Source organism: Mustelus asterias, chromosome 12 (genome assembly GCF_964213995.1).
Source record: "Mustelus asterias chromosome 12, sMusAst1.hap1.1, whole genome shotgun sequence".
Lineage (NCBI taxonomy): Eukaryota > Metazoa > Chordata > Chondrichthyes > Carcharhiniformes > Triakidae > Mustelus > Mustelus asterias.
Genome location: NC_135812.1, coordinates 93,923,958 through 94,068,136, shown reverse-complemented (window position 1 = coordinate 94,068,136; position 144,179 = coordinate 93,923,958). Strand labels below are relative to the sequence as shown.

The window sequence follows — 144,179 nt, the reverse complement described above, 5'->3', positions numbered from 1 at the left end:
AGTGAGCAGCCCTCAGCAAATCATTTCCCAAACGCAGGGCAGGATTTAACGGCCTCGCTCGTCCCGAAACTGTAAAATCCTGCCCGAGGTCAATGGTCCTTTCCACGGTCTGCCCCTCGCTCGTGCCGACTCCCGTGGCGGGCGGGATGGTAAAATTCCGACCACACTGACAGTTTGTTATTGTGACTTTACTGTCCCATCCTGTAAAAGTATTTTCAATACCACACACTCCTGTGTTCAGTAATCAAAGTATTGCAAAAGGCTTTTTTCTTACAAATGCAAATCCAATTTTAATATTACAATTCTCACTGCCATCACTATTCCTTTCACAAGCAGGACATTTTAATATTTGATTTGATTTGATTTGATTTATTATTGTCACATGTATTAGTATACAGTGAGAAGTATTGTTTCTTGCGCGCTATACAGACAAAGCATACCGTTCATCGAGAAGGAAAGGAGAGAGTGCAGAATGTAGTGTTACAGCCATAGCTAGGGTGTAGAGCAGTGGTTCCCAAACTTTTTTCACTGGGCCGCACTTTCAGAATAAAAATTTGCTCGCGCCACACCGAGTTTTTTATTGATAAGAAATACATTCAAAAACAAAAAAAAACAACTCCTAGCAGCGCTTGATTCATAACATAGAACACAACTACTTTATAATATGATCATGGGACATCGTCCTCAGCCTCACTTGATGCTCTTGCTCTCACTTTGGAAAAATACCTATCCATGTTTAAATGTTTCCTTGATTGTCCTTGAATCTTCCCGCCACACTTGCCATCCTCTCTCGCCGCACCAGTGTGGCACGCCGCACCCTTTGGGAACCACTGGTGTAGAGAAAGGCCAACTTAGTGCGAGGTGGGTCCAATTTAAAGTCTGATGGCAGCAGGGAAGGAGCTGTTCTTGAGCCGGTTGGTATATATTTAAAACAACATTTTCCTGTAAAAATGGTACATTGGTACAACTAATCAATTGGTTTAGGAAGGTTTAATTCCCACCATATCGTTTGTGATGTTAAATAAGTACAATAGAATGAGTACTTGTAATGGGAGTGATTTGACTTAATATAGAACATGTATAATTTAGTTTTGTGGACTGTTGTTTTGTTCTGGGAGCCTCTTTCTCCCTTCCATCGCACTCTGCCAGCCTCACAATGCTACTTCAACCAAACGCATCTGTCACTTTTCGCAATTGGAACTGTCGCAGTAAAAGTATAATTCAGGCAGAAAGAGCCCACCAACTCATTTTTCTCTCAACATCCCTCCCCACAAAGATAGCACAGTCACCGTCTGAGTGGTGCACCATCTAGTGGTCAAGCGAAGAAGCTCGAAAAGAAACCAAAACCCAGACACCGGAGTCTGTGACAAGCAGTCCTGGGACTCATAACTCAAACCCTTCTGATCAGGAGTGAACACCCAGTCCTGGTCACCCAATGCCTCGGTGCTTTCGCTACTTTACGGCATTGCGTGTTATTTTCAATTTACCCTCTGTCGCTCTCGAGCAAGCTATTTTGACAGGAAATGTTACGTTCTTATGTTAAAGATTCGCTTTGGACAGTGTGAACCTTAAGAGTGTCAAATGCACACATCAAGCTTCTTTGAAAGCACAGCTCCTTCTTGCAGAGTGACTGCAAGCGGCTAAATTTAATCAAATGTTCTGGCACATCTCACGTTCAACGTTCGAGAAACCTGAGCCATGAATGACGACTTTTCAAATCTGTTTAGATCGAACATGAAAAGTTAATAACTTTGTGATAGATTATCCAGGCTTGAAGCTGATTTTGAGCAGTGTATGTTTTCTAATTCTTGATTAAGTTTTGTCCTCAGTTCAGTAACATAAAACAAAGAATGCATCTGTGTCTTTGCTGACAAGCTGACCACAGCCTTATAAACAGGTAAAAGAGCGACAGATTCCCCTATCAGGTTTCACCGAGTGCAGCCTAATGCAATTAAACCATTCATATTGACACTGACAAGTAAAGAATTTTAAAATATCAGTCAAGGAAAAAAACACAAAGGATATGTTTAAACATCTGTAACACTATATAAAAATTGGTTTGAAACTGTATAATTGTATCCCTATTAGCAATTTCGCTTGGCATTGTACCATATTAAAACCCAAGAGCTATGACTAGAGTAAACAGTTTTAATAAACCCAAACCAGACTACATAAATTAAAAACAAAATTACTGCCTGTTAATCGAGCACTGCGATCGGATAAGCTCAGCCTCCGAAGCCCAAATTTTCTATAACAGCATGTTCAGGAGTATTGAAGACAGCTGGGAGAAGGTTAAGACCACCCTGATTTTTTTTTTCCAGTTAGGATATTCAGCAAGCCTCAAAGTGCAATGTTCATGCCGGGCATTTTTGTGATGCATTAATAGTGGAATAGTATAGGTGACGCATTGTGTGGGAGGACAGTGCCCTGATACAGTGCCCTCATTCTCCACTTTGATTTGGGCAGCAAAGTGGCACAGTGGTTAGCACTTCTGCCTCACAGCGCCAGGGACCCGGGTTCAATTCCGGCCTCGGGTCACTGTCTGTGTGGAGTTTGCACGTTCTCCCCGTGTCTGCGTGGGTTTCCTCCGGGTGCTCCGGTTTCCTCCCACACTCCAAAGATGTGCGGGTCAGGTTGATTGGCTGGTGCAGACTCGACGGGCCAGATGGCCTCCTTCTGCGCTGTAGGGATTCTATGATTCTGTTGTGCTAGAAATGAACAATCTTTAGAATGAAAGATTGCAGCAGCAGCCTGCGGGAGTGGAAGTTAAAGTTTTTTTTGACAAATCTGGTTGATGGTACGGTATGTGCTATAGTGTGCTTCTTATTGTACCATTTCTAAAGTATGACTTCAGTGGAAGAGGCACTCAAAGAAGGCAGCAAGGCTCAAGCATTTGCAGAGAGACTGGTCTCCAAACATTCCTGAATGAGATGCAGCAATGGAGAGTTTTTTTTAAAGTAAAGTTTATTTATTAGTCACAAGTAGGCTTACATTAACACTGCAATGAAGTTACTGTGAAAATCCCCCAGTTGCCACACTCCGGCGTCTGTTCGGGTACACTGAGAAAGAATTTAGCATGGCCAATGCACCTAACCAGCGCATCTTTCGGACAGTGGGAGGAAACTGGAGCACCCGGAGAAAACCCACACAGACATAGAACATAGAACAGTACAGCACAGAACAGGCCCTTTGGCCCACGATGTTGTGCCGAGCTTTATCTGAAACGAAGATCAAGCTATCCCACTCCCTATCATCCTGGTGTGCTCCATGTGCCTATCCAATAACCGCTTAAATGTTCCTAAAGTGTCTGACTCCACTATCACTGCAGGCAGTCCATTCCACACCCCAACCACTCTCTGCGTAAAGAACCTACCTCTGATATCCTTCCTATATCTCCCACCACGAACCCTATAGTTATGCCCCCTTGTAATAGCTCCATCCACCCGAGGAAATAGTCTTTGAACGTTCACTCTATCTATCCCCTTCATCATTTTATAAACCTCTATTAAGTCTCCCCTCAGTCTCCTCCACTCCAGAGAGAACAGCCCTAGCTCCCTCAACCTTTCCTCATAAGACCTACCCTCCAAACCAGGCAGCATCCTGGTAAATCTCCTCTGCACTCTTTCCAGCGCTTCCACATCCTTCTTATAGTGAGATGACCAGAACTGCACACAATATTCCAAATGTGGTCTCACCAAGGTCCTGTACAGTTGCAGCATAACCCCACGGCTCTTAAACTCTAACCCCCTGTTAATAAAAGCTAACACACTATAGGCCTTCTTCACAGCTCTATCCACTTGAGTGGCAACCTTTAGAGATCTGTGGATATGGACCCCAAGATCTCTCTGTTCCTCCACAGTCTTCAGAACCCTACCTTTGACCCTGTAATCCACATTTAAATTAGTCCTACCAAAATGAATCATCTCACATTTATTAGGGTTAAACTCCATTTGCCATTTTTCAGCCCAGCTTTGCATCCTATCTATGTCTCTTTGCAGCCTACAACAGCCCTCCACCTCATCCACTACTCCACCAATCTTGGTGTCATCAGCACATTTACTGATCCACCCTTCAGCTCCCTCCTCTAAGTCATTAATAAAAATCACAAAGAGCAGAGGACCAAGCACTGATCCCTGTGGCACTCCGCTAGCAACCTGCCTCCAATCCGAAAATTTTCCATCCACCACCACCCTCTGTCTTCGATCAGACAACCAGTTACCTATCCAATCAGCCAACTTTCCCTCTATCCCACACCTCCTCACTTTCATCATAAGCCGACCATGGGGGACCTTATCAAACGCCTTACTAAAATCCATGTATATGACATCAACTGCCCTACCTTCATCAACACACTTAGTTACCTCCTCAAAAAATTCAATCAAATTTGTGAGGCACGACTTGCCCTTCACGAATCCGTGCTGACTATCCCGGATTAATCCGCATCTTTCTAAATGGTCGTAAATCCCATCCCTAAGGACCTTTTCCATCAATTTACCAACCACCGAAGTAAGACTAACCTGTCTATAATTACCAGGGTCATTTCTATTCCCTTTCTTAAACAGAGGAACAACATTCGCCATTCTCCAGTCCTCTGGCACTATCCCCGTGGACAGCGAGGACCCAAAGATCAAAGCCAAAGGCTCTGCAATCTCATCCCTTGCCTCCCAAAGAATCCTAGGATACATTTCATCAGCCCCAGGGGACTTATCGACCTTCAGTTTATTCAAAACTGCCAGGACATCCTCCCTCCGAACATCTATTTCCTCCAGCCTATTAGCCTGTAACACCTTCTCTTCCTCAAAAACATGGCCCCTCTCCTTGGTGAACACTGAAGAAAAGTATTCATTCATCACCTCGCCTATCTCTACTGACTCCATAGACAAGTTCCCACTACTGTCCTTGACCGGCCCTAACCTCACCCTGGTCATTCTTTTATTCCTCACATAAGCATAAAAAGCCTTGCGGTTTTCCTTGATCCAACCCACCAAGGACTTCTCATGTCCCCTCCTAGCTCTCCTAAGCCCCTTTTTCAGCTCATTCCTTGCTAACTTGTAACCCTCAATCGAGCCATCTGAACCTTGTTTCCTCATCCCTACAAAGTTTCCCTCTTCCTTTTCACAAGACATTCCACATCTTTCGTGAACCATGGTTCCCTCACTCGGCCATTTCCTCCCTGCCTGACAGGGACATACCTATCAAGGACACCCAGTATTTGTTCCTTGAAAAAGTTCCACTTTTCATTAGTTCCTTTCCCTGACAGTTTCTGTTCCCAACTTATGCCCCCTAATTCTTGCCTAATCGCATCATAATTACCTCTCCCCCAATTGTAAACCTTGCCCTGCCGTACGGCCCTATCCCTCTCCATTGCAATAACAAAAGACACCGAATTGTGGTCACTATCTCCAAAGTGCTCTCCCACAACCAAATCTAACACTTGGCCCGGTTCATTTCCCAGTACCAAATCCAATGTGGCCTCACCTCTTGTCGGCCTATCCACATATTGTGTCAGGAAACCCTCCTGCACACACTGCACAAAAACTGCCCCATCCGAACTATTTGACCTACAAAGGTTCCAATCAATATTTGGAAAGTTAAAGTCCCCCATGACAACTACCCTGTGACCCCCACACATATCCATAATCTGCTCAGCAATTTCTTCCTCCACATCTCTATTACTATTTGGGGGCCTATAGTAAACTCCTAACAACGTGACCGCTCCTTTCCTATTTCTAACCTCAGCCCATATTACCTCAGTGTGCAGATCCCCCTCGAAGTGCCTTTCCGCAGCCTTTAAACTATCCTTGATTAACAATGCCACTCCTCCACCTCTTTTACCAGCTTCCCTACACTTACTGAAACATCTATATCTATAGACATGGGGAGAACGTGCAGACCCCGCACAGACAGTGACCCAAACCGGGAATCGAACCCGAGTCCCTGGCACTGCGAGGCAGCAGTGCTAACCACTGCACCACCATGCCGCCCAGAGGCCTGCTTTGCCACTGCTAGATCAGGTTGAAATATTCACAAATACATTTGTTATATTTGCATCTCCCATCTAAGATGGCAACACATTGCAATACACCTTCCAGCAAATATTTTATCAGAGTAAACTTACAATCATCGACAGATTAGCCTGCTGGAAGCTAGAAGGTCTTAATGTTACGAGCCTAAAAAGCACTATTCACAGGTAGAAAGTAGCCAGACTAACTACGCAATAAACTAATGTGGTCCTAACCCGTTTGCTGCCTTTTAACATACAGACGTAATTGGAAGCAACATCATGCAATAGCTGCCAACTCTTGAGCAAGAAAATACTGGCAGCTCTTATTTCTGTAGTGGTGCCCTGAAACAAAAAGACATTCGGAGATTTGAAATTTCAGTCTCAAAGACAACGTGTTGCTTTCGAGAATAAGTTTTCACAGGCTTTCTGTAAATTCACAGTTAATTTTGCAATACGATCAGGAGGCTATCATCTGTGGCATGGCACATAAACTAGCACTTGCTTACATAATAATAACCGGTGCACATTAAAGCAATTTGCGGTGTGAAGCACTCAGGCGATGACAGGCCCAGTGTGGCCGTCATACGTGAAAGCAATTCTTTATTCCCTCCTCCATTCTTGGACAGTTTCACCACGTTACGGACCTCTTGAGTAGAACAAGACCTTTTTGCAAGGGGGGATGCTAATGAAGAAGCAAGGAGCAAAGATAAGGCGCATCACAGGCGAGGAACTCCATGACAATGTGTCACCTCAAACCACCCTTGCATGCCTCCCCCTGGCTAATTATAGAACAGCACTGGAAGAGCATCAGCAGCAACTGAGTTGCTACCCCTCCCAATCCGGGAATAAATAGTATGAAGAAGCTGTTGGCAAAGGTAACAGATCATCACTGATTGGGGTCAGTTGGGACATATAAATCTCTATGTAAAAGCAGCCACAGCATCAATCAATGCAGACCACAGCTAATCCTGTCTTTCTTAAACATATCTTTCTGCAGCTAGCAATGTCAGAATGCTGGAGATATCCTGTCAGCTTTGGAGGGGTTTACTAAAGACCGGGAGATTACAGCAAACTCCATAGGGATTGGACAGTATCCTGATTTCCATTGTGTTCTATCATGTGGATAGTTCAGGGAAGTGTGAGAAAGTGTGTGGGGGTTGGGGGGAGGGGGAGAGTGGGCAGAACACATCTCTGTCCTTCTGATGCAGCTTTGCACTGGATTTATCTTTTAGAATTGAGCCAGTGTGCCAAGTTTTCTGGAAAATCGACAATGCAGCATACCACACAGGATACAGCAGCTGCGAATGACACCAACAGGCAAGCCAGGGACAAGTAAGCTGCCATAAAGGGACTATAATCATGTTGTGGACTTTTCTGTCCATTAACAGGAATATTTTACATCTTTTCAAAATTGTAGGATGAAAAAACAGTGAGCTGGACACTAGCAAGCTATAGATTGCAGCATGGTTTATATACCTCATGGCAGCCAATATGTGCCCCAACATGGAAGGTCAACTCGTACCATAAAGCAAGGGTCAGCTCACCAAAATATTTCTCAGCACTGAATGCATGATGGCTGCAACCACAATATGTGCTACAAACTGACAAGGCCAGTGGGAAAAGGAATGATTTCAGAAGTGCTTGAATTGTGGGATAAACCTGCCAACTTTTAGAAATAACTAATCTGTACTCTGAAAAAATATGCATTCATTTGTATTTGTATCAGAAGGACATATTTTACACAGAGGGTGGTGGGGGCCTGGAATGCGCTGCCAGGCAATGTGGTGGAGGCGGACACACTGGGAACATTTAAGACTTATCTAGATAGCCATATGAACGGAGTGGGAATGGAGGGATACAAAAGAATGGGAGCGGCACGGGCTTGGAGGGCCGAAGGGCCTGTTCCTGTGCTGTATTGTTCTTTGTTCTTTGTTCTTATTTTCAAAGGTTGCTTAAAGGGAATGAGGGGGTGGGGGGGGGGGGGGTGGAATCAGGCTAATTCCAAGATATGAAGCAGCAATCTGTGGACAGGTGCAGCATGGATGGCAGCCGTGATCTCTCCACAGCAATCCCCTCAACCCCTCCCCTCCCCTCCTCTCCTTTCCCCTAGCCCCTTGTTAGATGGAAGACAGTATGATGGGGCTTGCTGCGTGAGGATGCTCAAGTTGTTCATCACGTCTGGTTCTGAGCAGATTGAATGCTGCCTATGGTATCTTCAGTCCCCAACAATCAAACACATGAGAAGGCAACATAATGCAAAGAATCTGGCACAGTGAAACTATCTAATGATATTCCTTCAAGAATCACAGCAACACACGGTGCAGAAGAGGCCCTTCGGCCTATCGAATCTGCACAGACACCTGACCTACCTACCTAATTCTATCTACCAGCCTTGAATGTGACAAGTGCTCATCCAGGTACTTTTTAAAGGATGTGAGGCAACCCGCCTCTACTACTCTCCCAGGCAGCACATTCCAAAGTCAGTAGTGGATACAGAATCAACAACCATATGAACCAAAGATGCGAATGCTAATAAATGAGCTGATAAAATACTGTAGCAATCTCATCAACAGCTCCAAGACACTACAATACAACTGCACACTCAAAATTGAGTAAAATTAATCACTGGTTACAAGTAATTAGCATTATGTCCTGAGCTCCAACAAAAGTATTTAATGCATCAACGTAATTTGAACTGTCACTGTGCAAAAATATAGTTCAGACACTGGAAGGGCAAATACAAACTGTTGAATCTTTGGCAATGGTTCCTATGCCTACAGTGCTATATTGGAATGTCCTAATGGGTGTTATTTTTAACTATTTTATTTCACTGAGATAAGACTTTGTGAGAAATTGTAACACAATGTGCATAGTCACAAGTACTCTTCAACCAATTCACCTCCCCTAGCTCCCAGCCCTGAGCAACATTGTTCCCCAACCTCCATGACCTCCCCACCCACCCCCGCACACACAAGAGGAATAAATGCAACAGGTGACTGGAGAAGGTCTAATCCAACCCAAGCCTGCCCTTATTCAATGACCTTCTCAACCCACCAACAGTATGCCTTCTGTAGGATTCTATGATTCCATGATTGACAAGGCATGTCTGTTGACTAAATTTGAAGGCAGGATTAAAGAACTCCATCTAGGCACAGACAAGGCTATTCCTTCATAGAATTATAGAATCCTACAGTGCAGAAGGAGGCCCAGCGAGTCTGCACCGAATACAATCCCACCCAGGCCCTATCCCAATAACCTCATACATTTACCCTAGCTAGTCTCCCTGACTCTAAGGGGCAATTTAGCATGGCCAATCCATCTAACCCGCACATCTTCGGAGTGTGGGAGGAAACCAGAGCACCTGGAGAAAACCCACGCAGACACGGGGAGAACATGCAAACTCCACACAGACAGTGACACAAACCGGGAATCAAACCTGGGTCCCTGGCGCTGTGAGGCAGCAGTGTTAACCACTGTGCCACCGTGCCGCCACTCCACTGTGCCACCATGCTGCTCATGTGCCTTCGATCTGTGAGTATGTTGACTCTAAATATGTGTTCAATTCCAGTGTTAGGAGGTTAGCTGAGAAGTGCAAAGAGCTACTAAAATCTGGATTGCGTTAGCCATGGTGCATTTGCATTCCCTGGATTGGGGATATTGGGCCTAGTCGGATTTTCTAATTTAGGTTCCTCTCCTAAACAAGAATGGCTTCCCTGTAAAGGTAAAACATAGTAAGAGTTTTAACAACACCAGGTTAAAGTCCAACAGGTTTATTTGGTAGCAAATACCATTAGCTTTCGGAGCGCTGCTCCTTCGTCAGATGGAGTGGAAATTTCCTTGGATTAAACCTGTTGGACTTTAACTTGTTAAAACTCTTACTTTGTTCACCCCAGTCCAACGACGGCATCTCCACATCAAGGTAAAACATACACACGCAGTGTGGCCTTACTGGTTACCAAGAGGAAAAATCAGTCAGCCAGCACTTCTTAAAGGCTATTGCTGGGCCTTAACGGAAAATATTTTTTGGCTGAAGTTTGGAGCTGCAGGATACAGTTTGTAATCTGAGGAATAATGGGCTGGAGGAAGACTGTGGAATTCAGCCCTGATGCAACAGGGAGTCGTGACATAGAGGGAGAGTCAAACAAAGAGCAGAACGTGAGCTCTCCCTCTTCCCAAATGAAGATGCTCTGTGCCTGAGAATGGGTCCTGCAGCAAATGAAGACCATTTCCACTTGACTGGAAGTTGGAATCAATCAGGACGATGTTTTGTGCCATCAGAAGTATCGGGGTAAATGTTGTCAGTTAAACACACATTTACTTTTAATTCTCATATAAAATGTGGCCTCAGTGTAATGAATTAATTGCTGTACCTCAGTCGCAGCAACTATAAACTTTTAAACTGTGGGCGGCACGGTGGTACAGTGGTTAGCACTGCTGCCTCACAGCGCCAGGGACCTGGGTTCAATTCCCGGCTTGGGTCACTGTCGGTGTGGAGGCTGCACATTCTCCCCATGTCTGTGTGGGGAGAATGTCGTCTCCAAAAGACGTGCTGGTTAAGTGCACTGGCCATGCTAAATTCTCCCTCAGTTTACCCGAACAGGTGCTGGAGTGTGACGAGGGAGGCAGTGGCACAGTGGTATTGTCACTACACTAATAATCCAGAGACTGAGTCATGCTCTGGGTACCTGGGTTCAAATCTCACCACTGCAGATGGTGAATTTTGAATTCAATAAGAAAGAAATCTGGAGTTAAGATCAAATGATGACCATGAAACCAATGTAAATTGTTGTAAAAATCCATCTGATCCTTACCTGATCTGGCCTACATGTAACTCCAGATCCATAACAATGTGTTGACTTTCAACTGCCCCTAAAGGCCCAGCCAGCAATGCCCATGAATGAATAAAAAAACAAGTGGAAACTCTAGACACCGTCCTGTTTCTAATATTTAAAAGGGGCGGCACGGTAGCACAGTGGTTAGCACTGCTGCTTCACAGCTCCAGGGTCCCGGGTTCGATTCCCGGCTCGGGTCACTGTCTGTGTGGAGTTTGCACATTCTCCTCGTGTCTGCGTGGGTTTCCTCCGGGTGCTCCGGTTTCCTCCCACAGTCCAAAGATGTGCGGGTTAGGTTGATTGGCCAGGTTAAAAAATTGCCCCTTAGAGTCCTGGGATGTGTAGGTTAGTTGGATTAGCGGGTAAAATATGTGGGGGTAGGGCCTGGGTGGGATTGTGGTCGGTGCAGACTCGATGGGCCGAATGGCCTCCTTCTGCACTGTGGGGTTTCTATGAACGACTGGGGAATTTTCACAGTAACTTCATTGCAGTATTAATGTAAGCCTACATTTGACACTAATAAATGAACTGGAAAGATACAAAACAGTATTGGCCCTTAGTTGTGGAGAAACAAGATGCACAGAGCTGTTTACAGGTCACATAGTGATGGCAGGAAAGGCAGCAGATTAATCAGAGTCCTGGTGGCTATGGATCTACATGATGAAGTCACAAACTGCTTAGGCTTCATCCTGAACTCAGCATGAAACTTTTGCAACTGCTCATCCAATCCCTCAGCATGTCCAGATGCCCTTCCTTCTGACAAACCTTAACTCTCACTCACCCTGGACATTCCCTCAGGTACAGTCACAATCTTCACTTCTTCAAGCCCAAGAGGGGAAGAATTGACCATAACTGGTGCACAAAATTGGTTTAGCCGTCCATCACCAGATCTGGTTAGACTACATCAAGTGTAGCAATATCATCTTCCTCCACCAAAACCATACACTGCTATTACAGGATCATTCCTGGAGGCAAAATGAACTTCAGCATCTTACCCCTCACTAACAACTATCTTCTTAAAAGTCCCCTCCTCTGCTCCCTCCACTTGGACTGGGAGAAAGTCAGAGTCAAAATGAAAAACGAAAGGAAGCAGCCAAACAGATGGTTTTTACAAAGAAGTCAATGAGTTCCTTGCAATGCTCGTTAGAGTCTAAGTTAACAGTAGAGGTGGTGTGAAGAGGTGCTTATGGAGTGCGGTCGTAGAGGACAAAAGGAACTTGGGCAGCACAGTGGCACTGTCTGTGTGGAGTCTGCACGTTCTCCCTGTGTCAGCATGGGTTTCCTTCGGGTGCTCCAGTTTCCTCCCACAGTCCAAAAAACGTGCTGGTTAGGTGCATTGACCACGCTAAATTCTCTCTAAGTGTACTGGAACAGGCACTGGTACACTGTGGTGACCAGGGGATTTTCAGAGTAAAGAAATGATGACATTAGCAAGCTCTTATTTGTCAGATGGCCTTACTAGAACTCTATTATACTCTCATTGGCACTCAGAGATCAGACAGCTGGGAAACATCAAATCAGAAATCAATGTGAGACTCAGTTTTTGTTCTGAAAACCTTAAAAGCTGAATCTTTACAAGAAAGCGTTTCATTGAATCATAAAATCCTTATAGTGCAGAAGGAGGCCAACAATCCCATCCAGACCCTATCCCCGTAACTCCACGTATTTATCCTGCGAATCCTAAGGAGCAATTTAGCATGGCCAATCTACCTAACCTGCACATCTTTGAACTGTGGGAAGAAACTGGAGCACCCTGAGGAAGCTCAAGCAGACATGGGGAGAATGCACACTGCACAATGGCAGTTACCCGAGGACGGAATTGAATCCGGGTCCCTGGCACTGTGAGGCAGCAGTGCTAACCACTGTGCCACCGTGCTACCACATTTGACAGAAGATCCTAAACTTGAAATTAAACCAATAACTGATGTGAAAATTAATTTTGACATCAATGATCTGGAACATTAATGATCTGGAAGGTGGAACAGAGAGCATGGTTACTAAATTTGCAGATGATACAAAGATATGTAGAGGGACAGGTAGTGTTGAGGAAGTGAGCAGGCTGTAGAATGACTTGGACAGGCTTGGAGTGTGGGCAAAGAAGTGGCAGATGGAATACAATGTGGGAAAGTGTGAGGTTATGCACTTTGGTAGGAAGAATAGAGGTGTAGATTATTTTCTAAATGAGGAGAGGCTTTGGAAATCTGAAGCACAAAGGGACTTGAGAGTCCTGGTTCAGGACTCTCTTAGGAACCTCCTTACATGCAGGTTCAGTTGACAGTTAGGAAGGCAAATTCAATGTTAGCATTCATTTCTAGAGGGCTAGAATACAAGAGCAGCGATGTACTGCTGAGGCTGTATAAGGCTTTGGTCAGACCCCATTTGGAATATTGCAAGCAGTTTTGGGCCCCATACCTAAGGAAGGATGTGCTGGCCTTGGATGGGGTTCAGAGGAGGTTCACAAGAATGATCCCAGGAATGAAGGGTTTGTCATATGAGGAGCGGTTGAGGAGTCTGGGTCTATACTCGATGGAGTTTGGAAGGATGAGGGGGGGATCTAATTGAAACTTAGAGAATACTGAGAGGTCTAGATGTAGTGGACGTGGAGACGATATTTCCACTAGTGGGAGAGGCTAGAACTCGAGGACACAACCATAAAATGAGATGAGAAGGAATTTCTTCAGCCAGAGCGTGGTGAATCTATGGAACTCATTGCCACAGAGGGCTGTGGAGGCCAGGTCATTGAGTGTCTTGAAGACAGAGATAGATAGGTGCTTGATCGATCAAGGGATCAAGGGTTACGGGGAGAAGACAGGAGAATGGGGATGAGAATCACATTAGCCATGATTGAATGGCGGAGCAGACTCGATGGGCCTAATTCTGTAAAGTTTATTTATTAGTCACAAGTAGGCTTACATTAACACTGCAATGAAGTTACTGTGAGAATCCCCGAGTCGCCACACTCCGGCACCTGTTCGCGTACACTGAGGGAGAATTTAGCATGGCCAATGCACCTAATCGACACGTCTTTTGGACTGTGGGAGGAAATCGGAACACCCGGAGGAAACCCACGCAGACACGGGGAGAACAACATGGGGAGAATCTGCTCCTATATCTTATGGTCTTACGAAAAAAAGCTCAATTCAGCATTTCACAATTCAACTTTCCTTTTGAAAATACATTTGTGGTTCAGAGACTAACGTGGCTATGTTATCTTGCAAGTGCATAACTCCTAACGCAGCCTTCAGAAGGACTAACAGTTGAACTTCCATGTGTATCGTTTACTAAATACTTCTTTTCAATAAGTTGCCAGACAGGAAGTGGGTGAGACAGTAGTTTATCAGTAAAGTAAAATATTAACCAGGCGCGGGAATGTGGTGACATCAGCTAGCATACTGGTGAGAGGGTGGCAAATCCCCTTCCTGTTTTATATTTTGGCTGAGCAAAAGTTTGAATAAAAAAACCATTAAACATAATTTATTTTAAAATAACACTACTCATTGAAGTCATTAGCTGATTTAGTGCTCCAAGGACTACCTACAATTAGACCTGGTCTGCATTTTTAAAAAGCACACTGTTTAGATTAAGGTACTGCAGTAGTTTGAACAATTTGCACACCCACAGATATTTGCGGTGCAGAAGACAATGTTAAAGCAAATACAATAGCTGAACAGTTGATGTAAAATATGAGAGGCCTGATATTTTAGAAAACAGGATTAATAGATCCTTGTAAAAAGATGCTAGAGGGTTTTTTTTCCATTGGATGCCTAGTAATCAAGATACAAAGTACTTGGAGTTTCACTGTCATACTTAAATTTTGATTTGATTTGACTTATTATTGTCACATGTATTGGGATACAGTGAGAAGGATTGTTTCTTGTGCAGGCAAAAGATACCATTCTTAGAGTACATAGGGGAGAAGGAAAAGAGAGGGTACAGAATATAGTGTTGCAGTCACAGATAGGGTGCAGAGAAAGATCAGCTTAATATATGGTAGATCCATTCAAAAGTCTGATGGCAGCAGGGAAGAAGCTGTTCTTGGGTCGGTTGGTACGTGATCTCAGACTTTTGTATCTTTTTCCAAGAAAGTGGAAGAGAGAATGACCGGGGAGTGTGGGGTCTTTGATTATGCTGGCTGCTTTTCCGAGGCATTGGGAAGTGTAGACGGAGTCAATGGCCAGTATTTTACGACCTTACTCGGCCGAGGCTCGTAAAAGACTCGTAAAAGCCAGCGGAGAATTCCGTTCTGCGAGCCTCGCCCAGCCCCATTCCAGGGTGGACGTGCCGGTAAAATTCCGATAGATGGATGGGAGGCTGGTTTGCGTGATGGATTACCTCCTAATCGATAAAACTGTTTACACTTCATTATTGGTTGTGACCGATGAAGATCAGAATCTTGTTTCTCGGTGTTTTTTTCTCTTCCCCTTTTCTTGGGTCTCAGGATCCTGATCGAAGGGGAGAAAAAGGGAGCATGATCCCAGGTTTCAGCTGACATAGAAACATAGAAACTAGAAGCAGGAGTAGACCATTCAGCCCTTCAAGTCTGCTCTGCCATTCATCTTGATCATGCCTGATCATCAAATTCAATATCTCTTGATCCCTTTATCCCCAAGAGCTATATCTAATTTCTTCTTGAAATCAGACCATGTTTTGGCCTCAACTACATTCAGTGGGAGTGAATTCCACACATTCACCACTCTGTGGGTGAAGAAGTTTCTCCTCACCTCAGTTCTAAAAGATTTACCCCTTATTTCTGAACGCCCCCACCATTGGGGACATTCTTTCTGAATCTCCCCTGTCTAACTCTGTTAGAATTTTATAAGTTTCTATGAGATCCCCTCTCACTCTTCTAAACTCCAGTGAATATAATCCTCACCGACTTAGTCTCTCCTCATATGACAGACCTGCCATCCCAGGACTCAGCCTGGTAAACCTTCGCTGTACTCCCTCTATATATGTACAGAAGATGATATCAGCATGACTTTCCTTTTCTAACCTAACCTTGATGAAGAGCTCCACTAATGGGTTACACCGGGTATCAAAAACCTCAGAAACTAGGGTGGGATGGGGGGAGGGGGAGGGGGGGGGGGAGGGTGCAAGGTTACACAGGGTACTGGGGTGCCAGGATGACAGATCAGTTGTAGGGCTGTTCCCAGGCTGAATTGTGCAGATCATTTTGGATGCTTCATTACTTTAGCAAGAAAAATAGGAATAACTAAAGTGCACAGCGAACATAATGATGATGGCAGTGCAAATTAAATCCAAGTAATTAGGTGTAATTATCCAATTAAATCCTCAACAATGAAAGACGTTTGGATGAATATATTATTGGCCATAATCACAGCAATATAAATTGCTAAGTGCTCTTAATAAACATTTATGCTTCATCAGTAAGTCCTGAGAAACAATAATTACAATAATTGGGAAAATTAAGAAAAAAAATTAAAGTTATGAGGTGTAATAAAGCTCCCCCTGTGCACCGATGGAAAGTTAAAATTGCAAGTCTCTCATGTGGTTGTCAGGGCCTTGAAATCACACATCATGTCAGAAAATTCCAGTGCAGCTAGCTTGGCACTCCCAATTCTGACCACTCTGCCATTGCTGTTTGGATGACTAATGTATCACATTGAGGCCTGCCTTTATTGCACAATACCATGAGGTTGAAAACAAATATAACATAGATATACTTAATAAGTATATACTTAATAAGTAGCCTCAAATTCAAATGTTTCACGAAGTATACAATTGTTACAGAGAAGTCAATTCATAGGATCATAGATTCCCCACAGTGCAGAAGGAGGCCATTCAGCCCATCGAGTGTGCACTGACAACAATCCCACCCAGGCCTTATTCTTGTAACCCCACGTAATCCCCCTGAGGGGTAAGGGGCAACCCCATCCAGACCTGTTCCCCATAACCCCAAATATTTACCCCACTAATCTCCCTCACCTACACATCTTGGGAAACAAAAGGGCAATTTAGCATGGCCAATTCACCTAACCTGCACATCTTTACCCATCCAGACCTGTTCCCCATAACCCCAAATATTTACCCCACTAATCTCCCTCACCTACACATCTTGGGAAACAAAAGGGCAATTTAGCATGGCCAATTCACCTAACCTGCACATCTTTACTGGGAATGGAGGGATACAAACGATTGGTCTAGTTGGACCAAGGAGCGGCACAGGCTTGGAGGGCCGAAGGGCCTGTTTCCTGTGCTGTACGGTTCTTTGTTCTTTGGAGTGTGGGAGGAAACCGGAGCACCCGGAGGAAACCCACGCAGACACAGGGAGAATGTGCAAACTCCACACAGACAGTCACCCGAGGCCGGAATTGAACCCGGATCCCTGGCGCTGTGAGGCAGCAGTGTTAACCATTGTGCCACCGTGTTGCCCCAATATTTTGGGATTTTGCAGATCAGTCATTACTGAAGGCACTCGATTGTCTCTTTAATCCATATGTACTGTCCACATAAATGGTCTTTCCAGTTATCATATTCCTTAATCATATTAAGATTTGGATGAAAATATTCAGCCCCGTCTGCCTTTTCTCTGTCAAACTTCCAAACAAGCGACCATCAGCTATTTGAACCCCCCTGCATTATCATCGTAAACACTTTTCCTGGTTCAGTTTTTTTCATTTTCCCTTGTTAACTTGTCAGTATGCTTACCAAGCAAAACCCTTCCAGGTCCGCATTGTTAACAGTTACAATTTTACTGAATGTAAATGAGGTAAAAGCTTTGTTTTTGCAACACTGGATGAACATTCATAGAACCATAGAATCTCTACAGTGCAGACGGAGGCCATTCAGCCCACTGAGCCTGCACCAACAACAATCCCACCCAGATCCTATCCCCGTAACCCCACATATTTACCCTGCTAATCTCCCTGACACTAAAGGTCAATTTAACATGGCCAATCAACCTGACCTGCACATCTTTGGACTGCGAGAGAAAACCTGAGCACCCGGAGGAAACCCACGCAGACACGGGGAGAATGTGCAAACTCCACACAGACAGTGACCCGAGGCTAGAATTGAACCCGGATCCCTGGTGCTGTGAGGCAACAGTGCTAACCACTGTACCACTGTGCCAACCACTGTGCCACCGTGCCGCCCACACCGTTCATCTCAGCCTTTTTCAGTCAATGTCGGAGTTTGACCCAAAAATCTCACGAAACCAGGTAACAATACAAGGGATAAGAAATAAACAATGACAATAGTGAGCAGATCAGTCAGCAGAGTGAAAAAAGGGAGATTTTCCCTGGTCTGCATTTTGGATCATCAGGTCAAGAGCTCTCTGTGACAACTCATCACTCTTCTCAATATGATAATGCAAGCACATGTTTCTGAGCATCATCCGACCTTTCAGCCTGATACGTTCACACAAGTCGGGTGAAAAGAAATGCTCTAAAAACAGGAAACGGATGGCCAATGAGCCAATGGCATAAATGACTGGCCAACTCCTTCTTCCTCATGACAGAAGGATGATCCGAGTGTGGTATCAGGAACAATTCCTTGGCAATGATGTTGGAAAGAGCCGTTTTATTCATTCTGCCAACGATAGGTGTTTATTTGGACAATTTATATTTGACCAATGTGAAATAGAGACAGCAATGAAGACAGGACATAGAATCATAGAATCTCTACAGTGCAGAAGGAGGCCATTTGGCCCATTGAGTCTGCACAGACACTCTGAGTATCTTACCTCATCTTAGCCAGTCCCAGTCCCTGCCCAATCCCCATAACCCCACGCATTTACCCCACTTAAACCTCTACTATACACATCTTTGGACACTAAAGGGCAATTTAGTATGGCCAATCCACCTAACCTACACATCTTTGGAATGTGCTAGGAAACAAGAGCACCCGGACAAAACTCACGCAGACATGGGGAGAATGTGCAAACTCCACACAGACAGCCACCAAAGACTGGAATTGAACCCAGGTCCATGACAATGTGAGACAGCAGTGCTAACAATTGTGCCACCATGCTGCCCATGACAGATGAAGTTGTAGGTTGGCAGGCAGAGATTAGGTATGGAGGAAATGATTCATCTTCTACCTGTGGGAAAACACCAAGTTTTCCTTTGGTGTCAACCAAGAAATGTGCAGTTAGATGAGGGAATAAATTGCAAGCAAGAGTGTATGTCTTATTACTCCATCGCAAAGTACCTCAATAATCTCGACCACACATAAAAACAAGAATAACTCTATCTGAAGCCCTAAAGACTCGACTCACAGCATGTCAGTCAGATTCAGCCAAGAAATGAATGGCTAAGTTCCCCACCCCATTTTAAATCTCCCACCCTTCTTGGTGAAAAACAGGTGAATCATGGAATAGAATCATAGAATAGAATCATAGGGCGGCACGGTAGCACAGTGGTTAGCACTGCTGCTTCACAGCTCCAGGGACCTAGGTTCAATTCCCGGCTTGGGTCACTGTCTGTGTGGAATTTGCACATTCTCCTCGTGTCTGCGTGGGTTTCCTCCGGGTGCTCCGGTTTCCTCCCACAGTCCAAAGATGTGCAGGTTAGGTCGATTGGCCATGCTAAAGAATTGCCCCTTAGTGTCCTGAGATGTGTAGGTTAGAGGGATTAGCGGGTAAATACGTAGGGATGTGGGGGTAGGGCCTGGGTGGGATTGTGGTTGGTGCAGACTCGATGGGCCCAATGGCCTCCTCCTGCACTGTGGGGGTTTTATGTCAATGGCGAGTCAGCTCATTTGTGCCATAGTTCATCGGCTATTAATTTCTGGTTTTAAGAGCATTTATTTTCACCCAACTTGTGTGAACATATCAGGGGGAAAGGGAAAGGGAGCGAGGGTGAGTTGGAAGTTAAAATCGAGGCCACACCTTCAGTGATAGAAATAGCCCAATCTTACCCCCTTCCTCTCCCTACTAGCAGACCGATAAAGTCCTTCAAACAGCCACAGAACAGCCACACATCTGCATGAATCACCAAAGCTTAAATACTCTCAGAAGTGCCATCTATCTTCTTCCATAAGTCAGCTTAACCCTTCCACAAGAGAAAATATTCCCCAGTTTGTTGAAGCCTTCACAGATTGATGGTATGCCTGATTCATAATGGGAACAGAGTAGCGATATGCATATGTGCATTAATGCAGCAAATTCAACACCCCCTCCTGCACCCTGGTTACTGAGGGGCCCAGCTCTTTCCGCCCATGGGAAGTTTGAATCAACTTTTCTTGATATGCATGCGGATTTCCGCTGAGTTTGTCGCTGCACTCTTCAACTCCAAATCAAGCACCAACGTTTGGGCGAATTTAATTTCATAAAAAGGATTATAAAAAGACACAGTGAGTTTCTTGGACAGCTTGAAACAGCTAAACGTCAGCAGTTCGACAACTTGGCTCATTTAAGAGACTGAGCAGTTCATCACCTGATCCCTTACTGGCAATGAGCCTGCTCCAAGCAATATTAACGTTGAGGGAACAGGTTTTCTCTTTGCTCCCATTAAATTGGAGCCTGCAGGATCTATCATCCAACGTAATATACTGCTATACTATCATAAGGAAATAGTGAGAGCAATTGTATAAAACATCTGTACCTGCAAGGCAGAAAACATCCAATTTCATAGAGATTAGATGAAATTTATCCAGTCATAGAATTTTTGAGAAAGGGTATCCAATGATTATGTAAGGCCCTTTAAAATATTTCCAGAGCGCAACATATTCAATTCTACTGATTGGAGATAATTTATCTTTACAATTCAAATCATACCATATCTTCAAAACAAAGAATACAACATGTCAAAATGTAAAGGCAGATACATGAACTACGATATAATGAGGTGGAAAATAAGGTGACCTTTTTTTGAACCCAATTCCAATTATTGGGTCAGTGGCAGTAATGGCAGAGTAAGTACACATGTAAGATTGTTCACATTATACATTTGCTATCAAGGCGGTTTCACCACAGATAATGGTCAGAGGCCCTCACCTGTACAGCATGATTCTCATCTATCATAGAGGTCATAGAGTCATAAAGGTTCACAGCATGGAAACAGGCCCTTCGGCCCAACTTGTCCATGCCACCCAGTTTTTACCACTAAGCTAGTCCCAATTGCCCGCATTTGGCCCGTACCCCTCTATACCCATCTTACCCATGCAACTGTCTAAATGCTTTTTAAAAGACAAAATTGTACACGCCTCTACTACTGCCTCTGACAGCTCATTCCAGACACTCACCACCCTCTGAGTGAACAAACTGCCTCTCTGGATGCTTTTGTGTCCCTCCCCTCTCACCTTAAACCTATGCCCTTTAGTTTTAGATTCCCCTCGCTTTGGCAAAAGATGTTGACTATCTAGAAAAGATGTTGACTATCAAGATGTTGACTTTTAAGTGTCAAAAACAGAATTATATTGCCAGAAGTTCTGACGATGAAGTTTAGCTTTGCTTCTTGGATAGCTAATGCAACAGGAATGATGGTTCCTTTACAGTTAATAAGAGTCATAAATACTTTTATGAATTGCCCAGGTGTTGTTGTTAAAATATGGCTTCACACCAAGATGTACCCAGGCAAAACTAAATTGGCCACCACAACATCCTAAAGTTTAAAGTTTATTTATTAGTGTCGCAAGTAGACTTACATTAACACTGCAATGAAGTTACTGTGAAAATCCCCTCGTCGCCACACTCAGCACCAGTTTGGGTACACTGAGGGAGAATTTAGCATGACCAATACACCTAATCAGCATGTCTTTTGGACAGTGGGAAGAAACCAGAGCACCCAGAGGTAACCCACGCAGACAGGGGGAGAACATACAGAATCCGCACAGATGGGGACCCAAGCCGGGAATCAGACCAGGGTCCCTGGCACTATGAGATAACAGTGCTAAACACTGTGCCACCATCCAGGGTGATTCTCAATGATTCAGAGTAACCTGTTGTGAATGTTGGTGAAAACAAGGGTTTGGATTTTCACTGAATCAGGATGGATTGGGAGATTTGTAAAAAATGGTAACCGGGCCCCAATTCCGGGATTCTTGGTCCCAATCCCAGGGTTTCCAATTTTCAGGAGTGCCTTTTCAGTGTGTGGGCTGTTCGGGTCGCAAACCTGCACCCTGTTCTCCTGACCTGGCTGGCTTTATTGTGGGATAGACATGTCCTAATCCTCCACAATTTTCATGGAATCAAGCCAGGATTTCAATGAGTTATGGTTCATGATATCTCAGAGTTGTCATGAGTCATAGTGTGCATGAGGATACCTTTTAAAAGGTAAGTGCAAACGGTCCTCCTCATACTCACATGCCACCAACCACCCCTCTGGGCGTTCATGTGCCCCATGTCAAGATATGTCCCCAAAACACTGCTGTGGTACCACATGCCTCCATATTTAGCCATAGCACTTCCATGCCCATTCACCCACTATACACTGTATAGAAGCAATGAACCCTGTAGTTCATAGAATCCCCACAGTGCAGAAGGAGGTCTTTTGGCCCATTGAGTCTGACAGAGCAGGAGCTATTCCCATAACCACTCCTTTTACCCAACTAATCCCCCTATCCTATACATCTTGGGACACTAAGGGGCAATTTAGCACGGCCAATCCACCTAGCCTGCACATCTTTGGACTGTGGGAGTAAACTGGAGCACCAGGACGAAACCCATGCAGACATGGGGAGAATGTGCAAACTCTGCACAGTCACCCAAGGTTGGAATCGAACCCAGGTCCCTGGTGTTGTGAGGCAGCATGTTAACCACATGCCACCATGCTGCTCTATAGTGACAGTAGGATGTGTAAAAGAATGCTTTAAACAAGTAATTCATTTGTAAAAATAGTTTTTACTACAACCCGATAGAAGTGCCAATAATCCAGACCCTTTAAAGTTTCAATAGCAGAAACTGCAAGTACCTGTAACCAATTTCTTTTGTATAAATAAACATTGTGAAATTAGCAGAAGAGATCTCAGAGCCAGAGCTGTTAATCAAGCAATGTTTTTTTTCTGGGGCCCAGGTATTTCAACAGGCTAATGGGTATCTGGGCACATGGCCAAACCTCATTATTTTTAGCTGAACTTTCGCTTATCTGATGAAGGAACAGCGCTCCGAAAGCTTGTGATACCAAATAAACCTGCTGGACTTTGACCTGATGTTGTGAGACTTCTTACTATTTTTGGCTGAGAGTGAATACTAAAACACCTGGTACTTTCCATTTTATAGTTTATATATGCATGTCTAGGCCTGGAATTTCACCTTTAAGGGAGGTAGCAGAGTCAGGAGAATTTCTGGCTTCCCGCAGTCACCTCAGGAAGAAGCGTTTACAAAGATAGGATCCTCATTGATGCCTGCACTTGGCCCCAGGCAATAAGGCCATCCAACCCAGGAAAGAGGTCAGTGGCAACCATAGGAGCTGCCAGGTGCCGAGTCTGGGGTTTAAAAGGCAAACCTCAGTGCTGAGAGACTTTGCCCAGTTAAAATAAAAACAGAAATGCCCTGTATCCCTCACCTTTCCAATGCCCCATCCACATTGCCTCATACCCCCCACCCACCTACTCACTATGGCCCATCATGTCTCCCATGTAAGGATTGCCCCCCACCCGCCCCATGGCCCCTCATGCTCCCATGACAAGCTCTGGCCCTCAAACAACCCCTATGGCCCCTCACGCCATGCCATACTTGTCCCCTGGCCTCCACAGCCCCTCTTGCTCCACCATGCGGAGTTGTTTGCCCTCAAACAACCCCTTTGGCCCCTCACGCCTTGCAATGTTTGTCCCCTGGCCCCAGCAGCCCCTCTTGCTCCACCATGCAGAGTTTTTTGCTCCCATACAACCCCTATGGCCTCTCATACCCCCAATTTTGGAACAAGTTTTATTGGTCCATTTTATATTGTGCAACATTTCAACTGAGCACGATCAGTGTTAGAACAAGCTGTGAAATCGTTCTACAGAAAAGCATATCAGTGCACCCCAGGCAAACCCACCTACGCATTACATGAGTGCCACTACCACTTTCCACCCACTCACACACACACATATTCCAAATAGGGACAGATAATTCCACCCACTGAAACAACAGGATCGTTCAAGAATGAAGGAAAATTAAAAAAAAACATTCCAGACAGTCTGCAGGTGTCAAAGATAACACATGAATTCTGCCTTTTGAAATGAATAAAAGTAATCGCACAAGGGTATGTTGTTTTACACTGATGAAAAGGGCTGGTGAATAAAATCATAAAGATTTAATCAAACTGCAAACAAACTTCAGCAAAAAAAAAGCCCACAAACATACATCTGTTCTGATTGCTTTAACAATTGGAGCCTGCAGCAGTCCAGATTTTCTGTTGCAATCTGTCAAACAATTGCTCTTTAAAGACCCAATCAGCGTCGCCAGTAGAAAAGGGGCTTGGGTTCCAAGAGATACACCTTGATGGTCCTCCTAAAATCTGGAGCAGCAATTTTCCAGCCATTTTCTCCAGTCTAGTTGGCAAGACTTGCAGCAAAATGGAAACTCTATCTTTCCATCATTAATGCTTCTGATCACTGTAATTCTCACAAATGCATCAATATTACGCATCGCAATTGTTAAATTTACCACCCCGCATTATTTGGAGCTCAGCATAGCTCTTCAGAACTGGAATTGTAATCCCAGACAATAATAACATCATTGTAACGAGGGGGTGGAAGAGGGCAGGAATTGTGATCACAATAAGAGGTGAGTGCAGTAACTTACACAAAGTGGTTCAGTTTTATTGAAGTTACATAAGAAATGATTCACAATCCAACTTTGTAGAATCACAGTGCAGAACCAGGAGGGGGGAAGGGTAGGAATGTCAGCAGGGTGACGTTTGATGGGACCCCCTTTCTACATGCAAGGTCCCTTGATTAGACCTTTGAACAAGGGTACCCCCCTACCCCCCTCGCAGGAGCCCACACTCAACCCACACCACCCCATATCAGTTTTCTTGTCTGCTCCCTCTGTGGTGAGCCTCCCACCGACCATTGGGTTAATACCAGCAGTGGCAGAATGAGGCCTTTAAGTGGGCACTAAATGCCCGCCAAAGGGCCTCAATTGGCAGCGGGGTGGGAAGGCCATCCACTGGCTTTTCCACCACAGACTTAGTCAAACTCTCTTGGCTGATTAAATGCCCTTCCAGCCATCCCTGGGATCGTGCACAGGATTTCACCCCATGGGATTCACATTGCCATAGAGATGGAATTTGGAAGTGGAATGGAGTAAGGTAGCACTGAAAAGCACACAAAGTTAGTCTGCCAGGATCCAGAAGAGGGGAGGCAGCTGTAGACAGCAAGTCCTTGCGGGAATGCAGGTGGGAGCTTGAGTCCAGATTGAAAAGATCAGCTTCATGAGAAGTTAACACAAAGCTGAAATGTCTGCCTCGTGTATGTTACAGGAAGAAACTCCGGAGTGGGGGGCAGGGGGGGAAAGGTGGGTGGACTCTGCACTCTGAAAGACAGTTCTGAGGTTAAAGGTTCCTAGACTGAGAAAGGAAAAGAACAGAATTAAACACTTGGAGTTAAGAATCACCTTGAACTGGTTCTAGGAGAATTTAATGTCTACTTAAAGGATGGTACAAAAAGTATATCTGTGAAATGTGTGTTTGGTTGTGTTTTGTGGTTTCAAGCATAAGTTACCGACAAAAGACAGTGTTTAGTCAATAGTGCCTTTCGTCTTTTGTTCCAGTAAAAGTCTAAAACCATGAAATTTTGTTGTGTCATCTTTTCAGCTATTAAATAGAAGTTTGAATTTCTTTTCAAAAGCTATAGGTATGAATGAAGATCGTAGCAAGCATTGCGGTACAATAAATAGTGTAAATGGAACATTGCAAAAGGAATTTGATAGATTAAGTGACTGAGCAAAACTGTGGCAGATGGAATTCTATGTTGAAAAAGATGAGGCCATATGCTTTAGACCTAAGAAAGATATATGAGGGTATTTTCAAAATGGCAAGAAACTAGGAACTGCAGAGGAGCAGAGAGATTTAGGGGGTGCCCAAGTACAGAAACACTAAAATCTGGTGGTCAGGTAGGAAAATTATCTAAAAGGCTATTTGAATAGTGATCTTTATCTCAAGAGGGTTGAAACACCAAGGGGTGGAAAGTTTGGGTTAGATCCTGTTTTAAGTAATGGATTCAGTACTGGGTACCATACCTTAGGAAGGATATATTGGCTTTGGAAGGAGTGCATTACAGATTGACCAAAACTGACCAGGACAGCATGGTGGCACAGTGGTTAGCACTGCTGTCTCACAACACCAGGGACCCAGGTTCGATTCCCGGCCTGGCTCATTATCTGTGAAGAGTTTGCACGTTCTCCCCATGTCTACCTGGGTTTCCTCTGGGTGCTCCGGTTTCCTCCCACAGTCCAAAGATGTGCAAGTTAGGTTGATTGGCCGTGTCAGGGTGATTAGCGGGGTAAATAGGTGGGGTGACGGGGATAGGGCCTGGATGGAATTGTGGTCGCTGCAGACTTGATGGGCCAAATTGCCTCCTTCTGCACTGTAGAGATTCTATGATTACTGGGCTACAGGGATTCAATTTGGGCCACAGGCTTCAAAAAATGGTATCTTGAATTTATAAGATCAAGAGATGATCTAATTGAAGTGTTTTCAGACAATTAAGAGTTTTGATTAAGGTAGACACAGAGAAGCTATTTCTATCAGTGGATATTCCAGAACAAGGAAGCATAAACAAGAAATTAAAACTAGGCCATTCTGGCATGATGTCAGAAGACATTTCTTCACATAAATGGTGATAGAAATATGGAACTTGCTCCCCTAAAAGTCTGTCGAGACGAGGTTAATTAATAATTTCAGAACTGAGATAGATCGATGTTTTTTGTTGGCAGGGGTCTTATTTGCCTCAGTACTTTGTTGAGCACGTTAAGTCCTAAGTGGAACCAAAAGAGAAAATGCTGGAAAATCTCAGCAGGTCTGGCAGCATCTGTAAGGAGAGAAAAGAGCTGACGTTTCGAGTCCAGATGATCCTTTGTCAAAGCTCAAGTCCGAAGTGAAGTCTTGTATAGATGGACACGAGTTAGTCATTTGTTAATTTAACTTGAGGAGGATGCAATAAATTAACTGCAACATTCTGGATAACCTTTTGCTACTGTTTGCATGTTGTTCTTAATAAATATGTCCAATAGAACTAAATGATGGTCTGAAAGTGTGTTCGTTCCACCATTTTCCAAAGTTTAAAGCATGAGTTGCCTCATGACCTCAATGTCTTGTCATTCTTGAACATCCTGCATATTGATTCACATAAAGAATGACAGCAAGGAATGAAAAGTTGTTGCTACAAAGGAAGGAAAAGATAAAGTTAAAGTTTATTTATTAGTCGCAAGTAGGCGAACATTAACACCGCAATGAAGTTACTGTCAAAATCCCCTAGTTGCCATGCTCCAGGTACACTGATGTAAGTTTAGGAAAGATTTGAGCACATTGGAGTGAAATAAATGGAAAGAACAAGTGCAAATGTGGCTTCAATAACTTTTAAAAAATCAAACCTCAACACAAATTGAATGAAAAGACAATGAAAGATGTATGTTGTCACCCCTATATGTACTTAGACAAATTAATGCTCTGCTCTTACTCAACTGTTTGCTGCTGGTCTGAGAGAGAGCTTGGTGTGAGCCTGAGGATGTAGTCATAGAATCATTGAATCCCTACAGTGCAAAAGAAGGCCATTTGGCCCATCAAGTCTGCACTGACCACAATCCCACCTGGGCCCTATCCCCGTAACCCCACATATTTACCCTGCTAAACCCCCTGACACTAGGGTCAATTTAGCATGGCCAATCAACCTAACCCGCACATCTTTGGACTGTGGAGGGAAACCGGAGCACCCGGAGGAAACCCACGCAGACACAGGGAGAATGTGCAAACTCCACTCAATCAGTGACGCTAGGCCTGATTTGAACACAGGTCCCGAGCGCTGTGAAGCAGCAGTGCTAACCACTGTGCCACTGTGCTGATCCTAAAGTGTATGGACAGGATAAATATCAATGTATTATACATTGTCACAGGCTTTACAAGAGGGCATTGCCTCAAATTTAAAAGATGGAGAGTGAGAATACAATTTAGTTGAATTACAATGCACTGTGGTTTGTACATATATGAGATAACCTTACAAAGGTAACCTTACAAAGAAGCAGAGATTGATTCCTAAACTTGCTGCTGAAGAGAGTTGGGTAGGCACCAGGTGAAGATTTATAATAGGAGGTTGTGAGATGTATCATGAGATATCATTTTTAATGAACATTGGAGCCAGCTTGATAAACACACAGGGAATGATTTTCCAGCTGTGTTGCACCCGGCATAGATCACATTGGGGCCGTGTGGGGTAGAAGAATCACAGGGGAGGGGACTAACGCGTTTAACGCCAGCGAGAACTCCCTTTGGGATTCTCTCAGCTCCCATGCCTGGATGTAATCTGGTTCCCGCCCTTTAAATACTCATTTCAATATGTTTAGTCGATTTCAAATCGGATTTTCCCTGCTCCCAGGATTCTCCGACCCTCGGGTGTAGTGGGAACCCGGCACGAATCACTATTGGTCTCCATTTGTGGAGACCAAGCATGATAGCCACACGAGGGGCCCAGAGGCTACTGAAGCCCCCATTGAAACTTCTGCACCTGGGCAGAGCTGGGACCAATATCCTCATGGGGGCTTTTATTCGTTCTGTTGGGAAGGTTTTCAACGGGAATGGCTGGGGAATGGGAACCAAAGGGTTTGCTTCAATGGGTCAGATTTGGATCAGGAAACGGGAGATAGAATATTAGTTAGTGATGTCGTGAGTGACTTGGAAAGACACATAAATCAGGGTTAAAAAGCATCCAGTAAATTGACGGGGTTGAACTGTTTATACTTCAATGCAAGGAGTATTACAAACAAGGCAGATAAACTAAGAGCACAGATAGACACACTGCTATGACAGAAATCTAGCTAAAGAAAGGGGAAAATTGGCAGCTTAATATCCCCGGATATAAAGTTTTCAGGCAGGATAGAGTGGGTGACAAAAAAGGAAGGAGGGTAGCATTATTGGTTAAAAAAGGAGTGATATGCTAAACGGGTTAACACATGAGGCTTTATGGGTTGAGTTTAGGAATTAAATCACACCACTCAGAGTATACTACAGATCCCTGGAGAGATTACGGAGAAAACTTACTAGAATGTTGCCAGGACTGGAGAATTGTAGCTACGAGGAGATTGGAAAGGTTGGGGTTCTTTTCCTTGGAACAGAGAAGGCTGAGGGGTGACATGATTGAGGTGTACAAAATTGTGAGGGGTGGGGAGAGAGTTGACAGGAAGAACCTGGTGGTGGAAGCAGAGACCCGAAACTCATTTAAAAAGTACCTGGATCTGCACCATAAGAGTTGTAAGCTACAAGGCTATGGGCTATATGTGGAAAGATTAAATTAGAAAGGACATCTGCGTGTCTTTCGGATGGCATGGACAAGATGGGCCAAATGGCCCCCTTTGTTGTACCATTTCTATGGTTCTAGGTGGTCAGGGACATGGTTGGGCAGTGCCCACCTGGCAGTGCCAATGTCGGGTTGGCACTGATAGTGTGCCAGGACAGTGCCAAAGGAGCAGGGCCTGAGGGGTGGAGCATGAAGGAGACAGCCCATGAAGGAGGAGGGCATGAAAGAGGAGGGAATGAAAGGGGCATGAAGGGGCAAATGAAGGGAGACAGGAAAGGGACGGGGCATGAAGTGGGGCATGCGGGGGGCATGAAGTGGGGCTCACTGAGAAGTCCCCAGTGCCCTGATGCTGGCGAGTTATGTTTGGGACATGGAGGAGATCAGCTTGGCGATCTATGTTGGGGATGGGAGGGGGCGGGGAGCATGCATCCAATAAGGAGGAGCTGTCCCGATGTCCATGGTGGGAGGGAAGAGGGGCCTACAATTACACTTTGATATCGGGGCATCCTTTAAAAACAGCACCCGATCTCTGTGAAGCCGGGTTTGCCATGTTTAGGTCCCAACCCTCTCAGAACCAGCATAAAACCCATCCAGAATCGCACAAAATGACACTTGGATCAGTTTTTTTGGAAAATTCAGCTCACAATGTTATCTTCTGGTGCTACATATTCAAATGTTTCTTCGCCACTGTAAGGCTTCTGCATACTTAAAGGATACATAGAATTAATTTGTAACGATGCAGGACAGGAGAATACCCACACATTGCAGCCATTCCACAATATTGTTTCAGACACTGATTGGTCTCATCAGTGATCAACATGGGAAATGATGAGGATTTTGTTCCATCCCCACCACTTGTAAACAAATACTCAATGGAGAAAAAGCAAAATGCCCCACGATAGACCCATTGAGTTTGTACATTGTATTCCCTACGATAGAGGGAAGGATTTTTGTCTCTATTCTTCTTGCTAATGACACTGCTGCTGTGTGTCAGATTTCCTTCACATATTATCCCCCAGCAAGGTGACAGATCTATGATGCTGCTCAAGAGGCAACATATAATCCCCTAATCTTTAACAGTTCACGGACAGTCCCAACAGGGTTGAAACATTTTAACACTGTTGATTGGTGCCCATTTGAACTGTCCATCCTTTCCATACAGGCACTCCTTCAGCTCCCCAGCACAACCACAAGTGACAATCAAAATTAGGTCTGGATTTGCTGGCAACTCCTCATTTCCAGGTTTTCTCCCAAAAGTATATAAAAAAGAACTGGATTCTGAGAACTGAGAAGGTTACAAAATAAAAAGGAATTTTCTGACTTCTCAGGATAGGGAAAACATTTGTAGTTCAGGCAAGAACCACCGTAGCTGATTAAATGGAACAAAAGTAAAACATCTTATTGGATTTGCAATACTACAAAACTGAGCAAAGTCCCACAAATGTGAAATAAGTTCCACTTCTGCAGGGTTGGCGATATAAGAACTCCCCTGCCTGTTTGGCTGAGTAAGACAGCCAACATGCCAATGCAGTTTAATTGCACATCACCCCATAATAATTAGCATGTGGTTACATTTTCTAAGCACATTTAATATGCAGCCCTTTCCAACAATTCCACCAGAATTCAAACACTTAATAAATAATTATTGCAATTTAAATACTTAACTTTCCAAATGCATAGGAACAACCTTGGTTCAGCCATACACGCAGATGGTGGCTGGGATTGGTTGAAGTTACAGCCCCATTGCCTAGATTCTGTTTCCTTTTACAGTGGTTAGCACTGTTGCCTCACAGTGCCAGGGAGCCGGGTTCGATTCCAGGATTGGGTCACTGTCTGTGCAGAGTATGCGTGGGTTTCCTCTGGCTGCTCCGGTTTCCTCCCACAGACTGAAAGATGTGCTGGTTAAGTGAGTTGGCCATGTTAAATTCTCCCTTAGTGTACCAGAACAAGCGCTAGAGTGTGGAGATGAGGGGACTTTCACAGTAACTTCATTGCAGTGTTAATAAAAGCCTACTCATGACACTAATAAATAAACTTAAAAACTTAACTTTCATGTCATACTCAGTTCTGAATATTGCATCCTTTCCACCAAAAATTACACAGTTTCACGCAGACTGTGACTATCTCACAAGCTCTTGATATCAAATCGAATTAAACTTTAATTGAAAACAAAGTCAGACAACGGGCGGGAATTTGTGGCCTCACTCGTCCCAAAACTGTAAAATCCCGTCCGAGGTCAATGGACCTTCCCATTGTCCACCCCTCGCCCGCTCCAATTTCCATGGAATTCTATGGGGTGGTAAAATTCCAGCTGATATCTCCAATTGTGGCAAGTTGTTCCCGCTCCATCACCGTCTGATTTAATTTGAATTACATGGTTTTATTAGGCTTCTTTTTTTGGACCAAATTGTGGTAAATTGGGAATCATGGCTAATTTAGAAATCCTTCGTTTCAACAATTCTGACATGCACGAAATGACTAGTGATGCATTTGTTCATGTGTTGAAAATTATCTCATCCTGAACAATAACGTATCTTTCTCTTTCAGATGCTTGCACAATTTCAAAATTCAGTCGGTTTTTCTCTTCTCCCCAAGTATAACATCGGGTTCTCCTCTGGATAATCATGTTGTGAACATCTTGAATATTTTGCCTTGCTTATCTGACTGTAGCCTCATAATTCTATTACCAGGAATATTTCCGTGTTTGCATTTTGAGTGCAATGTTCTTAAAGAAAATGCATTGAAATTGTCGAGCAGTCAGTACCCAGTATGTCACAGGAGGACTTATGGTTCACTATTCTATCAACCTTTCCACTACATAATGAATTGACGAGATATATATATATAATATATATTGCATTAGTCTTCTTACTTGTCAATTGACTCGCTGGTAGCATTCTTGCCAAAATCAGAAAGGCAGCTGGACAGAGTAGATGGGGAGAAACCATTTCCACTCGCAAAAGGATCAAGAATGAGAGGGCACGGATTTAAAGTGATTTGCAAAAGAAGCAAATGTGAAGTGGGAAAAATATTTTTCACACAGCGAGTGGTTGGGGTCTGGAATTCACTGCTTGGAAGTGTGGTGGAGGCAGGTCCAGTTGAAGCATTCAAGAGGGCATTGCATGATTATTTGAATAGAAACAATATGCAAAGGGTGCGGGGAAAAGGCTGGAGAATGGCGCTAAGTCATTTGGAGAGCCAGTGCAGACATAATGGGCTGAATGGCCTCCTTCTGTACCCTAACAATTCTATGACTCTGTGAAGTTAAACGTGGTCTGCTGCAATACATAATCTAGGCTGACTGAACATGATCAAAAGTACTGTCTTTTGGCAAAGGTGTAAAACTGAGGCCAACTTGTGTGTTTAAGTGAATACAACAACAACTTTATATTTGTATGGCACCTTTAACTTAATGAAACACACCAAGATCTTCATAGAAGTATCTGAAACCAAAATCTACCCTTCGAGGTACAGGAGGAGATGTTAGGTCAGATGACCAAAAGCTTGGCAAAAGAGGCATGTTTTAAGAAGTGTCTTGAAGAGAGCAAACGAGATAGAAAGACAGAGAGGAGAAGGGAGGGAATTCTGGACCTTGGGGCCTCAGCAACTGATGGCACAGCCACTGATGGAGTAATTATGATCGGAAGTTCACAAGAGGCTAGGATTAGAGGAAAGCAGATATCTCAGAGGGTTGTGAATGTAAATGGTCTCATGGCAAGAAAGTTCCTATGGTATACTGGCCAATATTCATCCCTTATACAATGCTGGCAACAAAGCCATTCATCTTATAGAATCCCTACAATGCAGGAGGAGGCCATTCAGCCCATCAAGACTGCACCAATTCTCAAACAGGGTATCTTCCCAGGCCCACTACTTGTCCTATCCCCGTAACTCCACACATGTACCCCACAAATCCCCCAAAATTACACATCATGGGACACTAAAGGGCAATTTAGCGTGGCCAATCCACCTAACCTGCACATCTTTGGACTGTGGGAAGAAGCACTTGGAGGAAACTCACGTAGACATGGGAAGAATGTGCAAACTCTACACAGGTAGTCACCCAAGGCTGGAATCGAAGCCAGGTTCTTGGTGCTGTGAGGCATCAGTGCTAACCACTGTGCCACCTTGTCGCCCTTTATTTGTCTTTTTGTGGAACCTTGCTGTATGCAATTTGGTTGCCTCATTTACCTAACGCATTCTTTTTCAAGTAAATTGCTTAACTGTTGACTGCGTGGGACATTGTGTAGATGTGAAAGGTGTGATATATTGTATATATATGCAAGTTCTTTCTTTAGTGAAGATGATATCATGTAAAGTGACGCATGCAAAATTTTTATTTTATTTTTTGTTCACAGAAGAACCACAGCTTCGAAACTGCCTTCAATGTTTAAAATGTCAAAGAACATGAATGATTTATCATGGGGTATACATGTACAAAATCATAGGACAACAGATGAGCTTGACAGACACTGAAAATAAATAGTAGCTTCAGCCATCTTCCGCACGCTTCCAGCAGATGCATATTTCAGATATTATTTTCCATTTACTTTCAATATATTTGGTAATTTCTGCTGAAATTTTCCAGTAATTAAAAATATATTTACTACTACTGTAAAGTAAAGCTGTTTCTTGGCTGAGTCTCTGATGGGGTCATATGAAAAGCCATGGTCAGGCAATTATTCAGTTCACTGGAACAGACCTGTACATTGATTCCCACTTCTGTGTAATACATATGTCTCCAATTCTAGTGAAAGTCTCCACAAGGCTCATACATCTTCAAGCAAACTTCTATTCTACAAATGAGTTTCTACTGCACTTTGAATTCAGGTTAACTTTTCTACCAAGAACCCAAATGCCATTTTATCCACAAGTTGTTGTTTATTACAGTAAAATCCCCCTCAAATATTCTCAGGAGTGCTCCAGCTGTGGATTTGAGCAACGTGTTACTCCAGTTCGTGAGATTATAAGAAAACTCAAGTATGAGGCCTGTTAGTCTAACAGTAGTGGCAGGCAAATTGCTAGAATCTATTAATAGGGACTGCGTACTTAGAAAATCATATTACAATTAAACAGAGTCAATGTGGATTTCTGAAGAAGAAATTGTGTTTGACACATTGATTTCATTGAAACCTACAGAATACTGAACGGCCTGGATAGAGTGGACATGGGGACGATATTTCCATTTGTAGGAGAGACTAGGATCCGAGGGCACAGCCTCAGGGTCACCACATGACCCTTTAGAACTGAAATGAGGAAGAATTTCTTCAGCCAGAGGGTGACGAATCTATGGAATTCATTGCCACAGAAGGCTGTGGAGGCCAGGTCATTGAGTGCATTTAAGACAGAGATAGATAGGTTCTTGATTGGCAAAGGGATCAAGGGTTATGGGGAAAAAACAGGAGAATGGGGTTGAGAAACTTATCCGCCATGATTGAATGGCGGAGCAGGCTCGACAGGCCGAATGGTCTAATTCTGCTCCTATATCGTATGGTCTTGTGGTGGAGAGTTCTTTGAGGATGTAATTAGGATAGATTTGGGGGGACTCAGTGGATGTAGTGTATTTATATTTTCAAAAAGCATTGGATAAGGTGCCAAACAAGATGTTATGGCACAAAATGGATTGAAGATTGATTAATGGACAGAAAGCAGACAGTAGGGATAAACAGGACATTTTCAAGTTGACAAGCCACAATTGGTGGTGGACCACAAGTACTTGGGCCTCAGCTATTTACAAACAAAATCTCCCGTGGTAAACCTTGCCATGACGGGGACAGAATATCCTGGCCTTTGCACCACATCACAAAACAAATATTCCCTCTTGCCATTTAGCATCAATTTTGATGGGTTTGAAGTATTTATGTTTTTAGAAAGATGCATTAATTCACCCTTACACAGTGCTGCCATTGTATCATTCAAAGTTGATTCAAATTGATACTAAAGTTCACCGCCCTGAGTGAAAGTTTCATTTTTAAGGTCGCTCTTGCGGATGCTTCAGTGATTTACTAACCTTTCTTTGCAACCAAAAGCAAGGTCAGAAATAGAAACAGAAACTGCTGGAAGTACTCAGCAAGTCTGGCAGCATCCGTGGAGAAAGAAACAAGAGTTAACGTTTCAGTTCATTGAGCTGTGATCAGAAATAGACAAAAAAAAGTTAGTAGCGTAACATTGAGTCTGCACCAACCACAAACCCACCCAGGCCATATCCTTGTAACCCCACACATTTACCCTGTTAATCTCCCTGATACTAAGGGGCAATTTAGCATGGCCAATCAGCCGAGCCTTCGCATCTTTGGGCTGTGGGAGGAGGCCTGAGCACCCGGGGGAACCCCACGCAGACGCGGGGAGAACGTGCAAACTCCACACTGACAGTCAGGATGGGGAGGGGGCCAGAAAGGACAGGAACAGGGAATGCTCCATATATCCCATAAAGAGACAGGCATTACTGGGACCCATGTGGATACCCATAGCCGCATCTTTTATTTGGAGGAAGTGAGATGAGTTAAAGGAGAAATTGTTGAATGAGAGAACAAGTTCAGTCAGATGGAGGAGTGTGGTGGTTGGTGGGATTGTTCAGACCTCTGTTCAAGGAAGAAGCTTAGAGATCTGAGGCCATCCTGGTGGGGAATGGAGGTGCAGAGATTGGACATATATGGTGAGGAGGAGGCAATTTGGTGTAGGGCATTGGAGGAATCATGGATGTTGGTGGAAAGGGACTGGACAAGAGGAGAAAGAATGGAGTCAAGTTGGGAAGAAATTAGTTCAGTGAGGCAGGAACAGGCTGACATGATGGGTCCTCCCTGTTTGTGGATTTTGGGAAGGAGTAGAAGTGAGATGTCCAGAGTTGAGAGACTATGAGGTTGGAAGCTGTGCAAGGAAGATCTCCCGAGAAGATGAGGTCCTTACTTTTTATTTATTTATTAGTGTCACAAGTAAGCTTACATTAACACTGAGATGGAGTTACTGTAAAAATTCAGGACTTGATTGGCCTGAAAACAGTGGCTTGATGGTGGTGGGGTCATTGTCCAGTGGAAAGTAGGAGGAAGCCTTGGAGTCTTGGCGGTCAGCCTCTGCGAGGTAGAGGTCAGTACACCGGACAACAACAGCTCCACCCTTGTCGATGGGTTTGATCACAAAGTTAGGATCGGACCTGAGAGAGCAAAGTATAGCAAGTACAGAAGGCGACAGATTAGAGTGGGTGAGAGGAGCGGAGAAATTGAGAAGGCTGATGACATGCAGACAGTTCTCAATTAAAAGATCAAGAGCAGGTAAGAGGCCAGAGGAAGGGTCCAAGTGGAGGGAGAATGCTGGCGGTGGGTGAAAGGATCTGCTGAGGCGGGATTGGGGGTGGGGGGGGGGGGGGGGGGGGGGGGGCAGACCCCTACACAAAGAAGTGAGCATGGAGACGAAGGCGGTGGAAGAAGAGTTCAGCATTATGTTGAGTCCAAAATTCATTGAGGTGAGAATATAAGCGTATAAAGCCAAGTCCTCCTTTGCTGAGTACAGCATGAGCAGCCTCGGACAGGGAAAGATCAGAGGGTATGGTGAAAACATGGCAAGTGCTGGGGTTAGGAGGTATGGGATCCAAGGGATGAAATGGGAAGGAGTGTCCTGGATGGGTGTTGGTATTGATGAGTTGTTGGAACTTGTGTTCCTTAACACCTGAAAGGAAAATAAACAGTTTCTTGTTAAGTGTATGCATATGGCCACTGTTATACAGCTTTAATTTAAACACCTTCCAAGCATTCCAGTTTAATGAGACAAACAAGGGCAGTAATTCAATTATTTCTTTATTTAACACTTCTAGTACCAACTCAAACATCAACAGTTGCAACTCATTAACTCTTTACTGAACTTTAACTCTAACTGAACATCAACTTTCAACTGAACTTTAACTCTTAGAACTGCACTTTAACTGAACATCAATTTTAACTATTTAATTGAAAATCGATACTACTGAGTTTAGGAAAACCTTGGCCAAGAAATATCCTCAATGTAGAATCAATCTTCTTCTCTCTGAAGCATTCTTCAGGGTACAAGCTTTGTTGCGATGGTTGGTCTCTTGGAGTTATTGCTGCTAAACAAAGAACTCACATGTCTTTTATCCACAATTCTCCACTTGCTTTCGGAAGATTCTCTGTCATCCAGCCAACTGTGTAACCAGAAATCGATCACATGACTCAAACATCCAGTGAACGTACTTTTGAACGAAGCCATGATGCTTAACTCATTTTTCATGCCCCATACAGAGCAGCCATTAAAATCGGAGCCACAATGTCTCAGTTACTGTAAACAATTTCCCTGATAAGCTGCAGAGCTGGGCTGAGAGGTGGCAAATGGAGTTTAATGCGGAAAAATGTGAGGTGATTCACTTTGGAAGGAGTAACAGGAATACAGAGTACTGGGCTAATGGCAAGATAGTTGGTAGTGTGGATGAACAGAGGGATCTGGGTGTCCATGTGCATAGATCCCTGAAAGTTGGCACCCAGGTTGATAGGGTTGTTAAGAAGGCATACGGTGTGTTAGCTTTTATTGGTAGAGGGATTGAGTTTCGGAGCCAGGAGATCATGCTGCAACTGTACAAAACTCTGGTGCGGCCGCATTTGGAGTATTGCGTACAGTTCTGGTCACCGTATTATAAGAAAGATGTGGAAGTGTTGGAAAGGGTGCAGAGGAGATTTACCAGGATGTTGCCTGGTATGGTGGGAAAATCATATGAGGAAAGGCTAAGGGGCTTGAGGTTGTTTTCGTTAGAGAGAAGAAGGTTAAGAGGTGACTTAATAGAGGCATACAAGATGATCAGAGGATTAGATAGGGTGGATAGTGAGAGCCTTTTTCCTCGGATGGTGATGGCTAACACGAGGGGACATAGCTTTAAATTGAGGGGTGAGAGATATAGGACAGATGTTAGAGGTAGGTTCTTTACTCAGAGAGTAGTAAGGGCGTGGAATGCCCTGCCTGCAGCAGTAGTGGACTCGTCACCATTAAGAGCATTCAAATGGTTATTGGATAAACATATGGATGATATTGGAATAGTGTAGATTAGAGGGGCTTTAGATTGATTTCACTGGTCGGCGCAACTTCGAGGGCCAAAGGGCCTGTACTGCGCTGTAATGTTCTATGTAACAGATTTTAAGCTAGTACTGACAGACGGGGCCAGGATTTTCCAGCCCCAGCATGGCACGTACCGCCGCGACAGATGCGGTGAGCCATTCAGACTTCCAATCACTTTAGCGGGACTGGAAGATCCCACTGGCGGGAGGGCCAGGGAAAGGACAAAAGGGAATGTCTGTGAAATAAGTCAGCAGAGGCCAGTGTCCCTTCATCAGATTTCCTTTTATTTACAGCTGGATATGGACCCAAGGAAAGGCAGAAGGGATTAGTTTAATTTGGCGTCATGTTCGGCACCACATCGTATTATTCTATGTTCTATTCCAGTTCATAGAGTGCTACAGGCTCTGTGTCAGCATCTGGAGTGCCAGGAGGCCTGACACTCCCAGTTATATATACAGAAAAGACTTCCTGATTGGGCAGGCAATAAGAAGCTCAGAGAGTTCATATTCCAAAAGGTCAACCTCAATGACCTCGTTGAAGTCATTACAGTCTGTGAAGGGGGGTGGAAGGCAGGAGAGATTCAATAACAAAAAGGAAGATGGTTAAAAGCAAAGGAGATGGTAATGGAACAAGTAAAGGATAAAAGATGAGTCACATGGAGTTCTTAATGGACTCAATGTTGAGGTTAACAATTTCAGATCATAACCTCAGCCCCATTTTTGTTCGACCAAAGTTGTTGATGATACTGCTTTTCCCATTTACACCTCCTCTAGGCCCATCTTTACAGCTTTAAATTGTGTTATTTAATCTTTCCTCCCTTCTAACCTACCACAGACCTTCCCGTTGCTGCTCTGCCCTTGCCCCACCCCCAACTCGCCCAGCATCTGTACTCGCTTAAAAATGATTCCATCTCTATCTTTGTCGAATTCTGGCAGAAAGTCATGAATCTGGAACATGAACCCTGTTTCTCCAGATGCGGCCAGACCTGCTGAGTGTTGCCAACAATTTCTGCTTTTAATTCCGAGTTCCGGCATCTGCAGTGTTTTGCTATCGTATGCAAGATCAGTCGAGCTTGCTTGCTTCACCTTCTGATTTTGGCTCTTGGTTTCATCAGACTTGTATCTAGTGCAGTACATCTGCTGTCTATCTAACTCACACATTTTAGCTTAGGCTAGGGAAAGGCCATGCGGAGAACTCATCAACATCAAAGACACATGGTGGAAGAAGTGAGCTATTAAACTGTTCTCGATTCAAATATGGCTTCTATCAAAACTTTTATTTTGATACACTTTTTCCTCTTCTGCAATCCTGCTTCAAGCCATGTCCTTCTACACTAATGCGGCTTTTTAAAAATGGGCAAATTAGATAAGATTTGAGGAAATTCAGTCAATGCGTCAGGTCTGGGTTCCTTTCATATGTACAGTAAGAAGTCCAACAGGTTTATTTGGTAGCAAAAGCCACTAGCTTTCGGAACAGGCTGTCCCTTCATCAGGTGGGTGGGAGTTCTGATCACAAACGGGGCACAAAGAGACAAACTCAATTTACATGAATAATGATTGGAATGTGAGTCTTTACAGTTAATCAAGTCTTAAAGGTACAGACAATGTGAGTGGAGGGAGCATTAAGCACAGGTTAAAGAGATGTGTATTGTCTCCAGACAGGACAGCAAGTGAGATTTTGCAAATCCAGGCAGGTTGCAGGGGTTACAGATAGTGTGACATGAACCCAATATCCCGGTTGAGGCCATCCTCATGTGTGCGGAACCTGGTTATCAGTCTCTGCTCAGCGACTCTGCGCTGTCGTGTGTTGTGAAGGCCACCTTGGAGAATGCTTACCTGGAGATCAGAGGCTGAATGCCCGTGACCGCTGAAGTGCTCCCCAACAGGAAGAGAACAGTCTTGCCAGGTGATTGTTGAGCGGTGTTCATTCATCCGTTGTCGTAGCGTCTGCATGGTTTCCCCAATGTACCATGCCTCGGGACATCCTTTCCTGCAGCGTAACAGGTAGACAACGTTGGCCGAGTTGCAAGAGTATGTACCGTGTACCTGGTGGATGGTGTTTTCGCGTGAGATGATGGCATCCATGTTGATGATCCGACACGTCTTGCAGAGGTTGCTGTGGCAGGGTTGTGTGGTGTCGTGGTCACTGTTCTCCTGAAGGCTGGGTAGTTTGCTGCGGATAATGGTCTGTTTGAAGTTGTGCGGTTGTTTGAAAGCAAGAAGTGGAGGTGTGGGGATGGCCTTGGCGAGATGTTCGTCTTCATCAATGACATGTTGAAGGCTCCGGAGAAGATGTCGTAGCTTCTCCACTCCGGGGAAATACCACACAACCTCAAACAGACTATTGTCTGCAGCAAACTACCCAGCCTTCAGGAGAACAGTGACCACGACACCACACAACCCTGCCAACAGCAACCTCTGCAAGACGTGCCGGATCATCGACACGGACACCATCATCTCACACGAAAACACCATCCACCAAGTACACAGTACATGCAGATGCTACGACAACAGATGAATGAACACCGCTCGACAATCACCAGGCAAGACTGTTCTCTTCCTGTTGGGAAGCACTTCAGCAGTCACGGGCATTCAGCCTCTGATCTCTGGGTAAGCGTTCTCCAAGGCGGCCTTCACAACACACAACAGCGCAGAGTCGCTGAGCAGAGACTGACAGCCAGGTTCCGCACACATGAGGATGGCCTCAACCGGGATATTGGGTTCATGTCACACTATCTGTAACCCCCACAACCTGCCTGGATGTGCAAAATCTCACTCGCTGTCCTGTCTGGAGACAATACACATCTCTTTAACCTGTGCTTAATACTCTCTCCACTCACATTGTCTGTACCTTTAAGACTTGATTAGCTTTAAAGACTCACATTCCAATCATTATTCATGTAAATTGAGTTTGTGTCTTTGTGCCCTGTTTGTAATCAGAATTCCCACCCACCTGACGAAGGGACAGCCTGTTCCGAAAGCTAGTGGCTTTTGCTACCAAATAAACCTGTTGGACTTTAACCTGGTGTTGTAAGACTTCTTACTGTGTTTACCCCAGTCCAACGCCAGCAATTCCACATCATTCCTTTCGTATGTCACAGGAGACAGTCATTTGGCCCATTATATTTTTGGGGAGCTATCCAATTAGTCCCAATCCCCTGCTATTCCCCCAAAGCCCCTTTGCAGGTATTTTGTTTCCTTTTCAAATATTCATCCAATTCCATGCTGAAAGTTATTATTGAATCTGTTTTCACCACGCTTTCAGGTAGCAAGTCCCCAGATTATAACAATTCACTTCATCGAAAATGTTTCCTCATCTCTCCTCTCATTCTTTTATCAGCTATCTTAAAGCTGTGTCACTGACAGTGAAAACAGTTTTGTTTTATTTACTCTGTCGAAGTTCCTCATAATTTTCATGTAAAATTTTGCCTCGATGTCCTCTGCACTAAGGAACACAATCTCAGTTTCTCTAGTCTCTCCACATAACTGAAGTCCTTCATTCCTGGTATGAGTTTGGTAAATCTCCTACGTATGTTGTCCAAGGCCTTGACATCAATCCTAAAGGTTAGCTTCCAGAAGTTGGCACTATATTCCAACTGAGGTCTAACCAATAACTTATAAAATTTCGAGTAATTTACATGTTAAGGTCATTCATATTTTTATATTCATTCATGGGACATGGGTGTCGCTGGCTGGCCAGCATTTATTGCCCATCCCTAGTTGCCCGAGGGCAGTTGAGAGTCAACCACATTGCTGTGGGTCTGGAGTTACATATAGGCCAGGCCAGGTAAGGATGGCAGATTTCCTTCCCTAAAGAACATTTGTGAACCAGATGGGTTTTTCCGACAATCAGCAATGGTTTCATGGTCATCAGTAGATTCTTAATTCCAGATGTTTTTTATTGAATTCAAATTCCACATCGGCTGTGGCAGGATTCAAACCCGGGTCACCAGAATATTAGCTGAGTTTCTGGATTAATAGTCCAGCAATAATACCACTAGGCCATTCTCTCCCCATTTGCAGCTGCCTATCACCCACAGTGGTCTTGCTGGGGAGTTGATTAATAACCTGCTGACTTCAAAGCACTGGGGCTGAAAGTGGTTCTGACTTCAACTACATGGTAATATGGTAAATTCAGCCATTGCCTCTACTTAGGAGTATCGGAGAATCACCAAAAAAGGTGGTTTCTGTGGGCATTTCCAGAAAACTGCAGAAACAATAGCAGGTTTTCAGCAACAGATACAGCCATCTTGCCGCTGCCAAGCTCAGCTTCTTAAATCCACCCTGTGGAAGGGAGTGGGGGGTGTGATATGTAGTTGTTATGTTGGTTGGCACGCAATTTGTGATCCAAAAACAAAACCAGCATACACTGGAATCCTGTGGCAATACCGTGGAACAACATCTTGAAGCAATTTTACTATAGACAAGTGCCATGAGATGCCTGAACTCCCACACACATTTGCCAGAAGGATTTATGAACTGTAAAAAGCTAATAAACTCCTATAGCGAGCTTGATTTTCATTTGAAAATAGTTTAAATTAACTAGCTGTTCACTACAGGATTCTGACAACATCACAATGATCCACATGCCACTTGGACAAACATGGATAAATTAAGGGAAACCAGCATGCATTTGTTACAAATCGTGTTTAACTAACCTGATTGAGTTTTTGATGAGGTAACGGAGGGGCTTGATGTGGTGCACATGGATTTCCAAAAGGCGTTTGATAAAGTGCCCCATAATAGACTTATCAGTAAAGTAAAGAGCCCATGGAACAAATGAAACAGTAATAGTGTGGTAGAAGGTTTGATGAGAGTAGTGGTGAACAGTTATTTTTCGGACTGAGGGAAGATATGTGGGATTCCCAGGAGTTGGTGTTAGAGTTCCTGCTTTTCCTGATACTTTCCCTCACCTAGACGTGGGTGCACAGGGCACAATCTTCCACAGATGCACCGTAGAAAGTATCCTTTCCGGTTGTATCACAGCTTGGTATGGCTCCTTATGTGTTCATAAGTTCATAAGGTATCGGAGCAGAATTAGGCCATTCAGCCCATTGAGTCTGCTCCTGCTCTAACTTTAACCTATCATTATAGACCCACCCAATACCATCATTCCTCTGCCCTCTGTCACCCCTGAAGCTTCTCGGAGCCAATATCTGTGACTGCCCTCAAGCCCATTCGGACCCTGCCCTCTCTTGTTATCTGAGGTACCTGTCAATGACCCATCCATTCATAGATTCACACTCTGAAATCTGCCACTCGACCTCAACCCCACTTCCACCTCTGCTATGACTGACCCCTCCTATTATTAATGCCTGAATTCTCCCCCAGGACCCCACCATCGACACCATCGACCCCCTCTCTCTAAGAAACTTCCCCCCCAAATCCTGGTTCAAGCCCCAGACATTACTAACCCCCTGCACAAGGCACTTTCCCCACCCCTCCCCTGTAAGCCTGTTTCCCCTGTCCAGCCTTCTCTCCGACCTTCCAATCTACACCCCATTCCAGTCTTTTCCTGCCTCCCACGTCCAGCCGTCATGCAGCTTTTGCAACCAGCACTTGAGTGAAGTTATACACAGGCCCCAGGAAGGAGATCGCAACATCTACGCACGTCAAAGTCATGGAAGAGGTGAAGCTCGCCAGGTGCAATCCACTTAACTACAGTCGTAAAACTGAATGTTCTAAACTCTCACTGGCAGGGAACATAATTTGAACAGCAGATTAATTCCGGGGAGGTGACCTTTTAATGAGCATGCATGAGGTAGTAATGCAGGCAAATGGGATTCTAGACATTATTCATTGGGAGCTCAATCCACCTTAAACCTGCCTTGAATGTCGGGAGAATAAAATTCCAATAATTTATCCTGCCAGCTAGAAACAGATATTTTGTCTCCCACCAAATGACGTGCTGGGTAGGGTGCGGCGCGGTGCAGGGAAGGGAAGCCCATAAAATCCAGCCCTTTGTGCTCAGTTCCGAGCATCACACTACAGAATGGACGTGAAGGCATCAGAGAGGGGGACTTGAATTACATGGATAGGTTGGAGAAGCCAGGGCTGTTCTCCTTGGCGAAGAGAAGATTGAGAGGAGATTTGATCGAGGTGTTCAAAATCATGAAGGGCCCGGGCAGAGTTGAAATGGAGAAGCTGTTCCAATTGGTGGAAGGATCAAGAACTAAAGGACACCAGTTTACGGTGACCTCAAAGAATCATAAAATCCTTACAGTGCAGAAAGAGGCCATTTGGCCCATCGAGTCTGTACCGACAATAATCCCACCCAGGCCGTATCTCCGTTACCCCACATATTTACCCCGCTAATCCCTCTAACCTACGCATCCCGAGACACTAAGGGACAATTTAACATGGCCAATGTGCCTAACCCGCACATCTTTGGACCTGAGTAGAAACTATCTCATGCAGCCAGTGGAATGCACTGCCCAAGAGTGTGGTGGAGGAAGATTCAGCTGTGGCTTTCCAAACAGAATTGGATAATTATCTGAAGAGAAAATAAAATGTAGGACTACTGGGAAATGGGACCAGACACGTTTCTCTTACAGAGGGTTGGCATGGACATAAGGGGCCAAATGGCCTTTTCCTATGCTGCAATCATTCCTCTTCCTTCAGATATATGCCCGAAGAGGGCATTGACAACCACGAACTTCCATTGGATTGGGCCATGATTATGCTTCACAAAGTAAAGCAGTAGTTTGCCGTTGCCTTCTGCAGTGTGGCAGACTCTCCTGTTCTTATTGCCTGCCATCAAATGTATTGGAAGGATTTACAGACTGAAAACAAAAACATTTTTGGCCATGTTATGAACATACCTTCCATGACCATCAAGTCCTGAAGTGGAACTTGAACCTGGAGAAGTTGGGACACTAACATAGCACCACACTGCACCACACTGTACTGTTACTATATGATTCGATATAAATTACCCTTCATGTCCTTATGTATCTAAAGCACTTGAAGGCCACTTTCTTATGGCAAATGAAAACAAAGTTGCGCTGTGAAAGAGTACAGATTTTGTGATCGGTTTACCAAGGGAAACAAACCCTAGCAGAGTAACCACAATTCAGAATATTACTGCACAATGTAACATTAAGCCAGGGTGGCACGGTGGCACAGTGGTTAGCACTGCTGCCTCACAGGGACCCGGGTTGAATTCCTAGCTTGGGTCATTATCTGTGTGGAGTCAGCACGTTCTCCCTGTATCTGTGTGCGTTTCCTCTGGGTGCTCCAGTTTCCTCCCACAGTCCAAAGATGTTAAGTTGATTGGCCATGATAAATTGCCCCTTAGTGTCAGGGGGACTAACTAAGGTAAATACATGGTGTTATGGGGAAAGGGCCCGGGTGGTATTGTGATCGGTGCAGACTTGATGGGCCAAATGGCTTCCTTCTGCATTGTAGGATTCTATGATCTAAGTGACAACCATTTAGAACCCAAAGTGTTAGCCTTTGTGCAGGACTGACCTTTAAAGTATTCAGCTAACAGGTACATGTGCAAATCAATGAATCTTTGTCAGGAGTATGTTTCTATCTCCCTGGTGCTCTGTGTTACAGATGGGAACCGTTGTGTTTTCAGCCTCTCCTCATTTGCCTTATAAAAACTATCCACGTCTCTCATGTGCACTTTGTTGACAATGATTTTGATCAGTGAGGTGAGTGGGTGGAAGGACAGGCACCATCACAAGTGCAGGGAGCAGCGGCTGAACACAAAGCAAGTCACAACTTGAGCTGCTGTCAAAGGGAATTGGAGCATTTAAACTCATCTCTATAGCTGATGATCACATCCCCCAGGTAGAAAACATGTTCGTGGCTCACCTGAATCACAGAGTTACTAGTTCGAGGAGAGGGAGTCGGTTAGCTCACTTGGGATGGCCGGTTTGTGATGCAGGATGACACCAACAATGTGGGTTCAACTCCCACACTGGCTGAAGGCCCCGCCTTCTCAACCTTGACCCTCACCTGAGGTGTTGTGATCCTCTGTCACCACCAATCAGCTCTCCCCTCTCAAAGGGAAGAGCAGCCAGTGATTATCTGGGCTATGTCAAAAGACATGTCTTCATGATTAGTTGCCTTTCAAGGCACGTTTATATAATAAGGAAGTCAAAAACAGTGCAAATCAGTTGCACTGATCAATGCAACAATCATAATATTAAAACATTTTTAAAAATGCACTTAAAAAGGCACAGCACATAAATATGATTCACAATAATGTGCTCAAGTTAAGTAATGCAAACACACACAAGGACATGGTCCATAACATCCTGAAATAGGTCAGTCTTTTGGCTAAGATCAAGGATGGAATTTTCCTGTCCTGCCCACCACGGGAATTGTAGTGGGCGGGACAGGACCATGCGAAGGTCAGCTGACCTCGGGCAGGGTTTTCCGGTCTTGGGGCAAGCATGGCTGGAAAATCCCACTCCAAATGTCAGATCAAGCAAAGCCTCACCTTGTCAGCTTAGATCTTGTTTGTCTCTCTTGTGGGGACCAGGGATTGGATTCAATTTGAATTTGGTTTTCGGAGCAAGCAAGGAGATGGATTCGGGTCTGCCCAGTCCACTCTGCACTGGCTTTGTAACTTTAGTAAGAAGTCTCACAACACCAGGTTAAAGTCCAACAGGTTTATTTGGTAGCACAAGCTACAAGCTTTCGGAGCACGCCGAAAGCTAGTGGCTTGTGCTACCAAATAAACCTGTTGGACTTTAACCTGGTGTTGTGAGACTTCTTACTGTGCTTACCCCAGTCCAAGACCGGCATCTTCACATCATGGCTTTGCAACTTTAAACATTAAGTAAAATTTTTTTTTTTAAATGATGGGATGGTTAAACAGCAGATATGATATAATCATGAGATAAAGAGGAATAATTTAATTTGATTTCTTATTGTCACATGTATTAGTACGCAGTGAAAAGTGTTGTTTGTTACGCACTATACAGACAAAGCATATCGTACATAGAGAAGGAAAGGAGAGAGTGCAGAGTGTAATGTTACAGTCATAGCTAGGGTGTAGAGAAAGATCAACTTAATATAAGTCCATTCAAAAGTCTGACGGCTGCAGGGAAGAAGCTGTTCTTGAGTCGGTTGGTATGTGTCCTCAGGCTTTTGTATTCTTTTCCCAATGGAAGAAGGTGGAAGAGAGTATGTCCGGGGTGCATGGGGTCCTTAATTATGCTGGCTGCTTTTCTGAGGTAGCGGGAAGTGTAGATAGTGTCAATGGATGGGAGGTTGGTTTGAGTGATGGACTGCGCTTTGTTCATGACCCCTTGTAGTTTCTTGTGGTCTTGGACAAAGCAGGAGCCATACCAAGCTGTGATACAAACAGAAAAAGTGCTTTCTATGGTGCATCTGTTAAAGTTGGTGAGAGTTGTAGCTGACATGCCAAATTTCCTTAGCCTTCTGTGAAAGTAGAGGCGTTGATAGGCTTTCTTAATTATAGTGTCAACATGGAAGGACCAGACAGGTTGTTGGTGATCTGGATTGACATTGAGGGAGAGCACGAGTTCACCAGATTCTCTGTCTCTTTCCTGTATTCCGTCTCGCCATTGTTTGAGATTTGACCAATGGTGGTGTCATCAGCAAACTTGAAATTCGAGTTGGAGGGGAATTTGGCCACACAGTCATAGGTGTATAAGGATTGTAATAAGGAGCTGAGGACACAGCCTTGTGGGGCACCGGTGTTGAGAATAATCGTGGAGGAGGTGTTGTTGCTTATCCTTACTGATTGCGTTCTATGGGTTAGGAAGTTCAGAATCCAATCACAGAGGGAGGTGCCAAGGCCCAGGCCACGGAGTTTGGAGATGAGTTTCATAGGAAAAATGGTGTTGAAGGTTGAGCTGTAGTCGATAAATAGGAGTCTGACATAGGTGTCTCTGTAATCTATGAGAGAAGTCAAAGAAATAAAAGTTATGGAAGGTGTGTAAAAGCTAAAGAAATGAGGGACGGACAGACGGAAAGTGGCAAAACAAAGCAATGACCCAAAAGCCTGGTCCAGTCTGTCCCAGACCACAGACCCACCCGCCTGGACAGAAGGGCAGGAGGTTAGGGGGATGTGAGTAAAACCTTTTTTTACACAGAGGGTGGTGATGGTCTGGAATGCACTACCTGGGAGAGTGGTAGAGGCGGGTTTCCTCACATCCTTCAAAAAGTACCTGGATGAGCACTTGTCACGTCATAACATTCAGGGCTATGGGCCAAGTGCTGGCAGATGGGATTAGGTGGGAGTTCAGGTGTTTCTAATGTGTTGGTGTGGACTTGATGGGCTGAAGGGCCTCTTCTGTGCTGTATGATTCTATGATTCAAAGTCCACTTCCCCTGGATCTTATGGTGGCCTCCAACCTCATCATCATTTTTCTGTCCTGCAATGGATTCTGTATATCTCCTCGATCTTCTTTTGCATAGAAATATCTTTCTATCTGTGCATCCTCCAACTCTTTTCACAACGACCCTGGCCTTCACTTTCCTGCCTAGACCTGTCTTCAAACTTTGACATGAGTTTGTTGATGCTCTGTGCTAACTCCAGCTTATATCAACACTATCTGATTGCAGGAACTCTGATTTCAACCGTGGCTCACTCCTATTGATTCCCATCTATTTCCCAATTCCTACCTTCTTTGATTGTATCTTAATAGTTACTGTGTAAGTGGGTCCATGTAACATGTTTTTCCATTGTCCACTCCCCTGCATATTTTGACTGTCACCACAGACTGAGCTCATCATTTCTGTTTCTACTCTTTTCTCCACTTTTTAAAAACTTCACTTAACCGCTCCTTTCTCCTATCATCGTGCCTCCTTCCATTTCTCTGCCCTTCTAAATCCAATACTTCAGCACTTGTCAATCCTCCTATTCTCCTGTCACCATCCCAGCTTTAACTCCCTCTGAAATCAATCCTCTAATTCTGGCTACTTGAGCATCTAATTTTTCATCACTCCACCGGTGATCAGGTCTTTAGTTCCCTAGATCTTAAGCTCTGGAATTCCCTCCCTAAACCTCTTAAAATCTCCTTCCTCCCATAAGACCAAATGTTTGACCACCCGCCCTAGCGTCACCTTACGTGGTTTGGGGTCAAACTCTGCTTCATAACATGCTGTGAAGTGCCTTGGAGTATTTTAGTACAGTAAAGTCACGATAGAAACACAGAAACATAAAGATAGGAGCAGGAGGAGGCCATTCAGCCCTTCGAGCCTGCTCTGATTCATTATGATCATGGCTGATCATCCAACTCAATAGTCTAAACCTGCTTTTTCCCCAAAACCTTTGATCCTATTCACCCCAAGTGCTATATCCAGTCGCCTCTTGAATACATTCAATGTTTTGGCATCAACTACTTCCTGTGGTAATGAATACCACAGGCTCACCACACTTTGGGTGAAAAAATGTCTCCTCACCTCCGTCCTAAAAGGTCTACCCTGAATCGTCAAACTGTGACCCCTGGCTTTGGACTCCCCCACCATCAGGAGTATCCTCCCTGCATCTACCCTGCCTAGTTCTGTTAGAATTTTATAAGTCTCTATGAGAACCCCCCTCATTCGTCTGAATATAGAAATAAATTGCTGTTGTTGCAGAAGACAAAAATAGGGTGACCACAAGGGTGCATATCACCTTCCCCCATCCCTGAAAATGTTGACGAACCCATGGACATTGCCAGCATTTCCTGCCAGAGAGAAAACGGGAGGTCCAAAATAGCTTAGAATCATAGATTCCTACAGTGCAGAAGGAGGCCATTCGGCCCATCGAGTCTGTACTGACCACAATCCCACCCAGGCCCTATCCCCATAACCCCATGCATTTACCCTAGATAGTCCCCCTGACACTAAGGGGCAATTTAGCATGGCCAATCCATCTAACCTGCACATCTTTAGAGCGTGGGAGGAAACTGGAGCACCCGGAGGAGACACACGCAGACACAGGGAGAATGTGCAAACTCCACAAGTCAGTGACCCAAGCTGGGAATCGAACCTGGGTCCCTGGCGCTGTGAGGCAGCAGTGTTATCTGCTGTGCCACCATGCCGCCCTTAAAGTCCATGGTAAGGCCAAAATGTTGTTAGCAGAAAGATAAGGTACTCCTTGAGTATGCATTTACAACAGTGAATGCCAAAGTCACAGAGGTCAAAGAAGGGTTGGGATAAAGATGGAAAATCATAGTAATGAGTGACAGGGAGTTCAGGACTATTCTTGAAGACAGAATCCAGGTGTTCAACAAAGTGTTCCTCTAGTCTGCATTAACATAGTTTGCACTGCCTGGCTGGAACTGCAGTCACGTTTCCCAAAGAGAAAGCCATCTACATGCATGGGTACACACACACATTAGGTCTAAGCAATGTAAGACTATCTCCTTTTCCTAAAGCTTAACCTTTACACTGCCTATTTTGCAGCTGGTCCCCAATATTTTGCTCTGCACGGAGATTCAAGCACTGCAAAAGTGGCCCAGGGTCTTCCGTTGAAGTGGCCTTGAAGGCCATCTATCGCAAATGCAAGCATCATTTTAATATTGGTAATATGTGTGCTTCGACCCACTTCAGGACCTTATCACTAAATTCATGTACACTAATCAATGCCTGAGACCAGCAATCAGAATTCCCACATTTTGGACTGCGTAACCAGTAGTTCTTAACAGGACCACTGGAGATTGCCAAAAAACCCACAACATTTCTAAGTTATGTTTCCATGCTGTTGGAAAGAGCAAGTGTGCTCCTCCTGGATCCACAAAATTGGAGGTTGCTGTCATTGTACACCTTCCCCAACCAGACCCCCAAATTTAACTATGGGTCTCCACACTTGGCACCCTTTGCTAGGCCCCAGTAGGCCACCAGTGTCAAGGGTCAGGGCACCCGAGTGGCTTCCACAGCTCATCCAGGTTAGGGTGGTGAAGCCCAAGGGCGAAATCCGTTTGAGACACAATGAATTAGGCCCCAACACCTTTCAGAGAGGCAGGGGATGGAGAGAAAATGAGAAGAAAATAATGTACTGGAATAGTCAAAGAGCAATTGAACATCTCGCTAGGTGAAAGGATTGCCTGCAATATAGGCAACGTCAAGTTGCATTGCTGGTAGATGAGTTGGTTGGTTGGCATGCACTGCAACCCACTAAATTATTTGCAGAACCTCATAACACTACTCGATGTTACAACACTCCCCTTTTCACCCTGCACTAAATTGTAATTGATTTACATACATGTCATTGGTTAACCAGGACATGGAGGCTGAACACATTACTACAGGGACAGGAGTACAATAATGTAAGGACAAGGCAATGCTGAAATATAAAGTTTACTGCAGGAACATTCATCTCAGATGATAAAAGCAAGTTCATGCCAACAGTATGGTTAAAAAAAAAATCAAAACCTTGGAGATCAACTACAAAATAGGTAGTTTAGCTCAAACACACAGATGGAAAAGGTATTGTGGCATAATATGGAAACAATTACATCTTGGCAAGTAAACTTGGCACAAAATTCTAAAGTTTTCTGACATTAATCCTTGAACGAGTTCACTTCTACATGATTTGGTCTACGTAACTAAGAATATGTCAGGACAGATTATTCATCATTAAAACATGACAAGCACTTCAATACTCAAATCATCTGTTTCACGTAAAAGTGACTATGATTACCATCGATCACACTCAGCTTTCAACTGTATACATTTCAAATATGAACCAAATTACTAAGAAGGGAACCCTTCCTTAGTCTATTGGAGAGAAGTTCATGCTAACTCAGGCTGCTGTACTGTTTCAGATTCAAGGAATGAATAACAAATCGTAGATTCCCAGATGATTTGAACTATGGACTGGGTATTATTCTACAACAAAGAGATATCACTCCCGAACAGAAACTTTTGACATCATTTGCATCCAACAACATTCATTTGTACTCCTTTGACAGCAATTGCACTCAGAACCAATCATTTAACTTCAATAGCAGTCAAAAGCAATTATTTAGCAATCATTTGGTATCATTTGCACTCAGAAGCAATTGCTTAGCTATCATTTAACATTGCAGATGGTGATCTATTGACATAATTGTCATGAAGTGACTAGCATGACACCAAAAATGATAATAGAGATTGTTCCCCATAAAGCTGAAATCCTATAGTTTCAAACTTCCAAAAACTGAGCTAACTTCTGAAAAAGCAGATTTTGCTTTAACATGCATGTTTTGGCAAACTAGTTTCATGTTTTGCTTCATCATTTATAACTAGTGTAGCACACACATTTCCCCCAATATCCCCATGAACCCCATACCCCACTGATAGCAGAAGATTTATTCCCCATTTCCGATCCCTCTTGCTCCCCTTCTTCTCTCCTCCCCTCTTGCTTCCCCCTTCTCCCCCTCGCTCCTCCTTGCACCCTTTTATCACCTCTTCCCCTTCTTCCTCTTCCCCCCCTCTGCCCTTCCCTCCTTTTCCCCTTCCTCCTTGCCCCTCTAACCCCTCTCCTCCACCTCTTCCCTCAGTGTCGGCCCTCCCACCTCTTCCCTCACCCCTTTCCTTTTCCCTCTCTCTCTCCTCACCCTTTCTTTCTCCTCCTTTCTCTCTTCTCCAACTCCCCATCTCTCTGCCCTATTTCTCCTGCTACCGCTCTCCCTACTCCTCCCTCTCTCCCTACTCCTCCCTCTCGCTCACACCACATTTGGGATTTAGAAGAATGAGGGGGGATCTTATAGAAACATATAAAATCACAAAAGGAATAGACAAGATAGAAGCAGGGTGGCTATTTCCACTGGCGGATGAAACGAGAACTGGCGGACATAACCTCAGAATAAGGGGGAGCAGATTTAGGACTGAGTTGATGAGGAACTTCTTCACCCAAAGGGTTGTGAAACTGTGGAATTCCTTGACCAGTAAAGCAGCTGAGTCTACTGTATTGTATGTTTTTAAGACAAAGAGAGATACATTTTTGAACAGTAAAGGAATTAAGGGTTATGATCAGCGGGCGGGTAAGTGGAGCTGAGTCCACGAAAAGATCAGCTCGAAGGGCCAAATGGTCTACTCCTGCTCCTAGTTCTTATGCTTTTACGTTTTTATTTATCCCAATCCACTTTTCTCTCTTCCTCCTTCTCTCTTTCCAACCCTTCCCTCTCCCACTCTTCCCACTCTCTCCCTCTAATCCCCTCAGAGCCCGAGGGCTGAAGGTCAGTGCGAAATAAAGGATCAGCTGCAGATGGAAGGCCTAAGAGTGCGGGGAGGGAGAGGAGAGGAGAGGGGCTGAAGTCTTCATGGGGGGAGTGAGCTGAACCACAGAAGAGAAGTGGAGGGGGGAGGGGGGGGGGTGAAGGGAACACTGAGTGGAGATCATGGAGGGGTGTGGGTGGGGAGGGGGTTACGGGTGGTGAAGGGAGGCACTAAGGATGCCAAAACTCACACTGATCATCCTGTGTCCCATATGTTTTTGTCCCAACATGGTAATTAATAGATGTATGAAAAGAATTCAGATCTGTGGTGTTCTCACACATGCATAATGGAAAGATTTTTAGACTGAATGAAGAAACTTAATGAATTCAGACATTAAGTGATTAATTTCCTTGTGTTTTTCAATGCAGGCTGCTGATCATAGCTGATGAGTGCACCTGATGCTTTTGAGCACTCAACTTTGATGCCTTGGAGTGCCCTTTGCTCTTGATCGCATTTGATGCCAAAGATGGCAAAACACTCTCACTGCATGAAAAACTCATTCTAAATTCGAATATTCGATGTCAAATGGCCGCTGAACATCTTTGTGCACATCTGCATGCAAAAATGATGTCAACTTTTTCTGGTAGGGTAGGTATGTTTTATTGTGACAGCTGATTCTTAAACTGACACATGGGGTGGGATTTTACGGCCTGGTTCGGAGACTGGAAAAGCCCACCTCAGGTCAAGGGATCTTCCCATTGTTAATGGTTTTTACACAAAAAGAAGCAATGATGAAGTCCAAAGATGTGCGGGTTAGGTTGATTGGCCAGGTTAAAAATTGCCCCTTAGAGTCCTGGGATGTGTAGGTTAGAGGGATTAGCGGGTAAATATGTGGGGGTAGGGCCTGGGTGGGATTGTGGTCGGTGCAGACTCGATGGGCCGAATGGCCTCCTTCTGCACTGTAGGGTTTCTATGATGATTCTATGATGAACAGGTGGAACATGTGTTCCTACAGATGATTAGATATGTAGCTCATAGCAGCAGATATTCCAACCTTGCAAATTTAAGTTTAAGTTTATTTGTTACTGTCACAAGTAGGCTTACATTAACACTGCAATGAAGCTACTGTGAAAATCCCCTATTTGTCACATTCCAGCGCCTATTCGGGTACACTGAGGGAGAATTTAACATGGTCAATGCACCCAACCAGCATATCTTTCAGACTGTGGGAGGAAATCGGAGCACCTGGAGGAAACCCAGGCAGAAACAGGGAGAACATGCAGGCTCTGCACAGACGGTGACCCAAGCCGGGAATCGAACCCTGGTCCCTAGCGCTATGAGGCAGCAATGCTAACCACTGCGCCACCATGCTGCCCCATATCATACAGGTTGAAAAACATTTTAAAAGTTTAAAATTCAATACTTCACTGCCTTAATTTAACTGGGCATTGTACAAGGATATAACTTACATATTTTACCATAAAGTGCTTTCAACTTGACTTAATGTAAAATTTTTGCAGCACCATCCAAAGTTTAAACACTTTGCTGCAGACATGATAACACAATCAGCAGCATTTATTGGAGGTGGCAGGGGTCTCGTCCAGGAGCTAAAGAGCTGGGGGCAAGAGTCCCACGCCACCAATTTTCAGGAAGGCTGGCTGCATCATGTGCCACGCGGGCACTTGACAGGCCAGCCCCAGGGTCAAGGACACAGGGTAAAAGCCCTGCCCACAAAGAGCTGCCGACCAATCAGAGCTAGCAGCTCCATTGAACAGAGGTTCAATAGAACAGTCCTTCGCACCACGGATTTAATCATGGCGAAAGCAGGAATGCAGCAGGGCCCCATCCTGCCAGATTAAATACCCCTCCACCACCAAATTCCCCACGTTCGGTTCCATTTTTACACCAATATTAAGATGAAAGCTATGAGTTTGTATTTACAGGCAACTGACCAAGAACAGGGATTCCCTCGTTATAAATCATGCCACCTCTCCAGTGCAGGTGGCCCCTTCTGTTATTTTCTTTTCCGACAGTGACTTAAGAGGGAACAGATTTTGAACAGAAACAACTTTGGAACATGGTTGGAAATGTACACAATGTACATAAAGCCCTTAAAGCGATTAGAGTCATGCAACGAGATGTTCAGTTAATTTAATGTTCCTGTTTGTGTGCGAAAGAATTACTGGAACGGAAAACTGTATCACCAGTTCATTATTTCCACACCATTTTCTTAGTTAGAAAGTGGGCTAAAACAGCCTATAACAGACTAAGAACTACAGCAAACCACCATCAAGCCAGCCAAAATCCAGAACAGGTCTTTAAAGGCTTAATGAGGCATTAGATTTCTTGATTGAATTCATTGTGAACTTACCTTTACTGCTAGTAAAGCTCGTTTTCACTCGCTTAAAGAAAACATATAATTTTGTGATTATACAGTAAGGCACAATGCTGTTCGGGTGATAGGGTGAAACAATATATTAGTGTTTTGATGCATTGTGTGCATGCGCCCAATTCTCCCCCATGACAAGTTGTTAATCTTAGCTACAGTCCAGGAGGTGACGCTGACTAGAGGCCAGACACTTTAAACAGGAAAGGAGAGAAAGGAAACTATTTAAAAATTAGCAAGGTTGAATTCCCGAATGCTCTTGTTCACCTTCTGGTGGCCAACTCCAAGCCAGAATTACAGAAGCTGGAAAAAAAAAAATCTCCTCGCCTCTTTCTTGGCTGCAAAACATTGCAATGCATAAGGGAATCGAAGGGGGATTGGGACGAGACTTAAAAATAAGGTGAAAGGAAGCCAATAAAATCAAACAAAAGAGTAAAATGCTGCAGATGCTGGTAATCCGAAATAGAAACAGAACATGCTGGAACTAGTCAGCATCTGTGGAGAAAGGAAGGCTGGCTTAACATTTTAGATGCCTTCCAACATAAGGTAGCTGAGCTGGAGCATTAACCCTGCTTTCTTTTAACCACCGATAGATACTGGTTGATCTTTCTCAAGAGGAGCGGGACAACTTCTTGCAAGCTGTGCCCAGCATACCTTCGAATTCTATCTTTTACTCTTGTTCTATGCTTCTAAAACTGCATTCTAACTCTTTTAAACTCTCTAACAATGCCTCCATCGGGAAAAAGATACAGAAGTCTGAGGTCACGTACCAACTGACTCAAGAACAATATCTTCCCTGCTGCCATCAGACTTTTGAATTGACCTATCTTGCACTAAGTTGATCTTACACTGCACCCTAGCGATGACTGTAACACGACATTGTGCACTCTCTCCTTTCCTTCTCTCTGAACAGTATGCTTTGTCTGTATAGCAGGTAAGAAACAATACATTTCACTGTATCCCAATACATGTGACAATAATAAATCAAATTAAATCAAAAATGATGAGTGTTTATATCATTCTCTGCCAATAGAAATGAAATGTTGAGCTTAAATTTCACGTCATCTCGTTTTCCTGCCAATACTGGAAGAAATGCCTGATAAATTTCGTCGCAGTGCCTGTGGCTGTCCCAATTTCTCTCACATGATCTAAGAAACATAATTGGTGTGCCGCATCTACCAAGATTCCTTCAAAATCAAGTGTCTTCAATAACAGTAGCATCAGCAAATGAGAGTTATAAATTTTCTACATCTAAATGGACTTCCCGCTGTTAAACTTTTGTGCCAACGTTTTCCTTCATAAATTTCCACTTCTATACTTGCAGTGAAAAATGCCTACATGAACCTCTTACACTGTAATTACACTCGCTGCTGCAGTTTTAGATCTTCCAGTTCCTCAACTGATACCACACAGAAACTCCAATGTTCCAACCAGCCTGATATGTTGCTTTTTATTGTAAATTATAATGTTAAATCAAAGTCTTACGCAAAGATAAGAACAAACGAATCTAATACAATTTATGGACAGAATTTACAAAAAGACTTGTTACAAGCCTACCAGGCTACACTGCTTTACTTATGTCCATGACACCTTTATCAATCTTTCCTTTTCCCTGATGGCAAGGTGGCACAGCGTTTAGCACTGCTGCCTGTGTTCGATTCCTGGCTTGGATCATTGTCTGTGTGGAGTCTGTACATTCTCCCCGTGTCTGCGTGGGTCCCCTCAGGGTGCTGTGGTTTCCGCCCACAGTCCGAAAGATATGCTGGATAGGTACATTGGTAGTGCTAAATTCTCCCTCAGTGTACCCGAACAGACGCCGGAGTGTGGTGACATGGGGATTTTTACAGTAACTTCATTGCAGTGTTAATGTAAGCATACTTGTGACACTAATAAATAAACTTTACCTCTTCTTATTCTTCTCTTCTGTCCCACCTCCTCCATCCACCACTCCTACTATAAAATCCATTGCAGTTCTATCTGTCCATCTTTTTTGTAGAAGAGTCATTTGGACTCGAAACATTCGCCAGAATTCTACTGTCCCGCCCACCATGGAATTAGAGAGGGTGAGGGGCGAACAATGGAAATGTCCGTTGACCTCGGGTGGGATTTTCCAGTCTCGGGTTGAGCGAGGTCATAAAATCCCACCATTAGCTCTGCTTCTCTCCACCGATGTTGCCAGACTTGCTGAGTTTATCAAGCCTTTTCTGCTTTAGCCTCTAAACCAAGGTGGGTCATCAACTATCGGACTGTTTCACCATGAGCAAAGCCTCTATAGAGAAATTGTTGAAGGTTCAAGAAGAAGGATGTCTCGCTATGCAACAGTGGGAAATCTGATTTCTTTTCTGCATTTATTTCTGCGCACCTCTGTCTGAATATAATTGTTATGTTTTTCTTAAAAGAAAGGGAATCTGACCCTGTAGAGAGGGAATCTGACAATGTTAGAAATGCAGGCCTCTTAAGCGTAAACCAGGTCTTGGGGTGACACGGTAGCACAGTGCCTGACAGCTCGAGGGACCCAGGTTCAATTCCAGTTTTGGGTGACTGTGTGTGGAGTTTAAACATTCTCCCCGTGGGTTTTCTCTGGTTTCCTCCCACACTCCAAAGATGTGTGGGTTAGGTTGATTGGCTGTGCTAAATTGCCCCTTTGTGTCTGGGGGATTAGCAGGGTAAATGCATGGGGTTACGGGGATAGGGCCTGGGTGGGATTATTGTCGGCACAGGTTCGATGAACTGAAAGGCTTCCTTCTCTACTATAGGGATTCTATGATTCAGAGTGAATTGAGGGGCAGGTAATGTTGTTTTTTTCCCAATAGGGAATGCTTTTGGATAGGAAGAGAATCCAGAGGGGAAGAGTAGAAACCAGTGTTTGTAGTGAATTATAGCATCACAGTAAAGCAGTTGTGAATCATCAGAATGTCTTCTGCTGCCTTTTTTAAAAAGCTTATTTATTAGTGTCACAAGTAGACTTACATTAACACTGCAATGAAGTTACTGTGAAATTCCCCCTAGTTGCCACACTCCGGCACCTGTTTGGGTACACTGAGGGAGAATTTAGCATGGCCAATGCACCTAACCAGAGGTGTGGCCAACAGAAAAGTAATTTAAACTTGTATGGATGTAGGTTAGAGTTCTGTCTATAGGTCATCAATCTGAAACGTTAACTCAGTTTCTTTCTCCACAGATGCTGCCAGATCTGTTGAGTATTTCCGGCATTTTCTGCTTTTATTTCAGATTTCCAGCATCCACAGTATTTTGCATTTATGCTACTTTACGAGAGAGAAAATCCATTTTGGGAGGGCATAAAACTCGATAGCAGATTGCCTGTCTAAAATAGACACTCCTCCCCACCTGCTAAATTTCAAAGACTTCAATGTTGAGGTAAAATTAAGTGAACTGAATAACAGGCAGCCGATTTGCTTCTGTCCATTTTGTGCTGTTGCTAAAAGCGAATTTAATCTCATGTCTATCTGCAACTTACACAGTTAAAAGAGGGAAAATTAGAACTGAGTCAATTAGAATCCAGCCCTGCTTGTAATGAATAAACAAGTATGAACAAACCAGAATTCATATGTGGTAAATTTGGTTTCTGTAGGGTTGTGATGTATGCTTTGTGCTCTCCTGCGCGTTGCATGCCAGCTGCTTCTGGTATGCTATCTTAAAAAGGGTTCCTCCTACAATCGGCAACCCCAACTGCAGACACAACTCAACACCCACGATCCAGACACTGCACAACCCAATCAACAGCTGCTGTGACCCCAGACCTCCTCACTTTAACCAGGCAACTTCACCGATTGAATCTGTGTGCCACTTTACAAAGGGAAAGTGTTGAGCTGCCACTAGGATCCTGCCTGGGGGTGCGAGTTAAAGCACTCAACTTACAGATAAGGTGATTTTGAAGAACTTCTACTGTGCATGAGAGTACTATGGGGTATGTTGGAGATGTTGCGGTGAGTTCCTGGGTTTGACAGAGAGTGTTGCTACATTCTCACAGGGAAGGCAGGGGAGTAAATGACTTGTCCACGCAAATGCTGTCAGGGGTATAAGGACGCTGGCTGCAGTGTCTCTGGGTCTGCCGCATAACAGGGAGATTGGGCAGAGCCTGCAGAAAAGGCGTGTTCTGCGTGATGCCCTCTGCCAACCTGGAGCCGCACGCTTTCACGCTCCTCACCAGTGACAGGAGATCGTCTAGTAGGGAAGCCAATTGGCTAGCATCTGGCTGTGCATGTGCAGCAGTGATCTCTTCTATTCTGTCCCATGGATCTTCTTATCTGATTCCAACATAGACCTCACTCTTCAAGGAGCTGGCAAATGAACATTCCTTTTTCCCCGGCTTGACTGCAAGCCACTTATGCCCATTGAGTTACACAATGGTTAGCACTGCTGCCTCACAGCGCCCAGGACCCGGGTTCGATTCCCGGCTTGGGTCACTGTCTGTGTGGACTTTGCACGTTCTCCCAGTGACTGCGTGGGTTTCCTCCGGATGCTCCGGTCTCCTCCCACAGTCCGAAAGATGTGCTGGTTAGGTGCATTGGCCATGCTAAGTTCTCTCTCAGTGTACCCAAACAGACGCCGGAGTGTGGCGACTGGGGGATTTTCACAGTAACTTCATTGCAGTGTTAATGTCAGCCTACTTGTGACAATAATAAATAAACAAATCATGAAATAAATAAATAAATAATGCAGATCCCAACACGAGCATCAAAGGTCCGTGCAATGCCAGCATCTGAACTGTTGGATCATGTCAGATTATGGGGCCTCTTCAACAGTGCAGAGGTGGTGCTCTCTCTCTTTCTCTTGTTCCTGGAGTTGCCATGGTTGGACAGCTGGCTAGTTATCTGAACGCAGAAAATCAGCAGGGTAAAGGTTGGAATAAGGGTAGATTAGAGAGCAATCTGGTTCAAGTCACACTAACTGCAGCATTTCTCATAGCAGAATGAGAGTGAACTGCAAATTGAGAAGGGGCAGAAAGTAGGAACATTCCATAATCCTCAATGTTCTCAATGATGCTGGCTAGTCTTACGATGCAGAGAACCCTCTCCTCCGCATAGCTCATGCATCCTTGTCCCCTGCTCCCTTCCATGCCACCTTGTCCTATAAGAGACAGGGCAGAATGCCAGCGATTGTGTAGCATTGTGTTTGGGTGGTGTACCAAACAGGAGGAAATACCTGGAGGTATACAAGAGGCGGGTGCGGGCAAGCACAATGAATATATGTGAGGCTCAGATGGAGCACCAGAAACAGGAGCCGGGGATATAACACATTGAGCAGTGTGAGAGGCTGGTGAAGTTTCGGGTAGATGTCAGCATGTGAAGATGCAGTCACTGACCTTGACCACACTTGTTGCCTCCTTCTGGCACCGCTGCCAGTTCCCCACATCAAGATGGGAATTGACATCCTCCACCAACTATTACCAGTCCCTTCTGATGATGGTCTTCCAGGTCCTTTCTGCCCCACCACCCATGGTCTCTCTTCTCCTGTCCACCTCCACCAGTAAGGTTTCCTGCGTTGCACCTGTGAGCTTGGATCTCTTTATCTGACGTCCATTTTTCTTGTTTAGAATTGTAGCAACTATATTCAGAAAGAGTCTCCTGTAATTCACTAAGTTTCCCTTTGAAAGTGAGAGTGACTGTCTTTAAGAACAGAAGGCTGACTGGACAATGAATGCCGCTTGACCCCCCCCCGCAGAGTGTAAAGGCAGCCAGTGGTGTGACTGACATGCAGCTCTACACGACAATCGTTTAAATGAGTTTGGAACTCAAAATCCGTGTGCTGTCCACTTCCAATGAAATCAACACAGATGGTATGCAATTCACAGCCCCTGCGCCCAGCAAGTAGGGCAAACTAATTTTTAGCTGCCTTTCATCTGAACACATCCCTACAGATGGATAACTCCAAAACAGATCATAATCAGAGTCGCATTCTGAACGGCTAAATTGATGGTGAGAATTGGAACCTTGCCTTTTGGATCTTATCATCATTTACTGCTTTTTGCATAACATTTAGCCTATCAGTTTGCTCCTCTTTCAGTTCCCTTCCCATATACCATCCTCCAATTGCTTTCGCCAGGAGGGAGACAGCCTAGTGGTATTATCGCTAGACTATTAATCCAGAAACTTAGCTAATGTTCTGGGGACCTGGGTTCGAATCCCTGCACGGCAGATGGTGGAATTTGAATCCAATAAAAACATATGGAATTAAGAATCTACTGATGACCATGAAACCCATTATTGATTGTCGGAAAAACCCATCTGGTTCACTCAATCTGCCGTCCTTACCTGGTCTGGCCTACATGTGACTCCAGAGCCACAGCAATGTGGTTGACTCTCGACTGTCTTCTGAACAAGGGCAATGAGGGATGGGTAATAAATGCTGGCCAGCCAGCAACGCCCATGTCCCACGAATGAATTTTAAAAAAGGTACAATCTGCTTTCTAGCTCCCTGACAGTGCTCTTCAACCCATTGTTGGCTCACAAAGCATCCACTAACTTTTTCTTTTGTGCAGAGGATTGGTGGGCACTTTCATCTCCCCACCATCATCACTCTCGACCCCCCCACCCACACTCTTCCCCCCCCACTCCAACACACCCCTAGTTTATCTCAGGAAATCAGCTTGTGGAAAATCACAGGCACAAACCCACGTCCTGCCACTGCTGTGTTCACTCGGGCCAGCCAAACAGAATAATTCAGCACTTTCCATTTTTTAGTTTATGTTGGCAAATTCAACATTTGAAACAGAAGACAATATATTAGTACTTAAGCGCACAGCGCCACTGAGTTGATTAAAAGCCAAATAAAACCCAATCTAACACTTTACTTGACTCACTAAATAATATAGTCTTAACCTTCAAATCAGATGGCGGGCTACAATAGCATTCAGTTCTGAAGTGTTTTTTTCCCACATGTCAGTGGTCCATAAGTGTTTTTTTAAGCATTTAGTTTGATTTGATTTGATTTGATTTATTATTGCTATACAGACAAAGTATAATGTATATAGAGAAGGAAAGGAGACAGTGCAGAGTCAAATGTTCCAGTCATAGCTAGGGTGTAGAGAAAGATCAACTTAATGTGAGGTAAGTCCATTTAAAGTTCTGATGGCAGCAGGGAAGAAACTGTTTTTCAGTCGGTTGGTGCGTGTCCTCAGACTTTTGTATCTTTTTCCCGACGGAAGAAGGGGAAAGAGAGTATGTCCACGGTGCGTGGGGTCCTTGATTATGCTGGCTGCTTTTCTGAGGTATTGGGAAGTGTAGACAGTGTCAATGGATGGGAGGCTGCCTTGAGTGATGGACTGGGCTTCGTTCACGACACTTTGTAGTTCCTTGCGGTCTTGGACAGAGCAGGAGCCATACCAAGCTGTGATACAATCGGAAAGAATGCTTTCTATGGTTCATCTGTCGAAGTTTGTAGAATTGTTGCGGACGTGCCAAATTTTCTTAGTCTCCTGAGAAAGTAGAAGCGTTGGGGGGCTTTCTTAACTATAGTGTCGGCATGAGGGGGCCGGGAAAGGTTACTGGTGATGTGGACACCTAAAAACTTGGAGCTCGTGACCTTTTCTACTTTGCCCATGTTGATGTAGACAGGGGCATGTTCTCCTCTCCACTTCCTGAAGTCAATGACTATCTCCTTTGTTTTGTAGACATTGAGGGAGAGATTATTATCGTCCCACACAGTTCACCAGATTCTCTATCTCTTTCCTGTACTGTGTCTCGTCGTTGTTTGAAATCCAACCCACAACGGTGGTGTCATCAGCAAACTTAAAAATTGAGTTGGAGGGGAATTTGGCCACACAGTCAGAGGTGTATAAGGAGTATAGTAAGGGGCTGAAGACACAGCCTTGCGGAGCACCAGTGTTAAGGATGATTGTGGAGGTGGTGTTGTTGCCTCTCGTTCCTGACTGTAATCTGTGGGTTAGGAAGTCTAGGATCCAGTTGCAGAGGGAGACCACGAAGTTTGGAGTTGAATCTCGTAGGAATAATGGTGTTAAAGGCTGAGCTGTATGCTATGGTGGGGTGTCCCACTGCCACTCTGCATTCAGGCTGAGTGATAAAGGGAGGGAGGCCAGCGATCGGGGCTGGCCATCAGGGTGGGGCGGGGGGGTGGGGGGGGTCAGCCTGCTGGGGGGGTCGGGGATGCCAGGTCAGGGCTGCCGGTTGTGAGGAGGTGGGGGATGGGGGATCGGAGGAGTGGGGGCATGGGAGATTGAGGCTGCAAAGGGACGGGGTGTGAAGGCTGGGCCGGACACGGTCAGGGCGCCAGCGATCAGGACATGGGAGGGTGGAGGACTGGCGTTGCGGGGGTCACAGGGTTGGCTAGCAATTGAGCTGGCCACCAATCGGGAGGCCGGCAGTGTGGGAACGCTGCGCATGCGCCGATCTCCATGCTGACAGCTCAGCGTAAACGCAGTGGCCCGCTCAGCACTATGCTGCCAGCCTCTCCAGGGGGAATAGACCCTGCCCACTGAACTCTGGAGTGAATCACGCTGGTGCACTCTGCAGGGCACAGAGTGTGGGAGATTCATTTTGAAATTCCCGCTAAAAAACGCAGCGCGACTTACTCCAGTTTTCACGCAAATTCAACACTTAGAATTTTTTTGGGAGAATTTTGGCCCTATTGTCAGAAAGAGAACCAGTTTTAAGTTGACGCTCGCTTTTTTAAAGGTGAGTTAATAATAAAGAAAATGTTGTATTTAACAGGTGCTGGGTGATGTAGTTAATTTTCCTTCTTAAAAGGTACGTGGATAACTTTTAACAGATACAGGCAATGGTGCCCAGATCAACTTCTGCCCTTGAGCAACACAGTGGAAAGTAAAAATAAACTATACCGGATACGCAGTCACAAAATAAATTTTGAAATTGGTGTGACTAATTTATCTTAATAGTCAAGTGTAAAATGAGCATCAAAAATGCTCTTGTGGAACTGCCAGCTGTTGGAAGCTTTACCCTGTTGCAGATTCAGTTACTGTTGAAGCTGGGGAATGAATTAAAGATTCTTCTCCTCCGCACCACCCTCCTCTTCCCCAAGAAGAGGAATAAACAAAGGCCGGGGAGTCATTGATTGCTGAGATCGTTTCTGTTACTAATCAAGGTATTTAGCACTTTCAGTGTTCATGATACAATAACCCAAGACATTCAAAATATTCCAACCACATCCATCTGCCTAAAGTTCCATAAGTCGATAAGTTGGGGACGGCATGGTGAAACAATGGTTACCACTGCTGCCTCAGAGCGCCAAGGACCCAGATTCAATTCCCGGCTTGGGTCACTGTCTATGCAGGGTCTGCATGTTCTCCCCATGTCTGCGTCGGTTTCCTCCGGGTACTCCGGTTTCCTCCCACACTCCAAAGATGTGCAGGTTAGGTTGACTGGCCATGCTAAATTGCCCCTTAGTGTTCAGGGGGGTTAGCGGGATAAATACGTGGGGTTATGGGGATGGGTCTGGGTGGGATAGTTGTCAGTGCAGGCCTGATGGGCCAAATGGCTTCCTTCTGCCCTGTAGGGAATCTATGAAGTGGAGGTGCCAGCGTTGGACTGGGGTAAACACCGTAAGAAGTTTCATAACACCAGGTTAAAGTCCAACAGGTATATTTGGTAGCACAAGCTTTCGGAGTGACACTTCGAAAGCTTGTGCTACCAAATAAACCTGTTGGACTTTAACCTGGTGTTATGAGACTTCTTACTGGGGATCAGAGATCCATGCAAACCAGGACTAGCTCAACTGAATAACCTAATATTTTCCATTTTCGGTTTACATTGGCAAATATAACCTTTGAAACGGAAGACAATATAAACAAGATGCAAATTTATCTCAGCAGAAACTGTACAATCCCACACTGTGCTAATCATCTAGTGTTTCTCCACAACCTCAGCTATTTAAAGTTATCTTTCCTATTCACAGTACCTGAGCATCGGTCAGTGGTTAATCAGTCTGCAAGTGAAACACGTCATCTCAATTTCCCCAGGGAAGCAGACAAAGGTTAATTTTATAAAACCCTGGTTGCTAAGACTCCCGAAACACATCAAATGCATTAATATTCAAGCTCCTGTTGCTGTGAAAATAGTCAACGTCACGGGAGTTCAAAGGCACCATTTTATTTCTACCACCGTCAGAGCTGTTGCCACATTCCAGTTTTCCTGAACCACCCAGGAGTGCCGCCAGGGATGTCATCGGGGACTGGACGTTTTGTAGTTTTTTTTTAAAAAATTGTAAGCCTGCAATATTGAAAGGGTCGTAAATGCGCTCCAAAAATAAACCACAAAAATACTGCAACCTCGGGACGCTTGATGAAGTCTCATAAACATAAAGTTAACTAAGGCATAAAGTCATAAGAATATCCTGCTCAGTTTTTTTTTACAGAAAATGGCACTTTTATACGGGCCGTAGTGTTGAGCAGACGGTTTCTCAACTTACATATCATGCTGTAACATTGTTCTTTTGTTGACGGTGAAATATTTTAAACTTACTACATCATGCATGGATCAAATAAAATGTAAAATGATCACTTTGAATGCTAAATTTCCTCGCAGCTTGTAGCAAGGAAAAGTGTCCGATTGTGTATTTTACTCAATCATGGTATGTTACACAGAATATTATACATTTGAGTGAATGATAGATGTGGATCATGTTAAGGTGCACGAGGAAATGTTCCCCCAGCAGACAGTGGTTAGCACTGCTGACTCACAGCCCCAGGGACCCAGCTTCGGTTCCCAGCTTGGGTCACTGTCTGTGCAGAGTCTGCATATTCTCCTCGTGTCTGTGTGAGTTTCCTCCGGGTGCTCCGGTTTCCTCCCACAGTCCAAATATGTGTGGGTTAGCACATGTTAAATTGCCCCTCAGCGTCAGGGGGGACTAGCTAGGGTAAATGCATGGGGTTATGGGGAGAGGGCCTGGGTGGGATTGTGGTCGGTGCAGACTCGATGGGTTGAATGGCCTCCTTCTGCACTGTAGGATTCTATGATTATCTGGTTAGGTGCAGTGGCCATGCTAAATTCTCCCTCAGTGTACCCGAACAGGCGCCGGAGTGTGGCGACTGGGGGATCTTCACAGTAACTTAATTGCAGTGTTAATGTAAGCCTATTTGTGACATTAATAAATAAGCTTTAAAACAGAAAGCAGGCATGAAGTGTCAAAATAAAACACAAGAAGGCTGAACAAGAAGGCTGTTGGCAATGTATAACAAAGATTGCATGACGTCAGGCAACTAGGGTTGGGCAATAAATGCCGGCCAGCCAGCGACGCCCATGTCTCACGAACGAATTTTTAAAAAGAACATCATCACAATAAAGTCCTGAAGTCAGATACATCAAACTGAAGAATAATTTGCAAGAATGGCAAATGCAGTTAGTTTTTGTTTTAGTTCAAACGGTTACAGCTGCTACGTGGTAACCCGTGTCTGAAAGCATGTTTACCCACTCCATACAGTGTTAATCTCAGGCCCTTTTACAAAAAGGAACTTACAGCAGTCATTGTATTTCTAAATCACTGTGAGAAGGGAGATCCCTCGTTGCGGAATTGGGAAATCATTGCAGAGTTGAAATGAACCCAAGTGGAAAGTGATATTTCTGGTCTTAAGAGTATCAATGGTTTACAGAGCAATTATTCTGTTACAGTAGCTTCCCAATAGATGGTCTTATTTCATTTTAAAATTTGTAAAACTCTCACATCTAATCCCATGACCGATTGGTTAAGAATTGGCAATGGTTACGAGAAAAAAAATATTATTTTAGATTACTATCACATTTCACTTCAGACATTAAGGGACCATCTCTTGCACCTCCTTACTTCACTTCAGCACCTCCAGAGATCCCAATCTTGGCCCATTTTCTTCCTGATTCTGCACGCTGACCCCTTGGTAAGTGCAGCTTACATCAACTACACGCCTCAATGTTCAGTCATTTGAAAGCTGAAATGTTCAGGTATTGGTTTTAAAACATAATTCCCAAACATATTTTTTTTGAAAAAGCAAATGTGACTAAAAGCATAGCAGAACGGCACGGTGGCACAGTGATTAGCACTGCTGACTCACAGCGCCAGGGATCCAGGTTTGATTCTGGCCTCGGGTGGCTGTCTGCGTGGAGTTTGCACGTTCTCCCCGTGTGTGCATGGGTTTCCTTCGGGTGCTCCGGTTTCCTCCCACACTCCAAAGATGTGCGAGTTAGGTTGATTGGCCATGCTAAATTGCCCCTTAATGTCAGGGGGATTAGCAGGGTAAAGATGTGGTGTTGTTGGGATAGGGCCTGGGGTGGGATTGTTGTTGGTGCAGACTCAATGGGCCAAATAGCCTCCTTCTGCACTGTAGTGTTTCTATGATTACTGATGATCATGAAACCATTGTTGATTGTCGGAAAAAAACATCCAGTTCATTAAGATCCTTTCGGGAAGGAAGTTTGCCATCCTCACCTGGTCTGGCCGACACGTGACTCCAGGGCCACAGCAATGTGTTGTCTCTCAACTGCCTTTGAAATAGTTTTGCAACCCACTCAGTTCAAGGGCAACTAGGGATGGGCAATAAATGCTGGCCCAGCCAGCAATACCCATGTCCCACGAATGGATAAGAATAAATCATCAGTACGATCATCTGCCTCCATACCCACCATTACAGAAAGCCTCAGGCACGTCACTGATTTCTCATTTATCAATGCTCTCCAGCCATTTGAGCTACGCCTCACACAATCTAACTCATTCAGATTTCTAATGCCCATATCCAGTACTTATATAAAGTCGCACTCACTAATTGTGAAGTCCTTGCTGTCTCTCAACAGCTTCTTCTCCTCAGCACATGAAACTCAAAATCCTTGTTGCCAAATCCTTCCATGGCTTTTCTCCACCTTCCATCCAAAGGTCATGCAGCCCAACATCTCTACTGAATAGGGGCAGCTATGCAATTACTCTGTTCCACCACCTTCAATAGATCTAGATCACAGCCTTGCATTAAGTTCTTAAGGCCTCGATAGGTCTCTCTCCCAACTTCCTCAAAACAAAAACCCCCTTGAACTTAGTCTTTGGCCAATTCTTTTAAACATTCCCAGTTCCCTCACAATGGTCAATCTACATTGTATCATGGGGCATTTTGTTACCATAAATCATAGAATCATCGAATCCTTGCAATGCTGAAGAAGGCCATTTGGCCCATCGAGCCTGCACCATCAACAAACCTACTCAGGCTCTATCCACGTAATGCCAGGTATTTACCCTGCTAGTCCCCCTGACACTAGCATGGCAATGAACCTAACTCACACCTTTGGAGTGTGGGAGGAAACTGGAGCTCCCGGAGGAAACCCACTCAGACATGGGGAATTATCATAGAATCCCTACAGTGCAGAAAGAGGCCATTCAGCCCATCAAGCCTGCACTGACAACAATTCCACCCAAATCCTATCCCTGTCACTCCACATATTTACCCTGTGAATCCCCCTGACACTAAGTGGCAATTTAGCATGGTCAATCGACCTAACCCGCACATTTCTGGAGTGTGGGAGAAACCGGAGCACCCGACGGAAACCCACCCAGACACGGGGAAGAATGTGCAAACTCCACACTGTCACCCGAGGCCGGAATGGAACCCAGGTTCCTGGCGCTGTGAGGCAGCAGTGGTAACAACTATGCCACAATGCCGCCAGTAGAAGGGAAAATTTTAACTTGTACCCCCCGTGTTGTATATCTGTAAAAACAGAAACTGTTAATGACCTTTTCCATAATAAAACTGACAAATAATATTCTCGTTAGATGAGCAGAACCTGAAACCAGCATGCCTCGCTCCTTCCATACCCAATCTTGGTCAAGAGCATATTTTGCTTGGAATGAAGAGCTGAGGTCAGGGAAAGACTTGCTTTGTGCACTCATTCCATGAGCTCTTGGAAATTTCCCAAACTACATTCGGCCAGAGCACAACCTCAATTAACCCGAAGCAGCCAGCTTCAGTAACGTTTATTTCTTTTAGCATAGTTTGTGTCGATTTTGGCCATCTCCTTAAATGGGGAAAAAAGTCCCAAAAAATATGAACACGTAATTAGTAAACCAACATGTCTCGTTAAATATGACAAATTGATCTTATGGCTTCAGGCAAATAAAATATAGGACTCTGAGGTACTAAAGGACAGAAAAACTGGCTGATTACAAAACACTAGGGCTGGAATTCTCCGGCCCTTCATGGCCCGCCGCCAGCGAGAATGGAGAATTTGGCGCTCAGCCAAATCTCTGTTCCCTGCAGCCAGACCGGAGAATCCCAGCCACGGGGGCGTTGTTGGAGAATCCAGCCCCAATGTAACAAACGTTGCTGCTGATATTAAACAGTGACAGAAGCGATGACACAAATATTGCCTTTTCCTTCTGAAACGTGTCCAAAAGCAAAAGGCGACAATGTGAAGAAAAGAGAAACGGCGTTGCCACTGGCCAACGACAAATCAAATATTTATTTATTTAAAATACTGGAGATCGGGAATCGCTGGGGAGATTAGAATGGCCATATTCATTAACACAAATAAAACGTTATATGTCTGAGGACCACATCAAGATGAAGAAAACGGAAAGGGCATTGCCATAAGAAACTGGCCATAAGCAAATCAAATATTGATGGGCTGCATTTAAAATAGTGGAGATCCAGAATTGATAGCTAGATTAGAATGGCCATATACATTAGCACAAATAAAAAGATATATTGCCATTAATTGTTAACCACTGAATGGTTAGCAATTAATGGCATTTTTTAATAATGCAACTATAATGTAATCTTAGAAATAAGTCTAGGCAACTGCGCCATACATTAATGGTCTTTTAGCTGTTAAATCCCTGCCTCAGCATATTTGCTATCCTGGAAAACTAGTGAATATTGGCCCATAGGGTCAAAAGTCTGACCCATAGCAACAATAGACCTGAATAGACGTCTTATAACACTTGAGAGCATGACTTCAACTATGAATGGCAGTGTGACACAGCTTGCCATAACTTAAGCCACAGTTATACTCAACACCCGATCACTTTTATTGCAGGGGAAAAGTACGAAAACGCGGTTTTTGGCAATGATGCAATTAGAAATTATGGGGAACGCATGTACTGACACACAACATGTATTTTCTAGTAGGCCTCGTCCCTCAGGTACATGAATTGGCAAAAAAAAAATGAAATTAATTCTTCTATATCATTGCGGAGCTCCTGGTAATTTTGCCTTTCAACCCCATTTTCCTTTCCCAGCAAGGGTCAAAGATATTCAAAACATAAAAATAAAATCAGCTGCAGAAACCTTCCAGGGTCCAGTTTCTCCTCTCGTGAATCTAATCCCTGCTACATCATATTAAATTTGCGAACTAAAACCTACAATAATTCTAACCAGCAGTGCATTCGACATTCACAGACAGCATCGGTTCATTGAAATTAAACGGGTTATCACCCAAGTTAAAATAGCAGACAGAGGAATGTTATATGAAAATATAAAAGTGTTTGTTCACTATTATTGCCAACAGGATTTTTAAGCTCATATTGCTCTTTTAAACATATCAAGAAAGATTGTTTTTATTGCTGAAAATAAAATCCATTGCACATTGAAATTGCTCAGACAAAAATATCGCGACATAAACTCTTGTTTCCTTCTCTATGAACGGTATGCTTTGTCTGCATAGTGCGCAAGAAACAATACTTTTCACTGTATACGAATACATGTGACAATAATAAATCAAATCAAATCAAAGGAGGATGGTAAAAGCACATTAAAAAAAAGATGGTTCCAGAGGAGGTGTCACTGGTTAACACAGAATGTGACCCCATCTTTTGTGTCTTTACTTATCCCATTAGCACCAACTTTGCCTTGTTCCATCATGCCTTTTGGCATTTCAACACATCTTCTCTCCACCCTATCACAGTTAAGCAGAAGTGGTGGCGTAGTGGTATTGGCACTGCATTAGTGATCCAGAAGCCTGTGGTGATCACTGGGGACCAAGGTTCAAATCCCTCCACGGCAGGTGATGAAATTTGAATTCAACACAAAATTCTGGAATTAAAAAGTGATGACTATGAAACCATTGTTAAAAACTGCTAACCATTTGATAGAAGAACTTCATAGAAACCCTACAGTACAGAAAGAGGCCATTCGGCTCATCGAGTCTGCACCGACCACAATCCTACCCAGGCCCTACCCCCATATCCCTACATATTTTACCCGCTAATCTCTCTAATCTACGCATCCCAGGACACTAAGGGGCAATTTTTTTAGCATGGCCAATCAACCTAACCCGCACATCTTTGGACTGTGGGAGGAAACCGGAGCACCCGGAGGAAACCCACGCAGACACGAGGAGAATGTGCAAACTCCACACATACAGTGACCCAAGCCGGGAATCGAACCCAGGTCCCTGAAGCTCTGAAGCAGCAATGCTAACCACTGTGTTACTGTGCCACCCATTTGGATGGGATTGTGATCAGTGCTGACTTGATGGGCTGAATGGCTTCCTTCTGCACACTAGAGATTTGATGGAAAACCCATCTGGTTCACTAATGTCCTTTATAGAGGTGGCACAGTGACATTTATTTCTTTTTAACATAGTTTGTGTTGATTTTGGCCACTTCCTTAAATGGTAAAAAAAGTCCAAAAAAATATGAACACGTAATGAGTGAACCAACACACCTCATTCAATATGATGACGCATTGATCTAATAGCTTCAGGCAAATAAAATGTAGAACTCCGGGTTACTAAAGGGCTGATTACAAAACACTAGGACTGCTGCCTCACAGTTCCAGGGACCTCGGTTTGATTCCCGGCTCGGGTCACTGTCTGTGTGGAGTTTGCATGTTCTCCCCGTGTCTGTGTGGGTTTCTTCCGGGTGCTCCGGTTTCCTCCCACAGTCCAAAGTTGTGCAGGTTAGGTGGATTGGCCATGCTAACTTGCCTATTAGTGTCAGGGGACTAGCTAGGTAAACATGTGGGGTTACGGGGATAGGGCCTGGGTGGGATTGTTGTCGGTACAGGCTCAATGGGCTGAAGGGCCTCCTTCTGCACTATAGGGATCCTATCATTCTCTGATAATATGATTGTTCATTCTTTCCACCAAGCATTCTTGGACTCCCCGATCTGTCAGGATATGAGGTTTCTGGTGGAGTGGGCTCTGAATGAACTCTCCCGGCCAGCATGACATTGTGGGACCCTCCCCTTCCAATTTTTTCCTTAGTATTTAAAAATACGATGGTATCCCCGTCATGCTGGCAGAGCAAGTTCATTCGGATCCCACTCCACCAGCAACCTCACAGCCTAACAGATCGGGGCGTCATTTCTAAAGGGTGCCTCATCTGAAAAAATAAAAATAAAAGCAGACACACACCACAGAACCCAACAACCATGGACATGAGGTTCCCCCTAGGGAACTCCCTCACCCAATCCCCTTTCAGATATGGAAATTTCCCCCCCCGCTCCACTGGGGAACCCTCTCAACACCGAACCTCTCAAACAGAAGCCCCCTGGCAATGCCAAAGCACTGCCTCCTGACACTGCCCCCAAGAAGGGTTGGAGGGTGTCCTTGAACCGTTTCATCTGCCCTCCTGGGGCTTGACTGCCATGTGGAAGCTCTGACTAGAACGCTGGGTTTGTGAGTCTCGTGCCAGGCATGCGTACAATGTGGCCCACCCAGCGGAGCTGATGGAGCATGGTCAATGCTTCAATGCTGGGGATGTCGGACTGAACGATAACGCCGACTTTGGTGCACCTATCCAGGCGGCACTGCCAGGGGGAACTGCCAGGGCACCTCCGGGGCATAACCCTCTCCGCACTGAGGACTGTACTTACCTGTGCGCTCCCGGTGGGTTGCGTTCACCAGGTCCCCGTTTGTCAAGACCCGTTGTAAATCCCTCCACTGTGCTGTCACATCAGTGGGTGGGGAAATTCCCTACCTGGGGATTATACAGCTGGGAAGCCCTTTAAGTGGATGCTAATGGGGTTCCTAACCTTTCAAGGTGGGAACCCCATTACGTTATGGGTGAGTGGCAGGGGGGGGAATATTCTCAACAGGAAATCCCACTGGTGTAAAAGCCATTTTGCGACTCCAATTGGATTTCCCACCCGCTCCACCATTCCCGCCCACTGAAAATAGGGACAGAACCCCCTCCCACCTCACCCTTCCCAGTAACCCTGTTTCCCTCTCCAGGTGCTGCCTGACCTGCATTTCACTTTCGCAATTTCTGCTTTTTATTTCCAGCAACCTCAGTCTTTTGCTTTTGTTGCACAAAAAGACAATTTGTACGAACGGATGCAAAGATCTGAATGTGTTCTCTCAGGCTGAACGGATTGACTGTTTCCAGTGTATTATGTTTTCACTGTTCGGTAATGCCATTCCTCACAATTCTCCAGAGACACTGACGGCTTTAGCATTGCTAATACGGCCTTTCCCCCTCATTGACGTACGGTAATAAAAGAACCTGCACTGGATGCGCAGAAAGAAATCGAAAACCATTTTCAAAGTCACAGACATAACTACCAATCTATCCAAAAACAGCCAAGTAAGCTGCATCGCACATCTCATTAGTACAGTGTGGTGAATTCTTAAATCTCATTTTTCAATTTTAACTACAACTTATCAACACGCGAAGTCCATTCACTACCTTATTTTCAAGCAATTCAGTTAAAGCTGTAGCAGGAATGGCCAAACAATGCCAATGAATGCATTGATACCAGGAACATCCTCCCATCTCACATAAGAAAAACAGTCTGGCATAACATGGAAAACTCCTTCAAGGAAATTGAAAGGTTTTCTTTCAAGTTGCCTTTTAGCTGTATGTTTTTTATAACCTCTTTGAGGATGTGTCTGAGATTCTTTGAGGGTTTGGAGGTTAGAAGTTCAGGAGCTGGTTCCCCCCTCAGAGACCAAAACTAGGGTTTGTAATCTCAGGATAAGAGATCAACCCATTTCTTCTCCTTCGGCAGTCCCTCAGAGTTGAGGGATGATTGGTTTCCACACTAAAAATTAGCTCTCAGGTGACGGAGACAGTAGGTCGTACACCGGACTCTGGCGACAGAGGCCAGCGTGCGACCTACTTGCCGGACCTTTACCGGCATGCCCACCCCGGAGGCTTGCAGAACGGCATTCTCCATTGACCTCGGGCGGGATCTTACGAGCCCCGGGCGGGCAAGGAAATTTCAGTAACTGTCTCCGTCACAGGTGAGGCAGATGATGGTTGGAGGAGTGGGTGGGTGGGGTGGTGCCATGCCCTTCTTTCCCTTGGCGATGAAACACGAGCTGCTCAGTTCCTTCTCAGATGTTGGTGGGAATACTGCATCTTTTCATGATGGCTTTGAGGGTGTCCTTAAAGCAATTCCTCTTACCCCCTGGGGCTTGCTTATCATGTCGATGCTCTGAGTGGAGTGTTTATTTTGGGAGTCTTGTGTCAGGCATGCAGAATATTTGGCCCACCCAGCAGAGCAGATCAAGCATGGATCTTGCAGAGGCAGCGCTGGCGGTACTTCTCCAGATGCATACCATTGTACATAATCCAGATCTCTGAGCCATACAAGAGGATGGTTACTACTCTGTAGACCGGGTCTTAGGTCCTTGTCATCAAACACTCTCTTCCTCAGGTAACTGAAGGCTGTACTGGCACAGTGAGGGCAATGTAGAACCTAGGACTCAGATGTGGGATATTTCTTCATTCGGAGGGTTGAGAAGCTTTGGAATTCTCAACTGCACAAGGTCAAGAATGCCAAAAACAGTGAACACAATCAAGACAAAGATAAATAGATCTTTGAACACTAAGGACATCAACTGACATTGGAGACAGGCAGGAAGCTGAGGTAAAAGATCAACCACACTCTTACTTAATGGCAAAACAGGCTTAAGAGGCCATATGGTCCACTCCTGCTTTCAGATCTTATGCTGAGGACAAAAGCTAAGCATTCTATCACAGCACCATGTAGAAACTAACAGTGCATGTTAAATATCTTGCTTCATATGCAGCCAACAGAGGTAGAAGATAACAGTTATTCAGATTAGTCAAGCATCTCTTTTCTTGCCCTGAGTCAACCAGATTGGATGATGTTGGTAAGTTCCAATCCAGTGAAGAAATCGTCAATCATATACAATCCCTACAGTGCAGGAGACCATTTGGCCCATTGAGCCTGCACAGACAACAAGCCCACCCAGGCCCTATCCCCGTAACCCTAATTATTTACACTACTAACCCTCCTGACACTAGGGGGGCAATTCAACATGGTCAATCAACCTAACCCACAACATCTTTGGACAGTGGGAGGAAACCGGAACAGCCAGAGGAAACCCCCGCAGGCAGAGGGAGAACATGCAAATTCCACACAGTCGCCCAAGGCCTGAATCGAACCCGGGTCCTTGGCCCTGTGAGACTGCAGTGCTAACCACTGTGCCACTATGCTGCCCTCTCTTCATGAAAGAGAATTAACTTATGCGTTGAAACAGTGACGGTCAGCTTAAAATCTTAACAATTGGCTCGTATACCTCACAAAGTAAAACTGTTGAAAGGTTGAACATTTGTCTGGCTCCTAATGCCATGTTGTTGAGACATGTAAATTTAATTTTTCGTGTAATTTTTCATGTAAACGGTGGCACAATGGTTAGCACTGCTGCCTCACAGCACCAGGTTCGATTCCGGCCTTAGTCACTGTATGGAGTTTCAAAATTCTCCCGTGTCTGCGTGGGTTTCCTCCCGCAGTCCAAAGATGCATTGGCCATGCTAAAATTGACCCTAGGGTCGGGGGATTGGTTAGCAAGGTATGTGAGGGTTATGGGAATAGGGCCTGTGTGGGATTGTGGTCGGTGCATACTTGATGGGCCGAATGGCCTCCTTCTGAACTGTAGGGACTCTATGATTCTATGAAATAAAACAAGGGAATACATACAGGACAGGTCGTTCTATATCCATAAATGGCAATATGGCCACAGCTAAGGAAAAGGAGATTGTTTAATCATAGGAGGACAGGCAAGAGGTTAGCTGTACTTCCCATCAAATTACAAGCTGAATATCTTTCAGAACCACTTGGCTGCTGACCAGTGGGCCGATCCATTTAAAATCTAATGTGGTTGACCTTCAGCTGAACCCATGAACAATCACATGATAACAGTAATAGTCACTTGCCAATAACCAAAAGATTACTCATGGTTGTTTGTCGCTGGAAGCTTGACAGTCACACCATCAGGTGGGGAAGCAATTTATCTTGTTTCTGCCTGGGACGATACCTGAAGCCCATTGCAGCTGTGCCATAAATAATCAAAATTAGTTGGAAGTAGATTATTTTCTGAAATACAAAGCCTACATTTACTGTGAAAATCCTCTGAGCATCCTAACAATCATGGCACCTTTCCTGATTGCTGCCACCTGTCCTGTGACTATCAAGTGAGTGTTACCAATTGGGAATTAGGACGAAAATCCATCACACCAGATCATGGGCCATTTTATGCATCACCTGCACTTCTGTTGGGGAACTTCTGGTTGCAGGAAACTCCCATCTGAAACAGGCAGGACTTCATTTTAATTTTGCAGCAAGGGCTCTGATGAGACTAGATAGATACCCATGCCTTATCTGATGCAAAACATTGAGTCATTTACCAGCTAACTTAAAATTTGCATCCAGAATTGCCAGGTATTGGGTTGCACATGTAAGTTAATTTGAGGTCAGTGAGTAAATACATTTTGGTGCCAGTTGTCAACACAGGTTCTTGCTTTTTCATTTTTGTCTTTGTAGTAACTGTTGTGATCCGATCTTGCTGCTCCTCCACCAACTGAAATAGTGCCAAAATGATTTTAATTCTTAAAATCTCCTGCATCTCTTCTTCTTGGAAGAACACCAAAGGGATTCTGCATCCTCCCTTTTCTTCTGTAAGTTCTCCCACACCAGAGGCCAGCATATTCTCAATTCACTGCAAACAACATGGCCTTCTGTGATTTGAATTACAATAGAGGTTGTGTCAGCATTGTGTGAATGAATGGCCCTGAAGTTGGCCCAAATGCCCCAGAAGCACATCACCAGAAGGGACTGTCAAGATTACCAACCTTTCTTAACTTTCATGGTTTCATTTGTTTTCCAGGCTAACATTTAAGGCTTAAACAACATAAGACAAAGAGCCATCCAGAGGTGTATAAATCACCAATGCCATCAATCAGCCAATTTCATCTCCTTCCCCATAAATAATTATAACTAGAATGACACCGGTGCAATTTTATAAAGGGGAATTTCAAACATCTCAGGATGTCAGGATCCCAAAGATGTGCAGGTTGGGCTGGTTGGCTGTGCTAAATTGCCCCTTAGTGTCAGGGAGATTAGCAGAGTAAATACATGGGTTATGGGGATAAGGCCTGGGTGGGATTACTGTCAGTCCAGGCTCAAAGGCCCGCATGACCTCTTTCTGCACTGCAGGGATTCTATGATTCTATTCTATGATTATGAATGCGCCAATGCGGCCCCATGTCTTCCCCCACACACCTCTATCTATGTGAATAGGAAACAACTCCATGATTTGCACAGACAATCCATCTGCAGCCATCCACAGCATATTATCTAACTCAATGTTAACTCCTCAGGCAGTGGCTACAATGTCTTTATTTTAAGACAGACCAGGACGGCATGGTTCAGGCAGCGTCAAGCCAATCAAGGCTCTTGTTCGTGACACATCTAGATATCCCACAACATCAGGTATGCTGGTGAACACAGGCACAACGAAGGACACGGATCTACTCAAATAATCACAGAGCATCTTTCTGCATGTTGAAGCATTGCTTCAGCTGCTTGACAAGATCTAGGTGAATCTTGCAATGCAGCCTGGCCAAGGATATGAGGATTTTGGTAATGGTCTGAACATCCATGGGAAAAGATTCAGCTGCCCTTCAGGCCTGCAGCCTGGGTAAGAGCAGGAATGGATAGGCACAATATAGAAGGTTGTAGGTAGAACACAGAACACCACAAGTAACAATTATCACCACTGATGTTAAACAATGACAGAAGTGATATGACACAATTATTGCCTTCTCCTTCTGAAATGCATTCAAAAGCTAACCATCGTAAGATGAATAATAGGGAAATATTGCCAGAAAATATTTGCCAAAACAATTACTGATGATTTAAAATTATTGAGCAGCAGAATTGTTAAGTTTAAGTTTACTTATTAGTGTCACAAGTAGGCTTACATTAACACTGCAATGAAGTTACTGTGAAAATCTCCTAGTTGCCACATTTCGGTGCCTGTTTGGGTACAGTGAGGGGCAATTTAACATGGCCAATGCACCCAATTGTTGGGGAGGTTGGAACGGTCAGATTGATTAACACAAATAAAAAGACACTTTGATAAAATTAATATGATGCAATATTAGGAGTGGTTGAGGCAACAGCCCTGTATGGGTGGGATTTTATAGCCTTGATCGAGCCAGACCAGAAATTCGCGCCCGAGGTCAACGGACACTTCCGTTGTCCGCCCCTCGCCCGCTCCGATTCCATGGCGGGTGGGGCGGTAGAATTCCGACGTATATGTATTTCAGTTACCAGTCTTTCCTTTTAGCCTTCAAATCCCTGCCTCAGTATATTTGCCATCTGGAAAACAAATGAATGCTCATCCATGGGGTTTCAGAAGTGCAACAACATTTTGAATAGATGCCTTATAACACATGAGAACATGTCCTAGACGACAAATATTGGACGGCATGGCTTGCCATAACTTAAGCCACAGTTAAACTCAACACTTGATCATTTTTATTGAAGGAGAGCTGTACAAAACCTGCAGTTTCCAACAGGGTTGGATTTAGAAATTACGGGAATCTAAGTAGCTAAGGCACAAGGTTGACTTTCTAGCTAGCCGGGGAGATGTTGGTTACTTCTGATATTTGCATTCTTTGCCAATTGATTTTATTCATTTTCTACCACTTTGGAGCTTACAGTAATTTGGCCTTTCGAGCCAAAAATATTGTTTTTCCTGGAAGGGTCACTGATACTTAAAATATGAAAACAAAAGCAGTTTCAGAAACTACACAGGGTCCCGTTTCTTCTCTTGTGAATCTATTCCCAGATGTGGGGATGGGAGTGAGGGCAGTTCTACCTCTGTTGTCTTTGGAGTTGAGACATGTTCCATGGTAGACTGCAGTGTTACAGAGCTATTGTATAAAGGATAAGAACATGCAATGGTTGTAGTTGCAGCATCACGCCAATTAGATTCACCCAATGACTTTATCCACACTTGATGCTCAGAAGTTAAAGGAATATAAGAGACAGGAAATAGGCCATAATGCCCCTCGCTTGCTCTGCCATCCAATAAGATCAATGGTGATCTGAAACCTCAACTCCTCCTTACCGCCTAAGCCCCATATCCATTGTTTCCTTCTGAATCTCAAAATCTATCAATCTCAGCCTTGAATGGAATAGAAAGGGCAGTAGCAATGTGGATATAAAATTGTCTGAATAATAGGAAGCAGAGAGGAATGGTCAATGGATATTTTGCAGGCTGGAGGAAGGTTTGTAGTGGTGTTCCCCAGGGGTTGATATTGGGACATTTACTTTTCCTGATGTAGGTCTGTATCTAGATCTTGGTGTGCAGGGGACAATTTCAAAATGTGTGGATGACACAAAACTTGGATGTAATATAAACTGTGAAGAGGACAGTGTAGAACTTCCAAAGGAATATAAGAGACAGGAAATAGATGGAATGGGCAGATAGGTAGGTGGCAGATGAAGTTAAATGTGGAGAAGTGAGAGATGATATTTTGGGAGGAAGAACGTGGAGAGGCAATACAAAATAAGGGATAACAATTTTTAAAGGGGTGAAGGAGCAGAGAGTTCTGGGTGTATATGCGCATAGATCATTGAAGGTGGCAGGATAGGTAGAGAGCATGATTAATAAAGCATATAGTATTCTGGGTATTATTAATAGGGGAATAGAGTACAAGAGCAAGGAGGTTATGCTGAATTTATACATGACACTACATAGACCTCAGCTGGAATATTGTGTACAGTTCTGGGCACCACACTATAGGAAGGATGTGAATGCATTGGAGGGCGTGCAGAAGAGGTTTACAAGAATAGTTCCAGGTATGAGAAATTTCAATTATGAGGATAAATTGAAGACATCGTTCACTTTGGAAACAAGAAGGCGAAGAGGATATTTGACAGAGATGTTCAAAGTCATGAGGGGTTGGACAGGGTAGATAGGGAGAAACTGTTCCCACTTGTAAAAGGAAAATGAATGAGAGGGCACAAATTTGAAGTGATTTGCAAAAACCGCAAATGTGATGTGAGAAAAAAACTTCACACTGAGTGGTTCAGGTCTGCAAGTGTGGTGGAGGCAGTTTAAATCGAGGCATTCAAGAAGACATTAGATGATTACTTTATTCAAAACAACGTGCAGGGGTGCGGGAAAAGATGGGGGAATGATATTAAGTCATGATGTTTATTTGGAGAGTCAGTGTCGACATGATGAGCCAAATGGCCTCTTTCTGTGCCATAACAATTCTGCAAATATACTCAATGACTGAGTATCCACAACCCACATTGTTTTAAAAATAGATTCCATAAGGTCCAGCTCCCCAGACTCATCAGGTAAAGCAGGTCCCTAACTAACCCTTTGGGCAGCGCGCTTCTGTTCCTCCACTACTCACTTACATTACAGATTTCATCTTGCTCATTCCTCTGTAGTTCATTTATTGACACAGATGTATCTGAGCTGGTGCTGACTGGGAATAAATTGAGTGGCAACGCATTAAAGCCTGGCTTTGCTTTGTATTGCACATTGAGAAACTAAGAGGAAGGCAGGTTGCGATAATGACTTTCGAAGCAGCTGACATTTATAATGTTCAGCAGAAGTGCCATGCTTAAAGCCTTCAGTGCATGGCATTGCTGTTGAGTTAGGACAACAGAAGGAGATGCAGCAGAAATACAAGAAGAAATGTCAGCGAATGGCACTCCTACTTTATAGCCTCCTTCCCAATGATTTATAGCCCCTCACAGGGTTAGAAGTTGAAAGTTAGAATGTCTTCCTCCAATCAACATTCCATCTTTGTTGTGAAAAAGAACAAAACAAGTTTCAATCATCAAGATGATATAACATAATAGACAAGTGCTAACATACAGCCTTTGGAGGGTGTGGTATGTACTTACAACATTTAACTACATTCAATGGAATGATTCCTGAGGGCAGAAACCAGGCAAAGATTCAATAAAGACTTGAATGCTACCAGAACTGAGAGGTTATAGCTATTAGGAAACATTGAACAAGCTAGGGTTCATTCCCCCTAGAAAGGGAAGACCAAGTGATAGCAGTTTGGTAGGATGGATATAGAGAAGAGATTTCCAATTGAAGGGAAGGCCAGAACTTGGGGCTATAAGCACAAGATGGTCATTAATAAATCTAATAGGGAATTCACACAAAAGTTTTTTTTAAATCTTGTGTGGTTAGAATGTGGAACTTGCTACCACAGGGAATAATTGTGGCAAAAGAGCTTTAATACACTCAAGGGGAAGCTAAGTAAGCATATGAAGATGAAAGGAATAGAAGCATATGGTGACGAGGTTAAATGAAGAGGGGTGGGGAGAAGCCTGTGTGAAGCATGACCACTGGCATGGACCCAATGGGAAAAATGGCCTGACTCGGTGCTGTAGATAATTATCTTCAATTTTTTTTTTGTGGAATGTGGGCGTTACTGGCAAGGCCAGCATTTGTTGCCTATCCCTATTGTGTGGTTACGAAACCATTTCAGAGGGCAGAGAAGAGTCAACCACATCACTGTGGGACTGGAGTCACATGTAGGTCAGACTAGATACGGGTGGCTGGTTTCCTTTTCTAAAGGATATTAGCGAACCAGGTGGGTTTTAACAATGTTATTGAGGTGAGCTTTTCAATTCTGGGCTTTTTAAATTAAGTAATTGAATTTAAATTTCACCAGCTGTCACAAGAGTTGAACCCACCCCGAGCATGAGCCTCTGGATTACGAGTCCAGAAGCATTATCATTTATAAAGAAAGGGACACGTCTAGGTGGAATCTGGGAGTGGCAGCATGTAGGACATTTGTAGCCAGGGTCAAAATGATCTAAGGATCATCTGAGAAGCTGGTAATTGTAAGTGAAAGTTACTGGTCTACTTGCCTGTTTTGGCTGATCCGCTACATTCATAAAATCATACAGTGCAGAAGAGGACCTTCAGCCCGTCAAGTCCGCACAGACAGGTGAGAAACACTTGAACTCCCACCTAATCCCATCTGCCAGCTCTTGGCCCATAGCCCTGAATGCTACGATGTACCAAGTGCTCATCCAGGTACTTTTCAAAGGATGTGAGGTAACCCGCCTCTACCACCCTCCCAGGCAGCGCATTCCAGACCGTCACCACCCTCTGGATAAAAAAGCTTTTCTTCACATCCCCCTGAAACCTCTTGCCCCTCACCTTGAACTTTTGTCCCCCTGTGACTGACCCTTCAACTGAGGGGAACAGCTGTTCCTTCTCCACTCTGTCCATGTCCCTCATAATCTTGTAGACATAAAATTTCTGTAAGCCCAGGTGTGTGTGATGTTCCTCAGGACAGCTGAGATGGTGAACATCACCTCCAAGTCACCCTGGGCTCCTTCTCAAAAGCTGTAGAATTCACTTTCAAAAAGGGCTCCCTTCCCTAATGTCTCACATCCTTCCAGAACTCTGGTGCTCCAATCTGAGCAGTAGGGAGACATCAGCCTCCGGACTTTTTACTGCCCGGCCTCTTTGTGAAAACAAACTTTCTAGCTCTAAATTGGCCAAACCATGATCTCCTCATTTGGTTAAATCCTGCATTAGTGTGTGATTTCCTCCCAATCAATGGACAATCACTTAATTAGCCTTTTTCTGCTAAACTCACAAATCTTGTTCAAATAACACCAAGCCCAGAAACTGGCATCGGGTTAAAAGTCTGCACATCAGGTGGGTGTTATTCTTGCATCAATTTACTTCTGGTTGGGGCTAATCCTAATTGGAAAATCCAGGCTAATTTATCCTCTATCAGGTTACAAAAAATGTAAAAATGCAGCACAGAAATGGCTATTTGTCCCAACCAATCTAAAGTTCAATTTGAGCCTCCTTCCTCAATTGACTCTATTAGCATTACCCTCTATTCCCTTCTCCCTCACATACTTTTACCTCACTTCCTCTTAAATGCATCTGAATTTCCAATTTGATTTCTTGGTGGCTACCTCATATCTAGTTTCTCTGTTACTCACAAGTGGAAACATCCCACCTCTGTCTACACAATCAACATCTTTTATACATTTTAAAGACGTTTCTTTTCAAGAGAAAAAAGAGCCAGAATGATAGGCATAGTCTCTCATAGTTCTGGTATCATCCTTATAAATGATATAAAGGCGGCACAGTGGTTAGCACCAGGGACCCGGGTTTAATTCTGGCCTCGGGTAACTGTCTGTGTGGAGCTTGCACATTCTCCCTGTGTCTGTATGGGTTACCTCCAAGTGCTCCGGTTTCTTCCCACACTCCAAAGATGTGCAGGTTCGGTTGACTGGCCGTGCTAAGGTGCCCCTTAGTGTCATGGGGATTAGCAGGATAAATATATGGGGTTACGGGGATAGGGTTTGGATGGGATTGTTGTCGGTGCAGGCTGAATGGGCCGAAGGGCCTCCTTCTGCACTGTCGGGATTCTATGAAATCTATTTTCCCCACTCTTCAATTCTCCCTCTATTTTCTTTTTATGAAGTAGAATCATAGAATATGATACGGGCATGAGAACAGTCGTGTGATTGAACCAAAGTTCGATACAAGTTTATCAAACTTCTTTACTTTTCAACTCCCTTTCTCGCTCTAGAAATAAACCTGAGTCCTTGGTTGGCTTTTATTACTGCTCGTGATTTATGTGTCTGTACCCTCTGGCTTGCTTTGTTCCTCTGAATCTATCCCCATTTAGATTCTTATTTTCCAAGCAATAAGTGAACGCTTTACTTTTCTTATCACACTGCAATGTCTCGCACCTATCTACGTTGAGATTAATTTGTCAGTGATGTGCCCACTCTGCAAGTTGATTAATGCCCTCTTTAATTTGTTGCAGTCTTCTTCATATTGCTCATCTCTCCCAACTTGGTGTCAATAGAAACTTCAAAATTCTATTTGGATTCTAAAGTTTAAACCGTTAATATAAATTGTGAGCTGTGGTCCCAGCATTCATCCTTGTGGGACTCCACTTCCTACCTCCTGTCACTGTGAATAGCAACCCTTTACCCCTGCTCGCTGCTTTCTGTTTTGCAGCCAGCTAGCTTTTCATTCTGCTTGTCCCTCGGCTCCCCATTGCTCTGACCTTATTCATTAGCCTATCATGAGAATTTTGTGAATTTCACCAACACCCCTGTACATTTTTTGGTGCAGGAAAGGTTTATGGGTTCGCTTTGTATATCGGGCACAAGGAAAAGTAATAAGGCTGGAAGAAAATACGTCATAAATCACAACAATATAACTTTGACACCATATTGTGATGGCTACTGTTTGGTACCTTTTCTGCATTATAACAAATTGCATTTTATGGAGTGTTGTTCTCTGTAGTTGGAGTAGTATAAATAGTGGCTGTAATAAAAACTGGTCAGTTACTTCCCCAGTTACAGAATGTTCCAGTTAATTATAGCCCTGAGTTCTGTTATGCATGTGTCCTATTAAGTAACCCATTAATGTAATTGTTTATGATACACAGTTTCTCCTGTGCACTATTAAAACTATTCGCTTTGGTTTGTACCACATGTGTGGACTGGAAAACAGTGGCCTATTTTTCTGCTGGAACTACTTTCTATGTTTTTCTATGTTTCCCTGTAGTATGGGCGGCACGGTGGCACAGTGCTTAGCACTGCTGCCTCACGGAGCCAGGGATTCGGGTTCGATTCCCAGCTTGGGTCACTGGTCTGTGTGAAGTCTGCATGTTCTCCTCGTGACTGTATTGCAGTGTTAACGTAAGCCTACTTGTGACACTAATAAATAAACTTATCCAGCAATTTAGCATGGATTCAGCTTGAACCTGCTATGGTTGGTACACACCACAAAAACCAAGTCCATTAGGCATGGAAAGAGATTGCTGAGATTGTCAGCTCCTGAAGCATCACCACCAGAGACAAGACAAGGCCGTGTACAACTGAGAGAGGACTGGAGGAGGGCCAGGAAACCTCATGGTACCAGCAGAGATGAAGCAGCAAATGCTGGAGGTCACGAGCAATCCACAACTGAGTGAGGCAGTATGAGAGTCGGGGTACTGAATGTATTGTCTCCTGACTATTAAATGCACCCCTTCATGACCCGCTGAAACTGCACACTTGCATATAACATGACTAAATGATGGGTGCTTGTTACGTCCGACAGTTCAGCCTCGCATTGCCATCATAATCCTTGTCCCTTCCCTACTCCAAAAAAAGAAGACATCTCACAGAGCAGGAGGATCCATTGAAGGCACCGTCACGCACACGATCACTCCCTACCACCAGCACGGAGTCTGATTGCCTGACCAGATTACAGAGTAACCGAGATTTGATGTGGAGAAAAGGAATGCAGACTTTAGTTTTTCAGCAAACAGGAGAAAGCTACGCACTTCACACAGTAATTCTGTCTGGTACTCGAATGCATGACAAAGAGTTTCACCGTGATTGCTGAAAACATTGGAGAAGTCAGGCCTGTGTCTTGTCATCTCCTGAGGTACGGACACGCTGCAGTTTACCATTGTTTTAATTTAAATTGAATTACGTTTGTAACTTTGAACTCCAGTTGGTAAAAGTCATAGGGCAGGATTTTCTGGCCGTGCTCACCCCAAGACTGGAAAATCCCACCCGAGGTCAACCGACCTTTGCACGGTCCTGTCCCACCTACTATGGTTCCCGTGGCGGGTGTGATGGGAACATTCCACCCATAGAGTCATACACACACACAAACAGGCCCTTCAGCCCACCATGTCCATGCCAACCATCAAATACCAATCAATATTAATCCTATTTATCAGCACTCGGTCTGTAGCCTACTATGCCTTGGTGATTTAAGTGCTCGTCCAGATGCTTCTTAAACGTTGCAAGAGTACCTGTCTCCACCACCCTCTCAGGCAGAGCGCTCCATATTTCCACCACCCTCTGGGTGAAAAAGGTTTTCCTCAGGTCCCCTCTAAATCACTTACTCCTCACATCAAACCTATGCCCTCTGGTCTTAGACATCTCTGCCATGGGGAAAAGATTCTTACGATCTCCCATATCTATGCTTCTCATAATTTTGTATACCTCTATCAGATTCCCCCTCAGCTGAATCCTTGAAAACACCAATGGTAGGCTACCTGATGTTTCTGACGATCTCCTGGCTGTTCTTAAGTGTTGCGCAAACAGATTGTGGGAAGATGTCTTCAGCAAGATGTCAAGGCAGATATTCCTTGCCCTCCCACAGCCATCCTCAGGCATTCTGAACTGGGTGGAAAAATTGGAGCATGGGTGAGAATTGCTGAAAAATGGCATAAAAATGGAAGCTGCCAGCAAAACTAGTGCAGACTTCCATTATCTTTCGGTGGTGATCACAGACTCTTCCTCGGTTTAATGTGGGTTAGTAATGTGGGGGGACAGAAAGGTCAGAAAGCAAGTTGGAAGCTCAGAATGGCCATGGAAATCACTACTCATGCCAGAGCAGTGCAGCGGGCTGGGAGAATCGCAATCCCCCACACCGCCGTGATTTGAAAGCTGCAGAAAATATTTCTGTTTCAATTTTCTTTTAGCTGTTACTTTGCCACCATGTGTTTTAAATAGTTGAATCTAACACTGATCGGATAACAAATGTTCTCCAAAAGAAGTCAGAAAAAATCAAACACAACTCTGTGCTAAGATTCTGAAACAAATGGCGCAATTGATTTGTGCGGTCGCTTAGTATATCTGTGATTGTGTTAAACCAGGTGGGGAAATCCCTTAAAATGTCTGCAATTTCAATAGCAGTAAGGAACTTGAACATTTATTTTCAACTTTATACACGAGGAACCCAGTTTAACCTTCAGCCTGAACCTAGAACAGATCCCATGCAGACCACAACACATAGAAAGATTTGTTTATTATTCTTCATGAACGTCTAGTAAGAGCTGTAAATTAAGAGCAAAATACATACCTCACTAGTTTTTATTCTGCAATGGTCATCGATGGTTAACCTAAAACAGTGATTTACATCTTAATATTTCTCATGCTTTGTCAATTTACACCGTGTTTCCACGCTAACAGCAACAGAAACAAACTTAAAGTAATAAATGACATCCATTGTGTTACCATGAAGAAATCGAGAATCCGAGAAAACCAAGCAAAAAAAAAGATTCTTGGCACCTGATAATTGCTCCATTTTGCTGCCCTTATTTAGTGAAGTGGGAATTGAAGTGGGATTCATTAGCTATGTTACAAAATGCAAACATCCACATCATTTCGCAATACGTTGGGAACATTACTGTCATCTCAAAATCATTATTGGTTGAAAAATAAAACATGCAGGCAATGCAAAATAGATTCAACAGTGTCACAAAAGATAATAGATCGGTTTCTGTTTCTGGTATTGATACTCCACCTGAATTCCAGCGTGGAATTTCAATTTTCTCGCCATAATTTGTTAATTTCTCATGACGAAATATTTTTATATCAATCACTGCACATGGGACAATGCTAAACCTACACAACATTTGTGTTCAGTTCTATATCAAACACTTTAATAAGGGCATCAAGGCCATGGAGAGGTTGAGGACATTCTCTGCAGATGAGAATTGCTGAAAAAAATACATGACGTCAAAGTTTTTCTTCTTGTGCTCATCAGGACAATTTGCAAGAATACCGAGTGTAAAAGGCACAACAGTTTGAGAAATGACTCTTCTCATGAAGTATAAATTGTTGCTTCCTTTATATTTGGCATTCTTGCAAATTGTGCTGTTGAGTGCAAGATGAAGGCTTCAACAACATGTGTTTTGTCAGGAATACTCAATTTCTGCATGACCTAATGACTAAGGAAATGAGAATCTTTGGTTACAAGGACAGAAATTGGAACCCTTTCACACCAAAAGGTTATGAGAAGCACTGATGGAGATATTCAAAATCGAGGATAAAGTAAGCACAGCAAGTTAATATTGATTGGTCAGTGAGGCAATAGCTAGAAATGGCTTGAATAGTATCCCAGGTTATTGACCTCTCTGCTAAGGACTATATGGTTCTCCCAATCCATTCTACTCAGGCCCCTCTTAATTTTGGAGATCACAAATGAATGTCCCTCAGCCTCCTGTTCCAAATTAAACAACGCCAGCCTATTCAATCTTTCCTCATTGCTGACATAACATCCCTACATTTATTTTAATGAAGGAATAACCACCTCCTTGAATTCATGGGCTCTGTGCCAGGGACAATCCTTGCAGTGTCCAGTTGCAACATCTTTGATCCTATCTTACTCATTTCCTTCTTCTCTGTTAAGGCAATTGCAACTTTTCAGTCCTGTTGCTATTAACTTAACTTTTCCAATCTTGCTAATTTAAATGTTTGCGATGCTTACCCTGAAGTATACAACTAGCTACACATCAGCATAAACAACTGGAAATGCATAGATCACAAAAAGCTAGCATGCAAGTTCAGCAGTTAATAGGGAAGGCAAATTGAATGTTGTCCCTTATTCTGAAGGGAATGAAGTATAAAAGTAGGGAAGTCTTGCTAAAACTATACAAGGCACTAGTTAGACCACACCTGGAACACTGTGATCAGTTTTAGTCCCCTTACCGAAGGAAAGATATACTGGCATTGGAGGCAGTCCAGAGAAGGTTCACTAGGTTGATCGCAGGTATGGAGGGATTTTCTTATGAGAAGAGGTTGAGTGGCACGGTGGCACAGTGGTTAACACTGCTGCTTCACAGCGCCAGGGACCCCGATTTGATTCCCGGCTTGGGTCACTGTCTGTGTGGAGTTTGCACGTTCTCCCCGTGTCTGCGTGGGTTTCCTCCGGGTGCTCTGGTTTCCTCCTACATTCTGAAAGATGTGCTGGTTAAGTGCATTGACCCGAACAGGCGCCGGACTGTGATGACTAGGGGAATTTCACAGTAACGTCATTGCAGTGTTAATGTAAGCCTTACTTGTGACTAATAAATAAACTTTTAACTAGATTGGGCCTGTACTCATTGGAGTTCAGAAGAATGAGAGGTGACCTTATTGAGCCAAAGAGGATTCTCGGGGGCTTGACAGGGCAGATGCTGAGAGGTTGTTTCCTCTTGTGGGACCAGAAGACATAATCTCAGAGTAAGGAATTGCTCATTTAAGACAGATATGAGGAGGAATTTCTTCTCTCAAAGAGTAGTGAATCTGTAGAATTCTTAACCGCAGAGGGCTGTAGAGGCTGGGTCATTATGTATGTTTAAGGCTGAGATGGACAGATTTTTAATCAGTATGGGAATCAAGGGTTATGGGGGTAAGATGGAAAAATGGAGTTGAGGATTATTTTATCAGATCAGTCATGATGTCATTGAATGGCAGAGCAAACTCGATGGGCCAAATGGCTTATTTCTGCTCCTACGTCTATGGTCTATCTTTCACACTAAGTCCCACGGAAATAAAATCTCATAAGAGTTAAACACTTTTTTTTAAATCCAAAAACATGAAAATATTCCCCTCCCCACCCCAAATGTGTTTAAACTGAGTAATATTGTTTAACACACCATGGAGTGTATATCACAATGTTAGGAACTCGGGCACAGAAGACAGTGTACCTCATGCGATTTTTCTTTCATAAGATGAGAACTTCCTGTCCTGTTATGAGACAGCGCTGAAAACATTTAATGTATAAAATCTACTTAATATTCAGATTACCGGGAAGAGGTATTTTGCTACTTGACAAATAAACATCAGTTTTGTAAGTACCTCGTGTACAAACGTGAAATATGGTGCACTGCCCAAAATGCTGAAACAGACTCCAAGCAAAATGATCCCATCATTTGTCAAAGTAAATATTGCAACACAATGTGTGTTATGAGGTGTTTCTCGTGACCATTTGAGGAACTATCAATAGCTGTTCTGGTAAAACCTGGTCAGTTATTTCCTTCAGTTACAGAATTTTCTCGCTAATTATAGCCCCGAGTTCTGACAGCCCAGGTAAACAATTAATGACTCAGACCATTACTGCTCCTATAGCAGTCATGTATTTGTACTTTTGACTACATGCTTGCTAAAGAGTTCTCATCACAGACAATTTTCATCTTCATGGAAGGAAGATGTAGACTATCAAGTAGCATGTCATGATACTGGAATAGATATCTTCTGACCTATAATCACAGTATGTTTGACCAAAATTACACAACATAGTCGCTTTTTTTATGTTGCATAGTGTAAACCAGTTTCAGAATCCCGAAATAAAACCCTGTTCACATTTTCACTGATTTAAATTTTCAATAGTTAAGTATGGCAGCATGCAGAATTCCCAATAAGATCACTTCTCCTATTGCTCTCACACCTAACAAAAGCATGGTAATTTCCTGAACAGTAGAGAGCATCTTTCCACCAGAAAAAATCAACCAGATCTCCCACCACTTTCCCTTTCAACATTCTGAAGAGACTGTTCCCACCACAATACCCTTGGCCACTCATCAATCACTTCCATCATCCCATCCCCTTCTCACGGCACCTTCCCATGCGAACGCAGGAGTTGGAACACCCGCCCTTTTACCTCCTCTCTCCTCACCTCCCAGTTAAAGCTCCCAAACACTCCTTCCAGGTGAAGCAGTACTTCTTTCAATTGAGGCAACTATATTTTCTGTTCACAACGTGCTCGCCTCCACACTGGGAAGACCAAATACAGACTAGGCAACAGTTTGTGAAATTTCTCCATTCAGGCTTCAAGCATGACCCTGACTTTCTGGTGGCCTGCTATTTTGATTTCCCAAAATACTCTCTCTTGCTGACACCTCTGTCCTAGGCCCACTGCATTATTTCGGTGAAAATGAACACAAGCTGGAGGAACATCACCTCATCTTTCAGTCAGACTCTTGACAGTCTTCCGGACTTAGCACTGAATTCAACAATCGCAGACTGTAAACTCTTGGCCCCCATTTTATTTCTTTGTTCTTTGAATGTTTCTCTCATTTTCACTTCCAGATAGCACACCTGCTCTTTTTCTTTTCTCTTTTCATGTCCCATTGCCATTCCCTTTGGCCCTGTAAGACTAACTCTTGTGTCATTCAATCCTTCCCCCCACCTCCGTCTTCCTTTGGCTCCCACCCCCTTGCTTAAGATCTAACACATCTCTAACTTTGCCCAGTTCTGATGAGAGGTCATCGACCCGAAGCATTAACTTTGCTTCTCTCTCCAAAGATGCTGCCTGACTTACTTTTGAAATACATCTTGCAATATTAGAATCAAATGTTTGAGCAAATATATACGAGCATTTTTGGAGTATGTATGTAGTGCTCTGTAATCTTGTTTCGCAAGCACTCAATAAATTCTCATTCAGGCCGGGCCAGTTGAAGTTAATTTTGGCCCATGAATTTAGTTGCCTTTTGAACGAAGGACAAGATTATTTAAAGTTTTAAATATTATTTATTAGTTTCACAAGTGGGCTTACATTAACACTGCAATGAAGTTAACTGTGAAAATCCCCTAGTCGCCACACTCCGGTGCCTGTTTGGGTACACTGAAGGAGAATTTAGCATAGCCAATGCACCTAACCAGCACGTCTTTCGGACTGTGGGAGGAAACCGGAGCACCCGGAGGAAACACACGCAGACACGGGGAGAACGTGCAGACTCCACGCAGACGGTGACCCAAACCGGGAATTGAACCTGGGTCCCTGGCGCTGTGAGGCAGCAGTGCTAACCACTGTGCCACCGTGCCGTCCATTTGGTCGTATATCTGTGCTTCTGAAAGCGAGCACAGAGGGTGGTGAATGTCTAGAACAAACTGCCAGAGGTGGTAGTAGAGGCGAGTACAATTTTGTATTTTAAAAAGCATTTAGATAGTTACATGGGTACGATGGGTTTAGAGGGATATGGGCCAAATGCGGGCAACTGGGATTAGCTTAGGGGTTTTATAAAAGAAAGGGCGGCATGGACAAGTTGGGCCGAAGGACCTGTTTCCATGCTATAAACCTCTATGACTATGACTCTATGAGCCAAGTTATATTGTACAAAAGAAATTCACCAGTTCAATCGGCAAAGTTGGAAATCTATGCTGGGAAACAAAGAGCATAAAACCACTGATATCTACATTCTCCCTGCTGTGCAAGGAAAGAAGATGTAAAAAGACAGGTAAAAATGATCCTGATTTACATTCATTTATCAATGTACGCAAACAAATGGAGTGAGGAGGAACATGAAAAATGGATTCTGATTTTCCCACTTTCAAAAAAAAAGTGGGAAACATTTATGGGTTAAAAATAAATGTATATAACTCCGATCACAATGTTTCCATTCTCAAGCAAGAAAGAAAGACTTGAATATCTATAGTGTCTTTGGGACAGGGCTTACCAATGTGCTTTACACTCAATGAAGTGTAGAGATGTAGGGCAGGATTTTCCGGCCACGCTCGCCCTAAAACCGGAAAATCCCGCCCGGGGTCAATAGACCTTTGCATCCCGCTCCGATTCCTGTGGCAGGCGGGACGGGAAAATTCCTCCCGTAATGTGGGAAATGTAATATAATTGTTGCAACAATGAACTTTATCTCTATTATTGGAATTTAATTCCAATGGAAAGTTAAGAGGGGATTGACAGAGGTATTCAAAATAGTGAAAGGTTTTGATCTTCCACAAGTCACCAAATGGCCACCAAAATACAAAGGAATGGGTTTGAAGGTTTATTTATTTTACCATGAGTTGTTAAGACTTAAAATGCCTTACCAGAAACAGCAGAAGTCAGCAGAATCCATTGGGGCATTTAAAAGAAAAATGCTTAAAAATTTTAAATTGAAAACAAAATACAGGGAAAAGCCAGAGCAATGGCTTGAAATGGAGAATTATTTTTGAAAACTTGGCACTGGTCTCCTGCTGTGCTTAAAATTCTATGTTTCTCAACTAAAATACTTAGAAGCTGAACTTCTGCCCTGGATTGGACAGGCCCATGCTCCTTTAAGGACAGAGTATGCTACTTATCACATATGGGATTTATCTGCCACCAAGCAAACCGTTTTTGATTTGCTGATGGCAACTGCAATCTCTGGCCCAATTTAAAAACAGCACATGCTCTGGGACACAAGGTACTACATATAAATGCAGACTTCACACTTCAAACCCTGTAAAAATGTAAAAGCACCTTCCCAGAGCAACAATTTCATCACTATCACAATAGTTATATATCAACAGGTTTAGTATGAATTCCAGAGTGAAGAGTTATTACTATACTGGAACACAGAGTGGTCAATTTCAACACAGAATGAATTTCAGGTGAGTGGGCCGCACCACCTGAATGCCACCAGTCACCTTCTCACCAGGAGCATGAGTGAAGAGGATGCAGAATAACTGCTGACAGATTTCAATCACTCAGCTCCTGGTCAGCTGTCAGGTAAGTGAGGAATATTCTAGGAGGGTCTAGCTGGTTGGAAGGACAGGGTTGTGAGGGGGTGGGGCGGGGGGGAAGTGAAGTCCCAAAAATTGGATGGCTGTAACTTGTAACTTGCCTTGTGCGGCCTGGAGTGGCATTGCTGAGTACCTCTGCCGAATGGTAAAGTGGTGGCAACTTCCATGCTCACGCCCCAGTGTTAACGTTGTATTGGGATCCCATTGATACAGTGGGACCTGAAGCTGAATAAACTAGTGAGGTTTTCTTGGCTTTAGCAGAGTGACTGATCCACCTGCAAAATCTTCCGTGTTAGCATTGCACTTGGGAAGGATTTGTGAGCGTAATTAACCTACACATTTCCAACTGCCATCAGCAAGTCTCCAGGGAGGATTAAAATTCACCCTATTGATTTTGGAAGGTTAAAGAAATGCAAATAACAATGAGGTTGTTTATCCATTTCTATGTACAGTCCGAAAGATGTGCTGATCAGGTGCACTGGCCATGCTAAATTCTCCCTCAGTGTACCCAGATAGGCGCCGGAGTGTGGCGACTAGGGGATTTTCATAGTAACTTCATTGCAGTGTTGATGTAAGCCTACTTGTGACACTAATAAATAAACTTTAAAACTTTATTGTTAAAAGACAAATTTTAAAACAGGCGGGAAGCAAGTCACAGTGAATTGGTAGAGTTAGCGCATGAAGCAATGTCAGGCCTACAGAAGCAGGTTGATCTACACTAAAGTAAAGATTTATAGGAGCTTTCAGTTACTGTGAATTTCTACTCAAAAGATTGCACTGTAAGTTATCTCCAAACTTGCGGTATTATACGGCATTGTGTCGCAACAAGCACAAAACATATTCTGCCCTCCCTTGTCAAAATCCTATAAGCAGATATGATTAGAAATGACATTATCTGTCACTATTATACAGCCTGATAAATTACCAAAGGCTTAAGGACAATTAAACCGAAGGAAAATTACACAATTCAACATTTTTTGCTTACTTTCAGTCCGTAATGCCTTGATCAGATCCAGATTTGTGCGAAGAATGTTGAAAAGAATCTGCAAAGTGCTGGAGAAGAAAATGAATTCAGGCATTAACTTTATCCTCTGGATATGAGTAACTTTTAAGCTATACATGTTCTGCAGAAATATCCCAAAGTGAATTTACTAAACAAGCCTTTGCTGTGAATATACTTCACAGATTTAAGCAGATATTTTGTCACAGAATATCTCAATGAATGATTTTCAAAATAATTCCAAGATTAATTTTAAAATTTGTTAACAACTAAAAAATAAAGACAGCATTTTAGATCTGTAGTATTAGGGTGCTCAGGACTGTAAAAGTTAATGTGGGATTGGGAAAACAGTACTGCACCCATAGTGATGTACAGGGTCACATGGGAGTAGTATATAGTGATGGAGTCGGAGTCGACTTGAAGATCGCATCTTGTCAAGTCTGTATGCGGTATTTATGTATATGGTTGTGTGTTATTAATACATAGTAATAACACTCAACCATTCAAGTCTCTAAATCTCTTCATGAGACAACATATAACATTTCAACAACACTGAAGAAGCTCAACATCATCCAGGACAAAGCAGCCTGCTTGATTGGTACCTATTCCACAAACATTCAATCCCTCCTCCACTGAGGAACAGTAGCAGCAGTGTGTACCATCTACAAGATGTGCTGAAGGAACTCACCAAGGCTCCTTAAGCAGCACCTTTCAAAGGCAAGGACAGCAAATACCTGGGAACATCACCATCTGGGGGTTCCCAGGTATCACCATCACCATCCTGATTTGGAAATATATCACCATTCCTTCACTAGCACTGAGTCAAAATCCTGGAACTCCCTCTTGAGCAGCACTGTGGGTGTATCTACACCTCAGAGACTGCCACGGTTCAAGAAGGCAAGTCACCATCACCTTCTCAAGGGCAACTAAGGATGGGCAATAAATGCTGATCCAGCCAGCAAAGCCCACATCCCGTAAATAAATAAAAACTAAAAGTAAAAAAAAACATGGTGGCAGCAGGTAAAGGACCCCAAAATTCTGAAGAATGAAGAAGTAAAGAAACGCAGTCTGGCCTGGAGAAATGTACTTAACTTGGTGACCTCAAATACATAACTGGAGATGACCTAAGAGAGTCTATTACAGGTGTGGCTGCTGAAAGGGAGAAGAAAGGCCCACTGTGCAGCATAAAAAGACTCCACTAGACAACATGGAAGTTCATTGCAAGACCTGATCGAAAGCAGAGTCAAAGGACCTAGCTAGATCACAAAAGAATGGCAAACTCCAAAACAATAGGCTTTAGAAGTCAGCTTCTAAATTTGGCACAGAATCAGGCAGCACTGGGAGACTGATTGTTTTAACAAGCGAGTTTGAAGCACACCGCAGCCCGGGTCCAGAGTCGGTGCCGTAACACATGGTGACTGCGTGTAAACAGAAAGAACATTTTAAAGAGAAGTCAGAGCAAAGAATTCGGTTTCAATTCAATTCTCCAAGCTCAGGAGAGCAACTAGCAGGCCAAAATGACTTGTTCAAAAGATTTTCTACAGAATTGTTGAAGTTTAAAACAGCTCCTTAACCATGATGGGAGCTCATCAAATCCCAATAAGCATGGGAAGAAGAAAAGAAAAACAAACATTGCAGCACCATTTAAAAAAAGATAAAGCTGTCCTCCCCTGTTCTGAAAAGAGCAATGGATGGGACATCAACACTGCCAGATTAATTAAATCAGATGAAAGGACCAGGCCAGATGTAAAATTGGGCATTATGGAGGAGATTTTTAACATACAAGTGTATAAAATAGCATTGGACTTGAATAGGAGAGGCTGAACAAATGAATACACATTTCTATTCAGTAGGTTCAATAGCCAATGATGTAATTGCCAGACAAAGAATAAATTAATCTTCCAATAATTTTTAAGAGGCTGTGAAGTCCTTTGACACCAGCTCTCACCGAAGAGGGTGGCACGGTGGCACAGTGATTAGCACTGCTGCCTCACAGCGCCAGGGACTCGGGTTCAATTCCGGCCTCGGGTCACTGTCTGTGTGATGTTTGCACATTCTCCCCGTGTCTGCGTGGGTTTCCTCTGGGTGCTTCGGTTTCCTCTCACAATCCAAAGATGTGTGGGTTCGGTTGATTGGCCATGCTAAATTGACCCTAGTGTCAGGGGATCAATGGGGTGGATGTCTGGGGTTACGGGAATAGGGCCTGGGAGGGATTGTTGTCGGGGTGGATTCGATGGGCCAAATGCCCTTCTTCTGCACTGTAGGGATTCTAGGATTCTATCCTAAGAAGCAATAAAATTGTGGAACAAGCAAAATTTCAGAGTCCAAAAGTCCTGGGAACCCGTTGACTCTTTCATAAATTGATTGATCAATTGACATACAGACTGACTGACAGCTCTTACTTACTATGGTGAATTTAAGTCAAAGCTCATAAGGGATCAAATAGTAGCAGAAGTTGGTCAGTGCAACTCTTTCAGATGTACTCCAATCTAAAGAAGATCTGACTTTGGTAAAAGCCAATCAAATTGTCAGACAATCACAGTTCACCATCAGAAACAATCCATTTTGCGAGGTGACGTTAATCTATGGTAAAGACCAACCCCAAAAGTCCAGCTCATACAGCAACAAAAGGACAACACTAAAGCAAAACACAAAATGCTGGCAGACCATGTCAGCGCTGTGGCATCAAAAGACCTCACATGCATGAGCATTGTCCAACAATCGCTATGCGGTGCTTTTGCTGAAACTGCCTGGGACACTTTAGAAAAATATCCAAGTCTAAAATCTCAACATGTGCTGAGGATCTCAAATGAGCCTGTGAGATGGATGAACCACAGCATGAAGGAGCCCAACAATGCAAATTGGAAGAAATTAAGAATCCCAGATTCACATTTTAGAATGGGGGACATTCCCACAAATGGTCACCTCACAAATTCCATGTTGTTCAAGAGTCAGTGTAATGGTCCTGTTGGATTTGGAGCCGTAACTATATGATCTCTGACAGAGGAATAGGCATGATTCAAGAGCCGCAACAGACAAATAATCAAAATTCTGTATGATGTCTCCAGTCAAACCTTTCCTCTCCTCAGCAAAGATGCCCATGTTGCCCTCAACCTCCTCAAAATGGCTCAAAAACAACCACTACAGCCAACTACACTGAATTAAAGACTCATGAGAGGTCCACCATTGCCCTCACTCTTTGCAGAGGCAGTCATTCCAGTCCCTCTGTGGATGGCAGGATATACTCTTCTTCAGTCAGGCCAGCCAAACCTCCAGATGAGAGCCAATACACTGAAGTCAAAAGATACAGAAGAGATAGAGAAGCAGCGGAAGATTGAGCCTGAACTTCAGAAAGCAGGTGCTGTCACGGAACCAGACTAAGCTGGACATGAAGTAAATCTTGCAGCAGGAGAGAAAACACCCCCTAACTAAACAATGCAAAACTCGGGGAGGTACAAGTGCACATGAAGAAACAGAATGCAGCATCAGAGGCCAAACTGTAGACTGAGCTCAAGTTTGAGGAACACACAGGCGTAGGGGAAATATGCCTTCAAATTCCAGTAAGAACATGCTGGACCCCAACAAAAATAGACAACATGAGTCCACTGTATGAACGAACAGAACAAACTATCCCTCCACAAGGAGTTCACAGAATCCCTACAGTGCAGAAGAAGGCCACTTGGCCCATCGGGCCTGCACCAACTCTTTGACTACAATCCCACCCAGGCCCTATACCCGTAACCCCACATATTTGCCCCGCTAATCCTCCTAACCTGCACCGACCACAATTCCCCACATATTTATCCTGCTAATGCCCCTGACACTAAGAGCCAATCCACCTAACCTGCACACCTTTGGAGGGTGGGAGGAAACTGGAGCATCTGGAGGAACCCCACGCAGACATGGGGAGAATGTGCAAACTCCACACGGACAATCACCCAAGGCTGGAATTGAACCCAGGTCCCTGGCACTGTGAGACAGCAGCGCTAACCACTGTGCCACCTCACTGCACTAAGGTTATGAGTTTCCTTTGCAATGGTTCAAAGTAAAGTGGCACAGTGAGGAGAAACAAATGTAAGTCTCCAAAATCAGATCACCTTGTTTTTGCAGTGCAAAGAGGTGGCACAGTGGTTAGCGCTGCTGCCTCACAGCACCAGGGGCCCGGGTTCAATTCCAGCCCTGGGTGACTATCTGTGTAGAGTTGGCACATTCTTCCCGTGTCTGCGTGGGTTTCCTCCGGATGCACCAGTTTTCTCCCACTCTCCAGAGATGTGTGGGTTAGGTGGATTAATCCTTAGTGTCAGGGGGATTAACAGGGTAAATGCGTGGGGCTACGGGGATAGGGCCTGGGTGAGATTGTGGTCAGTGCAGACCTGATGGGCCAAATGGCCTCCTTCTGCACTGCAGGGATTTGATGATTCTATAAAAGCTATTCATCCTCAATCAGCATGAGGGTTAGTGACACTGCGGATTGTACAGTAGCAAGCTGCAGTAGCACAGTCGGCAGCAGACCTGTGTCAGCAATTCCCCTCATGACGCATTTTGCATTTTCAAATACAAATTTTCTGCCCCAGAGGAAGAAGAACAGAAGACAAGACAATTTTGCCACCTCTGTGCAGAGCAGCTGCACTGGCAGCACTTGGCAAGTGGAACTCCTACCCGGCCTTTTGATCAGGGATTGGTGGATGATAACGGAGCAAACTGCGAGAAAAAAAAGAAAAAAAATGAAATGAGACCGGAGAGAATTCACGTCAGCAACTAATTTCATACACGACTTCTTATTGTTCAAAGATACCATTTTTCTCGAGCAATTATGTTTCGAGATTTTTGAGGAAAGAAAACTGCTTTAAGATCATAGAATCCTAAAGTGCACAAGGAGGCCATTTGGCCCATCGAGTCTGCACCGACAACAAGCCCCCCCAGGCCCTATCCCCATAACCCCATGCATCCATCCCAACCAGTCCCCCTGATACTAAGGGGCAATTTAGCACGACCAATCCACCTAACCCACACATCTTTGGACTGTGGGAGGAAACCGGAGCACCCGGAGGAAACCCACGCAGACACGGAGAGAATGTGCAAACTCCACACGGACAGTGACCCAGGTACCTGGCGCTGTGAGGCAGCAGTGCTAACCACTGTGCCACCGTGCCACCTATATTTAAAGACTACTTAAATCTCACAGCAAACCATGAGGACTTATTCCTTACACAGGTACAATAGGAACGTATTCATTCTATTAAAAATGTGAGTGCACAACTTTAAAATATTTTTCCTGCGATTTCACTGCAATGAAGCAAGAAGCATTCAGCTGAACTTGCTAAAGGAGGAAATTCAGTGTTGTTTAAAATGTTACTGATGGATATACAAATTTGCACTGGAAGCTTAGTAATAGGTTAAGTAATATTTAGTGAACTGAGTGGCAAAGCTGATATCGAAGCTACTCAAACATGCAACTGTACATACTGATGGAGAAACATTAAGAGCAGTTTGTTTCACTTACTTCACATTCAGAATCTTGTGTAAACAGGAGAGGTTTACCATGAAATGAAAAATTCTTTTTACTGATAATAATCTCTTGGCACATGATTAAAAAGATATTTCAAGTTTGTCGATGAACAGCCAAAAGGAATATGACAGAAAACGAATAACAAGCTACAAACACGACCTGAACTGTAATGTTTGGAGGTGGAATTGTGCTTTCAGATAATCCCTGGTTGTTCAACAGGATTTGGTAGAGTCATTAAAGGAGCTATCTGAATGAAACGCGCAAATGGAACACAATGCTACAATTCTTCACTACCTATTACACTGAGCTTGAGTTCCAACATCTGAAAATTAACACCACACACAGCTGCCAATATCAAACCTGAACAAAATGGCTGAACGGTTGCTGAGAAAAGGGTGCCACTAAGAGACCTGTTGTGTTATATGGGTCAGATTTTAAACAAATAATTGGAGGAGAAATGATTTAGTGCAAAGCAAACTGGTTCAAGACAATTCGCTACCCTGATCCAATAAATCTGAAATGAGGAGCACTGACACAAAAGAATACACAGATTCCAAACGCTTCACATAAAGATCCACGGAATGCTGCCACACCAGTTAAGGCCAACAAAAAGTTATAGCAGAAATGTACACAATAAGGTTGTGAGGCAAAGACAACAAACATTGGAATAGATAGAAGTAGCATTTTATTTGGTTTTTACTGACCTTAAAGAATGCAAATGTAAAGGTTGAAATACATTTCATAATTATGAATTACCCATAGCTCAAATCTCCAATTCCTGTCCATGTGATTTTTTTAAATTCATCCATGGGACATGGGTGTTGCTGGCTGGCCAGCATTTATTGCCCATCCCTAGATGCCCAAGGGCAGTTGAGAGTCAACCACATTGCTGTGGTTCTAGAGTCACATGTAGGCCAGACCAGGTAAGGACAACAGATTTCCTTCCCTAAAGGACATTAGTGAACCAGATGGATTTTTACAACAATGGTTCCATGATCATCAGTGGATTCTTATTTCCAGAATTTTTCCATTGAATTCAAATTCCACCTTCTGCCATGGCGGGATTCGAACCCAGGTCCCCAGAATATTAGCTGAGCTTCTGGATTAATAATCCAGCGATAATACCATTAGACCAATGCTGGCAGGCAATATACCCATATTCTGAATCACGCGCATTTGGTCAACACCAAATATAAATGATAAACTTATCTCTTCAAATACCAATTTTTGCCGGCAAAGTTTCAAAATGTTACATGGGGATGATCAGATGACACATGGAAAATTCTTTCAAAGAAAATGAATGTGAATCAATGAAGGATGGCTATATGCATTTGGTCTCGGGCAATAAGAATTTAGAACCATGAGAATGTCATTCAGCTCATCCAGTCTGTTCCATGGTTGCTGACCTGTACCACATCCAGTTCCTACTTTTGCTCCCATGGTAGCTTTACCTAAAATAAACTCTCTCAAACTCAGTCTTGAAAGCTTCAAATGATGGCAGTATCCAAACAGTTTTCGGGGAAGAGAGTTTGAGATTTTTACTACCTTACCACACTGAGAAGCTCAGGCAAGTTTGGAGTCGAGACTCTCAGTGGGGTGGGGGCTTCAGGTATAAGAGGCTGGGGGAGGGTTAAAGGGGGTTGACATTGGGGGTGACGCACCTCTGCTGTGCCCAGGGAACTGAGAAAAGAGGTTCCTCCTCCACCCCACCTTCCCCAGCACCAGCCAGCCCAGTAAAAGCCACTAGGCTTCCCACATGGCATGAGCCTCTCCCCACTTCAGATAACATTCTAGCAGGGGCTGAATGAAGTCCTTAACTGACCATTAATTGGCGACCTAAGCGCCTCAATAATTCCAAGACCACGTCAGCTCCCCACAGCTCAGGGGCAGGTGGGTAGCTGACAGGGAGGACATCGGCTGGACTTTATGTGTCTTCAAACCTGCTATCCATGGAGAATAAGCTCCAGTCCATTGTGTTGGCTTCCCTATGACATGAAAAGAATCCTCAGACATTATTTCTTTGCCATTAAAATAAAGGACTTTCTGACTGAATGAAAAAAAGCTGCTACAAGTCACAAGACCACAGGGTTGGCCTTTTGCTCTGGGAGCTATCACCAGAGGTTACAGGAATAAAATAATTGCTCAGTCAGCTTGTGGAATATCACGCCTCATTTACAGATCCCTTGTAATCAACAAAAGCAGAAGAAGCTTAAACGAACCAGCTCCCCAGCTAGAACTATCGCAAAAGAGAGAGATCGAAACTCATACTGCAACAGATGCTAATAACCCGCTTGTCTCTTTCCCAAGGAGAGACAATGGAATTCTGGCCAGAAACACAGAAACTGCTTGTTAAGCTACAATTAATCATGAATGGACCATGTCACATGACCTAAATCTCTTGCCTTTTGAACATTTTTAACACTACATCTTTAGCCTCACACAGTCAGTCTGCTGTTTTGACATCTAATCAGTGAATCCCTCAAGAAGCAGAACTCCAGGCACAGCAATAACCTGCTCATCGAAGCTGGTCTCTGCTTTGAAAATGTCCTACCATCAGCTGCAGGACTGACCCAGTCTCTGTGTACCTATTTCATTTTGCAGTATCAGCACCAACTATGAGGCAAACTCTACAACTCCGGTCTTTAGCCAGCTGAACCCGGGCTCCTACATGAAAGAGTTCCTCACTCAACTCTGACTTCGAAAATAATGTGAACTAATGTCCATTTCTATGGTTCTTCCAATGTTACGACCCATAGCTATAAAACTTTTTCCTCTTTCCCTCACACGTGTGTGTCTGTGTGTAGTGGAGTGGAAAGTTGCAAACATTCCCTCCCTGGGTTTTGAATGAGAAATAAGCTCACTTTCAGAGTTATCGTAACACCTGTTTGCTGTGGGTTATTGGTAAATTGGATCACACAACGTGAGGGTTTGGGAAAACACGCCATCACATATTTTAAAAATTATTCAAAATACCTTTTGCTTACAGACAGATGATGAGAGGAAACAAGTGCTATTTGCTCGTCTCTCTTATTTTTGTCTGTAACAATAGTTTATCTTAATGTAGCCTATTACGTCTGCCTCAGTTATATCATCCCTCATCCTTTTACACTCAAGGGATTTAGACCTTTATGCCTCAGGATCATTTTACTGATTGGGGCCTCTAGGGATCTTCATAGGGGGTCTCCCATTATGTGGTAAGGTGCAGTGATGGTGGGGGAGGGGGGTTGGGGTGCAGAGAAAGAGAGGGGATGCCTGCATTGTGGGAGGAGGGGGAAGCCTGCATTGTGGGTGGGGGCATGGGGAAAGGGCTTTGTTGCTCCAATGCCAGCAATGATAGGGGAGGGTGGGGGGTCTTTAACTTCAATTTGAGATCGGGGCACCCTTTTAAAGGGGCATCACGATCTCTGTGGAGTCAGGCTTGCTGGCATCTTTATGCCCCACAACCTCAGGAATGATGGCACAAAACACCGTCGTCCCCCCCCCCCCCCCCCCCCACCGCACCCCCACCACCACCGTGTGTCAGAGTGTCAGAAGATCTGGAGAGAAAACCTGCCTGGGGTTTCGTGGGAAGAAACATGCCAGTTTTCAGTCGGAACTTGACACTTCCGCCCATGATTTGTGAATGCATATTTATCACTAGTTTGAATAAACAATTCTTACATTTATAGTGTCCGATAAAATAGTTACATCTCAACCAGCTTTACTGAGAGATTATTGTTATTACAATCCCTCACCCAAGTTTAGATTTGGATGTGTTCTGACATGTTAAGATGAAGAACTGAAAGCATTTTTCCTCCTCGCCACATATAAACAAATCATTTTATCTTCCTCAATCTACCTTGTCATCCGTTCTTGATATTAATGCAAACATGCTCACTCGGATAATTTCGCACTGCTTATCAAGATCACCCGTAATGCATGGTATGTTCCAGTTCATCTTGACCTGATACCGGAGCCTGTGAAAGGAGACATGAAGGGTGGGAAAGCGGGAACATCAGGCGTCAAAGAATTCCAGTCAATGTTTCAAAGGATATGGCCGCATGAGATTAAGTATTGATTCAATCTTTACAAAGACTGCTATCTTACATGGATATATAACCTAAAGAGTATTATGGGGGGTTGCAAAAATCAAAAAGGAAAAGCACAAGAAGCATGAAGGCAAGAAATAAAGTATCTTATTTCATTGCTGATGAAGTGAAATTCTTAGGGCGGCGTGATGGCTCAGTGGTTAGCACTGCTGCCTCACAGCACCAGGGACCTGGGTTTGATTCCTGGCTTGGATCACTGTCTGTGTGGAGTTTGCATGTTCTCCCCGTGTCTGCGTGGGTTTACTCTGGTTTACTCCCACAGTCTGAAAGACTGGTTAGGTGCATTGGCCACGCTAAATTCTCCCTCAGTGTACCAGTGATCAGTGAACAGGCGCCAGAGTGTGGCGACTTGGGGATTTTCATGGTAACTTTATTGCAGTGTTAATGTAAGCCTGCTTGTGACACTAATAAATAATTTTTTTTTTAAACTGTGCATCAGCAAGCTTTGGCACTCTTGGCATAAGACAGAAGCGGTGTCTGACAGGAGATTGTGACCAAGTTAAATGTCGTGTTCACTATGTGCGAGATATGTAAAGAAAAAGCCACACCTATTGACGTTATCACAGCACGATCACCCAACAGTTCTCTTTAACAGATAGATGGCTCAAATATACATGCCAAAAATTATTGTTTGTCAACCTGTCCCACCTTAACTGCTGCCCACAATAGCCCCTTCATTGTTCTTCTGCAAATCCATGCTCCATTTGGGTAGACATTCAAGCTGCAACTTACAGTTAAAAAATTTCAAAATACTCCCAAGTTAAAACTATAATCTGACATCACAGAAGTTAATTGTTGATGAATTGGTGAAACTAAAATTAACACATGATCCATTAGAAAAGAAACACAATCTTCATTTTCATATGTGACATGATAATGTTATCTCATGACTATATACCCTTCTCACAAATTTTTAACAAAGTCCTCGATCGTTAAAAAGTCACATTGTTCCGGATCCCCTGTGTTTGTGACCATTTGTGCAGGAATGTATATATCGTCAAACCAGAGTGAACTAGACATTTAAGGTACCCAATTGAAAACATGTGCTGTACACTGTCTCTTTCCTGTCCTGCAAAACGCTATTGAAGTATGGGAACAAGGGGGATGGTAGAAGTCCCTAGCCAAGGAAATTTGGTTGGAAAAGCTTCCAGCAAAGCAGGAGAGGAATTGTGAGTTTACTTTGCAAGAGAAATAGTTTTTAATATCCAGCGTTAATGAAAAGGCTGTTTGTACCCAGGGGTGGCCTGGCCTTCGAAGGTGGCTGCCAAGGATTACTGAGTGACTGGGAGAATATAGTCATGACCAAGAGTCTTTCTGCGTGTACGTGGAGTGGCTAAAGATGTATTTTACTGCTAATAATAGGAAAGGAAAAAGGAAAGGGGTGATATTTCTGACTGAAATAGGCGGACTGATCTGGGTGGGCGAGGCTCACAGGACAGCATTCTCCATTGGCCTCGAGCGGGCAAGGTGGTAAAATTCCGGCTTTTGATAAGATTGATCAGCACAAGAGTCCCAAGCCACTGGAGATTGCAAAATGTTATTGTTTTTGGAACAGTGAATCAGTTGCCCAGCGAGGACAGTGGACACTTTATTGTGGTTTTTGAAGAAGCTGTTCATTCATTGTAATTTTGGAGCATTTCAAGAGAGAGATCATTTTGGGATAGATTTGTGTGCGATTTACAAAATATTTGATTTGATTTATCATTGTCACATGTATTCGCATACAGTGAAAAGTATTGCTTCTTGCGCACTATACAGACAAAGCATACCGTACATAGAGAAGGAAAGGAGAGGGTGCAGAATGTGGACGCATAGAACAAGAGTAAAGGATAGAATTTTAGGGTATGCTGGGCACAGCTTGCAAGAAGCTGTCTCGCTCTGGCACCAGATAACGCAATCGTAGTAAGTTGCTGATATTGCCAAAGTCAACTTTCGATGTAGCTCACCCAACAGTGATTGGTTCTTGGATTAAACACCTTCCCGTTTGACAAAACCGGTGTAATGTCCTCAACAAAGCCCATGAGGTGGGCCTCTTGGAGTATGAGCTCCCTGATTGAGGTAATGACTGCCTGTCCAATCTGGGAATCTCATCTGTGTATATAATGAGGAGTGTCAGACCTACTGGAACTCCGGATTCTGACTTTGTACCTGAAGCGCTCTAGGAGTGGAGATAAGTTTGTAAACAAAGGGAATCTGGTGAAGGAACACCGGCCTCTGAGGAGTTATTTCAACAAGATAACGGAACAAAATTTTGATTTCCCCATTTATAGCACTGCAGAAGAAATATGAATGAAAATAAAAAATGACTCTTCCAATTAAATGGCGGTTAGGAGAGAAATAGTCAAAAAAACAGAATTCACTGAATTTAATGCCTTTTACAGCCTTAACATTATTTGGCTTGTTTCTTTGAACATGGCTAAAAATGAGTGAGTATCGTTTTAGCTTGGTGGCTGCTCTGTCCACTCCAGTCAGTACATAAGGGAGTTGATTCTGATTTTTTAATAACTGGTTGTATTGGAGTGCTTTGGCTCGCTGCTGGTTCTGAGCCTGATTTTGAGGCTTCATCCTCAGCTTCATTCAAATTTGGTGGGCGGGCAGCAGGATGTCAAATTGGCATCGCGGACGGTGGGTTTCCCATAAGCATCAATGACGCAGGTTATCTTTGTGGGATCCAAGGAATCACTCCTGCAGGGTTCAATAAATAATTTGACAGATATCCTTAGGCAGGCATCTTCAGTTCCATCACTTATGGAACCGATTGGAGATTTGGTCTGTTTACCTCACACGACCCTTATTTTGCAGATTAACAAAAAGCTTATTTATTCGTCACAAGTAAGGCTTACATTAACACTGCAATGTAGTTACTGTGAAATTCCCCTAATCACCGCACCCCGGCGCCTATTTGGGTCAATGCACCCAACCAGCACATTCTTTGGACTATGGGAGGAAACCAGAGCATCCGGAGGAAACCCAGCTGACACGGGGAGAACATGCAAACTCCATACAAACTGTGACCCAAGCCGGGAATCGAACCCAGGTTCCTAGCGCTGTGAGGCAGCAGTGCTAACCACTGTGCCGTGGCTTCATGAAGAGGTTTCATGGGAAAAAGGCTTTGGAAACCCAGTAATAGGCCACTTCCAAAATGGAGCTGGTTGCATTAACTTCAGTGGAAACAAAAATCAGGAAAGGTGTTTAATAGGGTACCCCAGCCAATATCACCGGTGTTAAAAAGTCAACTTTACATCCAGGTAATACAGATTAATATGTAATAGATGAACTGTCTTGACAGGCCTGGTGGGCATTTCCTACTCATCATGTTTATAGAATAACTTTTATCGTTGAACAATTTTGTAATTGCTGATAGTTTATCAAGTGCCTAAGCCTTGGAATGGATCATCGTGACAATCACAAATAGAAAACTGTGAACAGTTTACAAATTTCCTTCAAGCTATAAAAGAGCAAGAAAAATACAATTTCTATGGCTGGAATTTTCCAGGTTTTCCCATGGCAGAGGTCGTGCACCATTGGCTGCGGGCGGGATCTTCCAGTATCGCAGAAGCATTTTGCATGGCTCGCCCCTGTCGCCACCAGGGGACCCACAGTGAGGATTGACTTTGGCAGGACTGGAAGCTCCTGCTGGTGGGAAGGGCTGGAAAATCCCACCCCATGTCTCTGGAAAAAAATACGTTCTCCTCCCACTGGCAAACTGATATTTTAAATAAATCAGGATTGTGTTTTTTTTTTTAAATACAAACTTCTTTCTCAGGCCTCCAAGTAGATGGAGTGTGGAACCCAGTTTGTTCTGTAGTTGGGAAATGCAACATCCGCAGAGAACTGGGACAGGCCTGAGTCTTAGCTCAAAAGCAATAACCAGCATAAGTTCCAAGTTCCTTTATCATTTCCTCTTACTGTTCTCATTCGCTGGTTTGCAGTTGGAACTGATTTCATTCCACAAAAATTTTGTGACCAAAATAATTCAATCCAATACCGTGGTGAGATTCTCCGGCCTCCCAGTCACGTGTTTTCTGCCAGCGATGGCACCTTGTTGGCTACCAGCGGGATTCTCTGGTCCCATCGCTGTTAATGGGACGTCATTCACACTGGCGGGAAACCCATTGGCGGGGATGCGATGCCAGCGGGACCGGCGAATCCCACCGGCGTGAACGGCCGGAGAATCACGCCCAGATTCGGTTTTGTTCTTTTGTGACAATTATCAACAGTGGTCAAATTTTGCGGTTTAAAAAAAAATCTTCTAAATATTTGTGCCATTTATATTAGTTGGCATAACAGTTCTTAAATTTGTTTTGAAGTCAATTTGAAATGTTTACATTTCCAATAAAAGGATTCCAATAAAAGGCAGCACGGTGGCGCAGTGGTTTGCACCGCTGCCTCACAGTGCCAGGGACCCAGGTTCGATTCCAGCCTCAGGTCATTGTCTGCGTGGAGTTTACACTTTCTCCCCTGTGTCTGTGTGAGTTTCCTCCAGGTGCTCCGGTTTCCTCTCACAGTCCAAAGATGTGCGGGTTAGATTGATTGGCCAAGTTAAATAGACCCTAGTGTCAGAGAGATTAGCAGGGTAAATATGTGGGGTTACAGGAATAGGGCCTGGGTAGGATTGTGGTCGGTACAGCCTCGATGGGCCAAATGGCCTCCTTCTGTACTGTAGGGATTCTATGATCTTATGATTGACCTCGTTCAGCTGCACTACAAATCATAGTGGTCAAAAAACAGATAATTATGGGGCACAGTCTATGTTAGCTCTCTGTAGAAGAAGACAGTCAGTCCCATCGACATCCTCCCTACCGCCCCCAACCCAAACCTCCATGGCTCTATCCCCATTTCCGGGTGAGGTATTTTCCTCATGCCTATCCAATTTCCTTCTGAAATTACTGATTGTCCATACTTCCAGTGAGCTTTCGCCAGCTAGTGGGAGAGAGACTGCAGCCGGAGTGAGATTCAACCAGAGTGAGGGTAGCGGGAATTTGGAGCTGAGGGGAAAGAGGTGCTCATCTTTGGGAGGAGTGGAGAGGCAGAGCTGCGAGAGAGATTCGAGGGCAAGTGAGAGGTAGAAAGAAACCGTGCTGTCACAGCCTGCAGGTAGGTGACTGGCTGGTGACTGGTAAGTAGTTTTTCCTTTCCTTTTTCTCTTTTTTTGTCTTGGCACTTTAGTTGTTGTCGTCAGTTAACTTAAGGATCAAGTCAGGCAGGAGATCCCAGACGTGTGTCATGCTCCTCTTGTGCGATGTGGGAATTCAGGGATTTTTCCAATGTCCCTGACTCCTTCACGGGCAGGACATGTGTCCAACTGCAGCTCCTGTTCGACCAGTTGATGGCTCTGGAGCTGTGGATGGATTCACTTTGGAGCATCCACGATGCTGAGGAAGTCATGGAGAGCACGTTTAGTGAGTTGGTCAATCCGCAGATGAAAATTATTGAGGGAGATGGGGAATGAGTGACCACCAGACAGAGGAAGAGTAGGAAGGCAGTGCAGGGGTCCCCTGCGGTCATCTCCTTCCAAAACAGATGTACCATTTTGGATGCTGTTGGGGGAGATGGCTCACCAGGGGAAGGTGGCAGCAGCCAGGTTCATGGCACCATGGCTGGCTCTGTTGCGCTACAGACTGGTGAACCTAACATCTGTAGTGGTAAATTGTTAGAAGGTATTCTGAGAGACAGGATCTACAGGCATTTATAGAGGCAAGGATTGATTAGGGACAATCAGCATGGCTTTGTGAGTGGAAAATCATGTCTCACGAATTTGATTGAGTTTTTTGAAGGGGTAACCAAGAAGGTAGATGAGGGCAGTGTAGTCAACATTGTCTACATGGACTTTAGCAAAGCCTTTGACAAGGTTCCACACGGTAGATTGTTGCATAAGGTTAAATTTCATGGGATCCATGGTGAGATTGCCAATTGGATACAAAATTAGCTTGACAACAGAAGACAGAGGGTGGTTGTCGAGGGTTGTTTTTCAAGCTGGAGGCCTGTGACCAGCGGTGTGCCTCAGGGATCAGCGCTGGATCCACTGTTATTTGTCATTTATATTAATGATTTGGATGAGAATTTATGGGGCATGGTTAGTAGGTTTGCAGATGACACCAAGATTGGTGGCACAGTGAACAGTGACAAAGGTTATCTAGGATTGCAATGGGATCTTGATCAATTGGGTCAGTGGATCGATGAATGGCAGATGGAGTTTAATTTAGATAAATGTGAGGTGATATATTTTGGTAGATCGAATCGGGGCAGGACCTAGTCAGTTAATGGTAGGGCGTTGGGGAGAGTTATAGAACAAAGAGATCTAAGGATACAGGTTCATAGCTCCTTGAAAGTGGAATCACAGGTGGACAGGTGGTGAAGAAAGCATTCGGCATGCTTGGTTTCATTGGTCAGAATACTGAATACTGATGTCGGGACGTCTTGTTGAAGTTGTACAAGAGATTAGTAAGGCCACACTTGGAATGCTGTGTACGGTTCCCCTATTATAGATAAGAATATTAAACTAGAAAGAGTGCAGAAAAGATTTACTAGGATGTTACCAGCTCTTGATGGCTTGAGTTATAAGGAGAGGCTGGATGGACTGAGACTTTTTTCCCTGGAGCGTAGGAGGCTTAGGGGTGATCGTATAGAGGTCTATAAAATAATGAGGGGCATAGATCAGCTAGATAGTTAACATCTTTTCCCAAAGGTAGGGGAGTCTAAAACTAGAGGGCATAGGTTTAAGGTGAGAGGGGAGAGATACAAAAGGGTCCAAAGGGGCAATTCTTTCACTCAGAGCATGTTGAGTATCTGAAATGAGCTGCTGTAGAGGCGGGTACAATTTTGTCTTTTAAAAAGCATTTAGACAGTGACATGGGTAAGATTGGTATAGAGGGAAATGGACCAAATGTGGGCAATTGGGACTAGCTTAATGGTAAAAACTGGGTAGCATGGACAAGTTGGGCCGAAGGGCCTGTTTCCATGCTGTAAACCTCTATGACTTCCACTGCCGTTGTATGCAGCGTGATGAAGGTCACATCCCCTCCTGTAACTCTTGTCCAAAACCTTAAACCTACGTCCTTGTGCCATCACTGAATCTTTTCTCCTGCCTCCAGCTCTTTCTTCAACATGATGATCAAAGCTCCCATAATATCCCACATCAAAATAGCAAGAAATTCTCGAAAACCCAAATTAAAAACAGAAAATTATGAAAGTATATTGAAGTCAGCCTATCATAAAACCTTTCATTTCTTTTACACGTGCTGACTCATTTTCAGTTTCTCATTTTGTTAACAATACTCAACATGATTTCACTAAACCTTTACAAGTGACTGCTCCTTCCTCCTGTCAGGACGAACCAGTTGGAGTTGTTGGCTCTATGCCAACCATTACGTTTCCAAATGTTGAGCCTTCGTTTTATAGATTTTATTATAGGAAAATGATACTCAGAGACAACACACATAATGACGCAAAGACTGCAGGAGACCCTCACATTACAGTTGCTGAGTTTAGTGGCTGGGTGATTATTCCTCTGGGTCTTCACTAACCTCCTTACAATGGGGTTCAGTTTTTAAGCTCAGTTGAAAGGCCATTACATCATATCCTCCATATGACAACACTCAGCTAACCAGCATTCAGAGACAGAGGCTGTCCTCACGAGCACAGCAAAGGTAAACATATAGTCATCAAACAGATAGATATATCTGGGTAGAAAACATGAAAACTACCTTGTAGAATGAGCATCTATATAAGCCTTGGATATTTCAACTGACTTTGTGATATTGTTAAGAAATTGCCTGTTTGTGAACAGATTCTGCAGACTGTCTATTAACTTTGGGTGGCACGGTGCCACAGTGGTTAGCACTGCTGCCAGCCAATGCCAGGGACCCAGATTCGATTCCCAACTTGGATCACTGTCTGTGCGGAGTCTGCACGTTCTCCCCGTGTCTGCATGGGTTTCCTCCGGGTTCTCCGGTGTTCTCCTACAGTCCGAAAGACATGCTGGTTAGGTACATTGGTCATGCTAAATTCTCCCTCAGTTTTCCCAAACAGGCACCGGAGTGTGGCGACTAGGGAATTTTCACAGTAATTTCATTGCAGTGTTAATGTAAGCCTACTTGTGACACTAATAAATGAACTGTAAACTTGAAAAACTATAAAATGGAGACCTGAACATAGAATACATTCTTTAACCATTCCTCTCATCCTAGGATGCCACTAACTCATTATCTGTAGACCTGCTTACCTCCCTTAACTGGATGCTTCACAACCATACGAAGATGCTTTACCTATTAATTCACCATTTTTAGCACGTAAATATTTTTTGCTAAGTTCTTTCCATGGCTTGTTATTTTCAAGGCGTTCAACTCAAATGGTTCCAAGCCACATCCACGCCATAAATAGTGCTGCATTACTTAAACTCATTATATAATCCCAGTCGAATTACTTGGTAATCAAATGTAAAGTGATATTTCAGTGAAGCTGCAGTAACGATGTTGCAATTGTGAACCCTATCTTGAGGGTGACACTACCACAGCACTGACGCTACACATCAACACAGAAATGGACTCAAAACGGAATACAGCCATTTCATAAAATTACAATCATATAACAAAAGAACAGACTCAAAAGGCTGTTTTCATGGCAGTAAACTATGGCAGTAATTTATTATGTCATTTGAAACCTGTGATTAGCTTACTGCTTTGTGATCACTGCTATAGGTAGCCATTGTTCTGTTACTTAATCCAACGTTTCGTTAACTGAGCATCTGACACAGGGTATTGGCTCAAAATTGAAATTTGAAATCACAGAAATTCATTCAGCATGAACCGAACGCACAATTGCTTAAGAATGAATATTCAATTGTCCAAATAAATCAAGCAGCAGGCACAGTCCCAGCACTTTCATGTGTAGTCCACAAAGATAGAATACACAAAAATCAGAACCGCTTCTCATTTTAAAATATTTTATTTGAGACAGAAGGAGCCTATGAATGCAGAAAATGAAAAACAAGGTGCTTTTTGCTACTCATCTGTAGTCCCAAAGAAGATATCTATTAAAATAAATAATAGGGTGGCATGGTGGCACAGTGGTTAGCACTGGTGCCTCACAGCACCAGGGACCCAGGTTTGATTCCGGCATTGGTCACTGTTTGTGTGGAGTCTGCACGTTCTCCCCGTATCTGCGTGGGTTTCCTCCGGGTGCTCCGGTTTCCTCCCACAGTCCAAAGATGTGCGGGTTAGGTGGATTGGCTGTGTTAACATTGACCCTAGTGTCAGTGGGATTAGCAGGGTAAATATGTGAGGTTACGGGAATGGGGCCTGGGTTGGATAGTGGTTGGTGCAGACTCAATGGGCTGAATGGCCTCCTTCTGCACTGTAGTGATTCTATGAAAATATTTATTGATAAAGATATAAAACACATTTCCTGTGAGTAATCTGTCAGGTTTTTATTTATCAAATGTGATTGCCTGGTAACAATGCTGTCCATATTAGAACATAGCCACTTCCACTAATCTTACTGGCTCCACTCCTAAAAGCACCAATGATCTTCATAGCGTAAGGGAAAAAAGGTTTTGAAATGTTCCAAAAGAAACAGGGCCAGACAATCCCTGATGACGGTTAGTGGTTCTTAGATTGCCATATGCTATGCACACAGTACTTTACGGCATTCTTACTTTTTCGCAAGCAAAGATCTTGCAGCCTGCATCCTCACAAGGTTGAAAACACAAACAAAATCACACAGACAAAATAGCCAAGTTATCAATGAAACTGTGGGTGACCAACTCATGCTTTGGTAGCCGGAGAGAGCTGAGAGTTTCAATGCCTGCCCACCATTTCAAAACCTGATCATAATTGACAAGTCAGGGCAAGAACATATCTTCTCCAAATCAACGTCAGTCACTACTTCCACACAGTTTCACAGTTGCAAATGTTCATGCATGTCACACAAAATGCTGCTATAATTTGCTTTACCGCAATGTGTGTTTAATAGACATAATTCTGGATTATACAGTTTGCAATGATGCATTTTGAATCCATTATGCCACCTAGCAACCTAGGGTGAGGTTGATCAGCATATTTAAAGTAGTATTTAAATATGCATCGCCCATTCAACTCCCAGCATACGGGATTCTCCAGCCTTTGGGCGCGGTGTGAGAATGACATGATTCACTACTGCTCTCCATTAGCAGAGACCTGACATGATGGCCATGCTGGGGTGGCCATTGAAGCCATCGGGCAGGTCAGGGACATGGCTGGGTGGTACCCATTGGGCAGTACCCACCGGACACCCCAGCAGTGGCCACCAGGCACCTATATTTTTGTAACAAAGCCAGTACCATTGAAACATATTAAAATAAATCCAGTCAGAAAGCTGTAACTGTAAGAACAGGCATTTACATGGATAGCAAGACAAACTGGAGCTCATTTGGAATCAAACTTAATTAGTTATGACACAACCAAAAGGGGTTCCCAGCGAACTCTTAACAAGTAGTCTAGAGCTCATTTATAAAGTTTCTGCCAGATGTGTTCGACTCACAATTTCAAACAACATCTGCCCCTTTTATCCTGCTTTAAATTTCACAACCTGCTGGGTGCAACTTCATTTCAAAAACATCCACATAGGAATAGCAACTTCTAGCCAACACAGACCATGCCGGCCACTGCAATTGTGAGAAATCTCTCGATATAATCAGTTGCTTTAGTTCTAAGTTACAAGAAATTTTCCGATAAAATTTCAAGTTATGCAAAGTGATTGCTATAAATCTTCTGTGTAGCAGTTCATAGAAACATAGAAAATAGGAGCAGGAGGAGGCCATTTGGCCCTTCGAGCCCACTCCGCCATTCCTCACGATCATGGCTGATCATCCAACTCAATAGCCTAATCCTGCTTTCTCCCCATAACCTTTGATCCCATTCGCCCCAAGTGCTATATCCAGCCGCCTCTTGAACACATTCAATGTTTTGGCATCAACTACTTCCTGTGGTAATTAATTCCACAGGCTCATCACTCTTTGGGTGAAGAAATGTCTCCTCACCTCCATTCTAAAAAGTTTATCCTGAATCCTCAGACTGTGACCCCGGTTCTAGAGACCCCACCATCGGGAATATCCTCCCTGCATCAACCCTGTCTAGTCCTGTTCGAATTTTATAAGTCTCTATGAGATCCCCCCCTCATTTGTCTGAATTCCAGCAAAAACAATCCTAACCTAGTCAATCTGTCCTTGTACATCAGTCCTGCCATCCCCGGAATCAGCCTGGTAAACCTTCACTGTGCTCCCTCGAGAGCAAGAACATCCTTCCTCAGAAAAGGAGACCAAAACTGCACACAGTTGTCCAGGTGTGGCCTAAGTGTTGTATAATTGCAACAACACATCCCTGCTCCTGTACTCAAAACCTCTCGCAATGAAGGCCAACATGCCATTTGCCTTCCTTACTGCCTGCTGCACCTGCATGCTGAGCTTCAGTGACTGGTGCACAGGGACACCCAAGTCCCGCTGCACACTCCCCTCTCCCAATTTACAGCCATTCAGGTAGTCATCTGCTTTCTTGTTTTTGCTTCCAAAGTGAAGAACCTCACACTTATCCAAATTATGCTGCATCTGCCATTGATTAGCCCCCTCACCCAACCTGTCCAGATCATTCTGAAGGATTTATGCATCCTCATCACACTTCACCCTCCCACCCAATTTGGTATCATCTGCAAATTTTGAGATGTTACATTTTGTTCTCTCATTCAAATCATTAATATATATTGTGATAGCTGGGGTCCCAGCACTGATCCCTGTGGCACCCCACTAGTTACTGCCTGCCAACTTGAAAAACACCAATTCATTCCTAATCTTTGTTCCCTCGCTGCCAACTAGTTTTCTATCCATCTCAATACATTTCCCCCAATCCCATGCGCTTTAATCTTGCACGATAATCTCTTGTTCTTTCTGAAAGTCCAAATGTACCACATCGACTGGTTCTCCCTTGTCAACTCTACTAGTTACATCTTCAAAGAATTCCAACAGATTTGTCAAGCATGATATCCCCTTCATAGAATCATGCTGATTTTGTCTGATCCTGCCACTGCTTTCTAAATGCTCTGCTATAAAGTCCTTGATAATGGATTCAAGCATTTTCCCCACTACCGATGTTAAGCTTCCTAGTCTATAATTTCCTGTTTTCTCTCTACCTCCCTTTTTGAATATTGGAGTGACATTAGCTCCCCTCCAATCTGCAGGGACTGTTCCAGAGTCTATAGAATCCTGGAAGATGACCACAATGCATCCATTATTTCTAGAGCCACTTCCTTAAGCACTCTGGGATATAGTATATCAGGTCCTGGGGATTTATCTGCCTTCAATCCCATCAATTTTCCCAATACCATTTTTCTACTAATATTGATCTCCCTCAGTTCTTCTCTCTCACTAAATCTTGCATTCTCCAACATTTCTGGCATTTGATTTGTGTCCTCTTTTGTGAAGACAGAATCCAAGTATGTATTCAGTTGCTCGGCCATTTCTTTGTCCCCTATTATACATTCCCCCATTTCTGTAGGGGACCTACATTTGTCTTCACTAACCGCTTTCTCTTCACGTATCTATAGAAACTCTGAGTGTATGTTACCTGCAAGCTTACTTTCGTACTGTATTTTCCCTTTCTTAATCAATCCCTTGGTCCTTCTTTGCTGAATTCTAAACTGCTCCCAATCCACAGACCTATTATTTTTCTTGGCCATGCTTCTTCCTTAGATCAGGTACTCTCTCTAATTTCCTTTGTAAGCCATGGATTGGCCCTCTTACCCATTTTGCTTTTGTGCCAGACAGGAATAAACAGTTGCTGCAGTTACCCCCATGCGTTCCTTGAATGTTTGTCATTGCCTATCCACTGTCCTCCCTTTAAACAACCCTCCCCAAGCTATCAAAGCCAACTCACAACTCATATTCTCATAGTTTCCTTTATTAAGATTCAGCACTCTCGTCTCCGAATCAACTCCTTCACTCTCCATCTTGATAAAAAATTCTATCATGTTATGGTCGCTCATCCCCAAGGGGTCTTGTACAGCTAGATTGGCAATGATTCCCTTCTCACTACACAGTACCCAGTCTAAGATGGTCTCTAGTTGGTTCCTCCACATATTGGTCAAGAAAACCATCCCGGATACACTCCAGGAATTCCTCCTCTACAGCATTGTGGCTAATTTGATTTGTCCAATCTATGTGCAGATTAAAATCACCCATGATCACCGATATTCTCTTATCACGTGCATCTCTAATTTCGTGTTTAATGCCACTCCCAAAATCACCACAGCAGTTTGGGGGCCTATATATGACGCCCACTACTCTTGGTATTTCTCAACTCTACCCATATAGACTCCATGTAAATGACATGTCTAAATATAGCAGCATGTCTTACTCTGACAAAGAACATATGCCAAAATGCAACAGTTTCTTAGTTTATGATGAGAGACAACTTTGCTGTTTAGGTTGAACATCCTACCATCATCCTTCTTATGTATTATTTTTTACATGAAATCTCAGCAAGTATGTAGATCTTAAGGAAAGATAAACAATGGGCAGAACTCTCCTCCTAATGTTTGACAAAGGGCCCTATTTTACCAAACATTCCCATGGTAAAGTCGGGCATCGGGCCTTTAACGCGATCTGCACCCAAATCCGAGCAGATCGTGGCTTTACCGACAGCCTATTCGGGCGCGGGTCCGGTCCGCGCCCGAATCAGGCGGCCCGACAATTTACCATGCATTTAAATCGACTTAATGAACCACGCGCCCAACTCTACCGCCAAATCCCACTTTACCGTCTTCTGGTCCGTTCCGGATCCGCGCTTTTAGCAACCTGCAGAATAAAAATCTGAAGCGGATTTCTATTCTGCAGGGGAACCTCCGAAGCCCATCCTCCTTGACCATCCTTCGCAGACCCCCCCCCCCGCTAAGGACCCCGGCAGACCCCCCCCTCCGGATCAGACCCCCCCTGGGAGGCAGGCCCCCCTCGGCAGAGCACACCCCCAACCTACCTCGATCACTGGTCTCCCTCCACCATCCTTCCAACCTGTAGTCCTTCAAGAGCCTGCAGCACCTTCCTGGCCTTCTGCTGGTGTCCGCCGGAGGAGGGGGGCAGGCTCAGATGGATCTCTGGTTGGCGGGATTCTACAATAATGACCATCACATCATCAAACAGCAGCTAAACTTTCTCTGCTCATTCTCTAACCTCATCGCTAATGTGACCGAAGTAACTGTGTTGATCCAAATGCAACACCTATGCTATACACAACATGGTGCTGCCTTTTAAAGCTGACAGAACTTCCTAAAGTGTCATTATAAAGTGCAGCAGTATCACTAGTCATGTGCAGTGCCGTGAGGTTGTGGTGGTTGTCCCCTTAAGGATCCATCCGCAGAGCAAGGATCACATGAGCTGGGGAACCAATTGGGGAGCAGGGTGGGTGATCACTCTGGCGAACTCGGGTTCCTGTTCCAGAACCTTCTTGTAAGCTGACTGGCAGCCATGAAGCTGCAAGCCTCTGTATTATAGTTACACGTAAATAAACGGTGCAGTTGTTATTTACCTAACTGGCGAAGAGGAATTATTACAGATGTAAAAGTGAAAATTCAAACCAAACTGCTGTCAACCACTTCCTGTCAGCCTGGAAAACCAACAAGAAATAAACTGCTGAGATCATATTACTTGCCTCTCTTAATACCTGAGGAATTTTACAATTGAGGGGATCTATAAAAAATGCAGGGACAAAAAGGTGGAATTGGGGTTAATTTTACCTACCCCACTGGGCGGAATATATACGAGATTGGCTGGAATTCTGGCTTTGTACTCCTTCCAATATGCTCCATTGGAGTGAAATCAGGCCTAGTTAAACCATGTTGCATCCGAGCCCATTTCCCAATGGGTGGATTAGATTAAAACTGCCACCAGAATACTGTGTTCCCTACTTCAATTACATTCAGAATGTAACAGGCCACAATTTGTTTGCCAAAAATCAACAGGGTGTGATGCCTCAGATAGTGAGTGTACTTCAAACATTTAACAAGCTATGATCGTGACAGCTGCTAGTGATCAGTGCTCTGAAGAGGAGCACAGCTGTTTTGCACAGAATTGCTTCCCAAGATCCAAGCAGTTTAGCCAGTTCAGCCGACTGACTTCATGCAGTCTCACTAAAAGAAATACACATTGATATCGAGCTTGGATGGAGGTTTTCTTCCTATTCACGTACGTTTAACCTGGGAATAAATGTTACTCAGTCGAGTGGGGGGAGAGACTGGATAGACATGAACACTAGTGAAACCTCAATCAAGGACACACCAACTGTTCTACCAGCGTTGCCTCCCACTCCCTTAAGACCCAGCCAAGACCAGCAAACTAACTCTGCCCTACAATGAACTACAAAGTATCTGTAGTTTACTAATGGATTTTACAGTTAAAAAGAACTTGATTTAGATAATACGTTATAAGTAATGATTATTACCAAAGGTTCTATGATCTATATGAATACTACATGACTGCTGCTCACAAATAATGGCTGATATTACTTTGTAAAAGTTTAAGTAGTCCGAGACTCATAAGGCTATAAATTGAACTGTGAGAAGTAAACACAACCCAAGATCAATTCAAAAGCAAAAAAAAGCTGGACATTTGAAATAAAAGCAGAAAATGCTGGAAATATTCAGCAGCCAGGCAGCATCTGTGGAGAGAGGAACAAACTTTCACAGATGCACCATAGAAAGCATCCTTTCTGGATGTATCACAGCTTGGTTTGGCTCCTGCGCTGACCAAGACTACTAGAAAGTACAAAAAGGTTGTGAACAAAGCCCAGTCCATCACGCAACCCAGCCTCCCATCCATTGACTCTGCCTACATTTCCCACTGCCTCAGAAAAGCAGCCAGCATAATCAAGGACCCCACACACCCCAGACATTCTCTCTTTCACCAACAGTCTGAGGCCACGTATCAATCGACTCAAGAACAGCTTCTTCCCTGCTGTCATCAGACTTTTGAATGAACGTACCTCGTATTAAGTTGATCTTCCTCTACACCCTGTATATGACTGCATTCTCTTGTTTCCTTCTCTATAAATGGTATGCTTTGTCTGTATAGCCCACAATAAACAATACTTTTCACTGTAAACCAATTCATGTGACACTAATAAATCAAATCAAATGAAAAAAAGAGTTAATATTTCAGGTCAATGACCTTTCAACAGAACTGGGAAAAGTTAGAAATGTAACAGGTTTTAATGAACAAAGGGAGAGTGGGAATGAACATAAGGGAAGGTCTGCAAAAGGGTGCAAGACAGGAGGGATTAAATGACCAAACAGAACAAGTGAAGAAACACAACCTCTGTATAGAGGAGGTGCAAATGGCAGAAGTTTAAAGTTTATTTATTAGTCAAAAGTAGGCTTACATTAACACTGCAATGAAGTTACTGTAAAAGTCCCCTAGTTGCCACACTCTGGCGCCTGTTTGGGAACACTGAGGGAGAATTTAGCATGACCAATGCTCTTACCCAGCACATCATTCAAACTGTGGGAGGAAACCGGAGCACCCAGAGGAAACCCACACAGCCACGGGGAGAATGTGCAGAATCCACACAGATAGTGACCCAAGCCGGGAATTGAACCCGGGTTCCTGGAGCTGTGAGGCAGCAGTGCTAACCACTGGGGCGGCACGGTAGCACAGTGGTTAGCACTGCTGCTTCACAGCTCCAGGGACCTGGATTCGATTCCCGGCTTGGGTCACTGTCTGTGTGGAGTTTGCACATTCTCCTCGTGTCTGCATGGGTTTCCTCCGGGTGCTCCGGTTTTCTCCCACAGTCCAAAGATGTGCGGGTTAGGTTGATTGGCCATGCTAAAATTGCCCCTTAGTGTCCTGAGATGTGTAGATTAGAGGGATTAGCAGGTAAAATATGTAGGGATATGGGGATAGGGCCTGGGTGGGATTGTGGTCGGTGCAGACTCGATGGGCCAAATGGCCTCTTTCTGCACTGTAGGGGTTTTTTGATTCTTTGATTCACTGTGCCACCTTGCCACCCAGCTACTATCCAAAAGCAAAAACAAGGGGGAAAAAAAAGAGTAAAACTGAAACCCGCAAAGAAAAAGAAAACAATGAGGGAAGAGCTGACGATCTAAAATTGTTGAACTCGGCGTTAAGTCCAGAAGACTGAAAGTCCCCAGTCGAAAGGTAAGGTACTGTTCCTCAAGCTTACATTGAGCTTCATTGGAACACTGCAGGTGGCCAAGTACAAGTACAGTGTGAGAGAAAGGAGACGGATTAAAATGTCAGGCAGCTGGAGGCAGGTCATACTTGAATCCTGAATGAAGGCATTCCGTAAAGTGTCCTCCAATTGGCATTGGGTCACCCCATTTTAGAGCAAACTGTACTGTGAGCAGCGAAGACTGAATGCTGAACTGAAATATTTACCTATATATCTGTTTTTTATTCATTCATGAGATGGGGACATCACGGGCGGTGTCAGTATTTATTGCCCAGCCCTGAGGGCATTTATGAGTCAATCACATTGCTGTGGATCTGGAGTCACATGTAGACCAAACCAGGTGGGGACAACAGATTTCCCCCTCCAAAGGACATCAATGAACCAGATGAGTTTTTACGACAATCAACAAAGATTTCACAGTCATCATTTGACTTTTAATTCCAGATTTTTATTGAATTCAAATTTCATCATTGACCATGGTGGGATTCGAACCTGCTTTCCCAGAGAACTACCCTGGGTCACTGGATTACTAGTCCACCGACAATACTGGCACACCACTGCTTCCCCTCATGGTTTCACAAGGAATATTTGGAACCCAAGCCAGTGTGGAGACAGAAGGTAAAATAGGAAATTGTTGGGGCCATATGAAATATCAAAAGAGTCATGGTGTAAGTGGGAAGAGAGTGGACAAGGGGAGAAAAAATAGAGTTGGAATAGGAAGAAATCAGTTCACTGGGGGCAATAATAGGCTGAAGCGGATGTACCAAAAAGTCTCATTTGCTTTCAGACTGTAGGAGGAAACTGGAGCACCCAGAGGAAACCCATGTAGACACAAGGAGAATGTGCAGACTCCGCACAGTCAATGACCCAAACCAGGAATCGAAACCAGGTCCCTGGTGCTCTGAGACAGCAGTGCTAACCAGTGTGCCACCGGTAGGTTGAGGGATCTGAGGAGCAAACTCCAGACCATGAAGCCTAGATGGGCGGCACGGTAGCACAGTGGTTAGCACTGCTGCTTCACAGCTCCAGCGACCTGGGTTCAATTCCCGGCTTGGGTCACTGTCTGTGTGGAGTTTGCACATTCTCCTTGTGTCTGCGTGGGTTTCCTCCGGGTGCTCCGGTTTCCTCCCACAGTCCAAAGATGTGCAGATGAGGTTGATTGGCCATGCTAAAATTGCCCTTAGTGTCCTGAGATGCGTAGGTTAGAGGGATTAGTGGATAAATATGTAGGGATATGGGGGTAGGGCCGGGGTGGTATTGTGGTCGGTGCAGACTCGATGGGCCGCATGGCCTCTTTCTGTACTGTAGGGATTCTATGATGAAATCTATGATGATGGCTGGCAGGACTGTCACCAATGGTAGGGCAAAGCAAGATGGGAATGGACAAAAGAAATGGGAGCTGCAGTGATAGGCTGCAGGATGAGAGCATGATGCATAGAAACGTAGGGGAGGGACATGGTCACAAAGGGATCAAACACAAAGATGTTGGAAAGGATATAGGGCTGAAAGCTCAGCTCAGGTCAAGTAGAACTTTGAGGTTGCAAACAGTCTGGTTCAGCCTGAGCCTGTGTCTGGGAGAGCGGATGGAAGTGATGGCAAGGCTTGTAGCCTGTTGCACAGAAAAAGATGAAGGATTCTGTCATCCCAGCATTTATCAGAGAAAGATTACTTTGTTCCAAATGTCCAGTTGCACTGTCTAGAAAACATCACCTTGGTTTCATTTAAAGGTCAGCACCTTTGATAGTGCAGCAATCTCAGTTATCAAAAGAAAAGTTTGCACTTGTTTGGCACATTTTGTAACCACAGGATATCTCAAAGCCCTTTACAACCAAATGACCAGATATTCTGTAGTTGTAATGTTGACGGAGGAATAAAGAAAGTGGCCAATATACCTGGGATATACCCTCGTCAGACCCCACTTGGAGTACTGTGCTCAGTTCTGGTCGCCTCATTACAGGAAGGATGTGAAAAAGATTGAAAGGGCGCAGAGGAGATTTACAAGGCTGTTGCCTGGATTGAATGGCATGCCTTATGAGGATAGGCTGAGGGAGCTCGGTCTTTTCTCCTTGGAGAGACGTAGGATGAGAGGAGATCTAATAGAGGTATATAAGATGTTGAGAGGCATAGAGCGGGTGGACTCTGAGGCTTTTTCCCAGGGTGGAAATGGCTGCTATGAGAGGACACAGGTTTAAGGTGCTGGGGGGTAGGTACAGGGGAAATGTTAGGGGGAAGTTTTTCACACAGAGGGTGGTGGGCGAGTGGAATCGGCTGCTGTCAGTGGTGGTGGAGGCAAACTCAATAGGGTCTTTTAAGAGACTCCTGGATGAGTACATGGGGCTTAATAGGATGGAGGGTTATAGGTAGGCCTAAAAGGTAGGGACATGTTTGGCACAACTTGTGGGGCTGAAGGGCCTGTTTTGTGCTGTAGTTTTTCTATGTTTCTATGTTTCTATAACTTCCTTGCTCTTCTTTGCAAACCCGTAGTGCTGCTCCCAGCATACCCCATTGGCCCCGATCAGGTTCCTGCCCAGAGCTTGCAAGAACCTGTTAATTATGCTAAGCTGCTTATTGTAATGTAATTAGCGGCTGGAAACTCAATTCAGTGACTTCTCGCAATGCAACCCCACCCCTCCACCCCATAAAGCAGGAAATCCTCCGGGCAGGCTTTGGTGCTGATCCTGCCAAACATGGACCTGGTGACTTGTCCTCTACAGGGAGTGAAGGGGGGAGGGGCTGGGGCGCATCGTGAGTGCTTTGTAATCATTGCAATTAGAAAAGAGAAAGTTGAACCTTGTAAGATGTCCAACCCGTCAATGAAAGACTGAATGTTTATAAACATTGCGGTTTGGAACAAAAACAGCACTTGAGGTGCATTCAATCTTGAAGGGAAAGAAAAGCAAACAAAGTTCTTTGTTCTTGGTTCAAAAGGGATATCATGTCTATTTACAAAGAACCGCCACCCGGGATGTTTGTCATCCCAGATCCACAAGACATGATTAAGATTCACGCCCTCATTACGGGACCTTTCGACACGCCTTACGAAGGAGGCCTTTTTCTTTTTCTCTTTCGCTGCCCTCCTGACTATCCCATCCACCCACCGACAGTCAAGCTGATGACATCCAAACCACTTCAAAGGATGCAGGCATCAGATGCTGTTAAAAGGGTACGCCCCAGTGAAACTGACCATTAAAGCACTTCAAAGGGGTTTCACAGCAGATGTGGGCTATGAGAGAAAGCAAGAGGATCTCCCTGGAAAACTGACTGGTCATTTCTATAAGAGCCCTTTAAAGAGGCTTTTACCACCTGGGCCAACTGTGGATTGGAGTGCTTGCAGTTGTCCAAGGGGCATGGACATCAAAGTGACTAGGGCACTTCAAAGGTTTTAGCGGACAGAGACAATGATGAATAGCTTATCCCAGATTGGTATCTGAATTCACCATGCTGAAACTGAACACTTTTCACAGGGCAACAAAGACAAGTTTTGCCATTGGACTCTGGTAGAGTCCCGAGGTCAAGGCCTTCCTCCCAGCCAGAGCCCACTCAACCCCCAGGACAGTTGGTGGAACTCTCTCTGTGGACTGACAGCCACATCGGTACAACACATAGGTTGAGGGTGTCACTGCCAGGGTGCCAGGAGGCAGTGCAAGGTTGGCACTGGTGGGGGGGTCTGAGGGAGGGTCCATCTGGGAGTGTCTCTTGGGGAGGTGGGATTTGAGGCCTCTGGTTGGGGGGCAGCCGGATCACCCTCATGCCTGTGGTGTGGAGGGGGGAGGTCATCAGTGACTCATTCTTGCAGTGGTGGGGGGGAAGGGTGCCCCTCTACTCTGAGGGGTTGGGGGTTTACCCTGCCAGCAGGGGTTGCAATGTCCATTGTGCGGGGGGGTGGAGAGGGGGGGGGGGGGGCCGGTCTGTCAGCCCAGTTCTCTGTAAAGCCAGGCTGGCCGGTGTGATTCCTGGTATGCATAAACCAATGTGGTTAAGGTGGTGAATCTCCTCTGACAGCCACTGAATCACCAGCAGGAAACACTCCGGTTTTTCCAATGGCAGGTGCATGTCAAAATATGTCACTTTCTTTTTTTCTCTTTTAAATCTTATTTATTAGTGTCACGAGTGGCTTACATTAACACTGCAATGAAGTTACTGTGAAAATCCTCGAGTCGCCACACTCCGGCGCCTGTTCGGATACACTGAGGGAGAATTTAGTATGCACCTAACCAACACATCTTTCAGACTGTGGGAGGAAACCGGAGCACCCGGAGGAAACACACGCAGACACGGGGAGACTCCGCACAGATAGTGACCCAAGCCGGGAATCGAACCCACGGTCCCTGGCACTGTGAGTGCTAACTACTGTGCCACCGCACCACCATTACTCTGCAGTTACTATTACATTAGATAACTGCCTTTGACGGAAGGTGATTAGATCGCACTGCATTGGTTGTACATAACAATATAAGTATTTCATATACTCCATAGCAAGTTACTTGGCCGGTAATGTGAAAACTGACTTGTTTTTTCTTAACTTTTTACTGTGCAAAATGAGCAATTTGAAACGTTGAAGAAGTCAGTACAAAAGAGACTAAAATCCTTAACAATCGTAATCAAACAATCTAACCCCAGTTGTCAGACACTGGTCAATAATACAGTTACAGGATTCAATGATCCATTTGAATGATTCAGTTTGTGTGAGTTGAATGTGGCAGACATCAGCTACAGTCCTTCAGTTGCCTTGCAGACATTTCAACTCATTAACATGCACAGCTACACTTCTGGGTATTAAAAGCACCAAAAACCTCTTCTTTCAACAAGACTGCAACAACTAATAATATACAGTCAAGAAGCTGCATGGGCCTTCCTCAAGACATCCTTCCTTCCTCTTTTGCAATCAATTACTGAGGAAAAACTTCCGAGATTTTTCCTTCCTCCTGCTCCACACGGATGGTTCTATAATTACCCCAGAGATTAAGGCCCACAACTTCAGAAAGTATTTATTGCTCTGGTTAGGGCACTTAAGCCAACTTTGCTTTCTCCCGTTCTTCCTCCCTTCCCCCTACTGAGCACTTGCACCCTGTCTGAATATTCTCTGGACAGGTATTAGGTTTTATGGAGAAATTAAGAGCAACACTCTTTATAAATTGAACAGCCTTCGTGGTACGTGGGAAATTTTTCTTTCATGTCAATCTGTAGTATCCCTTTTTCAACAGCCTGATCAAATTAAAACGGACCCAGTATGGTAACTGATGTTCCTGCCCCAGTTTTAAAAGACAAAACGACTCGAAAAACATTACTGAGAAACAAAAATTCAAGAAGTTTAGTTGAAGAAACTGACTGGAATAGAAGTCAGCCTTTGACCTACGGAAAGAAAGTTAAAGCAGTTATTTCCCGATTCATCTCTGCTGCCCAAGTTGTTGATTTTCTTACAATGTCTGTTTCTGAAGCAGATAAAGGACGATTCGATTGTTACAATGGGCATAAATGTGCCAATTGAATTACCAATCTTTAAATTTACAGATCGCATGCAGTATCAGTTTTAAAATTATTGGGTGAATATACAAGATAAGAAAATATACTGCAGGTCGTTTATTCATCTTTAACCAAAAATTTAAGATCTTTCGTCAGTTAGGTCTTGCAGCTAAATATATTTAGAAAGGTGTCATGTGAAAGCACAGGCTTGGTGGGCCGAAGGGCCTGTCCCTGTGCTGTACTGTTCTTCTTTGTTCTTTATATGTTCGGCTGAACGATGAATTAACAAGTTTACAACATTCACAATACTCACCTTTGCTGACTTTCTTGTTGCAATATCTAAGGTAGGCACTGGTTTTGTCGAAAAGGAGAAAGGTCATTCAAGGTCAAAGAGACTGACTAAATTTGAGAGCGTGGGAGCAGATGCAAAATATAACTTTTGTTTTATTGGTGTTAATTATGTATAATTGCTAATATAAATGCCATTTAGTTTTAATCTCGACTCACAAATTCGATTTTTGTCATCAGGAAAGAGTTAAATTTCAACGATGAATCACATTAACTTCTTTACATTTTCCCTCGCTTTTTCACCGAGTATAGTTTATAAACCACAACAGCAGTTCCACCAGAAAGTCCATAGATTGCTTCTCTGTCTCACAAAGTTAAAATAATTTAAACACAGAACATTCTGATTATAATGCAATTCTCTTCGATTACAAGTTTAGTTCAGTTTATTTATTTGTGTCACAAGTGGGCTTACATTAACACTGCAATTAAGTTAAAATCCCCCGATCGCCACACTCTGGCACCTGTTGGGGTACACTGAGATGTAATTTTGCATGGCCAATGCACCTAACCCATACATCTTTGAACTGTGGGAGGAAACTGGAGCACCCGAAGGAAACCCATGCAGACACGGGGAGACTCCGCACAAACAGTGACCCAAACCGGGAATTGAACCCAGGTCCCTAGCACTGTGAGGCAGCAGTGCTAACCACTGTGGCATCAGCTTGACTGTAAATTACTGTTGGCTGACAGAAAAATAGAAACTCGTACAAGAGTAGGCCATTCGGCCCTTCTAGACAGCTCTGCCATTCATTTTGATCATGACCGATCATCAAATTCAACATCCTGATCCCTGCCTTTCCCCATATCCCATGATCCCTTTAGCCCCTAGAGCTATAGAAACAAAGAAACATAGAAATCAGGCCTCCACCCGATTAAGTGCCCCCCAGCCACCAAACTTGCTAAGACGGAGGCTATAGGATTCTGTCCAGTGTCTGACCTGTAGAATTTTCATAATATTCAGCAGTATTGATGGATGCAGTAACTTTTAAGTTTTGTAGTTTCAGTATAATTAATTTAATTGCGTTTGACCACTCCACTGGGAACCTGGGATCGAATCCCACTGTGGCAGATAGTGAAATTTGAATTCAATAACAGTCTGGAATTAAAAGTCTAATAATGACCATGAAACCATTGTCGTAAAAACCCATCTGGTTCACTAGTTTCCTTTAGGGAAGGAAATCTGTCATCCTGACTTGGTCTGGCCCACATGTGATTCCAGACCCACAACAATGTGGTTGACTCTTAAATGCCCTCAGGGATGGACAATAAATGCTGGCCCAGCCAGTGACACCCACATCCCATGAGCGAATTTTTAAAAACCCGTTTGCATCCCCAATTGTGCCTAGAACCTAGCAGCATTGTGCACAAATATGTTTTCTGCTGTTTGTCCAACAAAGGTGACCTTGCCTACCTGTTAGATCATTGCCCTTGCACGATTATCTGGAACTATGTAGGAAGCATCCCAGTTCCCAAATGACATGGCTGCCCCTGCAGCTTCCATGAATGTGTCAAGTTGGCTGATCAAACATCAACAGGATCTCGGAGCGTTGCATAGCGGCTGTATTGGATTACAAAGTCTGCCGCAGTGAGTTGACTTGGGTCCAAGCATCCATTAGCAGTTATTTGATCTTGAAGGCACATCAGCCTCGGACAGACGATACCACCCCGCCCCGCGCCCCCCCCCCTCCCCCGCCCCCCAACACCAGAAGGGAAAGTCCGATATCTCGGCGATGAATGACATAGCTGTAACTTGGTAAACAATGTTGTCACACAATTTATACATAATCATTGTATAGACTGAATATCTGTTTCCACTGTTTATTTTTCCTCAGTGACACCTTCCTAAATCCTTCAGCAGGTGCTCTGCTTGCTCCATCAAACAAGGAGGTCATATTCCTTCCAATTTTGCTCTTTTAAACAACCTCCTTGAGGTAGTTGCCAGAAGAGTCACAAATTAACTAGTGATCTGTTTACTTCCTTCATCTCTGATCTTATGTTTGCTATCCGTGCAATAAATGGGAAACCAATGTTTTCTTCAATTCAAATAAAAAGGCAATGCAGGCTTAACATTGTAGCAACCACAACTAATATCTTATTTTCAGGAAATATACCTTAGTCTCCTTCAAATAACAAATGCGGGTAATTATTTCTAATCTTGTCACACTTACAATGACAATTTCCAACTGGACTTGGAATAAAATGGCCAGAATTTTATTTGGCTCAGGTGGGTACATACACGCCTGATCCAGACATGCGTAAGATCACCCAAAGAGGTCGGGCACACATCCAAATTGCCTCCAACATCATTTCGCAATATTTTGGTCGGCAGGTGAGCGCAAGAGTCGGAGGCAATTTGGATCATTAAGGGGCGGCATGGTGGCACAGTGGTTAGCACGGCTGCCTCACAGCGCCAGGGACCCAGGTTCAATTCCCGGCTTGGGTCACTGTCTGTGTGGAGTCTGCGCGTTCTCCCCGTGTCTGCGTGGGTTTCCTCCCACAGTCCGAAAGATGTGCTGGTTAGGTGCACTGGCCGTGCTAAATTCTCCCTCGGTGTACTCTAACAGGCATTGGAGTATGGCGACCAGGGGATTTTCATAGTAGCTTCACTGCAGTGTTAGTGTAAGCCTACTTGTGACACTAATAAATAAACTTCAAATTTTAAAAAACAACTGAATGCAATTTTACTTGGCCTGTCTGCTTTTACGGTTGGCGGGCAGGCTAATTGGCCAGGTGGCCTTAACGATTTAGCTTCAACGTCAATCCAGGGCAGGATGAACTGTGCGGGCAAAATAAAATTGAAGTGTCCAGGGACTGAGGTTTGTGTTCGAATGCACCGACTAAACACTCTCTGCAGTATTTTTCCATCGCAATTTTATTCATTTGTGGGTCTGCAGCTCCCTGAGAGAGCTCCGCAGCAGCTGTCCCCCTGAGGGGGCACATTAGAAGCACCAGCCCGCAACCTCCCTTGTCTCAATACCCTCTTCCCATCCTCCCCAGCAGCGCTGAGCCTTTCACAGTACACCTTTCACGCTGGTAGCCCATCAACTTGCCAGCCAGGATGAAATGACATTCGGGGGCTGATGACAGCAGAAGTGCATTTTGCGTCTATTTCCAGACCCATCGAATGCCCACACGCGATGGACGAAAAATAAAGACCGATGTGTTTCTTCCTCACGAAAGAGAGAGGGAGGGGTGGTGAAGATAAGCTTTTCCCAACTAATGTGAATGAATAATCAAAAAGCTATCATTCACAGTGCTGCACTATCAATAGCCTGTCACGCGGATCACCAGCTCTGCACTGTTTCTTACTTTGGGCCGCACCATCTAGTTCCACTTTGAGTTTAGAAATCGCCCCAGTTAGGCTGAGGAAATATGAAATCTCATACATTAGCTGTCAAATGGTACAGCAAAGGTAGAGAAAGGACACTAAAATGTTCCTTAAAATCTAATAAACTTGATTAAATTACATTCTCTTTCCTCTCCTTGAAATCACACACACTTTTCAAATACTGGATCTCAGGAAATAAGCAAGGACAATTTCCTTCATGTAATGCTAGAAGGCAGAAAGAGGTCCAGGCTGCAGGCTGGGATGCCTGTCCTAATTAAGAAGTTACCCTACTGAGTTGAAACTGATCTCAGCACAGGATAAAGGAACTACCTAAGTAACTTTATTTTTCCATTGCATTAAAAAAAGTTTTTACAAAAAACCTTTCTGTGCAGTTAATTAAACTTTTTTTCTTAAACTGCATTACAATCGCTTGATGCATTAATATGTACACAAATCTTAAAATGATTCATTTAGGCCAGAAAAAATATTAACTCAAAATTATCCGTGTGAAACAATACTGGGGCTGACAGAAAAAAATACCTTAATAATAACTCTGTTCACTTCTTTCGCAAATACTTAGCTGTGATTATTTTCATACATTTAAGAAATAATGACCACACATTAAAAAGTCTGACCTTCTAATGTGAATCGGGTGGGATTTTATGGCTACGCTCGCCCCAAAACTGTAATATCCCACCCTAGGTCAACAGAGCTTCCCATTGTCCGCTCCCCGCCCGCTCCAATTCCCATAGCGGGCAGGGCGGTAAAATCCCGGTCTTCGAACTTTTGCACATCAGTAATTTGATAAATCAAACATACTTTTAACCATTCAACAACTGCGCTGTAGCACAGCACTACCAATGTTGAGAGGGAAACAAGTGATTACATCAGTCAAGTTGTGCCCCATTAAGTAATATTCGATATCACCCCTGACAACACAACAGTGACCAGACTTCAACAGGACTTCATTGGCTGTGAAATCCTTTGGGACATCCTGAGGTCATGAAAGGTACTGTACAAATGCAAGTTCTTTCTCTCTAACCAAATTTGAAAAGAGCGGACAAGGGAATCTTTAGGGTAGCTCATTGGCAAATTTCTTTAACGTGCTGTCGGACTGATTATTAAAACCAGGTTTGATATAATATAGCTGACATTTGAACACAGGTTGTTACAGACACTAAGTGAACAACCTCTATTATGTTTTCTATAGATATATAGAGATATATGGGGTGGCATGGTGGGACAGTTTGGGCGGCACGGTGGCACAGTGGTTAGCACTGCTGCCTCACTGCGCCAGGGAACCAAACTCAATTACGGCCTCAGGTCACTCTCTGTGCGGAGTCTGTACATTCTCCCCATGTCCGCATGGGTTTCCTCCAGGTGCTCTGGTTTCCACCCACAGTCCAACAATGTGTGGGTTAGGTAGATTGGCCGTGTTAACTTGCCCCTTCATGTTAGGGGGACGAGCAGCATGAATGTGTGGGGTTATGGGGATAGGCCTGGATGGTATTGTGGTCGGTGCAGACTTGATAGGCCAAATAGCCTCCTTCTGCACTGCAGCAATTCTATGATTGCTTTCTATGATATAGCTCTTGGAGCTAACGGGTTCAAGGGATATGGGGGAAAGGTGAGATCAGGATATTGAATTTGATGATCAGTCATGATCAAAATAAATGGCTGAGCAGGCTCGAAGGGCCAAATGGCCTACTCCTGCTTCTAGTTTCTATGTTGCCAAATACAGTTCAAAATGGATGTGTGGTATCCAGCTGACAACAGAAACAACAATAAACAATGTTTCCGTTGAAAATCAGAGTCCTGCCACGTCCTTGCGAGAACCTTTTCTCATCAGCTACCTATCCAATTCCTTTTCAAAAGACATTACTGAATCTGCCTCCACCACACACTCAAGCAATGTGTTCTAGATCCTAAACATGTACTATGTAAAGGAGATTTTTCAAGTCACCCATGTCTTTTTCCCATTCACCTTAAATGCTGCCAGCCAGCGACGCCCATGGACCTGGAATGAATTTTTAAAAACCGGTGCCCTCCATTTTCACTCTTTTAGCCAATGGAAATGATTTCTGTCTAGACCCTTCACAGTTTTGAACACCAATATCAAATTTCTCTCAACCTTCGCTTTTCTGAAGAGGACCAGCCCAGCTTCTCCAATCTATCAACATATGAAGTCCCTCAGAATCATAGAGACATAGAGGTTTACAGCATGGGAACAGGCCCTTCGGCCCAACTTGTTCATGCCGCCCAGTTTTTACCACTAAGCTAGTCCCAATTGCCCGCATTTGGCCCATATCCCTCCATACCCATCTTACCCATGTGACTGTCTAAATGTTTTTTAAAAGACAAAATTGTACCTGGCTACAATTGCCTCTGACAGCTTGTTCCAGACACTTACCACCCTCTGAGTGAAAAAATTGCCCCTCTGGACCCCTTTGCATCTCTCCCCTCTCATCTTAACCCTATGCCCTCTAGTTTTAGATTCCCCTACCTTGGGCGGCACGGTGGCACAGAGGGTGACACAGTGATTAGCACTGCTGCTTCACAGTGCCAGGGATTTTCACAGTAACTTAATTGCAGTATTAATGTAAGTCTACTTGTGACTAATAAATAAACTTTAAACTTTTACTTTTTGGGAAAAGATGTTGATTATCTACCTCATCTATGCCCCTCATTATTTTATAGACCTCTATAAGATCACCCTTAAGCTTCCTATGCTCCAAAGAAAAAAGTCCCAGTCTGTCCAGCCTCTCCTTATAACTGGAATAACTCATCCCTAGAACCATTCTCGTAAATCTTTCTTGTACCCTCTCCAAAGCTTCCTAAAATGCAGTGCTCAGAAATTGAGGCCTAATCAGTCTTTTTGGAAAGTTAATCATGGCTTCCTTACTTTGAACTCCATGCCTCTATTTAGAAAACCCGGAACCCGTATGCCTTTTGAACCACTTTCTCATCCCGCCCTGTCACCTTCAACGATTTGTGCGCATGTGACCCCAGGTCTCTCTGTGTCTGCATCCTCTTTAGAATTATATCTTTATATTTAGTTATTGCCTTGAGTCATCCTACATTATCTCACCGGCTAACCATAGAGAAGGATTAACAAAGTTTATGACAATATCTGAGATGCCAATCTTCTCTGCTGGAGTTCAGGATGCATAGCCTGGATATTATGAAGGAGAGGAAATGGCAATGTAACTATATCAAAATAAACTTCCAAGAAAAAAAAATTGCACCAAGATTCTTCTGAAAATCAATTTTAAAAACTTCTATTGCCGTTGGCTCTGTGTATTGCAAAGAGTTGGGAAACCAATGTGGCCATCACATCAACTTGAGTTTTAAGTTCACAATCACCGCAAAAGTTACACTTAGTTCTTTTTAAACAAGAGTTGAATTTCTCTGACAATGCAGAACACCGAACTGTTTTTAATTTCCTAACATCTGCAAAAATAATATTGTAAAACTCGAACAGAAATAAACATGATAGAGAAGACTGCTTTTGAACAACCGCGGTAGCACAGTGGTTAGCACTGCTGCTTTACAGCACCAGGGACCTGGGTTCGATTCCCGGCTTGGGTCACTAGCTGTGTGGAGTTTGCACCTTCTCCCCATGTCTGCGTGGGTTTCCTCCCACATTCTGAAAGATGTGCTGGTTAGGTGCATTGAGCCGAACAGGCACCAGACTGTGGTGATTAGGGGAATTTCACAGTAATTTCATTGCAGTATTAATGGAAGCCTTACTTGTGATTAATGAATAAACTTTACTTTAAATCGGTTGAAATCTCGACACTTTCTTTTACATTTTGAAATGGTGTAAAAACACTGTGATTTTTCACACATTCTCCCCCCCACCCCACCCTTCTTTTCTCCTCAGCTTTAAGGTCGCTTCATGTCTTAACCAAGGTGATTTCTTTCTCGACAGGCCTCAATCAATGTCACCACCGTCAAAGAAGAAGTCGCTCAAGTTGACCTGTTTCCTCACCCAAACCAGCTCTCAGATAAAGCTAACCTACTCCAAGCAGTACAATCAAGTAAAACTATCAACACCAACAGGGATCCTAAACTATTGCTCTACCTGGCTGGCTCAATTGAAAATGAATTTACCAATTTTTTTAATTCATTTGTGGGGCTTGGGCGTCATTGGGCAGCATTTATTGCCCATCGCTAGTTGCCCTCGAGGAGGTGGTGGTGAGCTGCCTTCTTGGCAACTGAGTGGCTTGCTGGGCCATTTCAGGGGCCAGTTGAGAGTCAACCACATTTCTGTGGCTCTGGAGTCACACATAGGCCAGACCAGGTAAGGACGGCAGATTTCCCTAAAGGACATGAATGAACCAGAAGGATTTTTCCGACAATTGACAATGGTTTCATGGTCATCAGTAGATTCTTAATTCCAGATATTTTTACTGAATTCAAATTATACCATCTGCTGTGGGGGGATTTAAACCCAGGTCCCCAAAAGATTAGCTGAGTTTCAGGATTAATAGTCTAGCAATAATACCACTAGGTCCTCACCTCCCCATGTAAATGGCGTGTTTCCTACTGCAGCAAGGTCACTCAATGTAGACACAATTCTGTTGCCATGGGTTTTGTCTTAGCTGTCATTAGCGTCTTATGCTAGAAGATATTTCCCTGGAGGCAAAGGTCTTTATTCGAAAAACAGTTATTTACAAAGGTTAAATAAGAGTAACATATAGCAGGCGCTGCCCTCTGAGACGTGACTCAGACATTCTGTCACAGTGATATCATTCACTGAGAGATAGCTTCTTTTGCACATGCTCAGTATGCTCCTATTAGAGTTAACCCTTTACTCAATACTATATGAAAATCCCTACAGTGCAGAAAGAGGCCAGTTGGTTCATTGAATCTGCACCTACCCTCCGACAAAGCATCTTAACCAGGCCCATCCCCTGCCCTATCCCAGCAACCCCACATTATTTACCTTGCTAATCTACACATCTCTGAACCCTAAGGCGCAATATAGCCTGGCCTATCCACCTAACCTGCACATCGTTGAACTGTGGGAGACACCTGGAGGAAACCCACACAGACACAGGGAGAACATGCAAACTCCACACAAACAGCCACCCAAGGCTGGAATTGAACCCAGGTCCCTGGCACTGTGAGGCAACGGTGCTAACCACTGTGCCACCCCAAACTTTGAGAAATGGAGGCAATACTCTCAGAAAGGGGGAAAATTTGAAGGCATCTCTTAATGGAAATTGCTAATGTACTTGCACATGCATTTTAGTGTTGTACTCTTCTGGAAGGTAAATGTTTAAACTTAAATTTGGAATCGGGGTTACTATTTTTTCCATGGTTGAAATTGTGAAGAAAAATTCATGGATAAGAATTCTGTTGGATCAAATCATTTACTTGAAGCAAACAATGATGGTGATGCCCCTTGTCAGAATGATTGAAAGTTGATTGTTATGGAAAGGATAGAAAAAGCAGGAATGACTTTCCTTAAAACTTCCAGTGTTCTGTCTAATTTTCCAAAGAACTGCCTTTACCCAGCTTTGCAGAAATGGCTTTCAAAGTGGCCATTTTGATACAAAAGCCATAAGTTCACCACCCCAGGATGCCAAGAGGAGAAAGCAGTACCTTCACAACAGAACTTACCCGCAAATAGAATCATAGAATCCTAAAGTGCAGAAGGAGGTCATTTGGCCCATCGAGTCTGCACTGACCACAATCCCACCCAGGCCCTGTCCCAATAACCGCATGCATTTACCCCAGCTAGTCCCCCTGACACTAAGGGAGAATTTGGCATGGCCATTCCACCTAACCCACACATCTTTGGGCTGTGGGAGGAAACCGGAGCACCTGGAGAAAACCCACGCAGACATGGAGAGAATGTGCAAACTCCACACAGACAATGACCCAAGCCAGGAATCGAACCCGGGTCCCTGGCACTGTGAGGCAGCAGTGCTAACCACTGCGCCAACATGCCATAGGTAATAATCTATTACCTACTTCTCACTGAAAGATGGTGGCAAAGATGACTAAGGCTCGACAGACAAATTGATTGCTCCACACAAGTCATCACAGAGGCATTCTCACCCGTTAATTCCTCCGACATTACCAGTCGTTTTGAAGGACACAGTTTCTCCTGACTAGCAATAGGGGAAACCCAAGCTTCTGTACTTAAATAAACGAGAGACGTTTTGTCCTCACGGCAGTGTAACATTGTAAATTGTGATGACAGATCCTAAACATGGTGAAGTATTAGGTATTGAGGAGAAGAGGAATTCACATTTTATTAGATTTAATTTGAATAGTCAAAATGGTTTTGCTGGATTACGGTGAATGGCATGTTACAGCCGCCGCGATACATTTTCGGCTCCTCTTAAAAAGGGTGCATAATCAATTTGCGTCATATTAGACTTCATGGTATATCAGTGTTATAGCAAAGGGCTTTTGTACGGTCTTTGAATCATTGATTAAAAAGTATGCCTTAAGCAATATAGCTTCTGCCACAAGTCATTTAACATCATAGTGTTCATCAAATAAGGGGCTATGTTATACTTCTGTACCAAAAAATTTAACTTGGTTAAACACTAAGTAAAAAGCATCGATGCCCTAAAGTTATTGGTGTTGCATTCATGCTAAAGGCACTTTTGGTATTAGCTTTGGCTCAGTGGTAGCCTCTCAGACCTGAATCACAAGATTGCAGGTTCAAATTCAACTTCAAAGATTTGAACACATAATCTGGGCCTGAAACCTCAGTGCAATGCTGAGGGAACACTGCCCTGTCTGAAGTACTGTCTTTCAGGCGAGACATTAAACAAGAGGCTTGTCTGTCCTCCCAGCTGGACAACTCAATAGCACCATATTAAGGAAAGCAAGGGGGTTCTCACCTGTTCTGGCCAGTACTGCTCCTTCAGCCACCACCACCAAACCAGGATATCTGGTCTTTATTCCGATGCTGTTTGTGAGACCTTGCCTTGATCAAACTGCCATGTTTCCTACATTCAAAATAGAAATTACACTGCAAAAGTACTTCATTGGGTGTTCTTGGGCCATCCTGAGGTCTCGAAAGCCGCGACGCATATCCAGATTATTTTATTTTAAATGTTTGAATTGAAGTTGCAGAATAACAGATATCAAAAAAAGACAAAGATTTGCAAGAGCAGTTACTGGTTGTGGGTGTGGCTTCCAGTCACTAAAGTCAATACATTTGCAGTTCAGGTTTTTCATAGTTAGCTTCCATTAATGGAGGAGACGTTATCTGGAGCAACAATGACTCAGGCTTGTAAAAAACACTCATAGAAATAGAGTATAAGTTTAGAGTAAAAAACTAAATGCAGCAGACTTTATAATGCATTAATATGAAAAATGCAATCAAAAATATGATCAATTTCATTTAAATGCAACTATGCACATCATCGGTTTATCAAAATCCATGTATAAGAATAGGCTACGTTTATATATTTAATGGTCAATATCTGATCTGTTACACATCATGTGAAGTTAATGGAAATAAAAATCAAAGATAAAACATAACTGATGGCTGATTGGCCATTGTACTAGATTGTCCAAAGGCAAAATGATTTCCAGAGTTTACGTTGAGGGGTGTGACGGGAAGCAATGGCCTCGTGCTATTATCACTAGACAATTAATCCAGAAATCAGCGAACATTCTGGGTTTGAATCCTGTCACAGCAGATGGTGGAATTTGAATTAAAAATGTCTGGAATTAAGAATCCACTGATTACCATGAAACCTTTGCAAATTGTCGGAAAAACCCATCTGGTTCACTATTGTCCTTTAGGGAAGGAAATCTGCCGTCCTTACCTGGTCTGGCCTAGATGTGATTCCAGAGCCACAGCAATGAATCACAATGTTGATTCTCAACTGCCTTGTGAATAAGGACAACTAGGGATGGGCAATAAATGCTGGATAGCCACCATGTCCTCCAGATGAATAAAAAAAAACCCATCTTGTATGAAACAAGTACAGGAGACACAGAGACACAGAAACTAGAAGCAGGAGTAGGCCATTCAGCTCTTTGAGCCTGCTCCACCATTCATTTTGATCATGGCTGATCATCAAATTCAGTATCCTAATCCCCACTTCCCCGCCACATCCCTTGATCCATTTAGCCCCGAGAGCTACATCTAATTTCTTCTCGAAATCAGACAATGTTTTGGCATCAACTACATTCTGTGGTAGTGAATTCCACACATTCACCACTCCTTGGGGGAAGAAATTTCTCCTCACCTCAGTTCTAAAAGGTTTACCCCTTATTCTAAAACTATGGCCCCTAGTTCTGGACTCTCCCACCATTGGGAACATTCTTTCTGAATCTACCCTGTCTAACCCTGTTAGAATTTTATAAGTTTCTATGGGACAATCACATCGTAAGGTTCTGACCATTGACAAATATATTTCCTGTAAGGTAACAATAAATTGTATGTGTGCAGCACATTTAATATAATAAAACTCATAAGGTGCTTCACAGGAATGTTATCAAACAACATTTGACACCATACCACATAAAGGGAGATTAGGACAAATTACCAAAAGCCTGGCCAAAGAAGTCGGTCAGGATTTTCCAGCTGCGCCATGGTGGGACTCACTGTGGGTGGTGCAGCAGGCTAGTCAAAGGTCCATTGACTTTCAGTGGAACCGGATGATCCCAGCGGCGGGAGGGGTCAGAGAATCTCGGCTGTAGATTTTAAGGAGCAAAAAGATGTACTGTTACACAGGTAGAGGTAAACGCCGGCGACCTCCGACCTCGTCCTCTGCTGGGATTCTCCGGTGTCGCTGCAGCGAATGGAGTTTTGACTGAGGGCCAAATTCTCCATTCTCGCTGGCAGTGGGGCAGGAATGAACAGGAACGGAGAATCTCACCCAAACAGAGAGAAAGAGATATCTGGTTTATTGAAAATTCATTTGCCAATGTATCGCAATTATTTTTCCACTGAAATGCTCATAATTGAGCAATCCTGTTATTATTTTATACTTTCTTTAATGATTGTCAGTAAAGTAAAAGTTTATTTATTAGTCACAAGTAGGCTTACATTAACACTGCAATGAAGTTACTGTGAAAATCCTAGTTGCCACACACCAGCGCGTGTTTGGGTACACTGAGGTAGAATTTAGTACGGCCAATTCAACTTAACCTGCACATCTTTCAGACTGTGGGAGGAAACCGGAGCACCCAGAGGAAACCCACGCAGACACGGGGAGAATGTGCAAACTCTACACAGACGGTGACCCAAGCCGGGAATCGAACCCGGGTCCCTGGCGCTGTGAGGCAGCAGTGCTAACCACTGTCTGTAACTATGTTATGAATTATGATTGTTTTATCTGAATTTATATCACATTGCGACATCTGCCGCCATGATGGTTTTTCAATAAACCAATTAGGAAAGGAATTCTAGAGCTTTTGGTCTTGCCAGCTGGAAAAAAACATTTGCTAAAGGCGAGGCAATCAAAATCAGGGATGCTCAAGAGGCTAGAAATAGATGAGTGCAGATAACTCAAAAGAGTTGTGGAGCTGGAGGAGATCTCTGAGATAGGGAGGGCCGAGGCCACATAGGGATTTGAACATGAGGGTGAGAATTTTAACATCAAGGCACTGCTTAACAGGAAGCCAATGTAGATCAGCGAGTTAAGACTTGGTCTGCGCCAGGGTTTGGAGGATCTCAGGTTTCCTGACGATAGTAAGTAAGAGGTTGGCCACGAGTGGTTTGTAATAATGACATTGAGAGATAACAAAGACATGGATGAGGATTTCAGTGAGAGGCGGGCTGAATTCGGGGCAGGATTAGGGCAGCACAGTGACACAGTGGTTAGCGCTGCTGCCTCACAGCGCCAGGGACCCGGGTTCGATTCCTGGCTTGGGTCACTGCCTGTGTGGAGTTTGCACGTTCTCCCCATTCTGCGTGGGTTTCCTCCGGGTGCTCCAGTTTCCTCCCACAGTCCAAAGATGTGCAGGTTAAGGTGAATTGGCCATGCTAAATTCTCCCTCAGTGTACCCGAACAGGCGCCGGAGTGTGGCGACCAGTGGATTTTCACAGTGACTTCATTGGGGTGTGGATGTAAGCCTGCCTGTGACTAAGCAATAAACTTTAAAAGGACCGAGCAATGTTACGGAAGTTGGATTGGGGGCTTTAGTGATGGTACAGATATGTAGCTGGAAGACATCTTAGGGTCAGATATGACATTCAGGTGGCAAAACAGTCTGTTTCAGTCTCAGACAGTTGCCAGGGAGAGAGATGGAGCTTGTGATGAAGGAAGAGATTTTTGTGGCCGAGAATAAAGATATAGCCGGAATGGGAGCACTGTTCACGCTGACGGGATTTTCCCATCCCACTGCAGCAAACGAAGATTTGGCTGGGTGCCAAATTCTCCAACTTCACTGCAGCAGGCATGTGGTGTGAACGGCCGGTAAGATGGCGCTGATTGATTTTGGTCTTCACAATATCCTCTTGCAGGAAATTTCCGTAGTGAAGGTTCAGAAATGCAGATCACATCATTTTCAGTAACTATCACCAAAGATCGGTTGATGGAGCTGGAAGTCAGTTGATCGAGGTATATGCATCAATCTGCTAACCTTGAAATTGCTTTAAATTTTATGGGAGTTGGTATTTTATTTACAGATGACAGCAATTACAAATGAACATACAAAATACATGACCAGGAAAAAACTAGCAAGTTGATCAAGCCTGCCCCATGGCTGGAACATCATGACTGACAACTTTCTTCACTCCACACACCCCCAACCACCCACACCCCCACCCACCTCCCCCCCGCCCCGCTCACCCCGCTCACCCCGCGCACATGCAGCCATGTAATCCCATGGGAGAGGCAAAAAGGTCCAGAAGGGAAATATTCCTCTATGACCCAGAGGCAAATAAAACGCAGTCTAGGAGATTACACAGACCATATGTTATCTATATCGACACTTTATAAAGTAAATACATGCACAGATTGAGCAATAACTTCACATTACTCAAGTCAAATATTGATGGTTCTACTTATTGAAGTGATTTTAAAAATTGACTGAATTCAGAAGTTTTGAACCATTTACTTAATGCAAAGGACACCTTTAATGAGAAGGAAGGGTTGAAACCTCATCTTGGAAACCTGATTTTTTTCATTTAAAATTATTGGGATGACCAGAGTCATGAAATGGAATAGAAACATACCCCTCAGATTAAAAATGTATCACCAATGAAGTTTAAAAAGTTCCAAAATTAACCAGAATACAGTAATTTTAATATAAAATTCAATTATTTCCTGGAACAGCAAACCCCCCAAAACTCCCACGTCAGGTTTCTCCCTCAGTGTACCCGATGTGGGACCCAGGTCCGAATCCCGGCTTGGGTCACAGTCTGAGGAGTCTGCACCTTCTCCCCAGGTGTCTGCGTGGGTTTCCTTCGGGTACTCCGGTTTCCTCCCACAAGTCTGAAAGACGTCCCAGTTAGATGCCTTGGCCATGCTAAATTCTCCCTCAGTGTAGCCTAACATGCGCCGGAGTGTGGCGACTAGAGGATTTTCACAGTGACTTCATTGCAGTGTTAATGCAAGCCTGCTCCCTACTACTTCTGGCAAACTCCCACGTCAGTTTGTGTTACCTCGCAACAAAGAAGGAATATCAACACATTTTTAATATTTGCTGCCAGCACCCCTGTTTGATGCACAATAAAACATTGCACTAAAATAAAATCGCAATTATATTTTAGCTAATTTGGTTCTTTCCCTCACTATGTTTTACTGTATATCTTAAAGGCCTGTTTCCGTTCTGCATCCTCCCTCTAGGCAAGACAACAAGACAGCAAACTCGTTCACAATTGCCACCATCAGCGTTTCATGATTATGCTGCAAATGATGTGATTCCCTTTGGAAGCAGGCAAATAATGAATTTTTCTTTCCCTCCTGAGGCACAATGCCCTGTTTGCACATGGCACTCATCTGGCAACCCAGCTGTGACCTGACCAAGCTACCCAACTTCAGGCACATAAGCTCAAGTGACAGGCAACCCTGGAACCTGAACTTACGACCTTCTCGTTGGGAGTCAATTGTCAATCATTAATTTAATATTTATTACGCGGCATCTTTTCTGACAGCTGCAACATTTTTGGCATACGCTCGGGCTAAATTACTCACCACTTAACCCACACATGCACCGTAACAACATCTGCAAGTTATCTGACATTGTGACATTTTAGCTGTTACACCGGAGGCTGGAAGTGAGACGAAGATGGATAGTTGAAGCTGCTTGGCTGTGACTACCAATTAGGATTTGGTTTAACACAGAGAGGAACATTAGGCATTAACCTTGGGGACGTCCTTACTCTGTCAATTTAGCTCAATGTCTGATCAATTTTGATGCATAAAAAACGTTTCCTCCGTTCCCACCCACCCCCCCCACCCCCACCCACCACCACCCCAGCCCTGTCCCCTCAATATTTCTCTTAGACCAACTTTTTATAATGAAAAGCAAATGCAAAGTGGGACAAGGGGCTAGAAATACTTTTACATACACAGCTTTAAGTCATTCAATATCCAGAATTAGTTACGTTATGGGTGGCACAGTGGCACAGTAGTTAGCACTGCTGTCTCACAGTGCCAGAGACCTGGGTTCGATTCCTGGTTTGGGTGACTGTCTGTGCGGAATCTGCATGTTCTACCCGAGTCTGTATGGGTTTTCTCCAGGTGCTCAGGTTTCCTCCCAGAAGTCCAAAAGACGTGCTAGTTAGGTGCATTGGCCATACTAAATTCTCCCTCAGTGTACCTGAACAGGCACCGGAGTGTGGCGACTAGGGGATTTTCACAGTAATTTCATTGCAATGTTAATGTGAGCCAACTTGTGACACAAATAAATAAACTGTAAAAAATGTTATGGTGTCATATAAATCTACATTACATATTCAGAATTTTTAGAGCTTGGTCTGGAATTACGTGTGTTCGATTACCCAACAACTATAAGTGGAACATAGTAGAGAAATGTTTAAGGGCTTTTGGGGGGCAGAGAAAGAGTTGAGTGCTTTAA

General features: G+C 43.9%; 1 long non-coding RNA gene across 2 annotated transcripts; it reads right to left on the bottom strand.

The window, feature by feature from the left end:
* Window positions 1–47,365: 47,365 nt before the first annotated feature.
* Window positions 47,366–99,916, bottom strand: LOC144501978 (uncharacterized). Of its 2 annotated transcripts, none has more exons than XR_013499232.1 (3): window positions 99,885–99,916; window positions 95,211–95,278; window positions 47,366–48,164 (listed from the first exon to the last, which is right to left on the bottom strand). It is a non-coding gene; the product is annotated as an uncharacterized LOC144501978 (long non-coding RNA). The 2 variants fall into 2 exon arrangements; XR_013499233.1 differs by lacking the exon at window positions 47,366–48,164 and adding an exon at window positions 87,822–87,861.
* Window positions 99,917–144,179: the final 44,263 nt, after the last annotated feature.